We start from the raw sequence: 113,936 nt of genomic DNA on the forward strand, positions 1-113,936 counted from the left end.
ACAGCTTGTTAGCTTGATTTATAACTTGAAAATGTTTATTTAGGCAAGTGATACATGGCGTCCATGTCTTCTTGCCCCAGGCTACAACACCCAGACTTTATTCATGGGTCCCAGGTTGGATGTGCCAGTGCCTTGAGTGTGTAGGGATCCATCCAGGGCTCATGTCTGCCACAGCTGGGGATGAGTGGGGCTGGAGGGTCCCTATGGTCCCCTTAGGAGTGCTGCCATCGTTTCCTGTAAGACTTCACGCTGCAAGGAGACCCTCGCCTGCAGGCCCAATTTTCAGCATGTAGCCCTGGACTATGGAAGCTTTTCCTGTCACCCAGGGCTCTAATTCTGCACAGGTGAGGTTACTTGGATCATCTGAAGTTATCTGGGTCGTCCGTTTTGGCCACTAATGGTACTGCATAAAGTGATACCCAGAGAATGCCCTCCTCCCAGGATTCAACCTCCACCAGAGCTTCAGAATTGATGCTTTCAAAATGTGGTGCTGGAGAAGATTCTTGAGTGTCCCTTGGACTGCAAGGAAATCAAACCAGTCAATCCTAAAGGGAGTCAGTCCTGAATATTCATTGGAAGGACTGACGCTGAAGCTCCAGTACTTTGGCCACCTGATGTGAAGAGCCGACTCATTAGAAAAGACCCTGATGCTGGGAAAGATTGAAGGCAGGAGGAGAAGGGGACAACAGAGGATGAGATGGTTGGATGGCATCACTGACTCAATGGACATGAGTTTGAGCAAGCTCTAGGAGATGGTGAAGGACAGGGAAGCCCGGCGTGCTGCAGTTCACGGGGTTGAAAAGAGTCGGACATGACTGAGCGACTGAACAACAACAAAACTTCTGCTGTCTTTACATCCCAAGATGCAATGTGCTGCTGCCCCGCTAGGGAGGTAAGTCCAGAGATGGAGGGTACAGGGCATCACTGCCCACTTAGAAAGCTCCTCCTACTTCCTTTCTGGTAGACTCTATCACCCTGTCTTAAGGGTGAAGTGAGCATCAGTAACAAAACTTTCTCTTGCCTCCTTTTTGCTATGCTTCTGCTGCTAAGTTGCTTCAGTCGTGTCTGACTCTTTGCGACCCCATGGACTGTAGCCTGCCAGGCTCCTCTGTCCATGGGATTCTCCAGGCAAGAATACTGGAGTGGGTTGCCACACCCTCCTCCAGGGGACCTTCCCAACCCAAGGGTCGAACTTGTGTCTTTTATGTTTCCTGCATTAGCAGGCAGGTGTCTTTTTTTTTTTTTTTTTTTTTAAACCACTAGCGCCACCTGGGAAGCCCTTCCTTTTTGCTATAGTTGGTGGAAATGTCTCCTAGACTTTCTTGGTGACAAATGACATTAAGATGTGTGTCCTTCATGGGGAGGTGACATGTTGTCAGGTCACCATTCCATGGATGGTTAACTCCATCCTACCTCTACTAAGCAGGTCTCTTTTGGTTGTATGGGTGACAGAAACTCAACTCAAACATGTTTATACAAGAAAGGACATTTATTGAATCACAGGGTTGCAGGAAGGGCAAAAGTGAGTGAGTTTAGGCTGCAGAAGTGGTGGATGCTTGGACAAGAGTCCTGTCTGGACTCTGCTCCCTTTTGAAGGAGGCTTATTCTCTCAGATGGGCTGTATCCTCGAGATTCCAAGCAGTCTCAGGCCCCACACCTGAAGGCTTCCTGTGAGAAGCTGAGCCTCGCCATTTAGTTTCAGTTCAAGATACATGGGTTGGGGCATGCACAAACCCTCTCACCTGGAGGGCAGGGCCCTGTGACCGGCAGACCACCTAAAACCCATGGGAGAAGGAGTTCCCTCAAAGGTGTTACTGTGCACAGAAGCGAAGGAGGTAGTCAAACAAACAATGTGCCCTCTCTACCCTGTCCCACCAGTGGTCTTCATCACAGTTGTCACCAATCCCTCCAGGCCCATCTGCCGCTTCTGCCTCAGGTTTGGCCTCAAGACTGAGCCAGTTTGCATGGTTAAGACCAGAGTATTTCCAGGAGAGTGATGACATCACAGAACTGGGGTTCCAGAAGGTGGGGGTGGCTGAGTGCTCCCATCTTCTTTAGAACATGGAGAGCAGTGAGCTGGGTGGGGCTAAAGGATAGTCCATGAGGAAGAGGAGGCTCCCACCCAAAAGGCTTTGTTCTATAGATTCTCACAGAAAGCCCTGGGCAGGCTGGGACCTGGGGTCAGCGAGGGATAGGAGAGAGGTAAGTTTCGGGAGGGGAGGTTGGGGTGCATCTGCCCGAACCACCGTCTTCCCTGGGGAACCCCAAGAGGGGCTTTCAGGGGCAGAGATGGAGCTCCCTGCTTTCCAAGGCTCAGTGATATCTGTCACTGGAGGATCCCACTGAGTCAGGGCCAAGTAAGGTTGTATGAGACACACTTATACTAAAAAAAATAACCATCGTTTGTCTGAAATTCTAACGTAACAGGACATGCTGTAATTTTATTTACTAAATCTGGCAACTGTAGGGTGGGAGAGAGAAGCAAAAGAATGGTCACAAGCTCAGGCTGCTAAGGAGTGAGTCTCAGGAGACAGAATAAAACATCCATGAGGAGACAGACTGTCTGGGTAGCCATCTTGTCCAAGAAACTGCCAGACTCATGAAGCCAGTGGATGGAGGAATCTTCAGGAACATACACCTAGTTAAGGAAACACATACACACACACACACACACACACACACACGAGGCTTCCTAGGTGGTGTAGTGATAAAGAATCCGTCTGCCAATGCAGGAGACACGGGTTCGATTCCTGAGTCAGGAAGATCCCCTGGAGGAGAAAAGGACAAGCCACTCCAGGATTCTGGCCTGGGAAATCCCATGGATGAAGGAGCCTGATGGGCTAAGTCTATGGGGTTGCAAAGAGTTGAACACGACTTAGGGGCTAAACAATGACAGCAGCAGTGTGACCACAGGGCAAGATGTTTTCCCTTCCTCCTTTTCCATTTCCAGCAAAGGGACATGTATCCATTCTCCCCCAAATTCCCCTCCTGTCCACATTACACTGAGCAGAGTCCCCTGCGCTATACAGTAGGTCTTCGTTGGTTATCCATTTTAAATATAGCATGTGTATGTATATGTTCATCTCAAATTCCCTAACTATCCCTTTCTGCCCACCCCTCACCCCCGCCATCCTTCCCCCCGGCAACCATAAGTTCTGTCTCTAAGTCTATGAGTCTGTATCTGTTTTGTAAATAAGTTCATTTCTATCATTTCTTTTTAGATTCTGCATATAACGGATATCATAAGATATTTCTCCTTCTCTGACTTACTTCACTCCATATGACTGAGGTTAAAATGCTGTCTGGTTTCTCCACTGTATCGTTCCTGTTTTTCTCATGCAACTAAGATGCAATCTGTGGGGAGACACTTTAGGCCCATGAACATACTTGGTTCTTAACTAAGCTTCCCACTCCCTCCGATTTAGCACCCACTGATGATTCTTTCTTGCTCAGAGCAATCTATGATGGTTTCAGGATGGTGATTTTTCAACTTCATGCCTACCTCCACATTTATCCGTCAGCATTTTCTTGTCTGAAAGAGACCCCCTTGATCCCCATTACGTACCCATTTGTCTATCTATTACTGTTATGAACTCATGGATTCCTATGTCACTCAATGGGTTATCATCATTTGATAGAGTGAAAGTTATCACAGATAATAACTATCATCATTTATTTTGATGGCCAAATTGTTCTAGATTATCTTGGAAACCATTATTCATTGGTTTCACAGATATGATACCAAAGCACATGCAACAGAAGAAAAAAATACATAATTCGGTCTTCATCAAATTTTAAAACTTTTGTGTTTCAAAGAAACACCATCAAGAGAGTGAAAAGTGACCCATAGAATATGAGGAAATATTTGCAAATTATGTATCTGATAAGGTTCAGAGTATATAAAGAATACTTACAACTCAATAATGAAAAGACAAAAAACCCAACTGAAAAAGTGGGCAAAGGATATGAAAAGACATTTTGCCAAAGTCATACAAATGGCCAATGAGGATGTGAAAAGACAATCAACATTATTAGCCATCAGGAAAAGGCAAATCAAAATCATTATGTGATACCACTTCACACCCATTAGGATAGCTTTGATCAAAAAGACAGTTAATAACTGTATTGGTGAGGATGTGGAGAAGTTAGAATCTTCACACATGGTTGATCAGAATGTAAATTGGTACAGCCACTTTGGAAGTTTAGCAATTCCTCAAAAGTTTAAACTTTAAGTCCCCATGTGACCCAGCAATTCCACTGTTTGATATATATCCATAGGAATGGAAATATTTGTCCACACAAAAACTTGTACATGAATGTTCACAGGAGCATTATTCCTAACAACCAAAAAGTAGAAACAATTCAAATGTCCACAAACTGATGAATACATAAACAAATTGAGATATATCCATACAGTGGAATATTAGTCAGCCATGAAAAAGGAATAACTACTGGTACATGCTATGACATGGATGAACCTTGAAAACATCATGTGAAGTGAAAGATGTCAGGTGCAAAAGACCAGATATTGTATGACTTCATTTATATGAAATGCTCAGAACAGGCAAATCTATAGAAATAAAAAGTAGATTGCATGCATGCATGCTAAGTCACTTCAGTTGTGTCCAACTCTTTGAGACCCTCTGTACTGTAGCCCATCAGGCTCCTCTGTCCATGGGATTCTCCAGGCAAAGAGTACTGGAGTGTGTTGCCATGCCCTCCTCCAGGGGATCTTCCCCACCCAGGGATTGAACTTGCATCTTTCATGTCTCCTGCATTGGCAGGTGGGTTCTTTACCACTAGCGCCCCCTGGGAAGCCCAGAAAGTAGATTAGTGGTGGCCAGAGTCTGGAGGGAAGTGGAACAGGGAGTGACAACTAATGGATATGAGGTTTCTTTTTGGGTTGATGGAAATAGTATAAAGTTGACTATGATGATAGTCACATAGTACTGCATTCTGAAATTATTTTCTGCAATCTGAAAATGATTGAATTACACACTCTAACTGAATTAACTGTATACTGTATGAATTATATATTGTGAATTATATCTCAGTAAAGTTGTTACTTCAAAAATGTTATTCCAGATTTGGCTAGTGGGTACCCCTTTAGGCCAGCTCACATGTCTATTTGACATGCCCTAGCATAGTTAATTTTAAATGGGGAATAAAAAACCAAACAGGAGACCAAAAACAAGAGTATTTATAGAATAATATACGTGAGAGGAAAGAGAAACAGCCAGGAGGGGAGCAGTGACTGAGTGAGGACGTTTGGCTGCCCTCTCCAGATTCCCCGGGAGAAGACCAGCAGGCAGTCTGGGAGACTCCAGGACCCACAGGCCCTCCGCTGCTCACCCTCCAGCGCGCCTCCTCCCCTCCAAGGATGACAAGCCCACTGCTTATCTCCTTGGTCAGCTGCCTCGTTGCTGTGAATCAAGCCAGTCTCGTCGGCCGCTGTGACTTGGCCAAGGTGCTGTACCAGGAGGACTTGGATGGGTTTGAAGGCTACTCCCTGACTGACTGTGAGTGACATTTTCTCACACCCGCCTCCTTCCTCTTCCCACAGTCGTGCCCTCGGTGCCCATCTTTCTTTCTTCTCTCATTTGTTTTTCAAAGTCAAATGAACAAAGCAGTCCTCTCCAAGAAGGCTTTCCCAACATTCCATATCTGTTCAACCATTATTAACTGAGCACCTATTATGTCCCAGGAATTTTAGGTGCTGGGGGTGCAGACTTCAACACAGCCCCTTCTCTTACAGTATTCACATCCTAGGGGAAGAGGTAGCATGAAACAAACACACAGATATATGAAGTGCTTCCTGGTGGGAAGCCCTAAATAAATAAATGCTATGCAGAAGAATAAGTCAGGGGGAGTGATGGGTGATACTGTTCTATAAGGGGAAGTCAAGGAAGGCCTCTTTGAGGAGGTGACTTTGAGAAGTGCTGAATAGAATAAAGGACCCAGTCCCTCAAACGTCTGGGGGAAGAGCATTCCAGGCAGAGTGAACAGCCAGTGCAAAGGTTTCATCCCGCTCCACAATAGAGACAGCTCCTTTTGGACCAGAATTTGTGCATATCTGCCTTACAACACTCTCTCCTTTTATTTTGCCTTGTGGGGTTTTTAGGTCCATAGTTTCATTCTTACTCTATAGGCTCCTTGAAGGCAGCATCTGAATTTGACCCAGCTAAATGTCCGTCTCTGGGCTTTGCACAGTTTCTAGCACACAGTAGGTGATCAGTAAGTGCAGAAAGGATGGATGGACAGATGGATGCATGAGTGGTTGTAGGTTGTACTGATGGGTGTTTGGCTGAACGGACTGAAAGATGAGAGGAGAAGCTGATGGATGCTTCTGGCCTGCCAGCCCCATCTAGCTTCTCAGGCCTTGTTCCTTTCTTCTGATTCCTCGTCCCTTTCTCCTCCGTCTTCCTTCTCCCTCAGCTTGGCCACCCCCTCTGAAAGCCCTCTTCTCCCTGTTCTAAGGGCTGTGCCTGGCTTTCGTAGAGAGTGACTTCAACATAACAAAGGTAAATGAAAACACAGATGGCAGCTTTGACTATGGCATCTTCCAGATCAACAGCCACTACTGGTGCAACGATTACCAGAGTCACACGGAAAACATTTGCCAAGTGGACTGTCAAGGTCTGGTGAGGGCCCCAGGGTGGGAGAGGTGAGAGAGATGACCAGGCTCTATTCACGGGACTTCCCTTCCCATGCACAGCCTGGGGACGCCCCCAGAGGGATGGCTCAAGGAATCAGGGAATTCCTTTACTGAGCAGGGGGTTTGACTGTATCCCTGAATGCCCACAGGAGCTTCTGCAGGGTGCTCTCAAGATCCAGAAGGCTTTGCACAGCCAGTAGAGCAGAGCAGTGCAGCAGCCAACATCTACTGAGTGTATTACATACTCGGTACTTTGCACACATAGCTCATTTTACCCAACTTCCTATGTGATAGAAACTAATATGATCCCCACTTTACAGATGAGCAAACCAAGGCTCACAGATTCAGTGCCAAATGCCAGACTCGTGGCCCTGAAGACTCAGCTCTTGCCAGAAAGTAGTGCTGTCTTTGGCTAATGGTCTGACCGAAGGCTAAGTGCAAAGTCCCCACCTCAGGGCTAATCCAGAAGATTCCACAGGTCCATGACTCTGTGATGAAAAGGAGACCTCATCTCCTCCTTTGAACTCTGATGAATGGCCCTCGGCTCTTCACTTGAAGAGCCTCGCTCCCTGGGCAGGACTTTACGTTGGTCTCTGTGCGGCCTGTTTTGTCTTTTCCTTTCCCTAGAAACCTCCACACTTGGGATGAATCACCATCCACTAGGGAGTATGGCAGTAAACAGACCCAAATCTCTGTCCTCCTGACCCTCCCGCCTCTACTCCCCAGCCACCCCCAACCTCCAGCAGCCATTGTATGGATGTCCAGATGGGCCTCTGTGCCTTGCCTCAACTGAAAGTTCTCAGCCGCTGGGTGGGAGGTGCCTTGCAAGGAGAGCCAGTTTTGGGGACTGTCCCCGGCGCTTTCACAGGTATTCTTTTTCCCTTTCAGAACTGCTGAGCCCCAATCTTCTTGCGATTATCCACTGTGCAAAAAAGATTGTGTCCGGAGCAGGGGGGATGAAGAACTGGTGAGGAGGAAACTTTGGGACGAAGTTAGTGGGCAGAGCCTTAAGAACGATGTAGTGACAGAGAAACAGACTGTAGGTCAGGATCTGACCTTCTCTAAGTCTAGAAAAATGGGGGCTGTGGCAGGAACTCTGACTTAGTAGCACCTGGGATCTAGCTCTTTCTCTGATGCTGTATTCAGCGAAACTTTTTGGGTTGCAGTAAAAGAATGACTTTAGCTAGCCGGGAGTAGGGAGATGTGGGGGGGAGGGGTGGATTTATGCTGAGAGGACAAGGTGTCTTGCTGGGCCTACACAGGGGTGCAGTTAGGCCTCAGGAAAGGGATGGAAGCAGGGCTGGGGACTTTCCCTGGCAGGTTTCTGCTTCTCTTGGTGCCTTGGCCTCACAACTCCCTCTGCAGACCAGCTTTCTCTAATCTACAGTCTACCAGACAGACTATGTCTGCCCTGAATCTATGGGCTAATGTCCTAAATGACCATAGAGACCCACAAGGCTCAGTCCTAGTCCAGATAGAGGATCTGTTGAGTTAGCTTGGACCTGGTGACCCGGGTCCATTCAGCTGTAGGGATGGAAGCAATTAAGCAACATAAACATGGCTGCCATGGGACCCTCCCTCCATAATTGGCAGCAACATTTCTATGAAAAAGAGTGTTGTTCATCAGCTGGATGAGTGTTGCTCATTATTTAACATTTCTAAGCCTCAAACTGGATATATAAACAATGGAAATGGCTGCCTCTACTGGAAACTGAAAACAGAAGGACTTAAGTGCCTTGCACGCTCCAAAGTGAAGTGAAGCGTTAGTCATGTCCAACACTTTGCGACCCCATGCACTGTAGTCCGCCAGGCTCCTCTGTCCATGGAATTCTCCAGGCAAGAATACTAGAGTGGTTTGCCATTCTCTTCTCCAGGAGGTCATCCCAACCCAGGGATCGAACCTGGGTCTCCTGCATTGCAGGCGGATTCCTTATCATCTGGGCCACCAGGGAAGCCCACATGCTCCAAAAACACCATCCAAAAGAAGGGGCACTGGGGCTTCCCTGGTGGTCCAGTGGCTAAGACTCCATGCTGCCAAAGCAGGGAGCCCAGGTTCAATCGCTGGTCAGGGAACTAGATCCCACATGCCGCAACTAAGACCCGACAGAGCCAAATAAATAATATTTTTTTAATGAATGCACATAGCACCTATTTGAAAAAAAAGAGAGAGAGAGGAGGGGGTACTGACGACTGTTAGGGCTGACCCTTTCTGGAGGGAAAGTCAATAGTTATACCTGGGATCTTTTTTTTTTCCCCAGTAATTCTCAGCCCTGTAAAAAAGTGCTCTCCCCTTTCAGAAGGAGTTGACGATTTGAAAATGTGGAAGTATACTAAGTAGGGGGAAAGGGCAAACACTATGGATGACAGAAATTAAAGGAAGAATCAGAGGAGCCATAGGAGGACCCAATAGAGAGCTGGGAATGAAGGAGTTTATGGGTGTTGCTCTGCATAGAATACTCACGGAAAGCTGGGTCATGTGTATGAAGAAGCAGCTGCTAAGTAGGAAGCAAGAACCACTCTTTTTTCTCTCCACAGGGTAAAATGGAGGTTGCACTGTGCTGGCCGGCCCCTCTCCTACTGGATGACAGGCTGTCACCTGGCATGAGGACTCACCTGGCAGGGAGTCATTCCAGAAAACTCCTCTCCTCACTCGGGAATTCTTCAATTCTTCTTCCTCTTGCCTCCACTTCATGTTATTTTCTTCCCTTTCCATTTACAAATAAAACTGACCAGATCCCCAGGAATAAATGGTTTTCTAGGGCTTCCTCCTTGTTCCCATCCGGGCCCAGGTCCCTGGTTCCTGATTGTCATTTGCAAACCAAGAAGACCATGATGAAAGAAGCTTCTCTATTTTTTGGAATTATTAAATTATTCCTTGTGCAAAGAATGTGATAATTTATTCATGATTAATTCCACCTATATTTGAGTACCTAACAGATTACGAGTGTGTACTAAGTCCTAGAAGAAAGACGATAAATGGTAACTATTGTTCATGTGGTGTTCATAATCCAGCTGGAGAAGCAGAGACATCTATGAACAATGGATATAATGAATAAATGGACACATACAATAAGTGCAAGAATAATGAAATGTATAATAAAATCTGTAGTTATTGGTTTGAAACAGTATCAAGATCCAAGTTATTCCTCCAAAGTCAACTATTTTTGAAGTAAAAGAGCTCAGAATTAGGTAATGAGTGAGGTTAAGGCTCTGATATATCTAAGTGGAGAAAGTCGAGGTAGGGGTGCCAGGTAATTTGGGGGTACTTTAGGAAAATGGGCTAGAAACCAGCTTTTTAAGGATTTCAAACTAGATTGTTGATGGCTTTTATGATGTATACCTTGATTTGCATATTTAAAACTCATGAAAACAAAAACTCTTAAGTCTAACTGTTGCATCTTTTGGTGGTCATTTCCCACAGAATCGGGAAATCTAAATTTTTTAAGTTCAGTAGGTAGTTACTGCTAAATACTTAGTACTCTAGTCTTCCCTGGGAGTCTGAAGATGAAGCCAGCTGCTATAAAGTTCGCACCATTCGATCCAGTAAACTAACTCTTTGGACTCGATCCACTAAATACGCTTGTGTAGAATCACTAAACTCCAAGGTCTCCGCGGCTACGGAGCTAAGGAAGCAGAACTAGAGGCAGAGACCCGCCCGGAGAGGGCGGGGCGAAGAAGTCCGAGCACCGCCCTCGTCTCACTCCCCCTGAGCTGGCCCCGCCCTCTCACGCGCGCCTTTTAAACAAAGCGCGGGCACGCCGGGCGCAGGCGCAGTGCGGCTTGCTAACGAGCCGCGCAGGCGCAGTGACCGTAGGATGGCGGAGTTGGTACGTTTTGCGGTTACAACAGGGAGAGACAGAGCCTTGCTGGTGTGGGAACTGAGCTCTGGACCCACGGCCGAGGCTTTGCAAGTGAGCCAGGCCGGGGTGGAGGGAGGGATGGAGAAAGCCGCCTCGTGCCCTAGTAATTGGGAACCCCAGGGCCCTGCTTCAGCAACTCTCTTTCCTGTGGTCTTCGCTGAGAGGAATCTTAGTTCTAGAGCCGACCGGAACAGTCAACTCACCCCTACCGAGTTTTGAGAGATACTTCCCAGCAGGCCTTACACTGCCTCCTAATGCTTCTCGAAGCTTAGGAGTTCGGAGGGAAACTTGTTTGTGAAATGAGAAGTGTTCGGAGTTGCAGGCTCACCACCGTTGCCTGTGGCGAAGGGCTGGGGGGAATATAAGGGAATGGGCAGTTTGGTTTCCTGGGCATTGAAATTTCCTGCTCTTACTTAGCGTGGGAACACCCTACAGCATTCTCTGTTCACAGCCTTCTCCCAGTTCGGCCTTCTGTATTCGGTCCGAGTCTTCCCAAACGCAGCAGTGGCCGGTCCTGGATTCTATGCCATCATCACGTTTTATTCAGCGAGGGATGCTCACAGAGCCCAAAAGGCATGCAACCAGAAGCACCTTTTCCAGAAATCTCCAGTGAAGGTGGGTCCAAATGTGGAATTCCTCGCTCTGCTGGGATGAAGTGCAGAATTTAAAACGAATAGGCCAACGTTTATAAAGCACTCTGGTTTACAGAATGCATTCAGATGCATTGCTCCACTTACCGCCCCCCACAGCTCCCCATTTCTCCCCCCATCCCATTTCTTTTCTCTTTTCTTTTTTAAAGAAACTCAAACCCAGGATGGTTAACTGACTTAAGGTTCATGACAATAAATATGGAAACTAGAGGTCAAACCCAAACTTATTGATGTTAAACCCCATGTCATTTTATGCTGCCCCTTAATTTAAAAAATCTTCACAAGAGTTCTCTATAGTTACTTTTATATGAATTTTAAATGTGTGAGCTCGACAAAGTCTTTAGTCAGTTGTAACATAAAGGATGCTTTATCATCATTCTCAAACTGCCTATTCAGAACTCCCTTCAGTTTCCAGAAAATGGTTAAAATATTCTTTAGTGCATGATTATTCTAAAATATTGGAGAAGGCAATGGCAACACACTCCAGTACTCATGCCTGGAAAATCCCATGGACGCAGGAGCCTGGTGGGCTGCAGTCCATGGGGTCGCTAAGAGTTGGACACGACTGAGCGACTTCACTTTCACTTTTCACTTTCATGCATTGGAGAAGGAAATGGCAACCCACTCCAGCGTTCTTGCCTGGAGAATCCCAGGGATGGGGGAGCCCGGTGGGCTGCCGTCTGTGGGGTCACACAGAGTCAGACATGACTGAAGCGACTTAGCAGCAGCAGCAGCATTCTAAAATATGGTTATTCCATAGTAACATGCCAGCCAGTTTTACCTCCCCAGAGCCCCAGAATGAATGTTTCATTATGTGCCTCCATTCAGCCACCATTCCTTTTTCAAGGATTTTTTCAATTCCTCTGAATAAGTGAGTAAGGCTTAGATTTCCCAAGCCTTTCACTTGATAACTGTGTGTCTCCTCTGGTTGGCTTCTTCTTCTTTTTTTTTTTTTTTTTAATTTGGCTGAGTCGAGTCTTAGTTGTGGTGCCAGGGCATGTGGGATCTTAATTCCCTGACCAGGGATTGAACCCATGTCCCCTGCTTTGCACAGTGGAGTCTTCACCACTGGATCGCCACGGAAGTCCCTCTGGTTGGTTTTTTGATCTGGCTAGTTCCCACTGACCTTGCTGCCTATTCTTACCCATATTTCTTTCCTCACTGGTTTGACCTTGATTGAATCTGAGAACTCTCCTCAGACGTGACTCTAGGCACACTACTTCCCACTTTTGTACCCTCTTTCACACCCTCTTCAATCTGGGCTCTGCTCCCTATGATTGAAATGATTTCCTGTCAGACATTCTTTAATTTGGAGATCATGATCTGCCTGCTTCTAGCCTGTGACCATGTCATGTACCCGGTTAGATATTATTGGAAAGATTATGAAATGATAACTTGGTATCAGTTGTGAGTAATGAGTTCTTTTTCTTATATTGAACATTAAGACCATTCCTCAAGCTTAGGTTTTGAGATTTGCACACCATAAAACTCATCACTCATAGAGAAATGAAGGAAATGTTCTGTAAGTCACTATATAGTTGAGAGGAAAGGGCATTCATATTAGATTTCTTTATTTAATGCAGAACCTTGAGTTATTACCCCTCTCCCAATTGTTTCCTAGTTTACTTATGTGTTTTTTAATACATTGGCAAGTATACATAGTTCTTACCTGTTTTCCCCTGAATTTTTTATAAATACAGAAAAGAGAACAGCATCTTAACTTAAAATGAAGGAAGGGTCTAATGTATCTTGAGTTTCCTCAGTAGCCCAAAGGGACAGTTTTGCCAGCGAGAACTGTGGCAAGGTTATCCCAGATGTAGACTGTCTGTACTATGCAGAGGCTCAGAACTCTTCTGAAGCTTCCTCATTGTCCAGGACAGCTGAATTATGACTCACCATACAGGGCCTAACCTCCCACGAGGTTAACAGACCTCAGTCCTCTATTATATGCCAAGAATTATGCTTGTTCCTGGTAACAAGATATGGTTCCTTCCAGCACTTAAGGAGTTCATAAACTAGTGATAGAGGAAGATGCACAAACAGATCAATGAAGAATTAATAATGCTTTGACTTTATCTGAATTTTTATTAATATATTTATATACTACACCCTGTTTAAAATGGGAATAGACATTTAAGAGCGAGCTAGTGATGTAAAGAAATCCACAGTAATGTGATACTGTGTAAGTTATTTAGACAGTTAATGCTGGAAATATTTGTACTCTCAAAGAAGCTTGTCAATGGAGATGAACCTCTCATTCTTTTGGTTACTTATAAAATGTATAGAGGTGTGTGTATTCTCTCTTCTAACAGGGGTTAGTAACTTGGGGAGAGGGTGCTACAGATTAAGGTCCTACTTCAGTGGCAGGTCCATCTGATCTCCCCTTCAGGTCATATTCTCAAGCAGGATAAGATGGGGATAAGATGACTAAAACAGTTTTCTTCCTTTGCTTACTCACAGCCCTATAATAGGCTTCTGCTGGGCTTCCTTGGTTGTTTTCATCATCACTTTCACCACCAGAGCTCAGAGAAACCTTCTGATGAATCAGGGGTTCTGGAAATGATGCAGAAAAGTACTGACTTTTAAAACATAATAAAGAACACTTATTTAGGGCTCACTGTGAACTCATTGCTTAAAATATCCTGTGTAACCTTTACAACCACTCTGAAATTGGTTGGGGTTTCCCAAGTGGCTCAGTAATAAAGAATCCACCTGCTATTCAGGAGACAGGGTTCAGTCCCTGGATGGGAAGATCCCCCAGAGGAGGAAATGGCAACCCACTCCAGTATTCTTGCCTGGGAAATCCTATGGACAGAGGAACCTGGGAAGGCTACAGTCTATGGTGGTCACAAAAGAGTCGGACACAACTCAGCAACTAAACAACACAACAACATGAAACTGGTATTGACAAACTTCAGGTGTATCCAAAATAAGTCTGTGTCAGATTGTGATAGTTTTAGATTTCTTATGTCTTTAGATTCGTCTTGGCACCCAACATAAGGCAGTTCAACACAATGCCCTTGCCCTAAACAGCTCCAGATGCCAGGAATTGGCAAATTACTACTTTGGTTTCAATGGATGGTCAAAAAGGATCATCAAGGTAAACTCTGTAGATTTTCTTTGACCAACCAGGCCCCTTTCAACATTGAACTCCTAGACTTTAGAAAGAAAACTAGAACTGGGCTACAGGGAGGAGATGGGAGAGGCTTCCCTGTGGAAGTATCTGAGCATGGCCATGCCACCTAGAATTCGCGATCATCTCAATGACTTGAATGGCGGTGTCCATAATTTTCTCCAGTATTTGTGTGATGTATAATAAAAAGTAGTTCTCTGTACCTAGTAATTCATTTGCAAATCTCACTTGATTTTGAAGCTATAGGACACCTCAACTATTAACTGGGATTGATGGAGTTTTTTATTTTTCAAAACAGAATATTTTGAAGTATAACCTTTAATTCAAAATCCTAACAGCTTCAGGATCTTTCTGACCCTGAAGAAGAAAGGGAAAATGGAGATATTGTGGCACCTCTTCAGAAGCAAAGCCTGAAGTTCTTCTGTGCTTTAGAGGTGGTGTTGCCATCATATGAGTGCAGAAGTCCAGGAGTTGGCATAGCTGAGGAACCTTTGGATAACTTGGAAGAAGGTCTGTTTTCCTTTCTTTCTGAAACTTGCCTTTTCACATACATCATCACCATCACCTTTGCCAAGCAACTGAAGTCCTGGGCAGAGTTTTTCTGCTTTGCCACATAGGTTTTTAACTTAGGCAATACTTGACAGGACCTTAAACTTTAGAGTTTTAGAACTGACTGCCAGGAAGGAGGGAAAATTAAGGTGTTTTATTTTTTCCCATTTTTGGCTAGTAATTTGTTTTCTGCTAAAATAGTCCTTCAAATACAGATCTCTTGTGGCCTTCAGTTATCCCAACAAAATCATTGTCTAAAGATTTAAATAAGCTCTTGTGTAAAGGTTCAGTCCTTTGCCTCCTATGAAAGGGCTTGAGTGGAGAAAGTCAAATGTAGATCCCTGGAAAGGGGATTCCCATTGGTATGGATTCCCATGGCACTTGGGCTTCAGTCAGAAGCAGGGCTATTAGCAAAGGGAGTGGAGGAGGCCCCACCATCCACCTGAGTGAGTGATGTCTGGGGAGAGGCCAGATCATCTGTCTCACTGTGTAGAATCCAGCCCTCTCAATGCAGGAGTCTGTCTGCAGGAGCGTGGCTGTAGCTTGTCCATGTGGAATCTGTGAGTAATGTGAGATTTGTGTCGCTTTCTTGGCTTGCATCTCCCATCTAGTATTTCAGGAACTTCAAGAATAGATGTGAGCAGGAAAACCGTGCCCTGCCAGAACATAACTACATCATAGCCATTCAACCATACCCCTTAATCACTAAGATAATGATCTAAGAATCACGGGTGCATTTTTAATTTTTAAACATATAACCTAGAAATCAGTTATCCAGGTAGGCATTTCAAATTCATTTGTTTTGGTTGGATTTAGGGCCATTATCACTCCTTATGAAAAGGAAGAATACCCAGAAGCTTGCTATTCAGAAGGCTATGACAGATGCATTCCAGAAACTGCAGATTGTGGTTTTAGGTAAGACTTTTTTTGATTGTCCTTAAAAGTACTTCAGTTTCAATGAGCAAATAAACTTATTTGAAAAGTTCATTGGATGAAAATAATGGTTATCTAAAACACTACATAGAGATTTCCCTGGTGGTCTAGTGTCTAAGACCCTGTGCTCCCAATACAGGGGGCCTGGGTTTGATCCCTCATCAGGAAAGTAGCGTGTGGCTCCCACATGCCGCAACTAAAGATCCTGCATGCCACAACTAAGACCTGGCACAGCCAAGTAAATAGATACATAAAAAGTAAAAAAATAATGTTTAAAAATAAATAAAACACTACATACTCTTTCATTTACCAAATGCTTTCATAGCAATGGTCTCAAATTTGTTCTTTGTGGCATTTATGAGAAAAATGACACAAGTATTATTGTCCCCACTATTTAGATGTAGACTGACTTGCCTCAGTTCATATAGAAAGTGTCTGATCTGGTTCTTGTTTCTCGATTGCTGACTTATCCTACAGAATGGTATGGTGACTATAAACCTTGGACACCTGTGTTTGAGTCCTGACTTTGTCTCTTAGATTTTTGTTGTTGTTGCAATTTTAGGTTTTCTAGCCAGAGAGATTTGAAGGTGTTAAATATCTCTAAGCTGCAATTTCTTTATCTATAAATAGGGTTAGTAATTCAGCTTACCTTGTGGGGGATATTGTAAGAGTAAATTAGATGATGAATGTGGAAGTCTTAGAACCATGCCTGGAACATAGTAAGCAGACAAAATATTTTGACTATTATTATTATCATTGTTGTTTCCTTGAAGAGTTGATTAGATTATAGTTTTGGAATCGATTTAATTTCAGTTTTCAGTTCTGATATATTGGGTGAATATGATTCTTATATACATTTTTGTGAGCCTTGAATGTGATCATGCTATTGAATAGCTTGATTATGTACCCTATTGAGTTATATAGGGTGAGAATGTCACAGGCTGTGCCCAAAGGAAACTTCATGGTTGGTAGATCCCTGGAACAGAATTGCTCCCCTGTTTCACAGCCCTGCAGGCTTAAGGACTGAGAAATGCTAGCTAAGTTGTCAGAGACTATTTGCTTGTCAGAGTTGGCCTTGGACTGGTGTCAACCTTCCAGCCTGGGCAGTCGTTCCAGTGCAGTTTGACTTCCCTGGTCACCAGGCAGAATCTCCATGAGCTGTCAATTCTGGTAACAACCTTTGAGAACAAAACTAACTGTCTAGGTTGTTTGCCTATCCCTAATATGCAAATGGTGTTCCTTATATGCACTCAAAATTCCTTAAACCGAAAAGCCTGGTGGCTGTAGTTTGCCTTGAGGGAAGCTGTGTAGTCCAAAAGGTACATAGGCCAGTAAAATTCTCTCTCCAAAGCTTTGTTCATTGCATCTGGTAGAATTTTGGTCCCAAGTAGTAGACGCTTGCCTTGCTTCTAATATGAAGTTTCCTGTATAGTCCAGTGGTATCTATCCCCGGTTTGAACTCACTTTGACCCCTCTTTAATGCCTTCCTATTTAATCATGGTGTGATTGAACGTTTTTGTTTTCACAGCTTTTACTGCCTCATTCCTTAGTTCTTATTTCTAAGATCATAAAGGTTTTTGAACCAAAGTTGACACTTCTCTTACATATTTTTTCAGAAATAGTAATGATATGTGTCAGATGAGGGAACTGCTAGGAAAATGCTCTCGTTTTCTGCTTTTAGAAATAAAAAGAATGTCTAATTATTGGATGCTACCATTGTGCACAGGAAGTTTTGGAACAAAATTTCTGAATTGATGTTAGTTAACTCTATTTCAGAAAGTGGTAAAATAGCTGTGACATATAGATCCTGTGAAGAGGTCACAGATACTAGAACCGAAGAGGAACTACAGGGTTTAATTCAAGTACGTGGAGAAAAAGACTCAAGGGATACAAAGCCAGGGTAGCCATAATTCAAAACAACGAGAAGATTCTTGGCATGTCTTCTCAGCTCCATCATCCTTAGGGAAATGTGAAACTCTGAAACTGCTATTGAGGCAGAGAGTTTCTAGGACTTTTCCTGATGTCCTGAGCCTTCTCTCTGACCCCTTATTTGAAATTTGGAGAGCAGGGTTGAGGCCCATAAGGTACTTGTACAGTTGTGGACACAGGAGGAGACACAGGCCTCTTAGAACTCACCTCGAACAGAATTGCGGGCATTTGGGAACAAAGTAATTATGGCTTTAATTTGCTGTGATTATGCTACAGTGTGTGAAAACTGTATTAATGTATTCATGCCTTTCAAATAAGATGTTTTACCTAGATCTCACGTGTATTTTATGTGAAATATTTTGCTGAAGGACCTTTCTGTAAACCAATTATATGAATGCCTCAAATCAGGGATTCAGTTGTCAAAGTAACTTCTAAAAGAAGATATTAATGTACTGCATATAGGATTTAAAAAAAAAAAAAGAGCAAAAAATGTGTTTCATGTCATTGAGAACTTAATTTGGGGCTAGATTTCTGATTATTTAACCCATCCCAATGTTGCAAAGTTTGTTTTGAAGAGAAGTAGAGAAAGGTGGTTATGTTCTGAAAAACATAAAAAGTTTGAAAGTTTTTCCTTCACAAAATAATTATTTTAATTCAATTTAAATCAAATAAGTCACGGAAACTTCAAACATATCAAACATTGGGCTTTTAGAAGGCTAGCTTCCTGTGAAATGAGAGAGGAAAGGATTCGGTATTGATGCTAAAGATTTTGGAAACCTGATGATAAAAACAAATCCATTCCTAAGTGAGGCCAATCGTGGAATCAGTTCCATTTAGAAACCATTATGTTGGACAGCGGGAATAAGAAGCAGCTCCTTTTCTCTTGGAGTTCAGATGTTAGAGGTCATGCCAAACAAAAAGGATAGATTATTTAAAAGGACTGTGAAGAAAGTAAACTGCGTGCTTAGTTACAGTATTTCAAGAAAATTACTTAACATGCTGACTTCTAACATCTTACGTGTTTTCTCCGTGCGTCTGCACAGAGTAGGGCTCTGTAAAGTGACACTGCAATGTTTTCTAGATTAATGGCTGTGCGGAAACAAGGTGGGATGGGGCACGTTTTCGCATGGTAATGTAAAGGGCCTTTCACTTGGTTGGACATTCTTTCCCAGAATGACTTGCTCACTTGCCCAAAGCCTCTCCTACAGAAATTTTGAAGTCATCACTGATTTGGTGGTAACCCCTAATAGCAGAGTGGTGAATTAATGACCAGACCTGAGTACTGAGAGTTTAGAGGATAGAGCAACATTTTAGAATAACTTTAAAATTGTCAGGTGTGTTCCCCTCCCACCACCCTAACTGGTGCTGCTCATTTGGCAGGTCAGCTGCTTTTCCTGGAAGCCGTGTGGCCAAGGGGAGGAAGAAAGCCTCAGACTTCAGCTTTGAGGAGGAAGAGTTCACAGTGCCAGAACTGGACTGCTGCTGCTGCTAAGTTGCTTCAGTCGTGTCCGACTCTGTGCGACCCCATAGATGGCAGCCCACCAGGCTCCGCCGTCCCTGGGATTCTCCAGGCAAGAACACTGGAGTGGGTTGCCATTTCCTTCTCCAGTGCACGAAGGGGAAAAGTGAAAGTGAAGTCGCTCAGTCGTAGCAATTCTGAATTTCCTGGATGCTTGGCCTCTGGGGCTTCCTTGGGAAACTCTGCATCCCCTTGCACCCCTGCATCCCCTTGCACTCCTCCCCCAACCCCTGGGCTGCCAGCGTCCAGGGCCATTTAGGTCTGCAGCCCAAATCCTGCCTGGTTGCGTGGAGCCAGGGAGGGGCTGGCGGAGGCTGGGGAGAGGGCCCGGCCGGAGGTCACTGTCACCTGTGCGAGAGGAAGGATGGCTTGGTTTGCGCCCTGGTGACTGGGAAAAAGGCGCACTCAGATGGCGCAGATTGGTTCGAACCTAATAAAGGTGGCGTAAATAAAGGGCAAGAGTACTGGAGAGGGGTGTCATTGCCTTCTCCGGCATATGGTATATATACCCATGGATGGAGGAGCCTGGTAGGCTATAGTCCATGGGGTCGCTAAGAGTCGGACACGACTGAGCGACTTCACTTTCACTTTTCCCTTTCATGCACTGGAGAAGGAAATGGCAACCCACTCCAGTATTCTTGCCTGGAGAATCCCAGGGACGGCGGAGCCTGGTGGGCTGCCGTCTATGGAGTCGCACAGAGTCGGACACGACTGAAGCGACTTAGCAGCATCAGCAGCAAATAAAGGGCTGGATGTGGCGCGGGGGAGGGGCGCGCTGTTGCTAAGGGTGCGTGCGCATCGCGAGCTCACATAACTGTTAGGCGCCCGTGTCACGGTTCCTCCTTACCTGGCAACCGTTGTGGCTTTTGGTTCAGGCAGCTCAGCCTCTGGAGTGGGCCCAGGGCCCTCTCCAGTTGACCCCCGACCCCCCAGGGCTGACTGAGCCCTGGTCTTCACCCTCCTCTGACCTCCCGCCCGAATTGCCCCATGCACTCACACCCCAGGCAGACCCGGGGGGCTTTAATTACTTGACTTATTCCTCTCCAGGCTACATGTTGGCCCTGCCTCATGAGGATTTGCCGGAGACTCTGGTTCCATACCTGGACTCGGATTCAGCTGGAGAGCTGTTGGCAGAGCGAGGTAAGTTTGCTATTCTACAATAATGTTTTTAAGTGTATAATAGGTTAAAATACATGGGAAAACAAAGGAAACTGACCATATTGAAACACTGACTATTTTTCAGAATAGTTTAAAAGTTAGTGATATAGTAATAAATATGCTTCTTTTAGCACATTAAATAACAAGATAGTAGTAGGTCAATAAATACTATACCTCGGGATAGTGATGTGAATAAATGATATTTTGAGTTTTAACCTTTTGTTTGTCAACGATTCCTTATCTTCATTCTCCTCCTTACTATATTGTTCCCTCTTCTCCAGTCTTTTACTTATAATCACCCCTATTCTTTTTCCTTCTCTATGTTTTACCCCATCATTTAATTCCTTAACATCTACTCTTCTCCTGTCTTTGCTCCATCCTCTTTACAGCAACATGTCCCTCTCCCCACCTCATTGGTGGTGAAACAACAAATAGTGAAGAGTAGAGATTCCAGAGCTGAACTGCCTGGGTTTGAACCCAGGTCTGTTATTTGTTAGCTTTGTGACTCAGTTTCCTCATGTGTAAAGTGGGAATGATGATAGTCATCATCTCATAGGATTGTTGTGAGATTTAGATGAGTTAATACATGTAAAGCTCTTACATCAGTGCCTAACATATATGGGCTTTCCTGGTGCCCCAAATGGTTAAGAATCTGCCTACAATGCGGGAGACCCAGGTTTGATCCCTGGGTCAGGAAGATCCCCTGGAGAAGGAAATTGCCATTTCCAGTATTCTTGCCTAGAGAATTCCATGGACAGAGGAGCCTGGCAGGTTCCATGAGGCCTCAAAGAGTCGGACCCAACGGAACGACTAACACACACAATACTTGTGAAACTCTTACGTCAATGCCTAGCATATATGTTAGTGTTAGCTATTATTATATTCAGTTCCTCAGTTACATCTAGAACTCATCTTTGTCCCCTGACTTTCTATGTATAGCACCCATTTTGTGCCCAACACAGGGCTAAGTACTGTGGGTGCCACAGAAGTATAACATTGTCTGCAGAACATGACAATGATAGGTGAGAAGAAAGGGGATGTGCTTTAGAAGGGAGATAATATGCAGTTAAGCATTAAAAGAGATACAGATATGTGCTGTAGTTCACCAGAACCTGTAATTATTATGGTGTGGAGGTCAGGGAAAGCTTCGTGGATAAGTTAAAACTTCAGCTGGGACTTAAAACATTGGCTGTGATTTGTTAAAGAAAAAACAGCACGGTCTCGGCAAATGTGTGCCTGCGAGGATGATCAGGATTTCATAGGTTAGTCTGGCTGTAAAAAGAAGTGGGTTGGTGGTGGTGGTTTAGTAACTAAGTCATATCTGACTCTTCCTGACCCTGTGGACTGTAGCCCACCAGGCACCTCCACCCATGGGATTTCCCAGGCAATGGAATGGATTGCCGTTTCCTTCTCCAAGGGATCTTCCTGACCCAGGGATCAAACCCATATCTGCATTGGCAAGTGAATTCCTTATTGCTGAGCCACCAGGGAAGCCCAAGAGAACTGGGTTAGAGAACAATGAAAGCTACGATTATGAAAAACCTTGGCTGTGCTAATGGAGGTTTGAAAGTTATGATGTAAGATATGCGGAGCCACTGAACGTTTTCAAGCAAAAAAGACAAATGATTAAAACAAGAGAATTATTTAAGATTCCATATGTAGACTGATCTTGAGAGGAAAGCTTGATTCAGGGAGACCAAATAGAATGGTCTAGCAAAATCTAGCGGTAGAGTGAGAAAGGGCTGAATTAGAGTGGTGGTGAGAGGAGTAGAAAGAAAATCATGAGAGCATGACAAAGGTAAAACCAACTAGATGTAGTCATTGACTAGTGTTGGGGGACTTGGATATGCGGGAAAGAGAAAAATTGTGTATGTTGATGGGGCTTCGGAAGTGGCAGTAGTGGTAAAGAACCCTCCTGCCAAAGCAGGAGACATAAGAGACACGGGTTCATTCCCTGGGTTGGGAAGATCCCCTGGAGAAGGAAATGGCAACCCACTCCAGTATTCTTGCCCAGAGAATTCCATGGACAGAGGAGCCTGGCGGGTTGCAGGCCATGGAGTCGCAGAGTTGGACATGACTGAAGCGACTTAGCATGCATGCACGATGGGGAGAATGATAGTGGTATAACAGGTGGAAATACAGCATTTGGGAAGGAGAGCTGGTTTCAGGAAGATGAGTTCCATTTTAAGCATTTAAGGTTTGATCCCTGGGTTGAGAAGATCCCCTAGAAAAGGGAATGGCTACTCACTCCGGTATTCTTGCCTGGAGAATCTCATGAACAGAGGAGCCTGGCGGGCTGTAGTCCAGAGGGTCACAAAGAATTGGACTAAGCACACACACTGGGAAGCTGTGGGAATTAGAGATATGTTTTTTCTGTGTTTGAATATTCCCCACAAGGTGGCCATGGTTCTTTTACCTATTCTCTTCATTCCTTTCCTGCCTATTCAAAGATACGACCTGTGTTTCTTCACAGAAATTTCCAAGGAAACTATATTTCTTACATTGATGAAAAAATATGGAAGGCATACCGTTGGGCTGAGAAACTGTGAGTATATTCTCTCAAAATGTGAATACAAACTGCTAACTGTCTTTTAAGATCCTTCTTAGTCCAGAATTTTGAGGTCAATAGCTGTGAGAAAAGGTATTTCCCCTTTCATCTCCCAAAGCAACCTATTAATTGAAATTCTGTGTTTATTTTAAAAATTAAATTTGGCAGGTCCTCTTTAAAATCAGTCATTTATTTTCCATTATATGAGTATTGCATGATTATATTCTCACTATGTAAAAATAACAGGTATAGTGAAAACCCTCCTTGCTCCCTAAACCCTATTCAAGCTGCTTTAAGTTTAGTATATATCCTTCCAGACTCTTTCCTATACATTTGAATACATATATATTTCCAGATAACCAACAGATAGGTTTGTTGTATGATTTTCTTATCTTCTTACATAAATGAAACATCGTGCAAGTTGACTCTTTCATTTCATGATATCTTAGGTTTCTTTCATTCCTAGTACATAGAGGGTTACCCCATTCATTTCAACTCCTGCGTAATATTCCATAGTATAAATGTATCACAGTTTAATAATGCCCCTATTGAAGGATGTTTGTATGTCCAGTTTTCTTGTTGCATGCATTAATGCAATGAATATCTTCACACAGTCACCTTTGTGAATCTGGTCAGGTATTTCTGTAGAATAGCTATCTAGAAATGGGATTGTTGGGGTGAAGACTATGTAGATATAATTTTTTAATTGCCCTCAAAAATGTTGTGCCAGCTTCTACTCCAATCAACATGCCATGATGACATTCATTTCCCCCACATTCCTTCTACTACTGGATAGTCTCCACCCTCTCCCCTGCTCTTTTTTTGGCCGATCTGATGGGTGAATCAAAGAGGTCTGATCTGAATTTGAATTTTTCTAATCACTTATGAATTTAAATATCTGTATATGTTTACTGGAACATTTGTCTTTCTAAATTGTCTGTCCTTGGTCCATTTTTCTGTTACTGTTATTTTTTATTGATTTGTAGAAAAAGTCTGCTTAGATACATAAGTGATTTTGGAAAAAAACATTCAAAGTAATTAACTAGTATTTTTCATGACCGTTTGTGGTCATATCATTCATTCAACTTGAATAGACCAGTCATAAATGAATTCTGAATTAATAATAAAAGACATAACAGTCAATCTGAAAATAGGGATTATGACTACCCTTAGAGACATGTTTACTTAGTCTGACTATCTTATTGGTAAGGAAAAAATGCTAGAACCAGGCAATTTAAAAAAATTTACAGATTTCGTACCTACAAAATGTAGTTTCTATTTCCCATGACAGTATCTAACTTGGAGGTTTTATTTCCCAAACTTGTGAGAAGAATGAAAGTCATTTGGCACAAGAACTAGATTAACATTAGTTTCCTCTGAGGAGCAGAGGGGAATGGTAGACGTTTGGATTGTGTACTATATATCTTTGGGATTTGGAGCCATGTGAATATATACTACATATTTTGTAAAAAAATAAATTGAAATTCAAAAGTTAATTGTTAAAAAGCCTGTGTTTGGGAAGTGATACAGTGTAACATGAATCTGGTAAGATCTGAAGATTTCTTTCTTTTTTTTTCTTTGTTTTGCCATACATTGACATGAATCCACCATGGGTGTACATGTGTTCCCCTTCCAGAACCCCCCTTCCATCTCCCTCCCCATCCCATTTCTAAGTCAGCTTGAGGTTTATACCTTATAAGCAGAGGTTCCTATCTTGGTGGCAGTGGTTCCCCAGGGCGGAAGTTTTTAATCTCCCTCCTAATCCCCCGTGTATGTCTCTTTGGCGTATAATATAATCTACAGAAGCTTATGTTCTTGGGATAATGTTTTTAAGTGTATAATAGGTTAAAATATATAGGAAAACAAAGGAAACTGACCATATTGAAACACTGACTATTTTTCAGAATAGTTTAAAAGTTAGTGATATAGTAATAAATATGCTTCTTTTAGCACATTAAATAACAAGATAGTAGTAGGTCAATAAATATTATACCTCGGGATAGTGATGTGAATAAATGATATTTTGAGATATCTGCAACATACATGTGATATGAAATGGTGTGTGATTTCTACTGGGGACCAAGTTAGCTACTGCTGATCTACTGCAATTTGTTGCCTATATTCATAATGGAAGGAACTGCTGATTTTATTGAGAGATTGTGAAAATTGAGATGTAATTTTGTTTCCCGTCCAAGTTTAGCCCTCTGAATTCAGTCTCCTCTGTTTATAGACCTCTGCCCTAAAAGGATGGCCCACGAATGGAAACTGCACGTATACTCTCACATGTGTTCAAGACAGTGCAGTTTTCTAGGGGAAAGGACATTGTTTTTATGAAATTCTCAATGGATTCTTATCTCAAAAGATTTAGTCACAAATGTAGGGGAGAAGACATTTCTTTTCTTGTACTTATCCTCATGAATGATGGCAAATGGATGATTTGTTTTAAATAAAAGTATCAGATAGTTGATAACCCGTCACTTTCTAAATTCATTCATAAATATTTTTTGAGTGTCTCCTATGTGCCATGAACTGTTTTACATGCTAGGGAGACAGGCCCCCAAACAAAACAGACCAAGTATTCCAGTTCTCAGGGGATATGTATAAAAATAAGTAAGTAAGTATAATAGATAAATAGATATAATTTTAAGCATTGATGAGTCCTTTGGAGAGAAAGAAAGTAGAGAAAGTCGAGTAAATCACTTCTAGAATGGCCTACTGTTTGCATTATATGTATAGTTGAGTCAAACACTGAGGCCTCTCAGTTTCCTAGAAGTTTCGGAATGTAGAGAAGGATAATTGTCTATGAATATAGAACCAAGAATGAATGTGAAACTTAGAAGATTGCCTTAGACAAGAACCCTGGTTAGAAGTAAAACATGGATGTTTCTTAAACGTTACTTCATGCCTGGTTTTGATATTTTCATGGCGTGAGAAAGTTTTCGATCTGGCTTTAACTCTTGATTCCCCATAGTTTTAAATTTCTTGCCTCAGTCAGAATGAATATTTGAAGTTCTACAGATCAGTATATTTTATTTCAGTTAGTTGCTTATTTGAAGCTCCTTTTGGGGGTACTTTTTGGTGACTGACATTCTCATTCTAAACTTTACTTCTAGGTTGAATTTATTACTGTCATTTTTAAAAATTTTACTATCCTGCCAGCCAAACAAGTTCACAAAAAGGAACTCCATTACTTTAAAATACATATTCTTGGTTACTCTCTGTCCTCCCACAATATTCAAATTCCAACTAGTTTGATATGGGCATCAGCCAATCAAAGAAGACAGTGCCATGAAGAGTTAATGATCAGCCCCATCTCTTCACTGTCTGATTGAGTCCTTGTCAGCGTTCAGACTTATAACTAGTACATACGAGTTTCACTTCTGTCTTGACCTTTTTCATATATCATTATTTGCTGTGACTTTTGTAAATCACCTATGGTGTACACAGTTTTGTTACACAATGCAGGGAGGTAGAGTTCTTTCCAACTTTCGAAGTTATGAAAAGGATTACTATAAATGTCGTTGGGCATATTGATTTGAGCTTCCCAGGTAGAGCTAGTAGTAAAGAACCCCCCTACCAATGCAGGAGACATAAGAGATGCAGGTTCGATCCCTAGGTTGGGAAGATCCCCTGAAGGAGGAAATGGCAACTCACTCCAGTATTCTTGCCTGGGAAATCCCATGGATGGAGGAACCTGGCGGGCTACAGTCCGTGGAGTCGCTTCTGTCTTGACCTTTTTCATATATCATTGTTTCCTGTGACTTTTGTATATCACCTATGGTGTACACAGTTTTGTTACGTGATGTGGGGAGGTAGAGTTCTTTCCAACTTTCGAAGTTATGGAAAGGGTTACTATAAACGTCGTTGGACATATTGATTTGTTTTTTCATTTTGGATCATTTCCGTGGAAATATGAAACCACTACTTAACAGAGGTGAGGAAAGAATCAGTCTTAGCACCATCTGTTGACCATTCCCTCTTCACCTGTCCGTCATTGCTGTTCTTTCTAACAAGGTGAATTTCAAATTGAGGTCAGGATCTTTGAAGCATTTTCAGGACTCCAAGAGTTCTTTGTGGGAATTCTGTGGGAAGAAAGTCTTCTGTGTTTTTGTTTTAGTGATCCTTTAAAAATGTGCATGCCTGTATTCTATATAATATGAACCACCTTATAATTGAGTTGCAGAGTTTCCAGGTAGTGATACTTTAATTCTCATAAGGTATGAGTAAAGAATTAATTTATGAGATAGAATCAAGCTATGAGGTGGAATTAATATAAATATGTGACCAAGATGCACTATGAGTGAAAACCAATGTTTTAAATGCAGAACTCAGTGAAAATATTCACAAGGCAACATAGCATATGCTCAGATCCCCAAGACTCCTGAAGGATGTACCACTGTTAACATCACAAGGAAGGGGATTCTTGCAGGCAAGAGAAACTGACCTCTGACATCTTTATAGAGTTTCTTCTGTACTAAAGTCAGAGAGAGAGCTGTGATTGGAAAGGTCTGCCCGGGGACTCCTCAGATGCTGACAGGATTCTTTTCTGACATGAGTGGTATCACACAGGGATTTGTTTCATAATTATTAAACTGAACAATTGTATACATTTTATGCATATTTTTAAAATATTCAAATAATTTTCAAAAACGTTTTACTAGAGGAAAAAAATCAAATGGCTTCATTTGCAGCCCTGATACAGTTCTGTGTGGAACTTCCCAATAAGGTTTGGGAAAAGAGAAGAGGGAAGGACTCCTCTGCAATGTTGGTGCGGCCCACAGTTGGATTCTAACAGAAATCCTGTGATCTAGAGAGTAGGCATTAACTATATGATCTGTATGATTTGGTGGGAAGAGTGGATGGAGTGTGTGTGTGTGATGGAGAGAGATGGACACAGCAAAAGATGTGAGGAGAAAGGTTTAAATGAAAACAGAGCAGAAATCGCCATCCCTAAATTAAATAAGAATTAGGGTGTTTAGATGGCACCATTACTTAGCTTCCTCTACTTACAGAAGTACTGTGTAGTAAATGGTTGTAGTTATTTTGTGTTTTGATTGAGAAATAACCTTTTCATTTTTCAGAATTCTCAGTGAAAATTCTTTGACTGAATTACGCAAAGACTCATTTGAAGGCTTGCTATCCCTCCAATATTTGTAAGTTAATTAGTGAATCATATTTATTTATGAGATCTTCTCTATAAAGTAACTACGGGGTTCAAAACAGATAGTCTCTTCAATTTCTTCCACCCATACAATTCTATAATTTTGTAAGTCTGTGTAGGGCCCTAGCCCATCTCTACCATTAAATACCCCCTATTCATTTTTTAGTTTAATTATTTAGACAAGATATAGATAGGAAAATACCCTTTAGTTGTAGAGGAAAAGTAGTAATGGGATCTGAGCAATTATAGCCTCCCATGTGAACCTTATATATAAATGTTCATATACTATCTGCTTATATTTTTTTCATGACTCAAATCTGGCCCATGGTCCATTTTTATACAGCCTATAAGTTAAAAATGATATTTAAAGGGTTGTAAATGAAAAAACAAGAGGGAGAAACAAAGAAAATATGCGACAGAGACTGTGTGGCGTGCAAAGCCTAAAATATTTACTCCCTGGCCTTTTTGGAAAAGGTTTGAAAAACTTGTTTTAGTAAAATGAGAAGAATTAAACTTAACTTCAAATTGTCACCCACAGGAAAGAAAATATAGAGCACTTACATTAGTGTGAATGCCATTAACTCATAATTTTGATAACTTAATCTAAGCTAAAACTGGATCAGATGCTATTAAAGCAATGCTGTTTAAATGGAACCTTAAAGGGCCATTGGTATGATCACATAGACATCTTGGGAAGAATAAGCTTGCAAGAGGAAAGTGAGAGAAAGATAAAACACAGGAAAATGTTAAGTATTTAACATTTAACACTAAAATGTTAAATATTAGATGAACTATGTAAACAGTCCTTTGTCAAGAACACATGAAGTTGTCAAAAGAACAGACTGTTGTTAAGGATTTCATGCAGGAATTGCATGAAATTAAAAATGTTAAAGATGATGGATAAGTGGTATATTTAGAAATGTCTACACTAAATAAACATATCAGAAATGCCCCTAACTTCACTAGGTACAAAACAAAAATCTCTCCAGCCTCTATTTATTGGCCACACTGTGTGGCTTGCAGGATCTTAGCTCCTCCACCAGGGATTGAATCCAGGCCCCTGGCAGAAGTGCTGAGTCCTAACCACTGGACCTCCAGGGAATGCCCTCTCTAGCTTCTTTATCCAAGAAGAAATGCTTGCATAATGTTTCTGTTTATTTAGGGATAAGGAGATACCGTGTTCTTTGCTTTAAAAGCTCAGTTTTTGTCCTTTGTCCATGGCATCCAAGATGTGTATGTTATTAACCCTTATTAAGCCAATTTATGATGCTGTTTAACAAGTAGAGTATTTTTGCAAATAGAAAAGAGTTAAGGGAGATGGGTATATAAAGAATCTCACCTCACCCTAACAATAGTTCTTTAATTATCAAACCTTCAAAGCCTTAGGGGCAACTGTTTTCTTTTCTTCTGTCTGCGGTCCAAACCTTACAAACATAGTTTGGAGAAAAACAAAGATAACTACTCAGTGGATTAGGCCCTTCATTACTTCTATGAAATACTTTATAAGTTGATTATTTCATGTTAGCATCCGTATACACATTCTTTTTTAAAAATGCCAATCAGTAAAAAAAGCTAAAAAAGAATATGCTAACCACTAAGCCTAGTGTTGGAAACACAAAAGTGGCTAAGATAGGATTCCTTCTGGCAATTCACGATCCCACAGAGAAAGCAAACAACTCAAACTCGAATGGCAAAGTGCGGCAGAGGCACAGAAGAGGGAGCCGTGAAGTAATAAAGCTACACTTCTCTTAACACAGTCATTTTCCTCTTACTCACTCCTTATTTGTTGACTTTATAAATATTTGAGTTTGCTTTATGTCCATACATTGGCTGCAAACATCACAGACAATGTGCATAAATAGGATTTAACCCATACATTCAAGGAGTTTTATGCTGAGAGAAAATGGCACGCAAAAATATCTTTCTTTTTTTTAAAAAAAGAAATGGATATGGGTAATGAGAGCTGTAAGTTGGTGTTGGAGCATAGAAGAGGGGAAAAAAAAGACTTCTAACTGGATCAGGGAAGATGTTGCTAAAGCAATGCTGTTTAAACGGAAATTTGAAGGGCCACTGGTATCATCAGATAGACATCTTGGGAAGAAGAAGCTTGCAAAAGAAAGTTGGGAGAAAGACAAAACACAGGAAAAACACTTTGAGTACCCATAGAGTTCCAGTGGGGAGAGTAGGAGATGAGAGCCAGGTTATCAAGGGCATTGGGGCCAAGCGACCATGTTACCACAGCAGTGCTCTCGGGCAGATTTGAGCCTGCAGCAGAGTCAATCACTTGGAAGGCTTGTTGAAACCCAAACGCCACCTCTGTAGTTAATGATTCAATCGGTCCAGAGTAGGGCTGAGTATTTGTCGCTTCAGTAAGTTCACAAACGGTGCTAGTATTTAAGGACCACTTCTGGAGATTGGCTCAGATGGTAAAGAATCCGCCTGCAATGCGGCAGACCTTGGTTCAATCCCTGGGTTGGGAAGAGCCCCTGGAGAAGGAAACGGCTACCCACTCCAGTATCCTGGCCTAGAGAATTCCACGGCCCGAGGATCCTGGCAGGCTACACAGTCCATGGGTTCGAAAAGAGTCGGACACAACTGAGCAACTTTCACTTTCACTTTCTGGAGAGCTAAACTAATGATCATGTAGAGGATGGCTTAGGAATGGAGAGAGCAGAGATAGAAACACCAGTCAGAAGACAGTTATACCCATCCAGGTGAAATGAGACGCAAGCCGATATCAATGGAAACAGGATAGTCAGCTATAGTCAAGAGTGGGTATTTTCCAATAAAAATCAATATGATAGAAAGTATAATACTGAATTAGGTCAAGTTACATATCATTGAGGGGAGTGACTTCCTTTCAGGTTGTATGAAAGGATATCTTTTATTTCTGCTAGTACTGAATTGGTCTAGAAAAACGGAACTAAATTGGGAGGTGTGTAAATATAAGAAAATTCTTTTTAATGTTAGAAATTGTAATTGGAGAATAAAAACTTCGAGCTCATAATCTAAAATTTGGAGAGGCTACAAAAGGTGGGAATCTAATCAATTCTGCTCTCAGGAGAGATTACCTCCAAAATCTATCAAGGCCTATAGTTGTAGCTCAAACGGTAAAGAATCTGCCTTCAAGGCAGGAGACCAGGCTTCGATCCCTGGGTTGGGAAGTTCCTCTGGAGAAGGGAATGGCAATCCACTCCAGTATTCTTGCCTGGAGAATTCCATGGACAGAGAAGCCTGGCGGGCTATAGTCCATGGGGTCGCAAAGAGTTGGACATGACTGAGCGACTAACACAGCCCATAGTGATAGCTGCCTTCTAGGTGATTATGACATAAACTTTAAAAAAGTTCTATAGTTATATATTTTATTTATAGAGATTTCTTGAGAGAGGTGAAGGCAGGGTTAGGGACTCTGGAAGGTTCAAATAACAATTCCTAAGTTTTGGAGTTTAGACCAAAGCTACTTACTTGTTTTGTCATTCTAACCTCTACTATTATTCCTATTAAATAGATATCTAATAGCTAATTGAGGCAATATTTTCCTTTTACTTTTCCTAGAGATTTATCCTGCAATAAAATACAGTCTATTGAAAGACGTACATTTGAACCACTTCCTTTTTTGCAGTTTATGTAAGTTACAAATATAACTTCATTATATTTGGAATTTTTAGAAAACTTAATTTTTATCAAATTAATTTGTTACTCATTTTGAAATATTATTAAAATTATATAACAAGTGCTTTTTGTCTCTGGCAAAGGTTAGTGTGAGAATTATTACACAGATCAGAGTGAATCGTTATAGAGCAGTGAGTGATTCCCAACCAGGGTAATTTTGCATGCAGTGACATTTGGCAATGTCTGGAGACATTTTTGGTTGTTAGAACTGTATGTGCTACTGGCATCTAGTGCACAGAGGCCAGAGATGCAGCTAAACATTCAACAGTGTACAGGAGAGCCCCACCACAAGATAGAATTATCCAGTCTCAAATGTCAATAGTGCCGCTTTTCTAGAGAAATAAAGATCACTTAACATAAGCACTTATTGAGCATTTACTAAATGCACCAAGTATATAATCATTAAAGTGTCAATCCTATTATCTTCCACAGTGAGATTTCTTTAGTGTATGGAGGGAGTACTGGTGTTATTTTCATCATATATAAATTAGATTTACTGCCAAAGGATAAGTGTTTTGAAAGAATATATATTTTTCTTCTTCTTTTGCTTGTGTCTTTTTCTGTAGAAATCTTGGTTGCAATTTACTCACAGAACTGAGCTTTGGAACATTTCAGGCCTGGCATGGAATGCAGTTTTTACACACGTTGTAAGTGAAATAGAAGATGAATACATGTATAAAACTGTGTGTAAAAACATCATACAGTTATTGGTTACCTGGGTGTAAGCCTAGTATGAATCCTGAAAAGTATATCTTGTGATCCTTTTTTTTTTTTTTTCTCAAATGAGGAAACTAAGGTACAAAGAGGCCAAGAGACTTGTCTAACTCCTATGTATGAAACGGTCTGGTTTCCATAGTACTGATCTTTGGGACAGGCAATAAAAGGCACCAAACAAAAACATTCAAATTAACACTGTCATGGAATCCCACTGATGCTGCTCCAATATAGGAAGGGTCCATGAAGTTCCATTTTTGAATTTAACTTTGATTCCTGCTCATGTGCAAAGTTCCTAACTGCTTAACGTCTATACAATGCACAGCTGCAAAGATCTAAGTTTAGCACAAAATTCTTCATGGAACAAAAGGTATGGATGCTTCCTCAACCATTAGCTTCTTTTAAATGGTAAAGGAAAAGGAATTCCTGAACATCCGCTACAGGGCTCTCCCCAGTCACCCAGATCCTTGTTTTTCAAAAAGTATGCCTCTGAAGTGAATTATCTGTGGCCAGTAAGAACCTTTCAGTTATGGAAAAAGATGATGTTTTTGTTCAGCTGTAGTGTGAAAAATATAAAGAAAATACATTGCTGTAGCCTAATTCTATAGACTTTACCTGACTACTCGTCAATAACAAGTGTGGGTTTTACACCCCTTCTGCTCAAAAATTCTGTGATTTCTCTGTGACACAAGCAAATCATAGTACATTCCATGGCCGGAAGGGGATTTTCGAGTCAAGGTAAAGAGCCTTCTCTATGCCTGGGTTTGGTAAAGGCTCTCTTACTGTCTTGTGGCTCAGAAATCCAGTTTCACACAGTTCCTTTCCAGTTAATGAAGGTGTTAAGGGTGTGTCCAGAGCTACAGATCCCTATCTGGGGTGGCCTCCCCCCACCCCTCTGCCCCTCATGAGTTTCCTGATGCCTACTTTGGGGAAAGAGCACCCAGGGTCAGTTTTCCTTTGGCCAGAGAGCCGGTGCCTAAGGTCCCTCCACCAGGAGGTTTCAGTAGCGTCAATACAATGTCTTAAACTCACCACCTTTTCTAAACATTTTATAATGCCAAGAGTCCCTAATAAGAATCAGAGTTTCACTGTGGTTATGCAGACAACAGGAAAATAAATTGTGGAATCACAGTAGACAAAAATTGATGAATTCGTTCAAAAACATTCACAGAGTGCCATGCCTACTGTGTGTCAGCACTGTTCTAAGTGCTGTGTTGGGGACACAAAGAAGAATAGGACAAGGACTTTGTCCCCAAGAAGCTTTGACACTGGAAAGAGGAAGATGGATGTTGATGGGAAAATATAGGAGAGCCATGCTAGCATGTGTGCAGCAGGGTAACAAGGTGGGCAGGGGCAGCAAAGTAGAAAATGGGTGGTGGGTCAGAAAAGATTCTTAAGGGAAGAGACATCAACTTGTTCCTTTTGAATTTCTGTGTTTATCATAAATGACAGGAAAAGGTAAAGAAAGAATCTGAGCTATCTGGTGTTGGAAATAAATTAATACTGTACTCCTAAAACTCATTCAAAGTTTTACCATCAAAAGATTGTCACAATACAGTAAGTGTGTGTTGGGGGTAGGGCTCTTTGATGGGGCCAAGTCTTTCTACTAGACAAAGCTAATTTGCTTCAGGCAACATTTGCCATGGTGAGATATAAACTTTATTGCATCTTCTTCCAAAGGTAAGATGCCAAGGGAAGATGCTACCCCTCGAGTTAAGTCATTTTATTACCTGTAATGACTAGGGTGTTTCCAAGTTGAAATGATATTTTCCCTTGCATTAAGTAAGTTTGGTAAAGGGCCCCAGTTGAGATAGATTTGTCATGAATTAAATGAAGCTTAAGCTTTAGGGCTCCTCACTTGCATAAGTCCCTTCCAAGGTCTTGGGAGTGGTCCTAGCAATTTTTGTATTCTTATCTTTGTGTGCTTTTATTAGAATTTCCCAAAGTAGATAAGGTTCAGGCCCTACAAAAACTTGATTCATCACTGGCTTTCAGGTAATTATAAGAGTAGGTTTCTTAAATGAAGCCTGTATGTTATTGACAAACACCAGGTAAATAGGTTAGCAGGGTGGTAGTCTATTTTGAATCTGAAATCCACCTCAAAGTTGAACCAAGGGCTTTTTAATTGAGTACAACTTTGTGAATGGCAGTAATAATCATGTCTCTTGCAGATGAAATCAGGAATGAAATATATTATGGAAAACCAGCAGTGGTTGATAATCCTAAATGTTAAGTATACTTTTTCTTCTGACTTCAAGCTGCTTCTCCTTCCTTCACCTACACAGATCCAGACTGATGGCTTAGTTTTTAAAAATTCTTTTAGTCACTTCATTGTTTTTAACAATACAAGCTCCATGATTTTAGAAACTAAAGGACTGTACAATGTAGAAAGGCTATATAGTTATCCAGACAGAGCATGTTCACATGCTGGCTTGTCTGTGGTACATCAATATTGTACCAAGAACATAAGCATTATGAGAGAATTAGAGGAAAACCAAAGCCTTATCCCTATTGAATTATTTACCCCACTGTTGAGAATATTGATGAGATGGGTGTGGTCACACCATGAAGACAAATTGAGCTGTGGTCACCAAGCTTCCCAGTCAGCTGGCCTTGGTTTTCTTTAGACAGGTGTGTACACACAAAAGTTAGCACGCTTGAGGATGTTGTCATCACTTTTTGGTATGTACTGAAATCCCGGCAGCTTCTCAGATTCAGAAAAGCATCAGCATTAAAAATGAAAAAGAACTCACTTGGGTCCGTCCTCTGGGATGATTTAGAGTGGCTGTTCTTTTGGTTTTTTTTTTTTTTGTAATAGTTCAAAAATTTGAGATTGTCACACCTAGCAACTACTCTACTTTTCTTGTCTCAACTGCATCTTATTCTTACCACCTATATTACAACGTTTCTACTCCTTGTCAAAAGCATAGTAATTCTTCCTCTGCCCTATAACATTTCTTTAATACCTACATCTCTTAGATACTTATTATGTTCCAGGCACTATACTTACTATACAAGTAAGATAGTGTGCCTAAAGCTTTTACCATAGTGCTTGATACATGGTAAATACTGAATACATATTACTTCACACTTTTTTTTTTCCCCCAACAACTCTTATTATCCCCATTTTAGGGATGAGGAAATTGAAACTCAGAGACACTGGATAACTTGCCTAGATTCACACTGTTAATAAGAAGCAAAACCACTTATGAGCTTTGCAAGTAATTTTCTACGCAGTTCTTCATTTCCTTGTAGTAAGAGCTAAATGATGACAGTTTGGCTTTTTGTACCTTGCATCTTGAAGTTGGCTTCTAACTTGAATAGCGCCTTTAGAGCTGTTTTCCCTGTGATAACTCCACACTTCTGGAGCTCTTGGCCAGGCCACCTCTGGGCATCCTCAGGGTTTCTGGCCAGTGCAAATATGACATCATCACTTCTGAGCACCTACTTCGTGCCCAGTCTATGCTGGGTGCTTTGCATATGCTCTTTCACTTAATCCTCAAACTGCCTTACGAGGTAAATGATACTAAGTAAGACAGAGATGTTCATTATTCAAGTCACTGTACCAGAAAGTGACAATCAGAATTCAAACTCAGGTCTGCCTGATTTCCTTGTGTCTTCCTCTGTTCCTCACTGCCAGGGACTCTTCTTCAAGGCTACTCTCAGAACTTGGATGGAAAGACAGATTCACCACTTCAAATTCTTTAGGCTGCCCCCACCCCACCCCAAGAAAGGGTTTACGTGGTGCAGCTGGAGGTCTTGTATTGAGGAGCCTCACGTGGGGAGTCATGTTCTCATGGCTCATGGACCTATGCAGATGAATAAAGGAAAGGGGGTCAGCCCCTCCCCAAGTACTTCAAATATATTGGAACAGGGTCTAAGGTCACTCTGCTCATTTCTTTGACTGCCTTCCTCCAAGGAACCAGTTTGCCCTGCCTGCCTTGGGATTCTAGCATAGATAGTTGTGGAGTTTGTCCTATTTGAAATCTGTTTTCACTGCCTGATTTGGACATTTTTTCAGCTAGAGCTGTTAGGATTTCAGTACACTCAGGACAGTGATGACAGGCTTCAGTCCTCAATTCTTCTCTGTCTCCTCAGTTAATAGAAAGGAAACATAGCCCATCTGTCTGGACCTGTATAGAAGAATTTGGAGAAAAAAAATAACAGGTAAGAAATGTTCCCTTATTTTGTGTTCTATAGCAGAAGGCTGATGCGAAAACATTTGAGCTTTATTCTTCAAATAAGATATATTTTTCAAAACCATTTAGGACAGCATTTGTTAAACTTTGACTCTGAGATGGTCTTTGAGGCTAATAAAAACTGTTGCCTAGGGGAATCTGGGTAAAAATATACACATATTTCTTGATCTGTTTCTTTTTGTAACATTTTATGAGTTTGAAATTATTCAAATAAAACTTATTTTTTAAAGTTGCCAAAAAAAAAACAAAAAACTGTTCCCATGTTTTGTTCCATAAAGAGAAGCTCATGAATTAAAAAGGTAATGGGCTAGAAGTCGGCATACCTTTTATGTGTAAAATGAAGGAATTGGGCCAAAATGGAAATGATCTGTAGTACAGTGTCCACTGTGAATCTGAAACCATTTGTCCTTTGGTTTGTAGGAAAGTAGTTGCTGTAGCAACCTCCACATTGAGCTGTTGACTCATTCTCACTCATTCTCCCCTTTGCCCAGACACAAGCTTGTGAATAAAAGGCTGCACTAAAGACAGGAGGAAGAAACAGGGTAACTTAGAGTGGCCGCATACTTTTATTTCACTAGGGATGAACACAAGGATATTAATCTCAGAGAAGGGCTGCTTGGTTAAGAAAAAACAGTAAGCTCATGGGACCAAGACCATGGGCAAGCTATTAAAAAGTGAAGGGTTGGAGAATTGAGATAATTCTGGAGAAAGATAACAAACTTTGCCAAATTGTTTTGGCTACCTATTGCTTTATAATCATTCTATTTTTATATACAGTCAGTCGTGATGACTGGGGAAAAGTGGACAGGAGAAGATGCGAAAGTGAAGGAATTCACTGTCACAGGAGCCCATCAGTGATCTGATAAGTTAGTGCCAAAAGTTTGTTTTTCAGCGCCTCAAAGTTTGAAGAACTGTGCTTAACCAAACATGTGACACTCACGATTTTTTCTTTTTTTGATGAGTACACACTGCTCTATTTATTTATTATTTATTTATTTTGGGCTATGCTGGGTCTTCGTTGCTGCACACAGACTGTCTCTATTTGCAGTGACTGGCTACTCTCTAGTTGCAGTGCACAGGCTTCTCATTGCAGAGGCTTCTCGCACGGAGCACAGGCTCTAGGGCACGAAGGTTTCAGTAGCTGTGGCACAGGCGCTCATTAGTTGTGGCTCAAGGGCCCTAGAACATGCAGGCTTCAGTAGTTATGGCTCTAGAGCGTGGGCTCAGTAGTTGTGGCACAGGGGCTTAGTTGTCCACAGGGGCATGTGGAATCTTCCTGGACCATGGATTGAACCTGTGTCTCCTGCATTGGAAGTGTGGAGTCTTAACCACTGAACTTCCAGGAAAGTCCTATTGTTTTCACTTTCTTGATAGTGTCTTTTGAAGCGGAAACATTTTTAATTTTTGTAAAGTCCAGCTCATCTATTTTTCCTCTGATTGTTTATGCTTTGGGTATCAGGTAGTGTAGCGGTAAAGAATCTGCCTACCAATGCAGGAGATGCAAGAGATGTGGGTTCGGTCCCTGGATCAGGAAGATCCCCTGGAGTAGGAAGTGGCAACCCACTCTATTATTCTTGCCTGGAAAATTCCATGGACAGAGGAGCCTGGTGGGCTACAGTCCATGGGGTCAAAAAAGAATCAGACCTGACTGAGTGACTGAACACAGCGCATACACGATGCAAAGTCATAAGAATTTACTCCTTTGTTTTCTTCTAAGAGTTTTATAGCTTTAGCTCTTCCTTTTGGATATTTGATCCATTTGGAGTTAGTTTTCTTATATGGTGTGACGTGTGAGAGTTGAGCTTCATTATTTTGTGTTTGGATGTACAGTTGTCCCAGCACCATTTGAAAAGACTGTTCTTTCCACATTGAGTTGCTTTGGCACCCATGTTGAAAATCAATAGACCGTAAATATAAGGCTTTATTTCTGTACTGTCCATTCTGTTCCATTGATTCAACATGTCTATTCTTATGCCAGCACCACACTGTGGTTGCAGTAGCCTGAAGCTGGGTTTTGAAAGCACCAACGTTGTTTCGGTTTTTCTTTTTCCTTGAATTGCCATATGAATTTTAGAATTAGGTTGGCAATTTCTGGAAAGAAGTCAGCTGGGATTTTGATAGACATTACCCTGAAACCATAGGTCAATTTGGGAAGTGGTGAAATTTTAATAATGGTACTTTCCTATCCATGAACACAGCATGTCTTTACATTTTATTTAGACCTTCTTTAATTTCTTTCAACAATGTTTCATACTTTGCAGTGTGAATCTTGCACTTCTTTGGTTAAAATTTTTCCCAAGTATTTTATTTGTTTTGATGCTGTTATTCATGGAATTGTTTTCTTAATTTCATGTTTGGAGTACTCATTGCTGTTGTGTAGAAATATAACTAATTTTTGTATATTTACTTACATCCTGTAACTTTGCTGAACTCTTTAATTAAGGCTAATAGTTATTTTTAGATTCCCAGGAATATGTCTTGCGGTCTTCTAGTTTCCCAGGAATGTGTTGGAACATTACGAAGTCTCTGTGGGCATCTCACTCCTCAGCTTTTCTTTCTTTCTTTCTTTTGGCTGTGGGTCTTCTTTGCTGTGAAGGCTTTTCTCTAGTTGCAGAGAAAAGGAGCCACTCTCTAATTGTGTTGTGCAGGCTTCTCATTGCAGTGGCTTCTCTTGTTGCAAAGCACTGGCTCTAGGGTGCATGGGCTTCGGTAGTTGCAGCACATGGGCTCATAGTTGCAGCTCCCAGGTTCTAGAGCACAGGCTAAATAGTTGTGGCACAGGGGCATTGTTGCCACATGGCATGTGGGATCTTCCTGGACCAGGGGTCGAACCTGTGTCTCCTGCTTTGGTAGGTGGATTGTTTACCAGGGAAGCCCCTCAGCTTTGCCTTTTAAGATGTTTGGTTAGGCTGTTTTTTGCCTCAAACTGTTATCCACAGCCTCATACAACTGTCTTGTTAAAATATTTACCTGGAACTATTTTCCAAAAATACTATCTGAGAAGAGACCTTTTACATTAGGCCCCTTCCAGTCAGGTCAAAGGCAAACCTTTCAAGTAAGGTCTTCCAGGGAACCACCAAATGTGTAAAATAATGCTGGCGCTTTGGAAGTGAGGCTTTGAAGGCCCTCCCGGTCTGTTCTGCTTCCTCTGGTACCAGAGATGTGGGCTATTTTTCAAGGCATGGAGAGCAAAGGTCTGGAACAAGTGTGCAAAGTTTCCTCATTTGTAAAATGGGGCAACACAGATCTCATTGTTCTTACAGAAATTAATTTGTTTTCCTTGAATAAATGATTCCCTGGTTTGCTGCAAGCCTGTTGGTTAAATTTCCAGAGTTCAGGAAAGGTTGATTCTGACCATTTTTGGGGTCAGTTTTGTTGTTGCTTTTATGGAGGGATGAATTTTCAGATGTCCTTACTCCATCAGTTTTACTAATTTGCCTGCAACATTGTTTAAAATCTCAGTGACCATAGGCTAATTAAATATTTAATCATGGGAGATGATTAAGGAAAAGAAAGAAAAAGAGAAAGTACAATTCTCATAGAGGCTTTCCCAGATGGATAGATGAAGTTTGAAAAGGTATTTCTGTATTTAGTGCTCTCACAGTTAAGGTTAACATAACAGATATTTTTAACCCATAACAGATATTTTTTTTTCCCATACAGGTTAAACAAAAGCTTTAGAGTCAGAACTGAGTACAAATTCCAGTTCTGCTTCTTACTAGTTTGATGACTTAGAACAAGTTATATAACTTCTCTGTGCCTCAGTTTCCTCATTTGTAAAATAGGGTAGTAAGTCGATCACATAAGGTTACTATGAGGGTTAAATGTTAAATGCCAATCACAGATGCCTAGCAACCCAACAGATGTTAGTTGTCATAATTAGCTTTATAATAATATTCTGCAAAAATATGTTATGATTCTTGGGTGGAGTTAGCCTAAAGACAGATTTTCTTTCCTTGCTTCCTGTGTCTTCTTGGTTTTCCTTTTCCTTATTTGTTTTAAAGAACTAAGAAGAAAATCTATTGTAGTATCTTGGAATAAAACTTTGTTCCAAAAAAATTAATTTGTTCATTTTTTGATATATAAATAAAATGTTATTTATTTATTCAACAAACATTTATTAAATACCTAGTAAATATTAGGCACTCTGTCAGGCACAGGGATAACAATGACAATATAGTGTGGTCACTGCTTTGGAGTTGTTGACAGCCTACGAGACTGACAAGCAAACAGGTGATTGCATACAATGTAGCAAAGGCTATGATACTAGGATACACATGGGACCACATGATGGGAATATGACTTTCACCAGTTCCTCTTGTATTTATCTCTTTCTTCTTTCCTATTTTTGTCTTTAATTGGGTAGTTTAAACTATGAAATTTAAGAAAAATTTCTAGAGATGAAAGAAAAACACCTTGAGTTATGGAGGACCCTAGAGATAGTATTTCTTATGGAGCAAGGGCTTCCTACCAGCATAGTCACTTCTAGGGTTTTTGACCTGAAAAGTTCTTTGGCATATTTTTTTCTTTGCTACCCACTATTTTTCTATTTTTTTTTCCTCTCTTTCTCTTCTCCTTCTTATCATCTAGAGACTTGGGTAATTCCAAAGGAAGAGTGCTTTACGGACTCTAAGGGTGATTTATAGGTAAAGACAGAAAAAGATTAATTTTTTACCAAGTTCCATATGCCCCAAAAATGAATGTAAACTTTCTTGGACGTCATTGAAAATGCAGACAGTTTTAATTCCATTCCATTTTTCAGAATTCTCAATCGTAATCCTTTGACAGCAGTGGAAGATTCGTATCTTTTTAAATTGCCAGCATTAAAATATTTGTAAGTATTGCAGCATTTTCATGGCCCTTGGGATGATTTCTGCTCTTTCTTACTTTTGTCACAGGTTGAGTATTTTGTCTAAAAAGTCATAATTTAAATTTTAACTAGGTTCTTGATACGGAGTTATTGGCAAAGAAAAAAGTTAAAGAATATATATGAGTAAGACAGCCAGCAGAGGAAGAGAGCAGTGTTGAAGAATGCACATAGATATGGAACGTGTAGATGCATTAGGAATATTATTTATCCAGGAAGCAAAAAGGAATAAGGGGTACATTATTTGAAAAAAAAAAACAAGTTATCGAGAGAGATAGATGCAATTGAAAATGAGAACTCAGAATAATAAAAAAAGATTTTACTGTTCAGCACCAGGGTCATTAATTAGATGATGCAAATTTAAATTTCTCCAATAAGAGTCCTCTGGAATTATCTAGGGCATATAAGAAGTCAGAATTGAAGTAATCACATGTTAAAAATTTTAAGTTTAGAATTTGTGTTTATATTATATGTTTATATCTTACGTGTTTGGGCCTCTCCTTCAGAGACATGGGAACAACACAAGTGTCACAACAATTGAAAGCATTCTCATGATGACCCTTAAATTGGAAAAACTGTAAGTTGATTTTTATTATATTTATTTTCACTCGATTGTGTTTTTTTAGGTTTATTTTATTATTTTTTAAGTTTATTGATGTATAATTTTCATTAAAAAAAATTCACTGTTTAAAAATACACAGTTTGATGTGTTTTGACAGACTTATAGTTCTGTAGCCACCATTATATTTGAGATATAGAAAACTTCTGCACCCCCCCAAAGACCCCTCATGTCCCTTTATAGTCAGTCTCTTCCTCCCACTACCAGCCCCTGGCAACCACCAATCTGATTTTTGTTTTTATAATTTTGCCTTTTCCATAGCATCTTATACATGAAATCATGTGGTATGTAGCCTTTTTGTTTTTGACTCCTTTCACTTAGCCAGTCTCCTTGGAGATTTATTGATGCAGTTGTACCTATTGGTAGGTCATCCCTCAGCAGTAATGCTGAGTAGTATTCTAGTTGTGTGGGTATATAGCTTGTTTTTGCATTTATCAGTTGATGAACATCAGCTGAGTTGTTTCGTTTTTCGGCTATTATGAACAAAACCTCTAAAAATATTCACATGCATATGTGAGCATGTTTTGTGCAAATGTATGTTTTCATTTCTTTGGGGTAAAATACCTAAGGGTGGGATTGTTGCATCATATGCTAAGTGCATATTTAACTTCTTAAGAAACTGCTGAACTGTTTTCTAAAGTGGCTGTTCCATTTTGCATTCCCACTGGCAACGTCTGAGAGTTGGCATTGCTCCACATCTTCACCTGATGCTTATATCTGTTTTAAAAAATTTAAGCCTTCCTAGTAGGTGTGTGGTTAAATTTAATTGTGCTTTAATTTGCATTTCTCTAATAGCTGATGCTGTTGAGTGTCTATTCATGTGCAGATATCTTTCAAAATGAGCTGTCTGCTCAAATCCATTTTAATTGGATATTTATATTGAGTTTTAAGAATACTTTATAGAGCACTGAAAAAAAAGTCCTTTCTCTTAGATATGTGTTTAGTAAATATCTTCTCTCAGATTGTGACTTACCTTCATTCCATTAAAGTGCCTCTGAAGACCAGAAGTTTTAAAATTTTGAAGAACTCTAGCAATTTTTCTTGTATGGTTTGTGCTTTTTTGTGTCTTACCTAAGAAATCTTCCCCTGCGATCCCATTGCCTAATCCAAAATCACAAAGATTTTCTCCTGTGTTTTCTTCCAGAAGTTGTATAGTTACATTTAGGTCTCTGACCCATTTAATTTTCATGTATGGTGTGAAGGAAGGGGTCAGGTTTTAAATTTTTGCAGTTTGAAAAGCTATTTCTGTAGGTCCTTATTGTGACAGTTTATTACACACCTCCAGTTCAGTTCAGTCGCTCAGTCATGTCCGACTCTTTGCAACTCCATGGACTGCAGTATGCCGGGCTTCCCTGTCCATCACCAACTCCCAGAGCTTACTCAAACTCATGTCTAGAGTCATTGACTAGAGTCAATGATGCCATCCAATCATCTCATCCTCTGTGGTCCCCTTCTCCTCCTGCCTTCAATCTTTCCCAGCATCAGAGTCTTTTCCAATGTGCCAGTTCTTCGCATCAGGTAGCCAAAGTACTGGAGTTTCAGCTTCAGCATCAGTCCTTCCAATGAATATTCAGGACCGATTTCCTTTATTTGGGTGGAGTGTTCTATAAATGTCAATTAGGTCAAGTAGGTAGATAGTGTTGTTCAAGTCTTCTAGTCCTTTCTGATTTTTTATCTACTTGTTCTGTTAATTATTGAGAGAGGAATGTTAAAATCCCTGACTGTAATTATAGATTATTTTTGGTTTCTCCTTGCCACTCTCATTTTTCATTTGTATATTTTGAAGCTGTTACCGAATGGATAATTTTTTAGGTAATGTCTTCTTCATCAGTTGACTTCATCAATTGTATCATGATGAAGTAACATTCTCTATCCCTAATAATATTCTCTGCTTTGACACTGACTTTGTCTTAAAGTGATATATCCACTCCAGTTTTCTTTTCATTAGTGTTAGCATAGAATAATTTTTTCGACCCTTTTAACCTTTTATTTTCTATTGAAGATGGTTCTTGTATATAGTTAGCTTTTGCTTTTTGTCTAATGTGATGATTCTTTTAATTAGGGTGATTAGAGCATTTGCATTTAATGTAATTATTGATATTACTACATTCAAATCTACTGTCTTGCCATTTGCTTTCTATTTGTCCCATCTGTACTTTCTTTTTCCTTTTTCGTCCTACTTTCAGATTGAGTATATTTTATTATTTTATTTCCTTTGTTTGCTAATTCATTATAACTCAGGTTTTGTTATTTTAATGATTGCTTTATAGTTTACAGTATGCATCTTTAACTTATCACAGTCTACCTTCAAATGATATTACACAATTTCATTAATAGTATAGGAATCTTACAATAGGGTACTTCCATTTCTCCCCTCCTGGCCTTTGTGGTATTGTTTTCATATATTTTACTCATGTCATAAACAGCACTATATTATTTTTTGTGTAAACAATAGATTATCTTTTAAAGATATTTAAATAATAAGAAAAATCTGATATATTTACCTATGTTGTTACCAATTACAGTGTTTTTATTCTTTTGCGTAGATCCATGATTCCATCTGGTATGATTTTCCTTCTGTTTAAAAATACTCTTTAACATTTCTTACAGTGAAAATCAATTAGTGATGAATTCTTCAGCTTTTGTATATCTGAGATAGTCTTTATTTTGCTTTTATTTTTGAAAGATCTGGGTATAGAATTCTAGCTTGATAGAATTCAATTCACTACTTGAATTGTTATTACATTATTCCCACTTAGTGTTTGTTTACGTTGTTTCCAACAAGGAATCTCCTGTCATTGTTATCTTTGTTCCTCCATATGTAGTGTATAGTTTTTTCCTCTGATAGCTTTAAAATTTTTCTCTTTATTGCTGGTTTTGAGCAATATGATTATTTGTGCCTTGGTGTAGTTTTGTCCATGTTTCTTATCCTTAAAGTTCACTGATCTTCTTAACTTTGTGGGTTTATAGTGTTTAGCAATGTGGGAAAAATTTGGCTATTATTTCTTCAAATTTTTGTACTTCTCCTCTCCTTCAGGGACTCCAAGTATACGTATATTAGGTCACTTGAAGTTGTTGCACAATTCATTGATGTGCTGTTCATTTTTGTTGTTGTTTTGTTTTTTTACTCTTTGTGTTTCATTTTGGGTTGTTTCTATTACTATGTCTTAATGTTTTCTGATCCTTTCTTCTGCAGTGTCTAATATGCCATCAACCTCGCCCAGTATCTTTTTCATTTCGACATTGTTTTTATAATCTCTAGAAGTTCAATTTGGATCAGCTTACATCTTCCATGCCTCTACTTAACATTTTCAGTCTTTAGTCTGGGTTTTGTAACAAATGAAATACAGTTGTTATAACTTTTTTAATGTATGTTGTTGTTGTTGTTGTTCAGTCGCTAAGTTGTATCTGACTGTTTGTGACCCCATGGACTGCAGAATACCAGGCTTCCCTGTCCTTCACTATCTCCCAGAGTTTGCCCAAATGCATGCCCATTGAGTCAGTGGTGCAATCTAACTATCTCATCCTCTGTCATCCTCTTCTTTTGCCTTCAATCCTTCTTTTCCAGTGAGTTGGCTGTTTCCATTAGGTGGTCAAAATATTAGAGCTTCAACTTCAGCATCAGTCCTTCCAATGAATATTCAGGGTTGATATCCTTTAGGACTGACTGGTTTCATCTCCTTGCTGTCCAAGGGACTCTCAAGTCTTCTCCAGCACCACAATTCAAAAGCATCAATTCTTCAATGCTCAGCCTTCTTTATGGTCCAACTCTCACATCCATACATGACTACTGGAAAAATCATAGCCTGGACTATATAGACCTTTGTTGGCAAAGTGATATGTCTGCTTTTTAATATGCTGTCTATGTTTGTCATAGTTTTTCGTCCGAAGAGCAAGTGTCTTTTAATTGCATGGCTGCAGTCATGGTCCGCAGTGATTTTGGAGCCCAAGAAAAGAACATCTGTCACTGCTACCACTTTTTCCCCTTCTATTTGCCATGAAGTAATGGGACCACATGCCATGATCTTAGTTTTTTGAATGTTAAGTTTTAAGCCAGCCGGCAGTCAGCCAGTCAGCCAGCTTATTCATATATTATAATTTTTTAAATGTCCTTTTCTACTAATTCTAATATCTGTATAGATAATTAGTTAGTTTTAATTGATTGCTTTTTTCCCCAATACAGGTCACATATTCCTGCTTATTTGCATGCCCAGTAATTTTTCATATGATTCTAGACATTGTGAATTTTTAGCTTATTGTGTGCTATATATTTTTATAAAACGCTTGGGTTTTGTTTGGGGTAAAGTTAAGTTACTCAAAACAATTTTATTCTTTTAGGTCTAACTTTTAAGATTCATTAGGTAGCACTTCAAGTAGCTTTTAAGTCTAGAATTCATTATTTGCAACTACTGAGACAAGTCCTTTCTGTGTATCATGAGGTTTTCCCTTCTGACTTGTAGGAACAGATGCTATTCCCAACCCTGTGTGATATCCAGTTATCTTTTTTTTTTTTTTTACCTTTTAAAAAATTTATTCATTTTATAAAATTTAGTTTTTGTTGAAGGATGATTGCTTTCCAGAATTTTGCAGTTATTCTTATTATTAATCCTTTCATGTGGTTCTTTTCCTGGCATCAGTTAATTCCTCACACAAATGCACTGACCAATACTTCGTTGAATACTCAAGAGCTCCCTTTGCATATCTCCAGAGTTCTTTGTCTGAGTACTTCTTTTCCCTCTAGTACTCTGCTTTGTGAACTCTCATCACCTTGGTTTTCCCAGATTCTCAGCTCCATTTCTTCAGCTGGGGAGTCTACCAGTCTGTGCCAGGGTTTCTCTTCCCTGTACCATGACCTGGAAATTCTCTTAAAGAAGTAAGCTAGGGCAGTCATAGGGGTCACTTCATTTATCTCTCATCTCTTGGGGATCACTGAACTTGATGGCCTGAGGTCCGGTTTCTTGAAAACTGTTTTTCGTATGTTTTGTTTGACTTTTTCATTGTTTCAGGTAAAAGGTTAAATTGGTCCTTGCTACTTCATCTTGACCTGAAGCCAATAATATTCTTTAAGTCTGTTTTGTTTTGATATGGATGGAGTCCAATCAAAGACTAGGCATTGCATGTCATGTCTTTGTTTCCCTTAATGTAGAATGTTTCCCTGCTTTTTTTTTTTTTTTTTGGTCTTTTATGGCATTGGCATTTCTGAAGAGTCTAAGCCAGTTGTTTTATAATTTGCCCCACAATCTGGATTTGTCTGTTTCCTCATTAGATTCAAAGTAAACATTTTGGAGAAGAATACTATATAAGTGACATATCCTTCCTTCCTACTTCATCACTTCAAGTGGCCCGATGCTAAGTCTGATCACTTGATTAAGGCGATTTCTTACATATGTCTCCATTGTAAAGTTATTTTCCCCCTTGGTAATTGATAAATAATATGTGGGCTGAACTTTGGGATCATAGAAGATCCTACTTCCAGACAACTCTTCACCCAGCTGTGCATCAGAGATAATCCTTGTCTGAATCAACTATTACATTGATAGTTGTAAAATGACACTTTCCTAATTTTATCATTCCTTTCGCATTTATTACCTGTTATTATTCTGTAAAGCAGAGCTCCCTCACTTTTCTTTTTGAATATCATTATGAACTCATGTACTCTTCTTTAATTATAACTTGTTATAATGATAATGTTATTCTTTTGAATGTTCAGATTGTCCAGATTTGGTCAATGAGATCTCTGTTATAATTTAACCACACAATATTTTTTTATTCCTAGAGTAATTTCTAATGTATTTATTACTCACAAATAGGAATTGAGAAAGAGACTCCAGAAGGGGGACTTATTCAGATTCTTCTTAGAAGTCTTCCTACTTGTGTGTACTCTCAACCCAAAATGAAGCTTTTAGGTTGGAGATATTTCTGAATTAAACTACAGATCAGTGTCACCCGATTCTAGTCCCTATTCCCTTTTTTCTAGGCATACCATCCCCACTGCCACCCTAATCCTTCTGTTGGGCACCTCTGGCCTCTATATTTATTTTCAACAGTCAAGAGCAGCAACTGGCCAACTGATCTGTATCCAGTTCTCCAATCCATATGCCCCAAGAACTAACTCCTTTATGCACTGCCCTGTGGTGGTCTTGGCCTGCGTCTTCCACCTATTCGAGGAACTCCTTTACCACAAATTTGATTCTCTGCATTTCCATTTATAGGATCTTACCTATCCGTATGGCCTGCTGCCTCTGCCAATTTAAAAATACTATTGAGGTTGTCTGCAAGACAGTCAAACTGCATTGTGACAGTGATTGCCCGACAAACATCACATTTTGTGGTGAGTCTGAATTGCCTGATGGTAATTTTAAAATTTTCTTTTAATTCTTTAATTTTTATTTTTAACCAGTGACGATAAATTTTAAAATTAATAATGTAATTGCATTATTTTTATTCATTCAGAATTCCACATCCCTAAATTTCTAAGAACTACTCTCTTACTAAAAATCAGATTCTCAGTTACATTATTAAGCTAATAATAGCTTAGTTACATTGTTAACTTAGTAACTGATATACATACATAAAAGAACAAGAAAAAGGAATGGGAGGGGGAAGGGCATTAGCATGAATGGCCACACAGTGTATTCTGTGCTGTCTGCAAATGAGAATTTATTCATACAGTGCATCAGTTTGTAGACTGATTCTATATACATTAGGTCTCAAGTATCCTTTGTCTTATAGGGTAGATGTAAATATATTTTTGATATTTTGTCTATTTTTGTAATATTATAAAAGAGTACAAGTGATGCTGTCTTATGGCCTACATGGAGCCTGTGAGTTTCTGGTTCCACCACCAGAAGCTGCTAGCTAGCACTTCTAAAGGATGGGTGCACTGTGTGTGTGCTAAGCTGCTTCAGTCATGTCTGACTCTTTGAGATTCTATGGACTGTTGCCCACCAGACTCCTCTGTCCATGAGATTCTCCAGGCAAGAATACTGAAGTGTGTTGCCATACCCTCCTCCACGGGTTCTTCCCAACCCAGGGATCGAACCTGCGTTTCTTAACATCTCTTGCATTGGCAGGTAGGTTCTTTACCACTAGCGCCACCAGGGAAGAGCAATTTTATTCTTAGACTGTCCAGCTCTGAACTTGTTCTGAATCTCAAACTTTTCTATCCACAAAACACTCAGGTGCTTCTGACTGTTTTTCTATTTATCAGATTTGTTGGCACTAACTCGATAACCTCCAAAATGTGCTTTGATGCCCAGATATCTTAAATACAGGTGTCTCAATGGTCTAGAACACATCATAAGTAATAACACTTTGTTACTTATATAAAGATAATTTTTGCTTCTTTTTCAAAAAAATTTTTTATTTTGGCCACTCAGTTCCTTGACCAGGGATAGAACCTGGGCCATGGCAGTGAAAATACTGAATCCTAACCACTATACCACCAGGGAACTCCTGAAAACAATTGTTTTTACCAATTATATTACTCTCTCTCCCCCAGAAGTGGGCCAGAAAAGCCATTTTTAATCTCCTTTTGCAGATGAGGAAAAACAAGATCCGAGATATTAAGTGCAGTGGCCTAGTACCCAGATCTCCTGTCTCCGATTTTAGGCTCTCTGCACACCCACGCTCCTCCTCTCTCATGACCCTTACATCCTCCTTTGACCCTTGCCACCACCACTAACATTTTTAATCCTTTTGTAAGAGAAGCCCAGCTACACAACAGTACATATTACCTTCACACAGTCAGAAGCTTTGGATGGTTTCCCAACACACTAGAAATATTAAAAGCGAAATGAAATGAAAGCAAAGTAGGCAACTGACAGAAGTTGCTTTTCCCTTTTGCATTATAGTACTTCAAGTATTATTCTATTGGTCTGTCGAACATTCCACACTGGCATATAGGCTGGCAAATCTGTTAGCTTATGGATCCCTGCCTAAATTTCAGCAAAGAGCCAGGGTGACATAAGAGTTTTGGAGATAGAGCCCTCTGTTCTAGGGGCTGGAATATATGGAGGCAGGGACTGAGCAAAGGACTCAATGGGTGGGTGGAAGACACTTTCGGATGATGACCTGTTGGCAGCAGTTGTGGTCACGGTCATCTGGGATAGTAGTAAGAGTGCAGGTGCCCTGAAGAGGTGGAGGGAGGAGACCTTATGCTCCTCTGCGTCTGAGGCAGGGTGGGGTGGGGTATGTGACTGTGAGGGGTCACAGTAGATGGGAGTAGAGGAATCTGTGTCTTCCTGCCAGTCCCTTGGGAGCCAGTTGAGTGATCCTAAATATAATTACTATATTTCATGCCACAGAATTTTCTGAGTAGATGGTCACTTTTTCAAAAGATATCTTTTTCACCTTCTGGTGTAATCAATCACTGGCCTATGTTTGGGTTTCTTTCTCTCCCCTCCAAGTGGCACTCACACATTTGCTGATGCCTAATTTATTTGTCTGGGATACATGACTGTGGACTGACCAAAAGCTCTCCCATCAGTCTTCACTTATCAAAAACAGTCTCTTCTCTTTTGACAGATGAAGATACATCTATAGGCAATGCAGAAGGATCGTTCATGAAGGTGTTACAAGCCCGGAAGAAGAACACCAGCACAGAGCTGATTATTGAACCCGAGAGGGCATCCTCAGACAAAAGTGCTGTCAGTCTGTCAGCCTTCATGAATGAGCAGCTGGACTTTAATGATGAAAGTAACGTGATCAGTGCACTGAATTACATACTGCCTTATTTCTCAGAGGGAAATCTAGAAGATGTTGAATCCACATTATTGCCCTTCATTCAACTTCTTTTTACAAATGCCCACGAGGGAGATATGCCACTGGGCCATCTCAAAAACAATGCAAAAAACCCTTCTGTTAACCCTATACACCACAATTCAATTTATAAAAATAAATTGAGGAAACTCTATTTTCTGGAAAACTTGTTAAAGACAGAAATTCAAGAAAAACTTGAGGTTAAAAAGAAAGAAAAAACGGCCATGCTTACCCGTGCCAACCTTTTGGGTCCCAAATTTAAACGCCAGATCTTTCCAAAGAAACTGGAAACAGCCCAACCACAGGAAAACAGCCTAGCTGAGATTGAGAGCCCAGGGCAAAGGCTGCTGAGAGTGAACAGGGTCCTCAAGCGCCCAAGGGGCCTACAGAAAAGGCACTTCAAAGATGCGGGAGATGAGAGCAGCAAGAAGAAACAGAATGCCCAGCCATTGGTGGAGAACACTGCCAAAGAAAGAAGGCTCCAGAGGCCGTCCCCAAGGGAGCTGGATGAGCTGGACATGGTGAGGAAGCCGAGGAAGTTAGTGGGGAACTCCTTCAACACAGAGCCTTTGTTCATAGAGGAACACAAGTCAGCAGCCTATTCTTTGCTGAAACAATACTCTTGGGATAGGCCTTCAGACCCCCTCCTTCCAAAACCCCAACCTGAGGTTAAAAACAAATCAAAAGGTTTATCCTACACCATTTCCGTTTTAGAAGAAGCTGATGCTAGAGTGAGAAACATGAAGTCTTCCAAACCAGCCTTGCATTCCAGAAAAAAACACCTCTTCCATAAAACTCGCTCTCGGGTGGCCCACAGAACACCTACGGCCAAAATAGGTCAAGAGTGGAGAAAGAAAGATTCACTCAACAGAATGATGCTGGCCAGAAGGCCTCCATTCTCTGCAGTGAGGAGTCTCATCAATTCCCCTCCACGAGAGGCATTTTCATCTTCAGGATTACTGGATCCTCAGGAAAATCCTTTTTCAGAATTATATTCTCTTTCAGATCCTCCTAATGGAAAGTCTAGTTCAGTGAACAATACTCCACATGTTTTAGAAGCAGTTATCTCTTCAGGAAGAATTACTCTGCCGAAAGAAACCAGGCCTGGAGTCACTGCCCATAAGAATGTCTCCAGTGCACATTCTACTGTTGCTGCGGACTTAACGCCACCTGTTCAACACACCAACGAAACACAGTGGGAGTACCACAACGTGGGCACTGAGTTCGCCTCTAAGCCCCCAAGCCTCGGTTTCCCAGCGCTTGCATCCCCAGGCGATCAGTTTGAAAGTCAGCTTAACCAGCAGCTACGGTCCCTCATCCCCAGCAACGACGTAAGAAAGCTCATCGCTCACGTCATCCGGACTTTGAAAATGGACTGCTCTGAGACCCACGTGCAGCTGGGCTGCGCCAAACTCATATCCAGAACAGGCCTCTTGATGAAGCTTCTCAGTGAGCAGCAAGAAATAAAGGTGTCCAAGGCAGAATGGGATACGGACCGGTGGAAAACTGAGAACTACATCAATGAGAGCACAGAAGCCCAGAGTGAACAGAAAGAGCAGGAGTCCAGTGAGGTGAGGATTGTGCCTGAAACATGGGACCTGGACTTTCACTCAGTTCAGGACATGCCATTAACGTGCCCAAGCAGGAAGTCCTGGGGCTCCTCGTCTGTATCTTGTCTCGGCCAAGCTGGCTAAGACAGTGACCTACCACTCTGCTCATTCAGAAAACGTGCCACTATTGCTAGGGTAGATGAGAAGAAGACATAACCCACAAGATAGATACATTGTAGAAGAAAATGCTAACGATGAGATCAATAACTTTAAATTTGGTTTCTTCTTGTAAAAGCTATCCACCTGAAAAGGATGGAGTCTTCTAGTAGTTTAAGAATAGTTAGGTATTGTTTAGAATAGCTTTAATACTCCTCAGCTTTCCTCCTTTCCAGCTCCCTGTTTTTAAAAACTTGTTGTTTATTTATTTATTTTTTAGCTCACAAAAGAAGTTCCAGGTTACGGCTATAACGACAAACTTATCTTGGCAGTATCTGTGAGTGCAGGAGTGACGGTTTTGATTACAATGTTCTGTCTCATTGAGGTAAGGATGTTTCTTAATTCAGATTCAGAACCCCCAACCCGAAAAATCAAAGCTACCTTTCCACCTGCTAGTACTTGATACTCCTCTTCAGTCACGAGGACTAAGATATGCTTTGTTCTTTTACTGAAAAGTGTGTTCCCAGGGTTTTCACAGGAGCTCCACTCCCAGGAGATATCTGTGGAACTGAATCCAAGATAACAAGCCATTAGACAATTCTGACCTGTTAAGTTTATAAGAAACCAGAGTTGACATGATAGTAACATTTCTTCGACTCAGAACACCATGTGGATTTGATGTACTCACAGTCACTCTCATGCTACCTTGATTTCTCTCCTTGTTGGCTGCAGTGGTGAGAGATATATCATTTCCACCCTCACGTAGCTATCGGTCACCCTGCATGCTATGCATGCTAAGTCGCTTCAGTCGTGTCCGACTCTGTGCGACCCCATAGACGGCAGCCCACCAGGCTCCACTGTCCACAGGATTCTCTAGGCAAGAATACCGGAGTGGGTTGCCATTTCTTTCTCCAATCGGTCACCCTGGGAGGGCTAAAGTTTAGTTCAGTTCAGTTCAGTCGCTCAGTCGTGTCCGACTCTCTGCGACCCCATGAATTGCAGCACGCCAGGCCTCTCTGTCCATCACCAACTCCCGGAGTCTACCCAAACCCATGTTCATCGAGTCGGTGATGCCATCCAACCATCTCATCCTCTGTCGTCCCCTTCTCCTCCCGCCCCCAATCCTACCCAGCATTAGGGTCTTTTCCAATGAGTCAACCTTTCGCATGAGGTGGCCAAAGTATTGGAGTTTCAGCTTCAACATCAGACCTTCCAATGAACACCCAGGATTGATCTCTTTTAGGATGGATTGATTGGATCTCCTTGTAGTCCAAGGGACTCTCAAGAGTCTTCTCCAACACCACAGTTCAAAAGCATCAATTCTGTGGCGCTCAGCTTTCTTCACCGTCCAACTCTCACATCCATACATGACCACTGGAAAAACCATAGCCTTGACTAGACGGACTTGTGTTGGCAAAGTAATGTCTCTGCTTTTAAACATGCTATCTAGGTTGGCCATAACCTTCCTGCCAAGGAGTAAGCGTCTTTTAATTTCATGGCTGCAGTCAACCATCAGCAGTGATTCTGGAGCCCAAAAAAATAAAGTCGGACACTGTTTCCACTGTTTCCCCATCTATTTCCCATGGAGTGATGGGACCAGATGCCATGATCTTAGTTTTCTGAACGTTGAGCTTTAAGCCAACTTTTTCACTCTCCTCCTTCACCTTCATCAAGAGGCTCTTTAGTTCTTCTTCACGCTCTGCCATAAGGGTGGTGTCATCCGCATATCTGAGGTTATTGATATTTCTCCCGGCAATCTTGATTCCAGCTTGTGTTTCTTCCAGCCCAGCGTTTCTCATGATGTACTCTGCATAGAAGTTAAACAAGCAGGGTGACAATATACAGCCTTGACGTACTCCTTTTCCTATTTGGAACCAGTCTGTTGTTCCATGTCCAGTTCTAACTGTTGCTTCCTGACCTGCATACGGTTTCTCAAGAGACAGGTCAGATGGCCTGGTGCTCCCATCTCTTTCAGAATTTTCCACAGTTTATTGTGATCCACACAGTCAAAGGCTTTGGCATAGTCGATAAAGCAGAAATAGATGTTTTTCTGGAACTCTCTTGCTTTTTCGATGATCCAGTGGATATTGGCAATTTGATCTCTGGTTCCTCTGCCTTTTCTAAAACCAGCTTGAACATCTGGAAGTTCACGGTTCACGGGTTGCTGAAGCCTGGCTTGGAGAATTTTGAGCATTACTTTACTAGCATGTGAGATGAGTGCAATTGTGCGGTAGTTTGAGCATTCTTTGGCATTGCCTTTCTTTGGGATTAGAACGAAAACTGACCTTTTCCAGTCCTGTGGCCACTGCTGAGTTTTCCAAATTTGCTGGCATATCGAGTGCAGCACTTTCACAGCATCACCTTTGAGGATTTGAAATAGCTCAACTGGAATTCCATCACCTCCACTAGCTTTGTTCGTAGTGATGCTTTCTAAGGCCCACTTGACTTCACATTCCAGGATGTCTGGCTCTAGGTGAGTGATCACACCATCGTGATTATCTGGGTCGTGAAGATCTTTTTTGTACAGTTCTTCTGTGTATTCTTGCCACCTCTTCTTAATATCCTCTGGGGCTAGGCCGGGCCCGGGGGCAACGGCCGAGAGGGGCTAGGCCGGGCTGGGGGCCGGGGCCCGGGGGCAGCGGCCGACAGGGGCTAGGCCGGGCCGGGGGCCGGGGGCCGGGGGCCGGGGGCAACGGCCAAGACGGGCTAGGCCAGGCGGGCGGCGGGGGACGGCGGCCGACAGGGCCTAGGCCGAGCCGGGGGCTGGGGCCGGCGGCGGCGGCGGCGGCAGCGAGAGGAATTACCCAAGGCCCAAGGTAAGAGAAACCCAAGTAAGACGGTAAGTGTTGCGAGAGGGCATCAGAGGGCAGACACACTAAAACTAAAATTACAGAAAACTAGCTAATCTGATCACATGGACCACAGCCTTGTCTATCTCAATGAAACTAAGCCATGCTGTGTGGGGCCACCCAAGACGGATGGGTCATGGTGGAGAGGTCTGACAGATTGTGGTCCACTGGAGAAGGGCATGGCAAACCACTTCAGTATTCTTGCCTTGAGAACCCCATGAACAGTATGAAAAGGCAAAAGGATAGGACACTGAAAGATGAACTCCCCAGGTCAGTAGGTGCCCAATATGCTAATGGAGATCAGTGGAGAAATAACTCCAGAAAGAATGATGGGATGGATGCAAAGCAAAAACGATACCCAACTGTGGATGTGACTGGTGACAGACACAAAGTCCGATGCTGTAAAGAGCAATATTGCATAGGAACCTGGAATGTTAGGTCCATGAATCAAGGCAAACTGGAAGTGGTCAAACAGGAGATGGCAAGAGTCAACATCGACATTGTAGGAATCAGCGAACTAAGATGGACTGGAATGGGTGGATTTAACTCAGATGACCATTATATCTACTACTGTGGGCAAGAATCCCTTAGAAGACATGGAGTAGCCATCATGGTCAACAAAAGCATCCAAAATGCAGTACTTGGATGCAATCTCAAAAACGACAGAATGATCTCTGTTCGTTTCCAAGGCAAACCATTCAATATCACGGTAATCCAAGTCTATGCCCCGACCAGTAACGCCAAAGAAGCTGAAGTTGAACAGTTCTATGAAGACCTACAAAACCTTCTAGAACTAACACCCAAAAAAGATGTCCTTTTCATTATAGGGGACTGGAATGCAAAAGTAGGAAGTCAAGAAACACCTGGCGTAACAGGCAAGTTTGGCCTTGGAGTACAGAATGAAGCAGGGCAAAGGCTAATAGAGTTTTGCCACGAGAACGCACTGGTAATAGCAAACACCCTATTCCAGCAACACAAGAGAAGACTCTACACGTGGACATCACCAGATCGTCAACACTGAAATCAGATTGATTATATTCTTTGCAGCCAAAGATGGAGAAGCTATATATAGTCAGCAAAAACAAGACCGGGAGCAGGCTGTGGCTCAGATCATGAACTGCTTATTGCCAAATTCAGACTTCAATTGAAGAAAGTAGGGAAAACCACTGGACCATTCAGGTATGACCTAGATCAAATCCCTTATGAGTATACAGTGGAAGTGACAAATAGATTTAAGGGACTAGACCTGATAGCCAGAGTGCCTGATGAACTATGGACAGAGGTTCGTGACATTGTACAGGAGATAGGGATCAAGAAAATCCCCATGGAAAAGAAATGCAAAAAAGCAAAATGGCTGTCTGAGGAGGCCTTACAGATAGCTGGGAAGAGAAGAGAAGCGAAAAGCAAAGGAGAAAAGAAAAGATATTTCCATCTCAATGCAGAGCTCCAAAGAATAGCAAGGAGAGATAAAGCTCAGCGATCAGTGCAAAGAAATAGAGGAGGGCTAAAAGGACCCAGCTAATAGAAGTGTTTTCTTATCAGTCCCGTAGATCTCCGTAGCAGCTGTCTTCTCTGGTGTGTTAGGCGTTGTGTAAATAGGTTCCACTAGAGCACTACAAGAAAGAGTCCTGCATCAGGCCACCCTGAAGCATGTCATGTTTAGAACAGCATCTTCCTGGAGCTAGCCTCTTGAGCTTTCGTCCAGTTACATAATGGTTTATTACTTTTCCCAACAGGCAGTTGCTAACATTAAGAGGAAGATTTTGGTTTTTTTAACATGTTTATTTTTTTTTTATAATCTTATTTATTGATTTATTTTTGCTGCCCTGGGCCTTTGTGGCTTTGTGCGGGCTTTCTCTGGTCGAGACAAGTGGTGGGGCTACTCTTCCTTGCTGTGCACAGGCTTCTCATTGTGGTGGCTTCTCTTGTTGCAGAGCATGGGCTCTATGTGTAGGAGCTGAGTAGTTGCAGCATACAGGCTTAGTTGCTCCACGGCACGTGGGGGTCTTCCTGGACCAGAGATTAAACCCATGTCTCCTGCATTGGCAGGCGGACTCCTATCCACGGCACTACCAGAGAAGTCCAAAAGAGCAATTTTAATGAGCTGACCATCTTGATTCTACTCTACCAAGTCAATCTACTTTATCTTTTCTTCTGTCCTGGCAGCCCTCTATTCCAGCCAAAGCAGCCCCTTACCATGTGCTCATTACACCGTACCCATTCCTGCTTTTATCTGTGCGTTTGCACAGACAAAATAAATTCCTTAATTTTACTTTGCCTGTGGGAGTCCTATGACTCTCAAAAGCCAACTCAAGTTCATCTTTCTTCAAATAGACTTCCCTGAATACTCCAGCCCTGCTGACCCTAGTCCCATGAGGCCTGTCACCAGTTCTCAGGGGCCCCAGCAAAGCAGTCCCCTCACCTCAGAACTTACAAAAGTGGTAAACAGTTCTTTAGAAGGTGGCTCCCTAAGAGCCTCGTGGAGGGGAGCAGAACAGTGTAAGGACCAATGGCTTCCTGGTCTGTCAGACTTGAGTAAAACCTGACATGATGTGTTACCTGCTAAAGAGAAATGTGTCCGTCTGTAGGAGGGCTGGTCAGTAGTGAAAGTGCAGGAAAGGTGAAGAGGGACCAGCATGGGCAGTGCCCAGCCTCACCTTGTCCAAGAGGAGAGATGCACCCGAGGCAGCATAACTGAAGAGTCAGGCCCATCGCCAGGCTGCAGCTGTTGAGAGCATCTGGCTACCGCAGGCCTTTCCATTTAATGTGGGATTCAGCTGATTCCTTTGGTTCTAATACTGTTCTCACCAAGTAGCCTTTTGAGTGTGTGGTTGTGCTTTGGTGTGCCTTGGAGGCCTGTCTCTACAGAAGTTTAATTCTCTGGTTGTGTAGACACAGGTGCCCTGTCTGTAGAACAGATGTATTTCTCGTCAAGTAAGAATTTGGCATTCTGATTTTTGATCAGTCCTGTGATATTATTGATAAAGTGAAACTGACGCAAGAGGAAGATGTGAGTTCTCTCTTGGTGGGGAAGAGTAATTTCTGAGCCTAGGAGGCTAGGGACTTAACATGGGGTCTGGGGACTTAGCATGGGGTCAGCTTGCTAGTAGTTGGCCATTGCCCAGACTGTACCCCTGCATCTCCAGGTGGCATATGGCCTTTGCTTGTTTAGTATATCTACATGTGCGAGCTAAGTTGCCAGTCATGTCTGACTCTTTGTGACCCCATGGACTGTGGCTCTTCCAGGCTCCTCTGTCCATGGGATTCTCCAGGCAAGAATACTGGAGCGGGTGGTCACGCCCTCCTCCAGGAGATCTTCCCAACCCAGGAATCAAACCCGCATCTCTTATATCTTGTGCATTGGCGGGCAGGTTCTTTACTACTAGTGCCACCTGGGAAGTCCTATAACATCCTGTTTCTACTGTTTTTAATTTCCATGTAGTTTAACCTTGCATTTGTATTTATTTATACCATTTCATTGTTTCCGCTCCCTACTTACAAGGTTTTTGAGGACAGGGACTGTGCAGTGTTTTTCCCATGATAGACACTAATGGTGTTTGACAGAAGAGAGATGAGGCATTATATCAGTTCCACAGTGAGGAATAATGCAACGGAATATTTATTTGAAGTAGCATAGAGAGCCCAGAAATAGACCCACGTGTTCTTAAGATATTTGTCATGTTTTAATATTCTAATCAGTGGAAGAAAATGAATAAATGGTAATCAAATAAGCTGCCTGACTATTTGTGGGGAGGGGGGGAGGAATAATAGTAGATCCCCATTTCTCACCTTAAATAAACATGTTTCCATAAATGTGAAAAGATACTGCATAAAAGTATTAGAAGAAAAGCAGTGTTTTAATAATCTTGTGGCAGGAAAGCAGCTTCAGGGTCCGGTACCATGAGCAGAGTCTTTGATGGATCTGACCACCTGGTCTGTGACAACAACTTAGCACTGATTCATGCCAAGTGGAAGATGAAGAATTTTCTGTGTATTGTCTGACTCAATCGCCACAATCCTGTGAGGATGGTATTACTGTCCCTCTCTCATAGAGGAAGGAAATCAGCATGAGGCCCCAGTGGTCAAACCAAAAGCAGGAGCTGGGATCACCAGACTGCAAAGCCTGTGCTTCCTACTCTGCTCTTTTGTCTTTTCTCCTTAGAGACAAACACTGGGAGGTTTTGAAACACTGAAATTCAATGGAAGCCAATATTTATTTATTATAACGAGGTTTGTGGTGGGGGTTTGTTTTTGTTTGCTTGGCCGTGCTATGCTCGCAGGATCTTCGTTCCCTACCAGGGATCAAATCCAGGCCACTGCAGTGAAATCGCCGAGTCCTAACCACTGGACCACTAGGGAACTCCCAGGGGTTTTACAGATCAACAGGGAGAAGGCAGACAATCCAGGGGAGAAGGGGGTGAGGGCTGAGAGGAGAAGGAGAGGCATTGACAGTCTGCCACCATACTGGCCCGTCTCTCCTCACGGGTCGTGTGCAGCGGGTTTTGTTAGCCAAGCCTTTGTCACCTCATGACATAAAAATCATCTCTAATCGTCATCTTCAAGTACTTTTATAATCTGTCTAGAACTTGCTGTATTTGATTTTTAGTGTGATTGAGGTAGGGGATCTAACCTTTTCCCCACTACCTGAAGATCCACTTGTTTTCAAATCTTTCACTGAATGGTTCATTCTTTCTCCCCTGTCTAAAATACTATCTTTATTTGAACTCTATTCTGTTGATCCAGTTATCTTTTCCTGTTATCTTTTCAATATCACACTGCTTAACTCCAGTTACTCTATAACATGTAATTTTATATCTGTTAGGGTAAGGCCCTGCTCTTTGATCTTCTTTTTCATACATTTCATAAGCGTTCTTGCGTATATTCTCTACAAAATGTCAGCTCACCAGATTTTGTTTAAAAATTTCCTTGGATATAAATAGGGTTGCATTGAATTTGTAGGTTAATTTGAGGAGAATTGACCTCCTTACAGTATTCTTGGAAGATGGTATCCATCCCATGCCATGTATGTATTTCTTCTCAATGTCCTTCAGGAAGGTTTTAATGTTCTCTTCACATAAGTCTTACACATTTTTGGTTGAGTTTATTCCTAGTTACTATTGATATTATAAATGGGATCTTTCTTCCATTTTTTAGTTGGTTTGGTGATTTGTACTATATAGGAAAGCTATTAAAGCTTATATGTTGATCTCTTGATTTTGTACATAAGCCACCTTAACTGAATTCTCGTATTACTTACAGTACTTAAAATTTTGGTTGATTCCTTTGGTCTTCTAAAGTCCATTACTCATATGCAGATATGTTTGTCTCTTCCTTTCCAATTCTCCCTTTTTCTTACTGTACTGATTAGGAAACCCTCCTCCTCCACAGTGATCAATAGTAATAGTAATGATAGGCATCTTCCCCCTGTCCTTGATTTTAAACAGTGCTTAGGTTTCTGGTCAATACTTTTATTTTCTTTCCCTACTTCTGAAAGTTTTTTGTTAGGAATTATCTGTTGAACATGATCCAAAATGGTCCATAAAATGTATCGCCAGCTGCACGCAACACCCAAGGTTAGGTACTGTGAGAGAGTCAAAGGATTCTTAAACAGGATAGAATTCCTGTCCTTGAAAATGTTATCAACTCACTGGGTAGATAAGACTGAAAATAAAAAGTAATTAATAAAGATTTGAAAGTGGCTGTCATGATCGTGATCATGTTTTCTTTTAAAACAGATTTATTCTCATAGAAGAGCATCAGAGGAAGAAGGAAGCAGAAGGTAAATATTGGTCTTTTAAAGTAGAATTTTAGAACTAGAGGAGAGCTGAGAACTCATCTATTTTAGTCTCCTCACCAAAGTCAAGAAGAAGCTCTATTTACCCTAATGCTTTACGCTAATTTATTTATCAGCAGAATTAACTCCTCAACCAAATCTGGCCCAGCACAGGACTGGCACGGATTCATCTGGTTTCACGCATTCTTTAAGGAAAGAGGGTGGATGGGGAGAGGTTTCGGTTGTACCTGTTCCTGCCGGTGGTAGGCATCAGGCCAGGTCAGAGGTGTTCTTGGAGGCTCTGGGGTAGGGAAGTTAGAGATTTGGGGGCTAGCCTTACTCAAAGCTGATGAAAAGTAGAACAAACTATGTGTTCTTTCTGTAAAGGGGCAGGAAAGCTTCCCTTCTCATCATCCTCCTGGTTTTCAGCCCCCACTCCCTATTCCCTTTATCCAAACCAGTTAAAGTTTTAACTGGAAGAAACTTCAGACAGTAGTTTGTCTTTTCCTTTTATAATAAAAAAAAAAAATGGAGAAAGAGAAAACATCTGGCCCCGTGGTCACGCTGCTAGTGATTATCAAAGAGAAGGTGGTGCCTTTCCAACTAGGGCCCCTCGTGATCACACTGTGCTTGGGCTGCGAGCTGCATTTTATGTCAACAGTTCAGTACACACATACTTTATGGACAGAAGTGGTTTCTGATACAAACTCATTGTGCACTCTGTTGTTGTTGTTGTTAGTTTTGTTTGTTTTCGAAAAGAATACTTTCGAGTTTTCCTTCTGGTCATAACCTTTAAACTGATTTCACAATTCACTCACACCTCAGTGACAACCTGCCATATGCAAGTCAGAGTGCTAGATAACTTTGCTGGTTGGACTTAGGGGTTTACCTGCTGTGATGCAGTTTATCAGATAGAGCAGCTAAGAAGATAGAAGCACCTCCTCCCCTCCCCCACCCCCACCCCAGCAAATGCTGCACATGAGACTAAGTCCAAAGGGGGCTAGTGTGGAATGCTTCTGAAAGGAATGTGCACCTGCCCAGCATGGTTGTGCAGTGTTTTCACTGCACGAGGGCAGTTGGCCGAGGGCCGAGAAATGGGAGTGGGGCTGCAGTCGTGCCTGTAGGCCGTGCTAAGCCACATGCACAGGTCTCCCCAGAGACACAGGCAGGGGGCCATTTTGAACAGACCCGGAGAGCTTCTGGAAGGCCAGCATGCGTGGAGTGATTCTCAAGACCCCAGGTCTGTGGTGACTTTGCTCATTGTGATTGCTGACTGAAGTCCCATTTAGTCCTGGTAAGACCAGAGCAAACACACTGTGGGAGATGGAAAGTGGCACGTGACACTAACTGTGTATGCTTTCCTCCAAGGGGCTGTTTTGGATTTCTGCTGCGTAAGAGAAGCTCAGGGACAAGTGAGAGTCAGGTAGGTTTGGGAAGGATAAAGTGCTGTGGCCAGAGGAAGCAGGGGAGAAGCAGAACTAACATGTCGCTCTCTGTGTCCCAGGAGGGCTTTTTCTGGAGGCGGCGGCCACTTTGGCTTCGGGACATGTACAGGCCTCTCAGTGCCACACGCAAGAAAAATATGGCGCAGAAGCTGCACGACAAGGAGTCTTCAGATGAGGATGAGATTTTCAAAAAGGATGCCTGGTAAACGATAGGGGACAATTTACACTTCTTGCCTCAGATGAGGAAATAATGCAAAGTGTAATTGCCCCTTTCGAGACTAAACGCCTTGGCACTCTTCTTCTTATCCCAGGGGGGACCCTGAAATGCTGATAGGGACTCCTCCTCCGGCTACAGATTCGGCTGCTGAAGAGGAGAGTGAGGCAGCTGCCGACACCACCACAGAGTGAGCCCCGTCCTGCCACCGGCCACCTGCAAATTTTATTTTCTAATACTGGCTTCTCAGCATCACTTTTAAAATACTTATTTTTCTCATATTAAAATGTATGAGTGCATAACCAATTATAACCATGTGGTAAGGAATTAAAATGTCAATAGTTGAGTATTTATGTACCAATATAATATCAAGAAAAAAGCAGAGCTGAAACTAGAATCCCTCAGGGCGGCCAGAACTTCCACCAGAGGAAACACAGGCAGAAGAGGAGAAATACAAGAATGGAGGGGGGGGGGCTTCCATCCCGTGTTTCCGCAGTATAACCAGCCCCTGGGAACTGGAAAACAGGTCATCCTCCGGGGGCATAGATTATTAAATCAAATAACAATTTTCTCTGGTGCTCTCTCTCCTGGTTCATCAAGTACAAGTTATTTACAACACACTTGCCCTCCTGCTCATGGAGGATCATCCACTTCTGGCCCCTCTTGTAAGTCACTGGGGCTGACAGAATATTTGGATCCCTGGGCCTTCCTCCACCACAGGACCAAGGCCTGACTTTCTCCCAAGCCCTCAAACTCGTGTACAAATGCGTTCCCTGTCTTGGTAGGGGGTTCTCCACCCCTTAAGCTGGTGGAAAATGCACATTGGGTTGCATTTTTTCTTTAAAAAGCAAAAAATCTGAGCCTTTGAATAGCTAGCAGGGAGAGGCCAGAGGGGCAGGATAAAGAAAAACATGTGCAAGCACCCAAGATGGTCCTCCTCAGGCCCCAGCCTCTCCTGACCCCTTTGAGGGTCAGTCATATGCTGCTCGGCTCCCTCCAGCACCAAACCCACCGCACTCCTGCCTCACCCAACACGGGCCCAGGGCTGCCTTGACTCCAAGTGACGATGTAATGGCAGTGCCATGTGGGGAAGGTGCAAAGGCTCTTCCAGTCCTTCTGCAAAGAAAATTGTTAATCGATCGCATTTAGTAAGTCAGGGAGAAAGAAATATATTAATGAGTAAAAGAAATACTGAATGAACAAGATTTGATAATCTACCAAAATGACCACAGACAGCGCCGGAGCTTTAATAATACGAGGTGAAGAATGGCGCAAACCATGGGACGAGAGCACGCAGTCCCCCAGAGGAGCAGTGGGCCTGAGAGATAGCCCAGCAGGTTCTGCTAGTTGGGTGGGGTTTCAAGCAAAGTGATCAGTCCACCCGTTCTTCTGGTTTATGAGTTCCCTGATGGGGCATGAAGACATCTGTTCTCTCAGTGCCTGCCCAGGTCACCTCCCAAAGTTTCTCACCAAGAATGAAAAACAAATGTTTTCTCTGGGCGGTAACTTCAACGAACAAGTATTTACTTTGTTTAAAGTGCATGACCAATAGTACTAATAATAGGAAGCAGCAGCAGCGAGCATGTTCTATTTGCTTGTGTGCTGCCCAGCCCTGGGTTAGGCATTTTACGGTCTTATCTAGCCCAACAATCCATGTAAACATATCTTGTTATCCTCGTTTGACAGATAGGAAACAAGGTTTAAAGAATATAGGTAACCTGGACTTCCATGAGGGTCCGGTGGTTAAGAATCCACCCCTCAGTGCAGGGGACCCGGGTTTAATCCCTGATTTGGAAAGTTCCCACATGCTGTGGGGCAGCTAAGCCTGTGCGCCACTCAATTACTGCAGCCTACGCTCTAGAGCCCATGCTCTGCAACAAGAGAAGCCATGCACCTCAACTAGAGAAAGCTCACGTGCCGCAACAAAAACCCAGTGCAGCCAAAAACAAGTAAATAAATAAAATTCAAAAAAGAAGAAGAAAGTAGGTTACCGGCTCAAGTGCCCCAGGCCACACGCCCAAAAGTGTGTTAGGGTTGTAGCGCAGAACTGCTAGATTCCAATAGGGGTGAGAGAAGTATAGAACCTTTGGTTGCCACCAAAGAGCCAATAAGTGATAATAATTAGGGGGAAGAGGCGGCTGCTGTTTCTTGAGCACCTGCTGTGTGCCAGGGACTATCCTAGGAGCTTTGGTTACACCATTAGTTCACAGGAGCAGAAAGTCCTCGTGTCTGCTCAAAACTCTGTAATGAAAGGGAGGTTGATTTCAGTAAGAGAGGTAGCCACAAAGACGGGGAGCTGACAAGACCAGCGGTAGAGATCCTTGCACTGCTGGGCTTCCCAAAGCATGGACCAGGATTCCCAGTAGCTTCAGCTTCCTATTTGAGGACAGTTTCATTATTTCAAAGTTGGTACATAAAGTGAGGCTTAGATATCATTTTTTTGTATCACACAACCTCAAGTTTGCACAATTTTATATTGGTCTCACATGCTACCCTACCAGTTTTCTAAATTAAAATTCCCAAGAGTAAAAGTCTGCTTTGCCCAACTTGACCTAAAGGTTGCTGTTGTTGTTCAGTCGCTCAGTCGTGTCTGACTCTTTGTGACCCCATGGGCTGCAGCATGCCAGGCTTCCCTGTCCTTCACCATCTCCCAGAGCTTGCTCAAACTCATGTCCATTGAGTCAATGATGCCATCCAACCATCTCGTCCTCTGACCTAGACTGGGCAGTGTTTTTGCCAGAGCCCAGAGATATCACCTGACCAGCCAGTGAGTGAGATGTCTCTCCTTGGATCCAGGGACACATCCCTAGAGAGAGCTTGAAAGTGGGAAGAGTGCCCAAGGTCAGGTGGTACAAAGCTTGTCTGCCTAGGGCTGCCTCTGTCACCATCACATGATGGACAAGCCAGCGCAGAGCCCAGCTCCTTATTGAGAGCTGAGTGACAGAAGGAGAGAGGGAGACACAAGGCCAATAGCTACCAAATGAATGAAAAGTCTCACTGATTCTGATGAAATCTGTCAGAGAAATTAGCCATTTTTTAGAAGATAATGAAATGAGACAATATGATTGGGCAAACATGATAGAGAAAAGTTGTAAGACTCGAAGGAGGGAAAGTTAGGAAGCTAGGGAGAGTCCATGAAAAAGGGAGAACTTGAGCTGGCCTGGACTATATGCCAGACACTGCGCCTGGTGCTGGGGAAAGAGTTGATTAGGACAAAGTCACTGCTATGAGGGACCCTAAGCCTAATAGGAGGCCCAGACACCTGAAGATACACACAGAAAGACAGTGTGTTGGCAAGACAACGGACCAAGAAGGTTTTGATACAACTAAAGGGCTTGTGCAGTGGGTGTAGATGAATAAGAACTGAAAGGACAAGAGCTTATGTTTTAAGGATGAAAGATTGGCCTTGTGTGTGAAACCCACATGTGCTGACTAACTGACGCTTATCAGAGGTGGGCTCCAATCCTGTCCCAGCAGCTGGGAGACAAGGTCCTTAGCTTCAGGTGTTGGCTGGAACAAACAGCAAATTCTTTAGGCAGCCTGGAGTTTTTCCAGGCAGGCACTTTAAGGGGGGCTAGAGTCATCCTAGATCTGCGGCCTTGAGCTGGTAGAGACTATGTTGGTGTTTGTTGAAGTCTCTATGGGCCAAGGTTGAATCTAGAGGGAGGCTCAGAGGAGCCTGGCTAGAATTTAGTCCAGGAGAGAGTCTGTCACCCTCCAAACCCACATGCCCACCCCTCCTGCCTCCGTCAGCCTCTGAAGCAGGGGGACTCCTGCTTGTTGTGTTCACTGAACTGCTGAGGTGTGGAAGCAAGGGGGGCAGGGAGGTGTGGGATGCAGAGGTTCTTTGGCACCTTCAGGGCCGGAAGTCAGCAGGGATTTGAGAGTGGGAGAGGTTGGCTGCAAAGATGACTGGGAGGCAGAATGGACATCTCTGCCCACCCCTCCCACTCCCCAAGGAGGTCAGGACCTCTCACTCCTGGGGAGCACCAGGCCTGCCTTCGGGTGAGAGTGAGATGCTGTTGAGACCCCCTGGGGGAGGGCAGTGGAGCAGCTTGCGGACATAGGGGAAGCATACCCATCCAAGAAAAGGACAGGCCCTGAAGCCTGGAGCAGAAGTGGAAACGTGGTTCAGGGTGAGGCTTCAGGTGTTGGAGGGTGATGTAGGAAAGAGGGTTTGGCGCCACGCTGTGGTGTGTTTGGACTTGCAGGAAAATTATGACCGATCTGTGAACAATACGAAGGCTGCAGGTGGAAGAGGGCTACAGCGAGAATGGTGGAGCCTGGCTCCCCAACACATGAACCGCCAAACTAACCCTGGCTGCTTAACCAGATTCTTACACAAAAGATCAATAAATGTCTTTCTTATTTAACTCACTATTGTGTAGGGTCTATTGCAGTGGCTTAACTTATAACCAATAAAAGAGTATGCACATGTATTGGTTAGTTATTGCCACAATAATGCTATGTAATAAACCCATCCCAACCTCAGTGGGTTAAGATAGCAATTCTCATGAGTCTGCAGTTTGGCTGGGGCAGCTGTGGTTTAATGCTCTGCTGGCTGGGTCCACTCTGCTCCTCACTGCTGGTCTGCAGACCAGACGAGGTAGCTCTTTCCAAGCGTGTTTATCCTGGGGCCCAGGCTGAAGAGGCAGCAGCTGTCCAAGTGAAGTATATGAGAGGAAGCATCACCAGGCCTCCTCCAACCTGGCACAGAACTGCCACACTCTCATTTTTGCCCATTCCATGGGCCAAAGCAAGTCACTTGACCAAGCCTAAGCCCAGGGACTGGACAGTCCACTCCACCCACAGTGAGATGAGTATAGATGTAGTGAGGGATAAGGGATCACAGCTAATAATTCTATCCATCCCAGGATGTGGTGAGTCTTGGTTTGGGATGTGTGCAGATGATTGCGATTTTGTTCTGCATCAATAAACAGCTGCCATAGGACCTGTTGGTAAGGGTAGTCCTGGTTCTGTAGCAGAAGGAAGGGTTTTGCAGAGTGCACACCCTCCACTCTCGAAGGTGTCACCTATAAATGGAGCTTTGTGAAAGTCACTGTCCGTCAGTGTGCAGACCCAAACACTTTCTCTATTATGTCAGGAACCCTGACAAGGCAAGAAGCACATCCTCTTTCCATCCCCAATGTATAAGAGCAGGTCCTGCCCCCAGTGATGACTCAGTCACTCAGTCTTGAGTGACTTTTAGATCATTTCTTCATTCTCCCCATATGATTCCTTGTGAAATACAGACTGAGCTCCTAAAGGTCAGCACAAGCTGCAAAGGGACTATGCCATTTGGAGGTGGGTTTTGTACCCAGATCTGGCTGATACTGAATTCTGTATCCACTGCTACCCGAAGGGACCTCACAGAAGAAAGCATTTGTACAGAGTAAACATCAAAACAGACTAGTGAAATGTTTTTCTCTAGATGCCATTTGAAACTGGGTAGATTCTCATTGCCTGAAATATCCGAAGAGGAAGACTGTCTAAAAGCACAATCCTGGGGGCTTCCCTGGTGATCCAATGCAGGAGGTGATGTAGGAAATCACCTTCCAATGCAGGAAGTGCAGGTTCAATCCCTGGTTGGGGAGCTAAGATCTCACATGCCTCGGGGCCAAAACACCAAAACATAAAACAGAAGCAATAGTGTAACAAATTCAACAAAGACTTGAAAAAAATGGTCCATATCAAAAAATCTTTAAAAAGAAATAAAACAGTACATTTCTAGTTATGCCTGAGCCTCGGTTAAATTATGATGCAGATTGGAAAAAAAAAAAAATAGCACAACCCTAGGGAATTCCCTGGCTGTCTAGTGGTTAGGACTCAGTGCTTTCACTGCCATGGGCCCGGAGTTCAATCCCTGAGCAGGGAACTAAGATCTTGCAAGCCACGAGACATGGCCAAATAAATAAATAATACAAAAGCTCAATAATACAAAATAATACAAAAGGGATCCACATGGACTTAAGGACAATTTTAAGAACAATGAGATCATTCATCAGAGCCCCCATGGCTCTGATGTCACATGTGCATGACGGCTACCATATTGGACATTGCAGGTAGGCTGTTTTCATCATTATGGTTCTATTCGAAGATGATGGTGCAGAATATGTCCAGGACACAGAAGAAACTGGTAATGGTAGTTGCTTTCAGAGAAGGAAACTGGGAGGCTGAAGCACCATATTCCCTCTTGTACCTTTTGAATTTTTTGTCATGTATTTGTATGGCGTACTTAAAACCAGCAACAACTGGGAATTAGAAATCTCCACATAGGGTCACCATACCAGGACAGTGATTCTCAGGATATTACTTTGCAATCAGCGTAAAACAAAGTAAGCTAACAGATGTTATGATTTCACACTTAGTTTTTTTTCACAGTGTAAATATTTAGCTCCTGCCACCATCTCTCTGCTCTTGTGAACTCATAGACAACAACGTGAAGTAGCCAGGGGATGTTAAAGGAAAAACAACCTACTGTCAAGCACTGGTTGACAGCATTATTTTTTCCAAGAAATAAATTCGCATGATCATGATTTTATTCCACATCAATAAACAGCAGCCATAGGACCTGTTGATAAGGTGATTCCTAGTTCCAGAACAGAAAGAATTGTTCTGCACAATGCACACCTTCCAAGTGAGACAGGAAGGAAGAGGGCAGGGCACAATCTCTAAAAGAACGGCATAGTCCTTGAAGATACGACATAAACTGGTTAGAACCAGTGAGGTCTAAGATGGCAGAAGAATTGACTGCTGGTAGACCTTGAGCCTCTTGCCTACTAAGATGGCCCCCACTCTGTGTGGGGTTTTTCTCCCACGGCCGCTCTCAGTTTCCGAGATGGCCCCATGTCCTGGGGCCGCTCTTGCCAGCTGAAACTACACAACTCAGATGGGACTTGAACCCAGCCAGAAGCTACAATGGGACTTGAACCCACTGTCTTTGAGTTGAGTTCACATACCTGGCCTTAGGACTTCATGAAGCTCAGGTTCTTGATGTTTATCACAGAATTCAGTGAGAGGCAACGTGATAGCTAAAAAGTCGATTTATTTAGAGAGATATACATTCCATAGACAGACTATCTCAAAAGGCATGCGCTCCCCTTCAGGACATGTGATCATTTCGGAAAATAAGCCCTCAAGGGCTATGTCATTCTTTTAAAGGTTGTGCCCTGCCCCCATCCCTCCTGTTTCACGAACACCCTGCCTCCTAAATGAGTTTGAGAACTGGTGTAACAGGGAACAGGGATCCTGCTTGTAACCTGTATCCAGGTCAGTTAAGGAGGGAATGGGGGTAAGACAGGAAGAGGGCAGGGAACAATCTTTAAAACAAGGACGTAGTGGGAGGACAGGACATAAACTGTTTAGAACCAACTAGGCCCAAGGTGGCAGGCAAATTGACTTCCACTAGAACTTGAGCCTCAGTGTATGCTCACTGCAACTCATCAGCATGCTAAATGACACACCCACAGGCACCATGACTGTTCCAAGGCTGACCATAAAAGTCAAAAAGTGGACAGTGGCCTCCATCCTGGAAATCTCCACCCCCTCCTCAAAATAGCTGGAATACTCCTCCCACTCATTAGCCTACGAAAGTACCCAGCCCTACAAAACTGACAACCCCATACTCTGCTGCCACTCTCGCCTTCTGAGATGGCCCTGTCTGTGGAGTGGGTTTCTCTCTAAATAAATTCACTTCTTACCTATCACTTTGTCTCTCACTGAATTCTTTCTGTGATGAAATCAAGAAACTGAGCTTCATTAAGTCCTGAGATGAGGTGTGTGACATCAGTTAAAAGACTGTGAGTTCAAATCCCAATCTGAGTCACATGGTTTCATGATCAGGGATTGAACTGAATCTGGGCAGTGAAAGACCTGAGTCTTAACCACAGAACCACCATGGAATTCCCTCTAAACACTATTAATTATCTGGAGACAGTGACATAACTAAGTCTCAAGAATAGTTTGGGGGTGGCAACTCCTTGCCAGTGCCAGCTAGGAATTCAATAGACAGGGTCTAAAATGGATAAATCAAGAACTAGATGTGCAAAGAGACATGGAGAAAAGCAGCAGAAGATTCAGCTGAAACCTGCTCTGTAGAGGTACCTAGGCCCAGTGAGCTTGCTCGGGAAGGTGGGCAAAGACCTGGTCTGGGGCAAGGAACTGCTATGGGTCCTTGTGTTTCATCACCATTTCATTTCACTTAGCATCTGAATGTAAACTGCTATAATACAATTTTTTGTTGGTTTTATTTTTAAGTTCATTACTTGGTGACTTTTTTTTCCCAATAAGAGGTATAATTGACAAATAATTTTAAAATTTAAATCCATTTTTTAAAAAAGAATGAGAAGTGGAATTCCCTAGTGGTCTACCGGTTACAGTTCCACTAGAAGGGGTGCAGGTTTGATCCCTGGTCCTGGAACTAGGGTCCAGCAAGCCACGCCATGTGGCCAAAATGAAGAGAAAAAGAGAGAGTGGGAAGAACCAGTTTCCTACTGAAGAATCTGGGAAAACACTAGCTATTCCAGTGTTGAAAGAGATGGTTGCAGTAATACCTGTTTCATGATTTCAACCTGATGCCAAGTAAGTATATCTGGGATCCAAAGAAGAAAAGATTCACTCCAGTGCTCAGAAGGGCAGTGAAAGGCAAGGGCCTGACTGGATTGGAAAGGTAAGAATTGCCTTGGGCTTCCCTGGTAGCTCATCTGGTAAAGAATTCACCTGCAATGCAGGAGATCCTGGTTCCATTCCTGGGTCAGGAAGTTCCCCTGGAGAAGGAATAGTCTACCTGCTCCAATATTCTGGCGCTTCCCTGGTGGCTCAGAAGAATTACCAGAATTGTAATAATAATAGCTAGTCATCTTCCAGTGTTTCCTACAGACTAGAAACTGTCTTAATGATATTATCTTATTTAATCTGATGTTTTCCCCAATTTACAGATGAGGAACTGAGGCTCAGCGAGTTTTAGGAACTTCCCTGAAGTCACACATTCCGGACCACTCTGCCTGAGGCTAAGGGGCCAGAGGATGTTGTGACTTACTTCTCTTTTCTAAACATCAATAAAACTCAATTTAGAAGTTTCATTTTCAGTGATATCTCAAGGGACCTATGAAAACTAACAACAGGGCGCGCAGGGGTCGTGTAAGCGGCGAGCACAGGCCGGCGCCTGGGGGGCGGGGGTCATGTGAGCGGCGAACGCGGGTCGGCGCCTGGGGGGGCGGGGGTCAGGTGAGCGGCGAGCGCGGGTCGGCGCCTGGGGGGCGGGGATCGTGTGAGCGGCGAGCGCGGGTCGGCGCCTGGGGGGGGGGGTCGGTCGTGTGGGCGGCGAGCACGGGTCGGCGTCTGGGGGGCGGGGATCGTGTGAGCGGCGAACGCGGGTCGGCGCCTGGGGGGCGGGGGTCAGGTGAGCGGCGAGCGCGGGTCGGCGCCTGGGGGGGCGGGGGTCAGGTGAGCGGCGAGCGCGGGTCGGCGCCTGGGGGGGCGGGGGTCAGGTGAGCGGCGAGCGCGGGTCGGCGCCTGGGGGGCGGGGGTCGGGTGAGCGGCGAGCACAGGCCACCGCCTGGGGGTCGGGGGTTGCAGGCGCCGGCCTGGGCAAAAAAAAAACAAAAGAGAAAAAAAAGAAAAAAAAAAAAAACTAACAGCACTGTGGCAGTAGTCCTAGCTTCAAGCTCGTTGGGTGGCCCCAAACCCTGGACTGTTTTAGGGAAAGCTTAGCGAACACCTGGGCTTCCCAGGTGGTTCAGTGGTAAAGAATCCGCCACCAATGCAGGAGACGTGGGAGAGGCGGGTTTGGTCCCTGGGTCAGGAAGATCTCCTGGAGAAGGAAATGGCAATTCACTCCAGTATTCTTGCCTAGACAATTCCATGGACAGAGGAGCCTGGCAGGCTACAGTCCACGGGGTTGCAAAAAGTCAGACACGACTGAGCACACACGTCCATCCATTTACCATCAGCAAACAGTATGGGATTCAAAACTAAGCATTTCTGGCTCCAAAGCTCACTTGCTCTGCCACTGAACTATGCTTCCTCACCAACCAGAATCAGAAAGAGCTGGGTGAGAATTCTGCTTCTGCTGTTTATTCATTGTGTGGCCTTGGGCCCCAAGTCACTTAACCTCTCTTAAGCCTCTTTTCTTATTCGTACACTTGTTAGGGGAAGCACTGACCGAAACCATCCTCCCTGGCCAGACCCAATAATAACCACTTGCATGAGTTATCTTATAACAGGAGGTCCTGGGAAGGAACATGAAACTAACAAGCTACCACCAAGCAGGAAGAAGTTGGGAAAGGTCAAAAGGAGAGAGAAGACGCCAGTCCATATGTCCTACCAACCTCCCAGAATCCTTCTCGCTGGAATCCATCTTGGCTGAGCAATGTGCATGCCATCAGGAAGGACTCTGAGTCAGAATGATCAGCCAGAGGGACTTCCCTGGTAGTCCAGTGACTAAGATTCCATACTCCCCATGAAGGGGGCCCTGGTTCAGTGCCTGGTCAGGGAAATAGATCTCACATGCTGCAACGGAGTGTTTGCACGTCACAACTAAAGATACCACATGTCGCAACTAAGACCCCGAGCAGCCAAATAAATAAATAAATAAAAATAATAATTAAAAAAATGACTGGGTGGAGACAACCCAGAAACTAACACAATCAACATAAAACCTAACACTGTGAACTGCATGGCAGAGAAGTTCTCCTGGGTTCTCCTACCCTACTGCTCTCTGTCGGGGCGCCCCTTCCCAATAAAGTCTCTTGCTTTGTTAGCATGTCTTTTCCTTTGGACAATTCATCTCCAAATGTTAGACAAGACCTCACTCTCAGGCCTTGAAAGGAGTCCCCCTTCCTGCAATACTATGGGTATAACAAGGATGTCTACCTTCCAAGTGCTTGGTAAGGACAGATCACAATTCCATCCTGGAAAACAGTAGGAGCTTCTATTTTCCACAAATGTCAAACCCTTACCCTTCATCTCCCAGGTTGGGGCAGAGATTCTCACATTTTATTATACTTCACATCCATCAGAGGTGAGGGCAGAGGACAAGAGGGATGATCAAGCCCCAATTTTTGGACCCCGTCTTGTAGTGACTCTTTAGAGTAGGGGTGGGGTTCAGGATTCTGTATGTTGGACCTGTCCCCAGGGAATTGGGATGGCTGCAGTTCTTCTATCTGGCTTCAGATAACTCTGGATAGTGCTAGAAATCTCAGCTTTCAGACCAGTAAGATATGAGCTGCCTTTGCAAATGTTTTGAGCCCTCCTTGCCCTGGTCTCCAACTGTGTCTGTACCTCCTCCCTTTCTCTCTGGTGTAATCTATCTTTATCTTCCCTTTTATCCCGACCCCCTGCTCTGACTTTTCCCTTTCCTTACTTCCTTGCTTCCCCCCCCCCCCATCTTGGTCCACCCTCCCCTGAGCTCAGCTTGCATTTCTACCCACCAGCCATTTCTTCTTCTTCTTTTAATATTTATTCATTTGGTTGCAACAGGTCTTTGCTGCAGCATGTGATATATTTAGTTGTGGTATGTGGGATCCTCTATTGACAAGAAGACTCAGATCAAAAGTCACCTCCTCCAGGATGCCTTTTGAGCTCTCTTGTCTAACACTTTGTGGGTGCCTTTATTATTGTTCAAATTATGTGGTAATGTGAGATTCCTCTTCTGGCTGGAGTCTACCTGGTGCATTCATGGTCCACATAAAATTTTTCGTGGGAGTGCACATTCACCTTCACTCAAACCCTCCAACCCTCCAACCCCTCAACCCCTGCCAGGATTCAAGGCTTTATTCAGTCTCACAAAGGCTTGTGGAGCAAGAGGAGGAGAGGAAGGCAAGCTTGCAGACTTTGCACAGAGGCTGAGAAGCCTGGGAAGAAGGAGAGGACTGAGAGATGGGAGTGCTCCTGAAAAATCAGACAAGAGATTATTCCAGGGGATTCCCACAGCTTTTACAGATGGCAGTCGTGGAAAAATTCATTGAAATTGAAATTGCTGGGTGGCATTTCAGGGGGCTTGTAGAGCTCTGGTTCTTTATGTCTCAGAACAGGAAGAATTCAGCAAGAGGCAAAGTGATAGATAAGAAGTGATGTATTAGAATAGGGTGCTTTTGAGGTTTACAAGCGGGAGGTGAGAGGTTGCCTTGTCCCAAAAACTTAGTGGGCTACAGTTTTATAATCGAAGGAAAAGTGCGGAGGGGGAAAAGACCATCTTCTTCCTCATTCATGAATAGACTTCCACCATTAGTTCCTCTATCTCATGGTGAAGGAGGGTGGGACGGGGACATAGTTTTCTTGTCCCGATGTGGTCAAGCTGGGACTGTCATGACACTATGGAAAAATTATTTCAGGTCTCATTACAATGAGTGTCTTTCAGTTTGAAATGTCACATTTCCATAAATTATTGTTTTTTATGTCTGCAGAGAGTATGTCCTAGGGGCCATTAAATTACTGAGCCCACGAGGCAGGATGTGGGTCTCATGTCACCATTGTTTTGTTGTTTGGGGCATGTCTTGTGCTTCTCTTGCGTGGTTTTCTTGCTCAGTGAGCCTGCTTGGTTTTGTGGTTAAGCAAACCCCTGCTTTCTTGAGTAATCACTAACTTACAGGGGTCTCCCACACTATTCTTTCTACTTACAATGCCCTAGTGGAAGTAACTGTTTAATCACCTATCTTGTCCCTTTACTTGTCCCTATCAGAATAACCAAGGGACATTGCATGCTCCATTTGAGGTGAGGGTATGATTGTGCCAAGCCAGTGAGGCTCTTGCTGTGCCAATTATGACCAAAAAATACTGCCCTTTTGCCAAGGTGACCATATTTCCCTAGTAACTCTCTTACTTTCCACTTGTTTAAGATGAATTTAACACTGGGACTTCCCTGGTGGTTCACTGGTTAAGAATCCACCTGCCAGTGCTGGGACACAGGTTCGATCTCTGGTCTGGGAAAATCCCACATGATGCAGGGTGGCCAGGCCCCGTGTGCTGCAACAGGAGAAGCCACCACAAGAAGCCCTCTCACAGCAGCTAGGGAGAAGGCCCTGCTCACTGCAACCAGAGGAAGCCCGTGGGCAGCAACAAAGACTCAGCGCAGCTAAAAATAAAAACATTAATTAATTTTAAAAAGGAGTTTAACAATGAGAATACTTTGCCTCTATGTCCTTCTTTGTAATCTTCCTGATTAACAATTAACCCTGGTGAACACATTCAGCAGTCAGACTCATCAAGCCCAAAGCCAAAGATGGGGTGGTTCTCACTCCTGGACAGTTTCAAAAGGGGCAGACCAAAATGCCAACAGCCAGGCAGGTGGGTTTTTTTTTTTTTTTTTAAGAGAATAGAGTTTATCAGAGTGGGAGACATGATTAGCACAACAGGCCAGCTCAAGGGAGAGCTGACCCCTTTCAAGAGTTAGCTGCAAATCTTTATAGCCTCAAGAAGTGAGTGAAGTGAAGTCTCTCAGTCGTGGCCGACTCTTTACGACCCAATGGACTGTAACCTACCAGGCTCCTCCATCCATGGGATTTTCCGGCAAGAATACTGGAGTGGGTTGCCATTTCCTTCTCCAGGAGATCTTCCTGACCCAGGGATTGAACCCGGGTCTCCCTCATTGTAGGCAGACACTGTACCATCTGAGCCACCAGGAAAGTTCTTAAAATAGAGACAAATTCTACTGGAAGAGGGGTATTAGGATGGCTAGGATGTTATAGTGTGGGTCATCAGTACAAAGCAATAGAGGAAAACAATAGAATGGGAAAGACGAAAGATCTCTTCAAGAAAATCATAGATACCAAGGGAACATTTCATGCAAAGATGGGACAATAAAAGACAGAAATGCTATGGACCTAACAGAAGCAGAAGATATTAAGAACAGGTGGCAAGAATACACAGAAGAACTATACAAAAGAGATCTTCAAGATCCAGATAATCGCAATGGTATGATTACTCACCTAGAGCCAGACATCCTGGAATGCAAAGTCAAGTGGGCCTTAGGAAGCATCGCTACAAAGCTAGTGGAGGTGAGGGAATTCCAGTTGAGCTGTTTCAAATCCTAAAAGATGATGCTGTGAAAGTGCTGCACTCAATATGCCAGCAAATTTGGAAAACTCAGCAGTGGCCACAGGACTGGAAAAGGTCAGTTTTCATTCCAATCCCAAAGAAAGGCAATGCCAAAGAATGCTCAAACTACAGCACAATTGCACTCATCTCACACGCTAGTAAAGCAATGCTCAAAATTCTCCAAGCCAGGCTTCAACAGTACGTGAACCATGGACTTCCAGATGTTCAAGCTGGATTTAGACAAGGCAGAGGAACCAGAGATCAAATTGCCAACATCTGTTGGATTGTTGAAAAAGCAAGAGAGTTCCAGAAAAACATCTATTTCTGCTTTATTGACTATGCCAAAGCCTATGACAGTGTGGATTGCAACAAACTGGAAAATTCTTAAAGAGATGGGAATACAAGACCACCTGACCTGCCTCTTGAGAAATCTGTGTGCAGGTCAGGAAGCAACAGTTAGAACTGGACATCGAACAGCAGACTAGTTCCAAATAGGGAAAGGAGTACATCAAGGCTGTAGATGGTTACCCTGTTTATTTAACTTATATGCAGAGTACATCATGAGAAACGCAGGGCTGGAAGAAGCACAAGCTGGAATCAAGATTGCCAGGAAAAATATCAATAACCTCAGATATACAGATGACAGCACCCTTATGGCAAAAAGTGAAGAAGAACTAAAGAGCCTCTTGATGAAAGTGAAAGAGGAGAGTGAAAAAGTTGGCTTAAAACTCAACACTCAGAAAACGAAGATCATGGCATCTGGTCCCATCAGTTCATGGCAAATAGATGGGGAAATAGTGAAAACAGTGATTAACTTTATTTGGGGGGGGGGGCTCCAAAATCACTGCAGATGGTGACTGCAGCCATGAAAGTAAAAGATGCTTGCTCCTTGGAAGAAAATTTATGACCAACCTAGACAGCATATTAGAAAGCAGAGACATTACTTTGCCAACAAAGATCCATCTAGTCAAAGCTATGGTTTTTCCAGTAGTCATGTATGGATGTGAGAGTTGGACTATAACGAAAGCTGAGCACCAAAGAATTGATGCTTTTGAACTGTGGTGTGGGAGAAGACTCTTGAGAGTCCCTTGGACTGCAAGGAGATTCAACCAGTCCATCCTAAAGGAAATCAGTCCTGAATATTCATCGGAAGGACTGATGCTGAAGCTGAAACTCCAATACTTTGGCCACCTGATGAGAAGAACTGACTCATTTGAAAAGACCCTAATGCTGGGAAAGATTGAAGGCAGGAGGAGAAGGGGACGAGAGAGGATGAGATGGCTGGATGGCATCACTGGCTCAATGAATTCCAGAAAAACATCTATTTCTGCTTTATTGACTATGTCAAAGCCCTTGACATCTCTTGGGCTGCAAGGAAATCAAACCAGTCAATCCTAAAGGAAATCAACCCTGAACTCAATGGACTCAATGGACATGAGTTCGAGTAAACTCCAGGAGTTGGTGATGGACAGGGAGGCCTGGCATGCTGCAGTCCATGGGGTCGCAAAGAGTCGGATATGACTGAGTGAGTGAACTGAAATGAAATGAACAGGGTGAGTATTTGACATAATGTGGGGTCAGAGAACTGCCTGGTTTAGACCAGGAGGCTCATGGTAACAGTTGCTATGGGTTAATTCTAGGAATTTTTGTCCTGTGACCTTGGTATAAGGCTCCACACCTGTGACCTTTGTATAGGGCTCCACATTCCCCCTCTTTATTTATGGGCCAAATCTTTGGCCCCTTAACATCCTGCTCATGACTAGCTGACTACCTATCCCTATCTTGGCCCCAACAGCCACTTATAAGTGGGAACAGTCACTGGTGTTCCCTAAAAGCTGGGTTCACCTCTTGGGTGCTGAGCCAAAAGACACAATTATTATCAAGGCTGTTGCTCCAGAATCATACAGCTGTCTCTCCCTCAAATGGAAACTAGTTGCTCTTACCTAACTTTCAGGAGGAAGTGCAAAGAGAAAAACAAGAACTAGTTATAACCAACTAGGTCCAAGATGTTGAAAGATTTGACTTACAGCAGACCTTGAGCCTCATGATATACTCACTGTAATGAATTATCATACTAAATAACACACCCAGCAGCACAAGGACAGTTGACAATTGCCATGACAACTGGAAAAGCCCATACAAGGACTGAAAAGGAGTGCTGTATCAGTTAATGGCCCAAACCACACCCCTGTACTGGATAACTCATGGATATTCCTCCCTCTCTTTTCAACTTACTCCCTTTAAACTTGATCTTCCTATATATATGGTGTCTCCACACACATCAGGTTAAGAAGATGACTGGAGAACTGAGTTCTGCTTCTCCATTCTTTGTTGTTGTTGTTCAGTTGCTCAGTCCTGTCCAACCCTTTGTGACCCCATGGACTGCAGCATGCCAGGCTTCCCTGTCCTTCACCATCTCCCAGAGCTTGCTCAAACTCATGTCCATTGAGTTGGTGATGCCATCCAAACATCTCATCCTCTGTCATCCCCTTCTCCTGCTACTTTCAATCTTTTCCATCATCAGGGTCTTTTCCAATGTATGGATGTGAGAGTTGGACCATAAAGAAGGCTAAGGGCTGAAGAATTGATGCTTTTGAACTGCAATGTTGGAGAAGACTCTTCAGAGTCCCTTGGGCTGCAAGGAGATCAAACCAGTCAATCCTAAAGGAAATCAACCCTGAATATTCATTGGAAGGACTGATGCTGAAGCTCTAATACTTTGGCTACCTGATGTGAAGAGGTGACTTACTGGAAAAGACCCTGATGCTAGGAAAGATTGAAGGCAGGAAAGGGGGATGACAGAAGACGAGATGGTTGGATGGCATCACTGACTCAATGGACATGAGTTGGAGCAAGCTCCGGGAAATAGTGAAGGACAGGGATGCCTGGTGTGCTGCAGTCCATGGGGTCGAAAGAGTCCAAAAACAGTCCAGAAACAGTGAAGTAGAAATTACTAGGCAGTCAGTGTACAACTCTGAGACTTCGGTGTTGTTTTCAGTAAATATCCTGCTCCATTGTCTTGAATTCCTGGAATGTGTCTTTAGTCTGATAAATTATCAGCACTCGATCCAGAGAAGGGCAGTAATTAAATTCTGTTCCATATGCCTGGGGGCTTCCCTGGTGGCTAAGCTGGTAAAGAATCAGCCTGCAATGTGGGAGGCCTGGGTTCCATCCCTGGGTTGGGAAGATTCCCTGGAGAAGGGAATGGCTACCCACTCCAGTATTCTGGCCTGGAGAATCCCATGGACTGTATATCCTCGGGGTTGCAAAGAGTCAGACAGGACTGAGTGACTTTCACTCCATAGGCTTGAAGGAAAAACAATTGGTGACCATTAATCTAAAGCCCACTCATCTGGTCCATGGTAAAATGGCCAGAGGGCATAAAAAAGGGTGGTAACTTAATCCAAGGATCAAGAGAAGCTATAAAGATGTTAAGTGTCTTGACCTTTAAATTGACTGGTTAGAAATAATGTGATTTAAGGAAGGATATAAAAACTGCTGTAAGTCCCACCTTGGAGGGACCCTTTACCCGCTCTCACTGTCTATGCTGAAAGCTTTGTACTTTCCTTCTCTTTAATAAATTCTATTCGCTTGCTACCGTGAGTGTTTGCATGTTCCTGGATTCCATTTGTTGGCTCCGTGGACAAGAACTCAGATTCCCGTCTCAACAGATCTTTGCATCAGGTGGCCAAAGAGCTTCAGCTTTGGCATCAGTCCTTCCAATGAATATTCAGGGTTGATTTCCTTTAGGATTGACTGGTTTGATCATGCTGTCCAAGGGACTCTCAAGAGTCTTCTCCAGCACCAAGTTCAAAGGCATCAATTCTTCAGCTCTCAGCCTGTTTTATTGTCCAGCTCACATCTGTACATGACTACTGGAAAAACCACAGTTTGACTATACAGTAACCTTTGAAGGCAAAGTAATGTCTCTGTTTTTGCATATGCCATCTAGGTTTGTACACAGAAGAATTGTATAAAAAAGATCTTCACGACCCAGATAACCATGATGGTGTGATCACTCACCTAGAGCCAGACATCCTGGAATGTGAATGCAAGTGGGCCTTAGGAAGCATCACTGCGAACAAAGCTAGTGGAGGTGATGGAATTCCAGCTGAACTATTTCAAATCCTAAAAGATGATGCTGTGAAAGTGCTGCACTCAATATGCCAGCAAATGTGGAAAACTCAGCAGTGGCCACAGGACTGGAAAAGATCCGTTTTCATTCCAATCTCAAAGAAAGGCAATGCCAAAGAATGTTCAAACAATCACACAATTGCACTCATCTCACACACTAGTAAAGTAATGCTCAAAATTCTCCAAGCCAGGCTTCAACAGTACATGGACCATGAACTTCTAGATGTTCAAGCTGGATTTAGACAAGGCAGAGGAACCAGATATCAAATTGCCAAAATCCATTGGATCATTGAAAAATCAAGAGAGTTCCAGAAAAACATCTACTTCTGCTTTATTGACTATGCCAAAGCCTTTGACAGTGTAGATCACAAAAAACTGGAAAATTCTTAAAGAGATGGCAATAGCAGACTGCCTCACCTGCCTCCTGAGAAATCTGTATGCAAGTCAAGAAGCAACAGAACTGGACATGGAACAACAGACTGGTTCCAAATTGGGAAAGGAATCCATCAAGGCTGTGTATTATCACCCTGCTTATTTAACTTATATGCAGAATACATCATGTGAAAGGCTGGACTGGATGAAGCACAAGCTGGAATCAAGATTGCCAGGAGAAATATCAATAATCTCAGATACACAGATGATACCGCCCTTACGACAGAAAGTGAAGAAGGACTAAAGAGCCTCTTGATGAAAGTGAAAGCTGCTCTTGTTGCAGCTAAGTCACTTCAGTTGTGTCTGACTCTGTGCAACCCCATAGATGGCAGCCCACCAGGTTCCCCTGTCCCTGGGATTCTCCAGGCAAGAACACTGGAGTGGGTTGCCCTTTCCTTCTCCAATGCATGAAAGTGAAAAGTGAAAGTGAAGTTGCTCAGTCGTGTCCAACTCTTAGCGACCCCATGGACTGTAGCCTACCAGGCTCCTGCGTCCATGGGATTTCCCAGGCAAGAGTACTGGAGTGGGTTGCCATTGCCTTCTCCAAAATTGAAAGAGGAGAGTGAAAAAGTTGGCTTAAAACTCAACACTCAGAAAACTAAGATCACGGCATCCTGTCCCATCACTTCCTGGCAAATAGGTGGGGAAACAATGGAAACAGTGGCAGATTTTGGTGGTGGTGGCGGACTCCAAAACCACTGCAGATGGTGACTGTAGTCATGAAATTAAAAGGTGTTTGCTCCTTGAAAGAAAAGCTATGACTGACCTAGACGGCATATTAAAAAACAGAGACATTACTTTGCCAACAAAAGTCCATGTAGTCAAAGCTATGGTTTTTCCAGTAGTCATGTATGGATGTGAGAGTTGGACAATAAAGAAAGCTGAGCACCGAAGAATTGATGCTTTTGAACTGTGGTGTTGAAGAAGACTCTTGAGAGTCCCTTGGACTGCAAGGAGATTCAACCAGTCCATCCTGAAGAAAATCAGTCCTGAGTATTCATTGGAAGGACTGATGCTGAAGCTGAAACTCCAATAATTTGGCCACCTGATGAGAAGAACTGACTCACTGGAAAAGACCCTGATGCTAGGAAAGATTGAAGGCGGGAGGGAAAGGGGACGTCAGAGGATGAGATGGTTGGATGGCCTCACAGACTCGATGGACATGAGTTTGAGTAAGCTCCGGGAGTTGGTGATGGACTGGGAAGCCTGGCATGCTGCAGCCCATGGGGTGGCAACGAATCGGATACGACTGAGTGACTGAGCTGTACTGAACTAGGTTTGTCATTGCTTTTCTCCCAAGGAGCAAGTGTCTTTTAATTTCATGGCTGCAGTCACTGCCTACAGTCATTTTGGAGCCCAAGAAAATAAAGTCTGTCACTGTTTCCATTGTTACCCCATCTATTTGCCAGGAAGTGATGGGACTGGATGCCATGATCTTCATTCTTTGAATGTCGATTTTAAGCCAGATTTTCACTCTCCTCTTTTACCTTCATCAAGAGGCTCTTTTATTCCTCTTTGCTCTCTGCCATAAGGGTGGTGTCATCTGCATATCTAAGGTTACTGATATTTCTCCTGGCAATCTTGATTCCAGCTTGTGCTTCATCCAGCCCGGCATTTCCCGTGAGGTACTCTGCATAGAAATTAAATAAGAAGGGTTGACATATTAAATAAGCAGGTTGACGTACAATATATAGCCTTCGCGTATCTTCCCCAGTTTGAAATCTGTCCATTGTTCCAGGTCCAGTTCTAACTGTTGCTTCTTGACCTGCATACAGGTTTTGCAGGAGGCAGGTAAAGCGGTCTGATATTCCTGTCTCTTTAAGGATTTGCCACAGTTGTTGTGATCTACACAGTCAAAGGCTTTAGCATAGTCAATGAAGCAGAAGTAGATGTTTTTCTAGAATTCTCTAGCTTTTTCTATGATCCAATGGATGTTGGCAATTTGATCTCTGGTTCCTCTGCCTTATCTAAATCCAGCCTGTACATCTGGAAGTTCTCAGTTTGCATACTGTTGAAGCCTAGCTTGAAGGATTTTGAGCATTAGTTTGGTGGCGTGTGAGATAAGTGCACTTCTGCAGTAATTTGAACATTCTTTGGCATTGCCCTTCTTTGGGTGTGGAATGGTAACTGACCTTTTCCAGTCCTGTGGCCACTGCTGAGTTTTCCACATTTGCTGGCATATTGAGGGCAGCACTTTCACAGCATCATCTTTTAGGATTTGAAATAGCTCAGCTGGAATTCCATCACCTTCACTAGCTTTGTTCGCAGTGATGCTTCCTAAGGCCCACTTGCATTCACATTCCAGGATGTCTGGCTCTTGGTGAGTGATCACACCACCATGGTTATCTGGGTCATGAAGATCTTTTTTGTATAGTTCTTCTGTGTATTATTGCTACCTCTTCTTTAAATCTTCTGCTTCTGTTATGTCCATACACTTTCTGTCCTTTATTGAGCCCATCTTTGCATGAAATGTTCCCTTGGTAGCTCTAATTTTCTTGAAGAGATCTCCAGTCTTTACCTTTCTATTGTTTTCCTCTGTATCTTTGCATTGTTCACTTAAAAAGATTTTCTTATCTCTCCTTGCTACTCTCTGGAAGTCTGCATTCAGGTGGATATATCTTTCCTTTTCTCCTTTGCCTTTTGCCTCTCTTCTTTTCTCAGTTATTTGTAAGGCCTCCTCAGACAACCATTTTGCCTTTCTGAACATGTGTATTTCATGAAGGGGCTTGGGTGGTGTATGCACCTTCATGAAGGGGCTTCAGCAGAGGGATTTAACATAGAATAAGGGAAAATGTTGACAGAGTTTAAATTTTAGTTGATTGAAATCACAAAGTCAGAAAAGATCAACATCATCGTTCTTTATTTTTCCTCCACACTGGTAACTGAGCATGCAGTTACCACCCTCCACCTAGTGGGAGGGAGAGTGGGGGTGTGGGGGGAAAGAGGGGCAAGAGGGACTTAGTTCCTGTAGCACAACTCAAAGCTGTGTATCAGATTGTTATGTCCAGCCCTTGAGGAGGAACTAGGATTCTTGTTTCATAGCCGAATTATTGTTTCTTGATTGCAATCCTTTGTTCCTTTCAGATCATTAATTACTGAGACCTGTCCAAGGGCAAGCATTGTGGCCAGGCTTAGATCACAAAACAGCTTAGGCGGAAAATGGCTTCTCTTATGTCAAAAAGCTATGCTGAGTTCTTTTCCTCCTAGGACTTCCCCATTCCCCCATCCTATCTGCTTACACTGGGACCTCAACCTTCTCAGAGATATAAGGGACACCTTCCCTGAAGAGGTGGATGGAGCGTAAGACCCCAGCAGGTATCAGTGGAGCTTCCTCCCAAGAACTGGTGTGTCCCCAATCCCCCAGTCCTGTAAAGTCACCCCAAAGTCCCGCGGCCCTGCATGTAGTGGTACCTCTTCCCACACGCAGGCCCTAGTCTCACTAGATCGAAATCTGCGCGTGTTAAATGTCTCAAGTATGGCAGAACCCACCCCCCCACCACTTTTGACCTTTGGTTCTCAGTACCTCCCCCCCCCCTTTTTAAATATTTATTTGGCTGCACCAGGTCTTCGCTGGTTTGTGGGATCTAGTTCCCTGACCAGGGATGGAACCCCCTTCATTGGCAGCATGGAGTCTTAACCACTGCACCACCAGGGAAGTCCCTATTCTGATTCCATTTGAAAGAGAAATATCACTTCTACAACGGAAAGCAAAAAACTACAAGGCTACGTGAGAATAACCGCTTGAGCGAGTGTGGGGCAGGCATGATGGTACGTTACTAGATAATGCCCAGGGGACCTCAAAGCCGTCCCTTGATACAAGCTGTGCTTAAAATATACACGCTTTTCCTGAGAAACGCCAGGCGGGAGAGAATTTCCAAGTTGGGCCTGGGCTCTGCCCATCTGGCTACACTGATGCCCTGGGGGAGGCAAAAATAGGGTAGGCACTGATCCCATTTTACAAGCGGGGAACCTTCGCTGGAGGCCAAGTGACGGCCCCAGTTCTACGCCGATGAGGTCAGGAACTCAGAAGCCAGGATCTCGTCTGACACAGATCCAGCGGGAGGCGGGCAGTGAGGACGCATCCCGCCGGCAGCCGGCGGCCTTGCTTCTCCGTGCCCCGCTGGGGTACGGTGACCGCGAGCCCCCCAGACTACGTATCTACTCGGGGGCTGAGAACCCTCCGGCAGCGTAGAGCGCTGGCCCCGCCCCGAGGCCCCTCCGGGCCCCACGATTGGTTCCACGGGCAGGGGCGGGGCCGGACGCAGAACTGACGTGACGGCGTCAGGCGCCGCGGGAGCCGCTTCCTGTTGTCAGTGGCGGGGAGGCCGCGGCGTCCCATCCGAGGCTCAGGGGCTGCAGCGGCTGGCAGTGCCCCCGCCCCCTCGCCGCTCCTTTCGGTGAGTTAAGGATCCGGGGCGAGGCGGGCAGCAGAGGGGCGGCGAGGCCGGGACGCATATGGGCAAGGGGACACCAACCCTCTCCGTGAGACCAGACCCCTGGTTGCCTTGAGATTGCCCTGCTTCTGAGCCCTCACCCTTCCCAGCGCAAGCTCCGCGCCCCACTCCAACCCTAGCCTTCAGCCCGCACTGCCGCTGCTGGTCTGTCCCCTCCATTTGCCACTCGTGACCTGACCCTAGAGCCTACCCCCTCCCCCCGCCATCACCGGCCTTGCGTAAATGCAGCCTCATCCTTGACCTCACTGTAGCCCAGTTCCAACCCCGACCTTGACCACATGCCTCTGCTTCCCCCAACACATGTCATCTTCACCTCTCGACCCCTTTGGCGATCCTCATGCCTCACACTGGCCTCGATTCTGGTTCGGTTCGCCCTTTTCATGATCAGCCTTCTTATCCGAATCTTCCACACCCTCTGCTCAGCTCCCCAAGGTATGCCCATCCTGAACACCCCATCTCTGTCCCACTCTCGTTTAAGACCTACCACCAAAGTAGACGCCCTGTTGAGCACACACTTTTCTTTTTGATAACTCTGATTTCAGCCCTTTCTCAAGTCTTACATGCCTCTTGTCTTCACAGACTCAACCCCTCACTTCCTAGCCCACCATAGACTTCCTGTCCATCTCCAACCATCAGAGGACACTCCTGTCCCTAAGTCTTTGCTAAACTGCCCCCTACTCTTGGTGCCCAGTTCTTAGCATCCTCACCCAATCTTATTAAAAATGAGGTCTCCTGCCCTCTCACCTCTGCTGTCCCCATCTCAAGTCTACACCCGTTTTTCCCTTAACCCAGTCGCCACTTAGTCTGAGAATTAGTGCAGAGTCCCCCTGCCAACCTCACCAGCTGCCCCTCAACAGCCAAATGTCACTGCTTGCTGGGAGCCCAGCAGTTAGACACGGAGGGGCTTGATGGGTGCAGGCAGGGCCTCAGGTGGTAGGAAAGTGTGGAGAAGTAGAGCTCCTGCCTTGGGTCAGGGTCAGGGAGTTTTTTCCCAGGTGTGTCTGGTCCCCTGGACTTGCCCCCTGAAGTTGTATGTGTAACATTCATATTAAATGACTTGTGCTGCTGCCGGAATGGTAGGTGTCACCAGATACCTGGAAGGTGAAGAATGGCCATTCACCTGGCTCCCCCGTAGCCTGGGGCAGTGGAAGCCATCGCTTCCTGTTGGTTGGTTTTCTGGCCGGGAATATTCAGGGAGTACCACTGTGTGGCAGTGTTCCCAGAGCCGTGTCCATGTGTGTTGTCACTTGTGATGGACCGTCACCTGGTGCTCCTGCCAGCTAGAGCTGAGAGCAGACCTGTCCTGACACTGAACACAGGGAACTCAGTGGATGCCAGAGATAATGTTACACATTGTGAACAGCGTAGGTGAGAGGGCTCCCAGGAGGCTAAGGCTCAGGCAGGTATAGCGGCTGTTGAATCACTTCCTCTTTCTGCAGGTGCTGGATCTTTGAGTTTGGGCCATTTGGTTACCCATGAACATGGGGAGCCCAGATATCTGAGTAGCTGAGGCAGAGGGACATTCCTGAGGCCCCACTTTTAGCATTTATCATCGGCTGGGCTTTGGGGGCACACATTCTCTTCAAATTCTGACGACCTGGCTTTAGAGCCCATTTGGTAGCAATTTTAAAGGGTCCCCAATAGGACCTGTTGTCTTTGTCTGCCATTCATAGTCTTTTTTTTTTTTCATATTTATTTATTTATTTGGCTGCACTGAGTTTTAGTTGTAGCACACAGGATCTTTTTAATTGTGGCATGCAGGATCTAGTTCCCTGACCAGGGATCAAACCTAGGCCCCCTGCATTGGGAGTATGGAATGTTAGCCACTGGACCACCAGGGAAGCCCTGTTGCCATTTACAGTCTTGCTCCTTTGAAAAGTTGAATGCTCTTCTCCCTTCACCCCCACCCCGTTAAGATGGGATATGTTGAAATAGTTTTAGCCAGCTGGCAGGGTGGTTTGGTGGAAGGTGTTCCATCCTGGCTGAGAACTGTATACCTCAGCTTTCCTCAGCTTGTGAAATGGAGATTCCTGCCCTGAGCCTTATTTTTGTTTTATTCTTCTGTTCATCCAGTAGATATTTTTGAGCACCACTATGTGCTGTGCATTGCTCTAGGCACCAGAAATGCAATGGTGAATGAGACAGACAAAGTTCCTGTTTTCGTTCATTCAGAGTTTGGTCCTTGCTGGAATCCTAAGGATGGGACAAGAATATGGGGGAGATGGGTGTTATTGATGGAAGGAAGGAGGGAGGAAAGAAAACTGCTCTGTCTTCACTGACTTCACATTTCTGGCCTTACTCACTAGCCGTTGATTTGGGAATCACAGGGCTAGAAATTTCTCTCCTTCTGGCAGGCATCTGATGACTTCAAAGGCCGTTCCACACTCTCCCCACTCCCTTCTCCTGCCTCAGGACACTTGTCCAGAAATGCAGCTGTCTTCAGGTGGAAAGAGGTATAGTTGACTCACTCAGCACCCACGTGTCTGAAAGATCAGCTGCCCCTCTGAATCAGAAGATAACTTTGTCCTTCTTTTCCAACTGAAAACCATGACTCATCAGTTCAGACAGCAGCTGGACGGCTTAAATGCCAGACTGTTCTCAATAGCCCAGTACAGGGTTGGATTCAGACGGTAGAGAGCAGGCTGTTGGGAACGGCTGAGAAGTCTCTAAGGAGAGGAGGCTGCTGTTTACTGATGGATGGAGTGTTTCAGAACCGGAGAAGCCCAGCATTTCTTTTCTTCCTTTAGTGTAAGTCTCATCTAAGCCATTCTTTTCTTTTCTTTCTTCCTTGGTCTCTGGAGAAAGTGAAATTGGACATACATAGAAGGCCAGGCAGCATAAGAAAGAAAAGCAACCAGAACAATTCCTTCCTGTGTGTTGGAACATTTAAGAACAGACAACTGTGAAACCTGGGTACCATGGAAAGGACTTGGCCTCAGCTAGTCGGGACCACAGACTTGATGGGTAGGATGGTTTGAGTTTCTGAGTGCAAAGTTAATTATTACTTAGTTCGAAAGTAATAAGTTTTGCCTGAAACTCTTGGAACCAAAGACTTGAGACACTTTGATCTGGCGAAAGACACAAGACTTAGAATGAGGAAATCAAAGAGTTCTATCCCTACTGAGCCTCAGTTTTCTCCTCTGTAAAATGAGGATAATCACCCTTCTCTCACAGGATTGTTTTAAGAATTACATGAGATTAGAGGAACTTGAAGCGCTGAGTCCAAGTGAATCGATACTTAGGGGGAGAGGTAGACTTTTCAAGGTTGGGATTTGCCTCAGGGGCAGACAGAAGTCACCTTTTCTGCCAAACTGCACCAGTGGTGTTTGAAGAACCTTTTAGCAGTGTTCCCCACGTTATCCCCTTGCTCTTTTTAGTCTAGGTCTCTCTGCAGCCCCGTGCCCCTGCTTTGGTTTGGTTTTTGGTGTCAGTGAAGAGTGTTCTGAGGACAGGAAGTGAAACCCGTACCATGGGAAGGTAGACTGGGGGGGCCTGGAGAATGATGGAGTGCTGACCCAGCAGTCAGGAGACCGAGCCCCATTCTGGTTCCATCAGCGAGTTCTCGTGTCATCAACCATCACACTCCTGCCTCTGAGCTGTTTCCTGCCTCCCCGAGACATGCTGGGGCAGACCTGCATAGGCGGGGTGCTTTGGCTTCTTGCAAAGAAAGGTGTGCCCTAAAGTGTGGCATGAACCCCAGAGCCTCAGTCCTGTCTTGTGAATAATCAAGTGGCTGTTGCCTTCTGAACTCCTCTGCGCTGTCATTCTGTAGCTTTTCTGACACTTGGTTTTAAAAGCGACAGGTACGTGTCTGGCCCTGCTCTGACCTCTCAGCGTCAGTCTACGTTTGAAGAGACCCTTTCTGGCCTGGAGCACCTGCGTACTAACAGGCTTCCCCCACTCCGCTACCCACCCCACCCCGCCCCTGAAGATTATTTTCAGTTAATTCGTTATGAGGCCTTAATGAACCCAGGCTATCGTTCGGGTTGCTGAGGCCTAAAGCCTTTCCTGTCCTGACCTGTAGCTGGTTGAGGGAAGGGCGGCTGTGGGGCTGGAGGCTCCCTCCAGAAGAGGCAGGCCTGAGGGGAGGCCCGTGGCCACTGGAATTACTGAAGGGGATTGGCGCCCAGGGTCTTGGAGCCAGAACACTTGGATTTGGCCTCCTGAGCCCCACAAGGTGGCCTGGAAGGAACATTGTCCAGAGGGACTGTCTGTAACACCCGTCCTCCCGCCTGGGGCGCTGGTGGCCAGAGACTGGACGAGGGCCCGAGAATCCCTGTAGGTGGGAGGGGGAATGAGGTGAGGGTGAGGCAGTAAGACAGGGCCTGAGGCCAGGGGTTGCATCCTGTGGTCTATCACGCCCTGACCAGGGCTGGCTCTGCAGGGGCCACCCTCCAAACCCCTCTCTCACTCCGTGTGTCTTTACTGGGGGAGGTCAGCTCTGGGTCCTGTTTACCCTCTGCCAGCTCCAGGGACCAGGGACTGAATCAGACCATCTCCCACTATTAAGGGCCACGCTGCCTCTGTCACTTCCAAGTGTCGCGCTCACGTCCTCCTGTAAACCTTTCCCCCCAGGCTGACCTCGGTGTCCCCCTTCAGCCCCTCAACCTGGACCCCCAGGCCTCCCTGCCCTCTTGTCCCTCCCTGCCTTAGCCCTCGCCCACACCCACCTCTTCCAGAAGGGAGGTGATCACACTCCATCAGTCTGAGGGTTTCCCTTGAGCAGGGGTGACCCTTGTCCTGGCAGTGGGTGGTGGAGTTGGCCACTTACCAGCCCCGAAATCTTGGGAATTTCCTTGACCCGCATCAGCTTCTGTTTCTTATCTGTCAGACTAAGACAATAAAACACTCTCAGGGTGGTTATGAGAAATGAGTGAGGCGATATACGTAAAAGGTACAAAACCCATTGAGCGTGACTTGGTTTTAGTATCGTCTTTGGGCCGTGAGTTTCGGTTGATTGTTTTTTTGGCTGCGCCACGTGGCATGTGGGATCAGTTTCCCGACCAGGGATTGAACTCACAGCCCCTGCAATGGAAACATGGAGTCTTAACCACTGGACTGCCATGGGACTCGCATGGGCCATGAGTTTTTGAGAGCAGAGACAGCAATAACTCTTTTTTCTTTTCTTTTTTTGGTGTCCCCTCATGCTCAGCTGTGTGGCCACTTGAGATTTGTTTAGACGTGAGTGTGCCTGTCCAGTCCTGGTCTGTACAAGTTGCTGGGGTGGGACCAGGCAGCAGCCCCCTCAGGTTCAGGCCAAAGTCCCCACCATCACCCACTGTGCCATCCTTGGCCTAGTTGCCTCAGGAGAAAGCCAGCTGCCCCAAGAGATGTCTCTGCATACTGACTGGAGCTGCCTGCACACACTTATTTAGGCAGTGGCATTCTTTGCCTGTAAATTTGGACGGCCACGTCCACTAGGGTTAGAGATACCATTTATCCTTGGTAAATATCAGGCCCTGTGCTTGGTGCTGTCCACACTCATAGTCTCCATCCGAGAGGTCTGATATCTGCCCCAGTGTGCCAAGTTGGTTAGTGGCAAATTGAGATTAGAACCCATGTTGTTACCTTTAGACATGTGCCTAGCTGTTCAGGCTAGACCCTCATGGCCCAAAGGAGAAGCAGCAGTGTGGCAGGACTGCCCTTCCATCTGAAGCCATGTCAGTTGTACTTTTCCCTGCTGAGCTGGCCGAGCCTGGGCTAGGAGAGGAGTCAGGGGACAGTTGCAAGGCCCAGGCCCTGAATGTGAATTGTGAGCTCCTGTTCCTCAGCCCCTGTGGGCTCTTGGCGCCCTCAGCTGCAGCAGTCCCCTTGCACCCTCAGCTCTGTATCAGATCTGCCTTTCATCTCCTGCCTTTTTGTGCCAGTGTTTGGTGTGGCTTAAGGGGCCCTTTCTGGGCTTCCCTGGTAGCTCAGCTGGTAAAGAATCCGCCTGCAGGACAGGAGACCCTGGTTTGATTCCTGGGTCTGGAAGATCCCCTGGAGAAGGGATAGACTACCCACTCCAGTATTCTTGGGCTTCACTGGTGCTCAGACGGTAAAGAATCTACCTGCAATGTGGGAGACCTGGGTTCAGTCCCTGGGTTGAGAAGATCCCCCGGAGGAGTGCAGGGCAACTCACTCCAGTATTCTTGCCTGGAGAATCCCCATGGACAGAGGAGCCTGGCGGGCTACAGTCCATGGGGTCACAAAGAGTCAGACATGACTGAGCGACTAAGCACAAAGGGCCCTTTCTACCCACCTGTTGGGACAGACCCACCCTTGCACCCAGGGCTCCTCTCCTCGTGAGGTCCAATCCATCAGCCTTTTTTTCCTTCCTTATTTCCTTCCTTAAAATCTACTCTCATTTTCACTTTTGTATTCAAAGTCCTTTCAGTTGCAGTTTGTGTAAGATGGGGATGAGGTGCGGGGACGAGGCGGGCTGGCGCAGCGACTGTCTCTATGGACATGTCTGTCCCTGCAGGTGTCATGTGATTCTCCTGGGGAGCTGCTGCTGGAGTGGAAATGCTCTCAGGGGTGGAGAATGGACTGGACCCCCGGGCTGCCATCCCGGTAGGCAACAAGGGATGATCAGGGTGGGGGAAGGGGTGCCTGGGACAGCCATGTCTTTGTTTTTTCTCACTTGGAAATGAATTAGCACTGTTCAGAAAGAGAAGCCTCGGGTTGAGAAAAAGTTGCTCCCAAAAGATCCTGCCCAATATCATCTTATTGGTGATAGAATGGGGATTTACAAAAAACAATGGGGATTGATATAGGTTACCTGAAGACCAAGGATTTCTCCAAAGAAGATATATACCGATGACCAATAACTACATAAAAGATGCTCAATATCATTAGACGTTAGACAAAGACAAATCAAAGCCATAATGAGGAAAATAGAAGTAAAGTCACTAGTGTAGGAAACAAACTTATGGTTATCAGGGCAGAAGGGAGGGGGAGGGATAAATTGGGAGATTGGGACTGATATACACACTACTATATATAAAATAGATAACTAATAAGGACCAATACTTTGGCCACCTGATGCGAAGAGCCGACTCACTGGAAAAGACCTTGATGCTGGGAAAGATTGAGGGCAGGAGAAGGGGGCAACAGAGGATGAGATGGTTGGACGGCATCACTGAATCAATGGACATGCACTGGGGGCATGTCTCCCTCTCCTTCACAAACTCCAGGAGATAGTGAAGGACAGGCAAGCCTGGCATTCTACAGTCCATGGGGCTGCAAAGAGTCGGACACGACTTAGCGACTGAACAACAACAACAATGAGCACCTGCTGTGTAGCACAGGTCAATACTCCATACTCTGTAATAGCCTCTATGGGAAAACAATCTTTTTTTTTTAAAAGGGTGGAGATATATATATATAACTGATTCACTCCGCTGTGCCCCTGAAACTAACACAACATTATAAATCAACTATACTCCAATAAAAATTTTAAAAATAAAATGGTAAGGGAAAATAAAAGCCATAATGAAGGACTTCCCAGGTAGTCCGGTGTTTAAGACTCTTGAGTTTCCATTGCAGGAGGTGTGGGTTAACTCCCTGGTAAGGGAACTAAAATCCCACATGCCAAGCAGTGTGTGTGTGTGGGGGGAAACCATGTTGAGATACTTCTTCATACCTACTAGGATGGCTGTAATGAAAATGGCAGACAATAATAAGTGTTGGTGAGGTGGTAGAGAAGTTGGAACCCCCATCTCTTGCTGGTGGGAGTGTAAAATGGTGTAGCTATTGTGGAAAACACTTTGATAGTTCCTCAAAAAGTGAAACAGTGTTACATACAACCCAGCAATTCCATTCCTAGGTATATACCCAAGAGAACAGAAAACATGTCTACACAGAAACTTGAACATGAATGTTCATAGCAATGCTGCAGCCAAAAAAGTGGAAACAACCCAAATATCTATTAATTGACAAATGCATAAATAAAATGTGATATATCCATGCAATGGAATATTATTTGGCAATAAAAAGGAATGAACTACTGATCCAAGCTGCAACACCGACAAACTTGAAAACATGCTAAGTGAAAGAAGTCAGACACAAAAGGCTGCATGTTGTTTGATTCCATTTATATGAAATGTCCAGAAAATAGGCAAATCCATAGAGACAGAAAGTAGATCAGTGGTTGCCAGAGGTTGGGGGAGGAAGGGAATAGTGAGTGATTACTAATGGGTACAGGGTTTCTTTTGAGGGTAATGAAATGTTCTAAAATTAGATAGTAGAAATGGTTGCAGTTCTGTGAATGTACTAAAAAGCACGGAGCTGTGTGTTTTAATGAGCGGATTTTATGATATGTAAATTATGTCTCATTAAGGCTGTTCTAACAAAAGAACATTTAACTTTTCAAAGAACATTAACATGCATTGTGTTGTCTAAAATAAAAACCAGTGAGATATTTGTCCATAATCCTGTCACCTAATAATTCAAACCAGTTTTTCTGTAATCTCTTCTAGTCCTTTTCCAAACCCTTAGGTAATTTTGACATATGTACTTTTATTATGCTACAACAATCTTAACTCTATTTCCAAAGGACTTTATGTGTATTTAAATATAGGCTTTCTCTAGTTGCAGTGTGCCTGGGCTTCTCTAGTTGTGGCTCACAGGCTCTTTAGTTACAGTGTTCGGGCTTAGTTGCCCCAAGGCATGTGGGATCTTAATTTCCTGACCAGGGATCAAACCCTGGCTTCCTCCCCTGCCTTCAAAGGTGGATTCTTAACCACTGGACCACCAGTGAAGACTCCTATGTATGTTTTATCATTTATTCATTTAGCAAACATTTACCAAGTACACATGCCGAGAACCAGGACCATTGTTGAGGGCACGAGGATGAATAAAAAGCTAGTCCTGCCCTCAAAGAGTACCCCCGCTCCAGTGCTGTAAATCACAAAGTATTATTTCTGTATAACAGATAGGAAATTGAGGCTCAGAGAGGTTAAGTGGAATATCTGAAGTGACCCAGCTGGTGACTACCAGAACTGAGACTAAACCCAGGCTCTGACTGCCAGGTCTAGGATCTTTCTTCCTATAAACCACACTCCTGTTTCTGGGCGTTTTTATTGTTCTAACACAGCACTTTTTGCCTCTTAACTTATTGACTCTCTGTGGAATGTTGGTCATATGATTAAGATGGAAAAATCTCACTCCCGCCCTAGATGAATTACTTCAGCTCCCATATATATAACTATGATGGAGTCAGTACTTAAACACAAGGTTTATATGACTGTCAGCTCACTGAAGTTTGGTTTAAAAAACAAGCAAACAGGCAGTTCCCTGGCAGTCCAGTGGTTAGGACCTGGTACTTTCACTGCTGTGGCCCGGGTTCAATCCCTGATGGGGGAGCTAAGATCCTGTAAGCCTCGCAGCATGGCCAATGAATAAGTAAATAAATTTTAAAAATGAAAACCAAGCAAAAAAACCCCACAAATATCTTTGCAAAAAAAAATAATAATAACAACACCTCTCAGTGTGATTTTTTTTTCTTTTTCTTCGTTCTCTTTATTTTCTACCATTAGCCTGTACTAAATTTTTTCTTTTTTTTAATTAAAAATTTTTGTGGTTTTTTTTAATTTTAAAAAAGAAAACCTTTTAATTAATTTATTTGGCTGCACTGGGTCTTTGTTGCAGCATGCAGTATATTTAGTTGCGGCATGTGGGCTCTAGCTCCCTGACCAGGGACCCCTGCATTGAGAGCTCACCGTCTTAGCCATTGGACCACCAGGGAAGTCCCAGCCTGTCCTAGTCTTACTACATAGATACACGGATTTGTGCTTGCATGGGGACCCACGTGTTTGGCGACAAGCAGAGTGACATTGCAGGGGTCACCACAGGAGCCTCTAAAGACCCGTGCTGTGTCTGGCACCTCCCAGGTCATCAAGAAGAAGCTAGTGGCCTCTGTGAAGGCTCTGCAGAAGCAGTACGTGTCCTCAGATGCGGTGGTCACCAGTGAAGACGGAGATGCGAACAGCATGTGCAGCGCCCTGGAGGCCGTCTTCATCCATGGCCTGCATGCCAAGCACATCCGCGCTGAGGCTGGAGGGAAGCGGAAAAAAGGCACTCACCGGAAGCCTCTGCCTCAGCCTGTCTTCTGGCCTCTCCTGAAAGCTGTCACCCACAAGTGAGAGCTGCTGGGTGGGGTGGGGTTCACATCGGGGTGGAGCTTCAGAATGTGGGGCTCTGGGCTCTTCCTTCCAGGACTTGTCTTTGGAAAGCCACAGGGAGCCCTGTGTTGTGGAGAGGAGGTGGCCTGGGGGAGGGCAATGTTAGACCAGGCCTCAGTGAGCCCCTCAGGCAGTGACCTGGGGCAGTGTCGACCCCCTGGGCCGAGCACCCTGAGTGGAAGCAGAAGCCTTCTTTTCTCCATCCTCTGGCAAATTCTATAGTTGCAACAGAAGCTGTGCGGCCTGCAAAGCCTAAAATCTTTACTGTCTGCCCCTTTCCAGAAGTTTGCTGACCCTGCCTGAGGATGTTTGCATATTTGTGTGCTAAGTATCATACTTGTAAGGAGGTAGGGCTTTTTTTTTCTTAATTTAAGAAGAGCAGCCTCCAGCCAGAGCATCTGAATGTGTGCCCTGAGACATTTGTCTTGCCTGCCCTGCCCTGAACTGCCTGGGCTTTGGAGCAGGCAGCTGGCATGGAGCCTCTCTGGTCTATTAAATGCCCCTGGTGTCTTGTCAGTCCTGCCCCAAGTTGCCCTGTCAGTCTCGAATCTTCCTTTCTGTGCCTACTGCCACTGCCCTGTCTAAGGCTCTTACCTTAATTCTGGGTGGAAGTGCGTTTCTAAGTGTCCCCCTTATCTCCTTCTGTCTTTTCTTCAGTCAGTCAGCCAGACTTTAGCAAGCGTAAGCTGACCAGAGCTCCATCCCTGGGTTCTGCGGAGTATGGTCAGTGCTCCCGTGGAGGAGCCATGCACAGGGGATGGTATAGTCAGAAGAGGGGCGTTTACAGCAGACAGAGACATTTCAGGAGCTGAGTTTGGTACACAAGGGGCCAGGATGGAACACCCTACCCTGAAGTCTGCATAGCTGTGGGCGTGTAGCTTTCCTGAGCAAAACCCTGTAGCCATAGGCTCCCAGATGTCAGGCTGGGGTCTGATTCGCTTGGCTGGGGCCCCGGAACCTGTATCCCAGTCTTACTCTCTACGGGGTTCTAATGCACAGCCAGGTGTGGGCACCATTGCCCAACTCTGCTTCCCCCATTCGATACTCAAGACCCTGTGTTATTACCTCGTCTTGCAACCCACTCTTCTACTCCTCCTCCCCAAGCTGTAACCAGAGCGCTCCCCACTCCTGTGATAGTCTGTTGCTTTTCTCCCCTTTATGCCTTTTTCTCTATCAGTCTCTTACGCCTTGAAAGTTCTCCTTCCATCTTTGCCTCTTGAAATCCCTCAAGGCCCAGCTCAGAGACCCCCTTTCTATGGCATTTTTCTTACTCCAACCCAGAAATGATTGCTTGGCCCCCACCACAGTGCTGCTAATAATAGGGCTCACCTCAGTATACTCTTGAAAAGTCATTACCTGAACCGAGGGTAGGGACCATGTCTTGACCCTGTGTCTTCACAGATCCAACGACTTTGCCCTGGGGGCTCAACAGATGTGTCCCAGATGAGCAGATGTTGTTGGGGCAGACAGGTAGTTGTCATGAAAATGGCAACAATCCTTCATGATACCAACCTAAGAACATTGGGGGTTATAGCTGAATCTTTCTGAATTCCCCTTCAAATGCTGTTACCCAAGAATTTTTCATGCCTATGTATACTTGCAGTCATTGTTCTTGGCTCTTGCTAACTAACCAGTGGATAAAATGACATCTCGGTGACTGGCAGTTGTTTCTTGAAACGTGTCTGTTCTCCATCTTTCCAGACACATCATCTCGGAGTTGGAGCACCTGATCTTTGTGAGCACAGATGTGGGCCGCTGCCGGGCCTGGCTGCGGCTGGCCCTCAACGACGGCCTGATGGAGTGCTACCTGAAGCTGCTGCTACAGGAGCAGGCCCGCCTGTGCGAGTACTACCAGCCCATGGCCCTGCTCCGCGACGCCGAGGAGGGCGAGTTCCTCCTGAGCTTCCTTCAGGGCCTGACATCCCTGTCCTTTGAGCTCTCCTACAAGTCTGCCATCCTCAACGAGTGGACGCTTACTCCACTGGCCCTCTCGGGGCTCTGCCCACTCTCAGAGCTCGACCCCCTCACTACGCCTGGAGCTGAACTGCAGCGGAAGGAGTCTCTGGACTCCATCTCCCATTCCTCAGGCTCAGAGGACATCGAGGTCCAGCACTCAGGCCACAAGATCCGACGGAACCGGCAGCTCACCGCCTCCTCCCTCAGCCTAGACACGGCCAGTTCATCCCAGCTCTCCTGCAGCCTCAACTCTGACAGCTGCCTCCTCCAAGAGAATGGCTCCAAGAGTCCAGACCATTCCGAGGAGCCCATGTCCTATGACTCAGACCTGGGGATGGCCAATGCTGATGACTCGGACATGTCTCTGCAAGAGTGAGTTCCCCTCCCCCACCCCTTCCCCTTCCTTCCTGCTTCTCTTCCTCTTGTCCTCCCGCCCTTCCTGGAGCACGTGATTGCCTGTCACTGAACTCAGGACTCTGTTAGGGCAGAAAGACAGAGAGGCCAGAGACTCTCCCCCAGGGACCAGAGTTGCTGGGAGCTGTACCTGGAGGCAAACTGAGGCTAGTGGGGAGAATGCATAGAATGCATTTTTTTTAAATATTTATTTATTTATTTGGCTGTGCCAAGTTAGTTGCAACACTTGAGCTCTTCCATCTTCGTTGTGGTATGCAGGATCTTTAGTTGTGGCATGGGAACTCTTAGTTGTGGCATGTCGGATCTAGTTCCTTGACCAGGGGTCGAACCCTGGTCCCCTGCATTGGGAGCATGGAGTCTTAGCATGGTCCAGCAGGGAAATCCCTGGAATGCCTTTAGATGGGGCTCAGAGCTGGGTCCAGCCCCAGCTCTGTCCTAGGTGACCTGTGACAAGTTAGTCTCTCTGAGTTTCAATGTCAAATATCATTGTCATCTTCATCTAGAGAGAAGGAAACCAGTAGTTCAGAGTGCTGTGTACAACTTCCAAAAAGTACAGTGAAGCACAGTGCACAGCGTGATCTTCTGGGACCTCACAGAAGGTCTTCTGGAGGACACAAAACCCGGGTGATGCCGGCACGGGAGTGGCAGGCAAACAGAGACGAGGGAGTGTGTGGAGGAGGAGGACATGGAGTGACAAACTTGACTGGAGACAGGCGCCTGGGCAGAGCCTTCCTTCATTCAGGCTTTTTAACATTGATTTTTGATAATCCATTTTTATGGTTAAAAAAAAAAAATCTAAAATGTGTACAGTGAAAAATCTCTCCCACCCCTGTAACCATACATATTTTTCCAGTGTCTCTAAATCTAGCTATACCATGTGTGAATATATAGATTTGAACTTTTTCTTTCTTCTTTTTTTTTAATCAAAGTATAGATGATTTACAATGTTGTGTTAGCTTCAGATATATATATATCCTTTTATAGATTCTTTTCCTTTATAGGTTATTATCTTTCTTATTTCTTTTTTTGGTGGCGCTAGTCTTCTTTGCTGCACATGGGCTTTCTCTAGCTGTGACGCACACAAGCTTATCTGGTTGTGGCACATGTGGCTCACGGGCTCTAGAGCGCAGGCTTAGTAGTTGGGGTACATGGGCTTGGTTATCTCGTGGCGTGTGGGATCCTAGTTCCCCGACCAGGGATTAAACCCACGTCCCCTACACTGAGGTCAGATTCTTTACCATTGGACCACAGGGGAAGTCCTTTATCTCTTGCTTCTTATTTCCCCGCTTCTTTCCACAAAAGCTAGTATAAATTATAAATACACCCTTCTATACCTTACCAGGGCTTCCCTGTGGCTCAGTGGTAAAGAATCTGCCCTCAATGTAGGAGACCCAGGTTCGATCCCTGGGTTGGGAAGATCCCCTGGAGAAGGAAATGGCAACCCACTCCAGTATTCTGGCCTGGAGAATTCCATGGACAGATGAACCTGGGAGGCTACAGTTCATGGGATCACAAAGAGTCGGACACGACTGAGTGATTAACACACACACATACCTTATTTGGGAGATCTTGTTATATCGGAGCTTCTTTTTCTATTACATATTTGTCCACTGTATGAAGGTACCTTAGTTTATTGAATCATCCCTGAGTTTAATGGACATTGGAGTTCAGGGTTTCTACAAATAACCTGTGAATGTGGTCCTTTAGGTCTACGCGAGTTCTCTCTGTTCAGTAATTTCCCAGAAGAAAAATTACTGAACCAAGGGGTAGATTAATTACTAATTTTCACAGATGTTGCCTATTTACACTTCATCAGGGGTGTATGCCTGTGTCCTCTCAGCCTTTACAACAAAGGGTATTAGCAAACTTGGATGTTGGCTCATCTTATAGGTAAAAACGGTAGCTGTTTATGAAGCATTCCCTCCAGGTAGGACCCGTTTTTCCACCAACTGTGTTAGGACCTTCTTTCCACAACTGCTGTCCCCGCCCTTCCCCCCACCTTGGTTCAGGTCTTTACAGGGCTCCCGCCTGTGTGGGAATCACACCAGGACTGGGTGTCTCGGACTGGCCTGGAAGCAGATCCAGTTTCAAGCCAGTTCCACCACTTAGAAGCGCAGTGGTGTCCTGCATATTGCTAACTCTTTTTGAGGTTCTGTTTATCTTTTTTTTTTTTCCCCAGAGTATAGTTGATTTGCAATGTTGTGTTAGTTTCTGCCATACAGCAAAGGGATTTAGTTGTACATATATATCTATCCACTCATTTTTAGATTTTTTTTCCCATATAGGTCATTAGAGTATTGAGTAGATTTCCCTGTGCTATACAGTAGGTCCTTATTGTTACTGTAGTTACTGTTTCATTGTTCCTTTATCTTTAAAATGGAAATTCCCTCATAGGCCTGTTTGAGAGTCAAATGAGATGCCCGTCAATCAGTTGCACACATAAGAATGTGTAGTAGTTCCCAGAAACGGCTTCTGAACATCAAGCACATCAGATGGAATTTTCACGTGTCCAAATGGAAGGATTAGATATAATGTTCTGAGAAGGAGCAACCCCTGCCGCAGAGATGGCAGGGCCCGAGGCGTGGCTGACTGTCAGCCACCTGTCCTGGCCTTTGGTGCTTCTCTCCCCCCGCAAACCAGCCAGTCTTCTCTCGGTCATGTGTCTTGCCTTTATCTTTCATGTGTCTTGTGATCGGAAAATTCCAGCTTAAGGTTGTTGAATCAGTGACCATCCACCCTCCTTCAGGGGAAGTGTTGTCCTGGGTATTCTGGGGGAATGAAAGGGAAGAAGAGGTCAGGAAGTATAGAGCCACACTGGACAGTGATGTGGGGAGCCAGACACCACACACACAGAAGCACGCAGCCAGCACCACCGTTCTTAGAGCATCCACAGAGACCAGCGTTTCTTGGAGCGTATGTTTTAAGGGAGATTCTCACCAACACTTGAAGAGTTTACTTAAGTTAATGTGTTACTTAAATGTATGTAACTTAAAATTGGGCATAAACACATTGTGCTTGAACTCTTAGAACTATAAAATCAAAACATCTGCAAATTGGGAATTCCCTGGCAGTCCAGTGATTAGACCTCCATGCTTTCACTGCCCTGGGCCCAGGGTTCAATCTCTGGTAGGGGAACTAAGATCCAGCAAGCTGGGCTGTATAAGAAAAAAACAAAACAAAACTACAAATCAGACATGAAGTGCAAAACCCATTTCAAATGAAATTTATTAATGTTTGGCAGAAACCAATTTACAGTTTACCTTGTGAAGAGAGGATTAACTGCCTCTCACAGCTTCTTTTGCATTCGTTGGGTCTGGATTATAATTATCCCTGAGAAGCATAGGTACAGTCTCTAGTGGTAAAGAGTGTGGACTCGAGCCAGACTGCCTGAGTCCTCCATCAACCAGCTTTGCCAACTCAGGCAAGTTAATGAACCTTTCTGATCATGATGTCCTCATCTGTAAAATAGGGGTGAGAATGCTTCAAAGGAGTGCTGGGGCGATGCAGCAAATAGAGATCTTCAGGTGCTTAGAACAGTGTCTGACTCAGCATGCATGCTGACCACGTGGTGGTGTCATTTTACTTCTGGGTACCTGTCACATGAGCTCTGCTTGTCCCCATATCCACTGCTGAAAAACCTTGCTTAGTAATATTTGTCAGAGGTCACTGTCATGAGGCCTTCCGTTGGGGAAGAAATGGTTCTTATTATATGCAGCCCACCTCTGTGCTTTTATTAGTGGCTCTTGACTGCCAAATAGTACCGTGTATCACCACCACAGTTCGCATGTTCAAGAAAACCACAGGCTCAGAATTGCTTGTCAGGGGTCCTTTATAAGGTGACCATTCAGATTCTCCAGGCCATGCTTTTTATTTACTTTACACATATAAGTACTCATAATACATATATTTTTCCGCCAGGTTGCTCTCTAAATGAAAGCACAAAGTTAGAAATTTTTTAAATAGCAAGTTTTTGGTAAACAGGGCCTTGCACCAGACCCCAGTAGAAGGACTGTAGCAGTTTCACAGTTTCATTTCTTGGTTTTTCTTTTTTTCACTGTTTCATTTCTATGTTGTATTTTAGAAATGCAAATACAAATATAAAACTGTCAAAATGCTTGACAGTTTTCTTTCTTTGCCTTTGCTTCACAATCTCATCTCTATCCCTTTTTCCCACTTGATGTACATGTCTCTTATTCTCACTGGGTCCTGAAGACTGGTACCAGTTCTGGTGAAGCTCTGTGAACTTGATTTCCCCTTGCCTTTAGTTTTGATTTGACAGAAGCTCTAATTGATCACACAGGCTTCTTGCTGTTTGGTGGCATTTCTCTAGGCATTAAATCGCTCACTTATTCTAACACCCCATCCATTGTTGTCATTAAAATCTTTCTTCTAGATCAGGACTCATGTCTATTTGATAACCATTTTGACAATGCTAGTAAGTGTTTCAATAAATCTTCTCCTTTGCTTACATTTTTATGTTTGTGTACAGGGAGGCTAAGCAGCCTTATCAGTAATAATGAGGTTAGCATTTATCGAGTACTTACTTTGTGCCAAACCCTGTACTAAGCACTTTACCTATATTATCTCATTTAATCTTTGTCAGAGTCATAGAAGTTGGACGCTGTTACCATATCTGTTTTTCAGATAAGGGAATTATGTCCATGAACTTCATGTTCACATTGTGGGGCCCACAGCCACATGCTAACCAAGGCTAGGTGGACTCGGGGAGCCCTGCTGTTAATCACTCACCACACCACCTCCTGGGAGCCCACAAGGAGTCGCGATCTCACAGAGGACCTTGTCAAAAATCTGCCTCGCTAGTTCATTTCAGATGAGGTCTCAATCTGTCCCAGCAGTTTGGACACATACAATTGGTTAGCAAATGTCCCTTCCTCCTTTGCTGGTGGAAACAACCCTTTTCTCTGCAGAACTCATCATTGCCTTCTCCCTACAAGCTGCATCTTGCTGCACTCTTGGTTTTCTCATGGGTCTGTTTTTAGAGTGCAGCTTTAGAGCAAGAATGATCCCCCACAACTCTCCCATAAATACAACTATACCTTTCTCGGACAGGTCATCCATTTATTTGCTGTGCTGTGCTTAGTTGCTTAGTCATGTCCAACTCTTTGCGACCCCATGGATTTCTTTGTCCGTCGAGATTCTCCTGGCACGAATACTGAAGTGGGTTGCCATGCCCTCCTCCAGGGGATCTTCCCAACACCGGGATCGAACCCATGTCTCCCACATTACTTATCGAGACAGAATTCACATACCATAAAATTAACCATTTTAAAGTGTAGTTTTCAGTGGTTTTCACTATAGTCTCAAGGTTGTGAATTCAACATCTATACTATCTTTTTTTAAAAATATTTATTTGGCTGCATTACGTATTAGTTGTGCCACATGGGATCTTGTATCTTTGTTGCAGTCTGCATGATCTTTAGTTGCAGCATGTAGGATCCAGTTCCCTGACCAAGGATCGAACCCAATCCCCCGGCAATGAGAGTGCAGAGTCTTAGCCACTGGACCACCAGGAAAGTCCCCAGCATCTACTACTATCTAATTCAAGAATATTTTCATCCCTTACCCATTAGTTATAAGTTTACCTATTTTGGACATTTAATATCAATCAAGTCATACAATATGTGGCTTTTTGTGATTGTCTCCTTTCACTCAGTACCGTGTTTTCAAGGTTCATCCACATTATAGCACATATCATGGCCAAATAATATTCTTTTGCCCATTGTGTAGATATACTACAGTTTCTTTATTTATCCATCAGTTAATGGGCATTTGTTTTTTTCTGCTTCTTAACTATCATGTTGCTATGTGTATTCATGTACAAGTGTTCTGTGTGGACATATGTTTTTAATTCTCTTGGGTATGTACCTAAGCATAGAATTGCTGAGTCCAGTAGTAACTCTATGTTTAATATCCTGAGGAACTATCAAATCATTTTCCACAGAAGCTACACCATTTTACATTTCCACCAACAATGTGTAAGAGTTCCAGTTTCTCTACATCTTTGCCAATACTTATTATTCTCCACCTTTTTTATTATAGCCATCCTGCTGGGCATAGAGTAGTATCTCATTGTGGTTTTGATTTGTATTTCACTATTGTCTAATGATTTTGAACACTTTCTTGTCTTTGTTGGCCATTTGTATGTTTTCTTTGGAGTTATGTCTATTCAAACCCTTTGCCTATTTTTTAAATGGCTTTAAATTGGGTTATTTATTATTAAGTTGTAAGAGCTCTATATTCTGGGTACTAGACCCTTAGATATATGGTATAGTAATATTTGCACATTGTGTTTGCAAATATTTCTATTAGATATATTTTTTATGAGTTGCTTATGCACTGGGAGAAGGCAATGGCACCCCACTCCAGTACTCTTGCCTGGAAAATCCCGTGGACAGAGGAGCCTGGTAGGCTACAGTTCATGGGGTCGCTAAGAGTCGGATACGACTGAACGACTTTGCTTTCACTTTTCCCTTTCATGCACTGGAGAAGGAAATGGCAACCCACTCCAGTATTCTTGCCTGGAGAATCCCAGGGACGGCGGAGCCTGGTGGGCTGCCATCTATGGGATCGCACAGAGTCGGATACGACTGAAGCGACTTAGCAGGAGCAGCAGCAGCTTATGCATTAGATGTCATATCTAAGAAACCATTGCCTGATCCAAAGATATGAAGCTTTATGCTTGTTTCCTTCTAAGAGTTTTATAGTTTTAGTTCTTACCTTTAGGTCTTTGATCCATTTGGGGTTAAATTTTTTTTTGGCTGTGCCATGCAGCTTCTGAGATCTTAGTTTCTAGACCAGGCATTGAACCCGGGCCAAGGCAATGAAAGGGCCAAATTGTTACCCCTGGATCGCCAGGGAATTACCAGGATTAATTTATTTTTTACTATTCATTCATTTATTTAGCTTCATCAGGTCTTAGTTGTGGCATGTGGGATCTTCATTGCAATGCACAGATTCTCTAGTTGTGGCCCATGGGCTCAGTAGTTGCGGTACATGGATTCTCAAGTTATGGTTTGTGGGCTTAGTTGCTCTGTGACATGTGGGATCTTAGTTCCCCAGCCAAGGATTGAACCCACATCCCCTGCATTGCAAGGTGGATTCTTAACCACTGGACCAACAGGGAAATCCCCGGGGTTAATTTTTTTGTGTGGTGTGAGATAGGGGTCCAACTTCATTCTTTTGCATAGAACTATTCACTTACCCCAGCACCATTTGTTGAAAAGTCTGTTCTTTCCCCACTGAAATGTCTCAGCACCTATGCTGAAAATCAGTTGCCTAGAAATGCGTGGGTTGGTCACCTCTTCTTGACTAGAATACTTTAAAATGTTGTTTGGGGTTATGATGGTATAAATAAGAGCAGAGCTCACCTAGAAGGCAGTCAGATGAAAACTTGAGATCTGAAATCCTTGCTTCCATAAGCCCACATGCGGGGGACCTTGATGTGTCTTCTGCACCCACTCTAAGCCTTTAAGGCAGATGTGTGCAATCTCTTGGGCTCCAGACAGCTCTTTTGACACCAGACCCTGCATTTGTCCGTGGTGTCCTCACTGGATTCATAAGCAGAGGTGGAGACAGCAAATAGGTTTACTTCAGAAACAGAACTTGGATTCTCTGAAGCCTCAGGAGGAGGGAGGGCGGAGCAGCCACTAACCAGTGCACATTCTAGAAGGTATAGCAGTGTGTGTGTGTGTGTGTGTGTGTGTGTGTGTGTGTGTGTACACAGTGTCACAAGGGCAGTGACACTGGCTCCCTTGGCCCCAGACATACCACTGAGAGGCAGGAAATGCCAGTCCCATCAGGCACACACCCCATGTATGTGGGCACATATACCACATAGCTTGTGTACACTGTTCTCCAGCAGCAGCTTCTGGAACTGTGAGGCTTCTCTGGCTCCACGCCCAGCCCATCACCCCAACCCTGCTGCCCAGTTCCTGTTCCATGGACAAAGAGGATCCTCACTTCACCCCAGCCCACATCCCAGGGAGCAGAGTCCTGGAGCCCAGCCCAGAGACACCATTCACCGAGGCTCTGCCGAGGTCGGCGTGGGGGCAGGGACAGGCCACACAGCCATTTAGCTGAGCAGACTCGCCAGACCCACAGTTAGCCTGCTCAGAGGGTAAAAGACAGGCAGTTCCCATTCGCCTCGAGTCCTTTTCTCTGCTTTGTGAGTTTTGTCACCTGAGACCCTGGGCCACACAACTCAACCTGGCCACTGAACCTGCCGAAGTCCCAGCTGGAGAAAAGCTTTGGTGGGAGGGTCTGTGTGTGGGAGCTGGGAGCACCGCCATGACTAAGGGGGTAATTTTGTTCAATCACAAAACAGCAGTTTTCCACTTAGCCTTGGGCATTCGAGCTGACAGCCCCATCACCCGGGTTTCTTTGTTTAAAAACTTTCCAGGGTGTTGTCGGAATTCAGCAAAGCCCAGGTAAACTCTGTGCCAGCCAACGGACCAAGCCGAGAAACGGAGGTTCCCACGCTACAGGCCCCGCTCCCTGGCCTCGACACCAGCACGTCCCTGCCCCTGGAGGAACCCGCAGAGCCCTGCCACGCCCTGGCCTCCTCTGGGACTGGAGATGGGGACCACAAGCAGGAGCCGCTTGCCCAGGCGCCCGGCCCCCTGGGCTGGCTGCAGCCGGGCCCTGCCCAAGGTATTCCTTTGGGGAGCGCTTCAGGCCAGCAGCCTCCTTGTCCTGTGAGAGAGGCCACCAGAGCAGCCGGCCAGGAAAGCGGCCAGCAGAAGCCCCCGGAGGATGACGGACCTCGGCTCAGCCTTGTGGTTCCCTCCCCCACCAGTCTGGTGAGTGGTATAAGCTGAGTTTTGGGGGGAAGGGGCGGGAGGAAAGGGGGTGTTGGTGAATGTCTCAGAGCCAGTGTAGGGTTTCCCCAGCTAGGGACCCCAAGTGGTCTCTGCCTTCTCTGAGCCCCCTTGCCTTGCATGGTTTGGTATTAACATCACGGTGATGGAGCTCATGTTCGGTGGGGTGTGAGTAGTGGATGGGAGCCGAGCTCTTTGCCCATCACATCCCATGGTGTCTCCTATCACCCACACACCCACCCCGTGGAGAAGGTAGTTCTTGCCCAACCACAGACTCTGCTGTTCACCACAGACACTCACCAGCTTATGCCTCACTGAGCTTTGGTTTCCTCCTCGGTGCTTGTTATTGTTTATTTATTTACTTAGCTGTGTCAGGTCTCAGTTGAGGCATGCGGGATCTTTTGTTGTGGTGCAGGGATTCTCCAGGTGGCTCGTGGGCTTACTTGCTCCACAGCATGTGGGATCTTAGTTCCCCGACCAGGGATCAAACCCAAGTCCCCTTGCAAGGCAGATTTTTTTTTTTTTTGCCACTGTGTCTTTTTTTTTTTTAATTGTTGAACTTTTTATTTGATATTGGGGTATAGCTGATTAACAATGTTGTGATAGTTTCGGGTGAACAGCAAAGGGGCTCAGCCATACATATACATGTATCTGTTCTCCCCCTAATTCCCCTCCCATACAGGCTGCCACATAACATTGAGTAGAGTTCCATGGGCTATACAGTAGGTCCTTGTTGGTTATCCAATAAATATAGCATCCCAAACTCCCTAACTATCTCTTTCCTTCCCCTTGGCAACCATAAGCGTGTTTATTGATCACATTAAAATGAAAGCATTTTAAATACGTATTTTAAATAAAATATAAAATTAAAGTTTTAATTAGTTAATTAAATAAAACTTTAATTAATGTTTTAATTAAAATTAAAGTTATTAAAATTAACTTCACTTTTTAAACTTTCTTTAATGTGGGTCCTGTAGCATCTAAGATGACCTATGTGGCTTACATTGTGTTTCTGTGGGACGACACTGTTCTAGAATAAGCTATTCCAGTGTGTTGATGACCTGAAGAAGCCCGCCTTGGGACTGTCCTGGAAGGAGCCCTGAGGGTGGAGGCCGGAACTGGGGGCCCTACTACTGTGAAGCAGTAGTCAGACTGTGCACTCGAGTTCTTATACCATTTCGCATTTGTTCTTGGGTCATGAAAAGCAGAAGTAGGAACTGGAGTGCACGTGTACCCACACAAAACCCAGAGCTCATCCCAGCTGTGTCTGGGGCTCCTGTTGGGCATACAGTCTTACTCTTTCAGCTCCATCCACAAACGTCCCTCCTTTGGCCTGTAGCTTCCAGATTCTATAACTCAGGATGGGCCAGGGCCATGAAATAGACTACAGGAGGCACCCCCACCCCTTCTTCTAACAGCTTTATTGTGATATAATTCACATACCATGCTATTCACCTAATTAAGTGCATAATTCAGGTTTTTTTATTCACAGTTGTACAACCATCACCACAGTCTAAGTTTAAATATTTTCATCTTCCATAAAAGAATCCCCCTACCCATTAGCAATGACTCCTGTTCTTCCCTCCCACTCTCCTGCCTCTCCTCACCTTGCTAAACCCTTAGCAACCACTAATCTACTCTGTCTATAGATTTGCCTGTTCTGGACATGCTACATATAGAGAATCATATGATCATATTTGTGATTGGCTTAGTTGCAATTAGCAAAATGTTTTTAAAGTTCATCCATGTTGGGCCTGTATTAGTACTTTGTCTTTTTTTTTAATATCCCATTGTAAATTCCATCATATGGATGTATCACATTTTATTTATCTATTCATGAGTTAATGAACTTTGGCATTTTTCCTACTTTTTGACTATTGTGAATAATGCTACTATGAACATTCATGTATAATTTTTTGCTCAGACATATATTTTTAACTTTTTTGGATGCATAGCTTGAAGTAGAATTTTGGGATCATATTGTATCTCTATATTTAACCTTTTGAGAAACTGCCAAACTGTTTTCCAAAAGCAGTTGTCTTGTTTTATATTTCAACCAGCAGTGTATTTCTCTACATTGTCACCAACAGTTCTTACTGTTTTGTTTTGTTTTTTTTATACAAGTGGTATCTCATTATGGTTTTGATTTACATTTCCCTGATGACTAATGATGTTGAGCATCTTTTCATGTGCTTATTACCATTTGTGTTTTTCTTTGAAGAAATGTCTATTCAAAACATCTGCTCATTCTTGGGAATTCCCTGGTGGTCCAGTGGTTAAGGCTCTGTGCTTCCAGTGCTGCGGGCACAGGTTCAGTCCCTGGTCAGGGAACTAAGATTTCCACATGCCATGTGCCATGGCCAAAAAAAGATTGCCCAGTCTTAAATAGGGTTATGTAATAAATTACATTTTTTTTTTTGTATATTCTGGACACTAGACCTTTCTTAGATAAATGATTTGCAGATTTTTTTCTCCCATTCTGTGCATTATCTTTTCACTTTCTTGATGGTATCATTTGAAGCATAAAAGTTTTGAATTTTGATGTAGTCTCTTTTTTGTTGCTTGTACTTTTGGTTTCATCTCTAAGTACTCCTTTTCTAATCCAAGGTCATGGAAAGTTACTCCCATGTGTTCCAAATGTTATAGTTTCATCTCTTACATTTAAATCTATGATCCAGTTAATTTTTGTATTTGGTAAAAGAATGGCGCCCAACTTCATTTTTTTACATGTGCTTATATAGTTATACGAGCACCATTTGTTGGAACGACTTTTTTTTTTTAACATTTTTATTTATTTATTGGCTGTGCTGGGTCTTCATTGTGGCTCAAGGGCTTCTCTAGTTGTAGCATATGAGCATGGTTGCCCAGCGGCATGTAGATCTTAGCTCCCCAACCAGGGCTCAAACGCACATCCCCTGCATTAGGAGACAGATTCTTTACCACTGGACCACCAGGGAAGTCCCTGGAAAGACTACTATTTGCCTGTTGCATTGTCCCACTTTCCCCTTTAAACATTTTTTTGAGGAATGATGTATTCAAAGCACCCAGATCCTCAGTGTACACCTCAGTGAATACTTATATATCACATACACTCTGTAACCATCCCGATTGAGATATAGAACATTTCCAGAAACTAGAAGTTTCTCTCCTGCCTTCTTCCACTCACTGCCCCCCCACTCCAAAGGAAACCACAGTTCTGACTTGTAGCCGATAAAGTCTTTCCTGTTATTGAACTTTATATAGATAAAATCATATATATTCTTTTACTTCTTTCACTGAACGTTATATATGTGAGATTCATCTATAGCCTGAGGTTCTTTTCCATTGTTCTGTAGTATGCCACCATAAGAATACAGATTCTTTACTACTAGTGCCACCTGGGAAGCCCATAGAATATATCACAATGTCCTATATATTCAATTCCCATAATGTAGTCACTGTCCCGTTAACAGACGTTTGAGTTGTTTTCAGGTTTGGGCTATTATGAAGAAAGGAGAAATGAGCATTCCTATACTTGCCTTTAGGTGAACTCATGTATTTGTTTCTGGGTGTGCATCTAAGAATGAAATTGCTAGGTCACTGGGTAGAAGCCTGGCATGCTGCAGTCCATGGGGTTGCAAAGAGTCGGACGTGACTGAGCGACTGAACTGAACTGGACTGAACTGAGACACTGCCAAAGTTTTCAAAGTGCTTGTACTAACTTATACTCGTGTTAGCAATGTGAGCATTTTCATTGTCCTTCATCATAGTCAGTGGTATTGTCAATCTTTTACATTCTGGCTACTCTGGTAGGTGTATAGTAGGGTCTCACTGTGGTTTTAATTTGCATTTCCCTGATGACTAATGATACTGATACCTTTTCATTTGCTTTTTGGAAGCATTCTTTAAAGTCACTGTCCCATTCTTGAATTGAGTTGTGTGTTTTCCTTATTGATTTGTAGCAGCTCTTTATATACTATGGATGTGTCTTTTATTGGAGAAAAAAGTACATATATATATTTAGCAAATATGTTCATATAATCTGTGGCTGGCCTTTCAGTTCAGTTCAGTTCAGTCGCTAAGTCATGTCCGACTCTTTGCAACCTCTCAACGGTATCTTTTTAGTATTATTTATTTAGCTGTGCTGGGCTTTGATTGTGGCATGTGGAGTCTTTTTTTTTTTTTCTAGTTTCAGCATGTGGGGTCTGGTTCCCTGACCAGAGTCAGACCTGGGACCCCCTGCATTGGGAGTGTGGAGTCTCAGCCACTGGACCACCAGGGAAGTCCTATCAGTCTTTCTGTTTCTCGATCAATGTGTTTTGTGTCTATTTTTAAAATCTCTTTCTACCCCAATGCTATGAAGGCTGTGGAAATCCCTGTATTTTCTTCTAGAAGCTTTCTTATTTTACCTTTTACAATTAGGTATGTGATCCACCTGAGCTTATTTAGATCTGGTATGAGGTAGGTGTTTTCCACATGGATGTCAGGTTGACCTCGCGCCGTTTATTGAATGCAACTATAAATCATGGAGCCATGTATGTGTGGATCAGACTCTCCGTTTTTGCTATCCCAAAGGTGACTTCAAGCCCAGAATGTCACAAGGCCCTGAAGGCTGTGACTATGAAAACAGCAGCACACACTGAGGTTGAAGAGAAAGGCTCTGCGGCCCCCACTAAAGAAGAGGGATGCCCCCTGGGGTTGGTGGCTGTGGGCCCCAACAGGGTTCCCCAGAGTGGCCTTAACCAGGGTGCGTTCACTCCTGTCCAGGGCTGGCTTCTGCTTTGCAGGCTCAGACATCCTATCTTGCCAGGGTCCCAAAGCTGGTGGACGGGACAGCTTGCTTTGTCAACAAAAATCTTCCTCTGCTCACCAAGTTTTGACACCTCCCCCGACCCCACCTCAGCCTCCATGCAGCTGCTCCCAAACCCAGCACCTTCCAGCCCTGGCTTTTACATTTTTTTAAATAAGGTTACTTATTTATTTATTTTCGACTGTACTAGGTCTTCGTTGCTGTACACAGACTTTCTCTAGTTGTGGTGAGCGGGGGCTGCTCTTTGTTGGGGTGCGCAGGCTTCTCATTGCGGTGGCTTCTCTTGTGGAGCACAGGCCCTAGGCTGTCAGGCTTCAGTAGTTGTGGTTTGCAGGCTTAGCTGCCCTGTGGCATGTGGGATCTTAGTTCCTGGACCAGAGATCGAACCTGTGTCCCATGCATTGGCAGGTGGATTCTTAACCAGTGGCCCACCAGGGAAGTCCCCCAGCTTTTACATTTGCTGTTCCCTCTGCTTGAACTGTTTCCCATCTCACTGCTTTTCCTTAGTGTCCTTTCAACCTTCCCTGACCACCCTGTTTCAAAAACACCCTCCCCACTGACTCTCTTTCCCTCTCACCTGCTTCACTTTATGACACTCCTCACTTGGTTAGATTCTGTTATATCTTTGTCTACTTGTTTATTGCCTTATTTCTGTCTGGAATATTGTCTGCATGATACAAAAGACCATGCCTGGTCCCTTAGCTCTGAGCACTGTACCGGAGAGAGAGTAGGTATCAGTGAATAGTTCTTAAGTTCTCCAAAGACTCTCAAGATGCTAGCTTGTAAGTTTATACGGAGGAATGCTCCACCACGGAGGGTGCATGGGGCAGGCAGGTTGGTCCAACCAGCTCATCTGCTGCCTCCTGGCCAGCTTCAGGGGAGTCTGGTTGCTGGAGGGTTGCTTGGGGAACAGGGCATCAGAGCACCAGACGCCAAGCCCAGTGTAAGATGCTGGTCCCTCCCAGGGCCTGTCCCCAGGGGGCGGCTGTGTGCCCATCCATCCCCCTTGCTCAGGAGACAGTCCCTGTGCTGCCCCTGGGATTCGACTCTCTCTATGCTGCTGTCACTTCATCATTGCTGTTTATCTGAGAGCCAGTCAGTCTTTCTTTAAAACTTTGTTTTTAATTAATTTTATTTAGAGCCCCAGCTATGGGCCCAGCACTACGCTTGGTACAGTGATGGAGCAGGACAGAGGCCCTGCTCTCTGGAGACAGACACTGAGCTAGACAAAGGCCTTCTGCATCATAATTACACTTGTGTTAAGTGCTGGGAAGAACTGGAGTGACTCTGTGTATGTGGCATCCAGAACGTCGTGAGTTGGTTTCTCAGTCTGACTCCCAGAGGACAATCTGACTTCTAAGACTTGGCTCCAATCACTGCCCTCAGAGACCACTGACCTCTGGCATGTGGTCCCCTCCCCCAGATCAGGGTACAGGCAGTCCTTTCACCTGACATGATGAGGACAGACTAAACAAAAGGGATTTTTTGAAAGTGGTCCAGAGACCTCACATCTCACTCCTCTGCCAGACCGCTTTCAGGGATTCAGCTGTTGTGCGTAGCATCCTGGTACCTGTAGTTACTCCACATGGCCTTCTTCTGTCAGGTCCTGGTGGCAGGTGCTGCTCTGGCTTAGATCCTAGGTCAATGGTGATTTCCCCCCACAGGGAATGAGCCAGATGGGTGGCCCTGAGTGAGCAGGAGGCAGGAAGGTGGGGGGCGGGGAACAGTGGTGTGCTTCCCCCCTCCCTGGAATAACTCGGGATCCTGGAGTGGGGCACAGTTATAGAGCTCAGTCCAGGCCCATGTGCAG

The 113,936-nt window shown here is 43.8% G+C and overlaps 4 protein-coding genes and 1 long non-coding RNA gene across 11 annotated transcripts in view; all 5 read left to right on the top strand.

The window, feature by feature from the left end:
- Nucleotides 1-2,056: 2,056 nt before the first annotated feature.
- On the top strand, nucleotides 2,057-9,403 carry LOC145541204 (lysozyme-like protein 6). Of its 2 annotated transcripts, none has more exons than XM_081577025.1 (5): nucleotides 2,057-2,227; nucleotides 5,241-5,519; nucleotides 6,478-6,636; nucleotides 7,544-7,622; nucleotides 9,191-9,403. In XM_081577025.1, the coding sequence occupies exons 2-5, from the start codon at nucleotides 5,381-5,383 to the stop codon at nucleotides 9,258-9,260; spliced, it is 447 nt and encodes a 148-aa protein (XP_081433151.1). In that variant the 5' UTR covers nucleotides 2,057-2,227; nucleotides 5,241-5,380; the 3' UTR covers nucleotides 9,261-9,403. The 2 variants fall into 2 exon arrangements, with proteins under 2 accessions (XP_081433151.1, XP_081433150.1); XM_081577024.1 differs by having other exon boundaries at nucleotides 2,057-2,202; nucleotides 5,286-5,519.
- A 1,047-nt stretch (nucleotides 9,404-10,450) lies between these two features.
- Nucleotides 10,451-22,931, top strand: LOC145541206 (RAD52 motif-containing protein 1-like). The gene is made up of 9 exons (XM_081577027.1): nucleotides 10,451-10,566; nucleotides 10,951-11,130; nucleotides 14,143-14,265; nucleotides 14,637-14,808; nucleotides 15,664-15,762; nucleotides 17,557-17,642; nucleotides 19,090-19,280; nucleotides 20,276-20,368; nucleotides 22,860-22,931. The coding sequence occupies exons 1-7, from the start codon at nucleotides 10,471-10,473 to the stop codon at nucleotides 19,153-19,155; spliced, it is 822 nt and encodes a 273-aa protein (XP_081433153.1). The 5' UTR covers nucleotides 10,451-10,470; the 3' UTR covers nucleotides 19,156-19,280; nucleotides 20,276-20,368; nucleotides 22,860-22,931.
- A 14,746-nt stretch (nucleotides 22,932-37,677) lies between these two features.
- LOC145541207 (uncharacterized) lies at nucleotides 37,678-40,201 on the top strand. Its single transcript, XR_014078871.1, has 2 exons — nucleotides 37,678-37,823; nucleotides 37,940-40,201. It is a non-coding gene; the product is annotated as an uncharacterized LOC145541207 (long non-coding RNA).
- Nucleotides 40,202-42,053: 1,852 nt separating this feature from the next.
- Nucleotides 42,054-63,246, top strand: LOC145541205 (leucine-rich repeat-containing protein 37A-like). The gene is given in 10 exon segments (XM_081577026.1): nucleotides 42,054-42,073; nucleotides 42,076-42,124; nucleotides 48,379-48,497; nucleotides 50,693-50,970; nucleotides 51,232-52,497; nucleotides 52,913-53,017; nucleotides 61,217-61,260; nucleotides 62,623-62,677; nucleotides 62,759-62,901; nucleotides 63,011-63,246. Coding segments are annotated over 10 exon segments (2,172 nt in total). The 5' UTR covers nucleotides 42,054-42,057; the 3' UTR covers nucleotides 63,108-63,246.
- A 22,573-nt stretch (nucleotides 63,247-85,819) lies between these two features.
- PLEKHM1 (pleckstrin homology and RUN domain containing M1) overlaps nucleotides 85,820-113,936 on the top strand; it is a 56,094-nt gene continuing 27,977 nt past the window's right edge. For 2 of the 6 annotated variants that reach the window (XR_014078873.1, XM_081577028.1), the window contains exons 1-4: nucleotides 88,525-88,715; nucleotides 95,840-96,087; nucleotides 97,832-98,458; nucleotides 106,920-107,319. Coding sequence is in view for 5 of the 6 variants with exons in the window: in XM_081577028.1 (XP_081433154.1) it covers nucleotides 88,665-88,715; nucleotides 95,840-96,087; nucleotides 97,832-98,458; nucleotides 106,920-107,319 (1,326 nt within the window). In the remaining variant the exon portion in view is untranslated. Of the gene's footprint in view, nucleotides 85,911-88,524; nucleotides 88,716-92,430; nucleotides 92,520-95,839; nucleotides 96,088-97,831; nucleotides 98,459-106,919; nucleotides 107,320-113,936 lie in introns of those variants that run through there. The other 4 variants (XM_081577029.1, XM_081577032.1, XM_081577031.1 and 1 more) reach the window with 4 other exon arrangements.

This window comes from Giraffa tippelskirchi, chromosome 3 (genome assembly GCF_054371585.1).
Source record: "Giraffa tippelskirchi isolate mGirTip1 chromosome 3, T2T-mGirTip1v1.2.pri, whole genome shotgun sequence".
In the NCBI taxonomy this organism is placed as follows: Eukaryota; Metazoa; Chordata; class Mammalia; order Artiodactyla; family Giraffidae; genus Giraffa; species Giraffa tippelskirchi.

What these genes read in the sequence shown, in the direction of transcription:
- LOC145541206 (XM_081577027.1), top strand. Translation starts at nt 10,471, where the DNA reads ATGGCGGAGTTGGTACGTTTTGCGGTTACAACAGGGAGAGACAGAGCC. An exon ending in GGTCAAAAAGGATCATCAAG is followed by an intron (nt 14,266 to 14,636) that starts GTAAACTCTGTA and finishes AAATCCTAACAG; the next exon opens with CTTCAGGATCTTTCTGACCC. An exon ending in TTTGGATAACTTGGAAGAAG is followed by an intron (nt 14,809 to 15,663) that starts GTCTGTTTTCCT and finishes GGTTGGATTTAG; the next exon opens with GGCCATTATCACTCCTTATG.
- LOC145541204 (XM_081577025.1), top strand. Translation starts at nt 5,381, where the DNA reads ATGACAAGCCCACTGCTTATCTCCTTGGTCAGCTGCCTCGTTGCTGTG. An exon ending in AGGCTACTCCCTGACTGACT is followed by an intron (nt 5,520 to 6,477) that starts GTGAGTGACATT and finishes CCCTGTTCTAAG; the next exon opens with GGCTGTGCCTGGCTTTCGTA. An exon ending in TTGCCAAGTGGACTGTCAAG is followed by an intron (nt 6,637 to 7,543) that starts GTCTGGTGAGGG and finishes TTTCCCTTTCAG; the next exon opens with AACTGCTGAGCCCCAATCTT.